General features: G+C 44.4%; 2 protein-coding genes across 4 annotated transcripts; one reads left to right on the top strand and one right to left on the bottom strand.

Annotated features, from left to right (window-relative positions):
• Positions 1–4,063: 4,063 nt before the first annotated feature.
• Positions 4,064–95,164, top strand: Epg5 (ectopic P-granules 5 autophagy tethering factor). Of its 3 annotated transcripts, none has more exons than XM_057788480.1 (44): positions 4,064–4,171; positions 10,961–11,890; positions 13,457–13,700; positions 17,264–17,400; positions 17,836–17,943; positions 18,993–19,066; positions 21,235–21,340; positions 23,468–23,582; positions 23,940–24,090; positions 25,502–25,657; positions 26,724–26,881; positions 29,282–29,436; positions 31,181–31,321; positions 33,832–33,996; positions 35,144–35,263; positions 35,971–36,230; positions 37,787–37,927; positions 39,185–39,329; positions 39,572–39,769; positions 40,613–40,723; positions 41,494–41,613; positions 42,495–42,661; positions 43,939–44,160; positions 45,901–46,024; positions 50,823–50,967; positions 54,440–54,611; positions 55,588–55,750; positions 63,915–64,057; positions 65,182–65,338; positions 68,511–68,705; positions 69,936–70,149; positions 71,728–71,876; positions 72,642–72,843; positions 73,364–73,436; positions 74,148–74,251; positions 75,186–75,361; positions 77,126–77,311; positions 77,751–77,960; positions 78,971–79,115; positions 84,616–84,858; positions 86,841–87,057; positions 88,271–88,486; positions 89,816–89,930; positions 92,106–95,164. In XM_057788480.1, exons 1-44 carry the CDS (start codon positions 4,112–4,114, stop codon positions 92,286–92,288), a joined length of 7,716 nt encoding a protein of 2,571 aa, XP_057644463.1. In that variant the 5' UTR covers positions 4,064–4,111; the 3' UTR covers positions 92,289–95,164. The 3 variants fall into 3 exon arrangements, with proteins under 3 accessions (XP_057644463.1, XP_057644462.1, XP_057644464.1); XM_057788479.1 differs by having other exon boundaries at positions 74,145–74,251; XM_057788481.1 differs by lacking the exon at positions 77,751–77,960 and having other exon boundaries at positions 74,145–74,251.
• Positions 95,165–100,029: 4,865 nt separating this feature from the next.
• On the bottom strand, positions 100,030–106,758 carry Siglec15 (sialic acid binding Ig like lectin 15). The gene is made up of 4 exons (XM_057788971.1): positions 105,331–106,758; positions 104,281–104,652; positions 103,129–103,159; positions 100,030–101,509 (listed from the first exon to the last, which is right to left on the bottom strand). Exons 1-4 carry the CDS (start codon positions 105,731–105,733, stop codon positions 101,383–101,385), a joined length of 933 nt encoding a protein of 310 aa, XP_057644954.1. The 5' UTR covers positions 105,734–106,758; the 3' UTR covers positions 100,030–101,382.
• Between the last annotated feature and the right edge of the window lie 292 nt (positions 106,759–107,050).

Here is a 107,050-nt window from a genome sequence, read left to right as displayed (position 1 = left end):
TATATGTCAGGCTAGCTGGCTTTTGAGCTTTTGGGGACTTTCATGTCCTCATTTCTCATGATGTAGAGGCCCTGATGTTACAGTTGTTCCTTGTAGAGCCTGCACTACGGGATGGTAAGTGAGCTGGGAACTAAGCTGGAGACTTAAAAACACACGCACACAGACAGACAGACAGAGACACGGGGACATGGGTCATCCTTGATACAAGAATGCCAAGTGTATTGTGCTCCATAGGGATCCTTAACTGACAACCACACCCCAGCTCTCGGGATCTTTCAGCTGCAGGCCTCATCAGAACCCACTCCCCTGCCATCAAGGTCTTGTGCTCAGAGCAGCTGCAGGCACAGGTAAACAAGGTGTTTTGCTCAGTTCACTCCAGCAGGCAAAGGGTCTGAGGCAGGCAACGAAAGTCAAGGGACCAGGGGTCTGCAGCCCCAACAGTTCCTCATCACATCTGACTTTTATGTGGGTTTTAGGGATCAGAACCCAGGTCCTCACACTTGACCACTATACTTTGCCCACTGAGCCACCTCTGTAGTCCCTGACCTCTCCCCTTTCCTCTCATAGATCTAAAGCACATCCATAGCATCTAACCAAAGACATAATATGCCTTTCGTGTTAAAATTTCATGAGAATGGCTATTAGGGAAGTGTCTAAGAAAGTTCTTAGGGGAATGATAATGGAAAAATAACTTGAGAAATGCTAGTCTAAGGTAACATTAAGTGGGATTTCATATGGCATATCAGGGATTCTATGGACTGCCCAGACACTATAGGCTAAAGGGCAAATCCATTCTTGGCATCTCTCCTGGCAGGGAGAAGCCATTAGCTCCTCCAGAGTGGGAGAGATTTGATGTTTTTAATTCACTGGTTGGTCTTTTGGCGGGATGGTGATAGATTTAGAGTTCAGTCTCAACACAGATTATCCGCATTGGTTGCTAGGTCACATGGGGTCAGTGGAGGGTCATTGTACAGTCTCATATCTCTAACCATGACCTTTCTATTCATGGGCCTACCAAGGACACACTGGGGTGGCCAAGGACAGAGTCCTCATCCAGGGCAGTCTGCCGGATGAACTGTCCTCACCACACGGTTCTGCATCCACCCTGCGGCAGTGGCGGCAGTTCCCTTATAGGCACTGTAAGAGACACATACAGTTGCACATTTTGTTGTTTATTCACATAATCCCGCCCACTCCCTCTTCTCCCCTTCAGTCTTCATACTGTTCTCCTTGTCCAGTCCACCGGTCCAGGCATCATTCACCTTGGGTTGCATTTCCCTTCCCAGTGTGTTGGTGAGCTGGCCCCATCGACACAGCATTGACTGGAAGTACATCTTGCCATCTTTGTTTCAGTCACTCTTGAGTTTTGCAGTGTGGCTGCAGGCCACGCCCACATAAACAATGAGTGTAGAGCCGAGCTGGTCTTAACCATGCCTGAGTTTTTCCCTCCTCTGTCAGGTGGGTTGAAGGAATTGTTTATGAGGCCTCAAGTGAGGTAGAGAGGCACAGATCCAAGACAGGACGGTAATTGATGTGTCTGCCTAACGAGTTAATGTACCTGAGTCTTCTAGATTTGCTTATGGCAGAATCAGAATGCACCATTTTTTTCTCCAGTCTTTGCCTAATCCCCGTTTTGAGAAACAGGTTCTTGCTGTGTATTTGAGACTGACCTTGAATACAATATCTTTCTGGCTCTGCCTCCTGAGTGCTGAGTTTAGAGATAAGTAACCTTGCACAGGCAGAATGTACCATTTCCCTTGCATTATGTATAGCTGATGGGCCTGCCTGGTGTGGGACTCATGGGATCTGAAGAAAGCTAAGCAGTGTAGAAGTGACATGATTTCTTTTCATATTCATATCTACTTTATGCTCTTACAAAATGCATTTCTTCACTGGTTTCTGTTCATCTCTTTCAAGGCTGCTGCAGCAGCTTTCTGGCTTCTCCATCATTCTCTGAATGGTCGGAGCTTGTGATTTCCATCAGTGTAGGGCCAGCAGCTAGTAACAGCCAGCTTACACTGCGGTCCTTAGAATTATGCTTGCCCCGTGTTTTTGAATGCTAATGAAGTTGCATAAGCTTTTACTTGAATTCTTCCCTGAAGGTAACCAGAGAGGCCTCAGTGATGGCGAGGCTGCAACTCAGATGAAGTCACCTTCCTCCTCCCTCTCCTCCCTTGAGAACCTTGTCTTCTGCCTGGGTGAGTGGGAGCAACACTAACATCCTGTCCCAACACTTTCAAGGACTGTTTCTGGTGTTGGCTGTCTTAGCTTGAAGTCCCCTAGAAGGAGATCCTGAGAGAAGGGTTTGAGATCACATAGTGTGTTTCAGAAGTGAGTAATGAAACAGCAGCCAAAGAGGAAGTGAGGCAGGGATGAGAAGGAAATGGAGAAAGAATGGGCTGCAAAGGGCTGGGGAGATGCTTTAGTACGTAAGGGTGCTTGCCAGGCGGTCTCGGGACTTGAGTTTGACCCTTGGAACCTATGATAGAAGGAAAGAATTGATTCCTGAAAACCGCTTTCTGAGCTCTGTGCATATAGATGTGCCCTGCACACACACACACACACACACACACACACACACACACACACATCCTTGGAAATGTGCTAGTAAGTAAATTGCCATTGTGGGAGACTGCTTTAATTTCCCCACAGAAATTGGAAAACAGTACCAAGTACGGACATGAGTTAGTCCGACCAAAGGATGCACTGCTGGGAGTTCGTATCAGAAAGCTGGACTGCCGAAGTGCTATAAATTGGGTGACTTAAAACAAGAGAGATCCCTGTCACCGGTCTAGGACTGAAGTCAGAAATCAAGGTGTTGACTGGTTTAGTCTGAGCACGTTTGATGCTTTGAGGAGGTAAAAATAACTAATTCAGTGACCTAACTTCCTCACTTTCTTTTAGTGGAGGAGATTGTGAAGGGAGATGAATAGAAGTATACTTTTGTGTATTTTTCTTCCTGTGGAAACACAAGCCTTTTAATGGAAGAGATCACATCTGTGCAGAGTCCAGTAAAATCAATATGTAAGCTGGACACTTTTCAGTTTACGTGCTGATTGATTCAAGACGCTGAAGTAATTTTAACTTAAATTAGTCGGAAGCCACATCAGTTTCACATCATGTATTTAGTAATCAGGAAGGATAAAATAAGGCCTCCTACAGGGTGCTGTGTAGGGAGTAATTGACAGCAACAATGAAAAACTCCAAAATCCTCCGTAGAAGCTGTCACTACTGGGGAATGACCACCGGAGGGCAACAGAGATCCCAGCACAGGATCTTGTAGAGCCGCTTTAGGAAGGTCCACCCAGGAGCGCCGTAGCTTTCCTTTGAACCTTTCATGACTCCAACAAAACAACTCATATCCTTCCATTCCATTCATCAGATACTATCTACTATGTGCTGGCTATTGTTTCGGAGGTCCTTGGGATACATCAGAGAAAGAATTAACCTGCTCTGAGGAGCTGACCCTCCAGGAGGGTTGACAGACCCTACCAATAAACACAAGAACAAAGTACTTGCGTATTTTAAATATAGTAACGATAATATAGAGATGCCTGCTGTTATCAAGTGCCTTCCACATAAACTCATGACACCCAAGATGGTAGTACCATCATCTCCTTCTATAAAGCAGCAGACTGGAGTACACTTTGAATGAACATCCGGTTTCTTTCCGGAAACGTAAAGTATATTTAGGCTGGAATTGGTTGTCTAGGGATCTAAGTCAGATTGCCAAGGCCTCTTCTGGCGCTGCAAGGTCCAGTCTGAAGACCTCTCTGCGGAGCTGGGGAGGCAGAGGGCTGCTCCGAGTGCCCCCCTGCGGCCTGTGTCGGACACACGGGCCGTGGCACAGAGGGCGGGACCGGAGGCGGGGCGAGGGCAGGGAAGGGGCGGGACCAGAGCGAGGGTGGGTGGGGCCTTCCCGCGCAAGAAGTCCCTGGGTAGTTTGTTCCAAGTCGCAGCCCGTACGGGTTCCTGGGGTTCCTGCGGTCGCCTCCCTTCCCTTAGTGGCGGAGGCGCCGTCACATGACAGGCAGGAGGCCGGAACTGGACGGCTTGCGTGAATTGCAGGAGTTTGACAGCAACAGACGGCGACGCCGCGGAGTCAGAGTGTATGGCCGAGGCCGTGAAGCCCCGCCGGGCCAAGGCCAAGGCCAGCCGGACCAAAAGCAAGGTGAGGATGCTGTCGCTCCCACACTAGCCCTCGGCTCCCCGCGCGGAGCCGTAGGGTCCCGTGCGGTCGTGCGGCTGTCAGGGCCACTTGGCCGCCTCCCAGTCCTGACCTCACTGGGCTTTTATCTTCTGTTCGTCTTCTTGGCTTCCCACACCAAAGCCTTTTCCTCCTTAGCCCCATCTCTGACTCCCTATCGTGTCCTTTGTTATATGGGAACATTTTCAGCCTCTGGAAATGTACGGAGAAGGTCCGTCCTTCCCTTGGGAGGTATATGGTTTATGGATTTCAGGGATGTGTCAGCCCTTCGTTTTCAAAATTCAGGGCGACAGTGTCATTTCCTATGAATCTGGTTGTTTACAATGTGACATGGATATCCAGAAATCAACAAAGGGCAGAGACCGCACAGTAGGGATGGATTTGAATTTTCTATGTTTTCTGGATTGTTGCATGCCGTAAGTGTGGTTTTAAGTTGACTTGTTTTAGGTATGTTTTGAATTTTTCGTTTTGCTCCTGTTTACTTGTTGCAGTGAACAAATTAAAATTTACCCCAACGTGGCGGTCAGACCTATCTATCATCCATCTATGTATCTATGTGTCTATCTATGTATCTATGTATCTATCTATGTATCTATCTATGTATGTATCTATGTATCTATCTATCTATCTATCTATCTATCTATCTATCTATCTATCTATCTATCTAATCTATCCATCCAGGGTTTTTAACCCACTTCTGCCTTTGGGTTGGTGGGAATAAAGACATGCCATCACACCTGACCATTGGATCTAAATAACATTGCCTTAATCCCAAACCCCAGAAGTAGTGGTGTTACTAAGTCCAAAGTATAATTTTGTGTGTGTGTCTGTGAACAAGTTTTAACAGCGATTTATGGGAACTTTAATAGAATGTAAAAGAAGTGCGTGGATCCCTTTTTGTAAGGTAGTATAGAATTAGACACATCAGAGTCAGAAATTTCTTTTTCTTTTTTTTTAGAGACAATTTTATACACACACACACACAAGCTGACCTCACTGTGTAGCCCAGGCTGTACTTGAACCTGAGCCTCCTACCTTCATTCTAGAAACATTACTTTCAACAGAGCTTCTATTTATTAATTAATTATTATTATTATTATTTTACTTTGGGTACTATGAGCACTTAAAAATAGAAACCTCTGTGTGTATGGTGAGGGGGCTTGAGTGCAGATTTGGTTGGACATTGTTCCGGTGAATGTTTGTGACCCAGAGGTTAGTCTTGGGTATTGTTCTTCAGGAGGAGTTGATTCCCTTACTTTTTGAGACAGATCCTCTGGCTGGGAATTGGGGATTGCTGTTTAGCTTAGGTTTGTCCAGGGCCATGACCTAGGATTTGTGTGTGTGCTCTGGGGCTGGAACCCAGTTCTCATGTTTCTATGGCTAACACTTTATGTAGTGTGACATCTTCCTACTGGCAGAAACATATATATTTGGTTTTTTGAGACAAGGTTTGTCTGTGTATCTTTGACTGTCCTAGAACTCACTCTGTAGACTAGGCTGGCCTCGAACTCATAGAGATCCGCCTGCCTCTGCTTCTCAAGTGCTGGTATTAAAGGCATGTACCACCATGCCTGGTTCAGAAACATTTTAAGAAAAGTAATTTTGCAGTATATTGGCTTGATCAAGAACTATCTCAGACAAACAGTTAACCAGCCATGCATAAACCCCTTGAGCTTGGAATTGGTAGTTTATAACATGAGTTATCTATAGAGAACAGAATATTAAATACTAATAATCTGTTTTTTTCCCTCAGATAAGTGGTAAAACTACAATCTAGACAGGTTAAATGATTATCCTAAATAATGCAGTTAGCATGGTTTAGCTCAAGGGAAAGCCAGAAACATGGCTTTCAATCCAGTAACTTAATCATTATTTTACATAAGTGTCTGTCTGTCCAAAGATAGCGTATTACGGACACCTTAAAAACAGTCAGCAAAGAGGATCCTCTCTTTATTTTGTTTCATATAATTTCTAAATTAAAAATGAAAATCTTAAGCTTTTAAGTCTTATGAAAAATGATTTGTCTCTTTTATCAACATATTTCAGGCAGTTTTCCTACATTACACATCCAATACTCTACTTCCTCAACTGATGAAGCTCATGTTAAAGCTTATTTCCAAGACATTTGCTTCAATTAGCAATCTCACGCACACTTTGCCCCGTCCTCCAAATCTTATCGGTCACTGAGAGTTGAATTTCTGTATGATGTGGTTCTTCATCATAACTGTTGCAACTCTTGCAAGGAGGGTTTTTGCTGAACTGCCCTCACTTTCACATTCTTTCTTACTGCAATTCTCTGAACTGAAGCTAGGTTGTTACATGCATATAAATACACACACATACATATGCATGTTACTGAATAGATAGGCTGGCTTCACAGAGATCAACTGCTTTTGTTTGAGTACTGATATCAAAGGTGTAAACCACCACGCCTGTTAGATTGCTGTTTTTTAAAAAGCCTTCCAAAAGCTGGGCTTGGTGGTGCACACCCATGGGCACGGGAAGCAGATGTAGACTGATCTCTGTGAGATCGAGGCCTGCCTGGTCTACATAGTTCCAGGACAGCCAGGGATACATAGTGAGACCCTGTCTCAAAACAGAGAACAAAGCCAAAACAAACAAACAACAACAACAACAACAAAAGGTCCAAAGCTCCACCCCCTAAAAAGTTCTATAGTTTTCTTATTTCACAGAGGATGGGACCAGAAGCATAATTTAAGGACCCCAGCCCAGCTTTCCTTTGAGCTTCTGTCACACCCGTCTTACTCTGTAGTTTCCTGTTTTAGAGCCTCGGCCTCACCCTTCCATGCTCCCTGCCCAGCTACTGCTTGTTGTTCCAGTTTGAGCCAAGCTCACTGGGAGCGTTCCCTTATCATCCTCGTGATACTCCCGTTTTCAGTAACTCTGTGAGCCATTTTATGTTCCTCTTCTCATCTGTAGCAACTTTGACAGCCACAGTCTACTCTGTCAGACAATGAACTCACTGAGCGAGGGATCACTCTTGTTCCCAGAGCCTTTCATAATTCCTCTAGTCACCTGATAAAGTTGACTGAGTTAAAAAAAAAAAAAGAACCAGCCATGAAGCACGTGTCCAAGCTTTATCCCTGAAGAACTAGCATAAGAAAACAAATAGAAAATGTCCATGACCCTCATGCTTGTCAGTCTAAGAAAATGGATTTGCTTTAGGGTAAGTAGCTGCAGTTGTTAACGCTGGCTATTGTTTGGACATAGTTATAAACTCCTGTATCATTGAAACTTCTCAGTGATGAGCAGATTCAAGGCTTAGCTCACGAAGGATAGTGTCATGTGCTGTTGTGTGTAGTAGAGAGCTGTGGCTTCTGGATTTGTCAGACACATTCCTCAGTGGTCAGTAATCTGGTAGGTGACTTCAGGATGACAGGCTGTGGTTAGGAATCTGGTGTTTACTACTGGATACTTTAGATGCAGCCCTAATGATGTTTTTATTCTGTCAGTGTGCATCTCTGTAAAAACATTCCCGCGACCCCGAGCATATGGACTTCATTTATCTTAGTAAATGTATGGTAAAAAGAACAGAATCTTAGATTTGAATTTACTCTGAAGACATAATAGATTTTATAGTAAGGCAGAGTGGTGATGCATGTCTGTAATCCCAGCACTCAGCAGACCAAAGGAAGAGGTTTGTGAGTTCCAGGCTATCTGGACTACATAACAAGTTCTAGGTTAGCTTGGCATTTTCTAACAAAACCCTGTCTCAACAACCAATAAGAGCATCTAGTAATTGATGGATGGATTGTTTTCTGCTTAACCCTTCCTGTGCATCCCTGTGGTCCTGCTTCCCCTGCTCTATTGCCTAGTTAATTAATTCCTTTGTTTCTTCTAGACATGAATTGTGATTAGAATAAAGTTGGGCAATGCTCTATACTATTATTTAGCCTCCCGAGATCCAGTCATTATTGAATACATGATGCCCACTTGTTTTCCTCAAAATGACTCCTAGGCATCTGGGATATAAGAAAATCTACAGGACTAGGTGGGAATTATAGTCTGGAGCAGAAACATCCCATGTGTGTTTTAGAACAAGCATAACTGCATGACTGTTTTCATATTGCTTAAAGAAGTGTGTCTGTGTTAGTGTGCACGTGCATACAGAAATGGACATCCCAGAGTTCCATCTCCAGGAGATAACTGTTGGTGACAGCTTGTTGTGTGTCTAGTTTAGCTTTTCCCTTCTCCCTATCACACACAACACTTCAGGGCATTTTATTGTGACAAGCCCAAGGTTCAGGAGTAAGTATTTCTAAGACCAGAAGTGATATAAAAGTTTTAAGGAAGAATATAACTTGTGAACAGAAACACAGGCAAATTCTCAGAAGCAGACAGTTGTTCTGCTCAGAGGACACAGGATGCTTTAATAGCATTGAAGAGAATCTACCTGGAGAGGTGTCTCTGTGGCGGAAGCCATGCTGTAGCCTCTGGGAACAGTGCACAAATGTCTTGAAAATGGAGCTCCTTATGGGAGGGCTCTTTGGAGAATCCCGCCCACCTGGCAAGGACTCATGGAGGTGATGCTGGAGACCCCTCTGCTGACCCTGGGGAGCTCTTGAGCTGCAGGCCTTTCTAACTCTGGCTCTGCTTATTCCTACGGCAATTCTCAGTGTTGCTCTGTCAGTTGTGACTGTGCAGAGTTGACTGGGCACAAAAACTGATAATTTTAATAAAGTTTCTTCAAGGAAATTAAGCATCTTTGCAGTCTATCACAGAAACCAGTTCCTTTGGCTGCCACTGGCTGTCTTTACATTCATCCCGAGTAAGCTGGAGGAACTCACTACGGTTAATGATTCCTGCTTACTTAACTGTTCTAAAAAAAGAGATAACTATATTCCAAGAACTTACATTTCTGCAGCATATTCACATTTTTTTGAATGATTTCATTTTAGTTTTTATCTTTTGGTTGTTCTGGGGTAGAACCCAAGGCTTTTTGACGGTGAGTGCTTTTCCACTGAACTGTATCCTGGCCCTGCATGATTTAAAAATGGGTTCCTTATGTGTATGCAACTTGTGCGAGGGTAAAAAGCAGAATAAATACAGATTTTTTATAATCTGCGTGTCTGTTTTTATATATAAGACATGTCTTTTGGACTGGAGAGCTGGCCCAGTGGGTAAGAGCTCTTGCTGCTCTTGCAGAGGACCTGGGTCTTGTTCACAGCACTCATGTTGAGGGGTTCACAGTTTCTTGTAACTAGTCCCAGGAATCTGGTATTCCCTTTTGGCCTTCATGGGCATTTCATGCATGTGGTACACACCCAGACAGGCACACATGCATATACATCAATTAAAAAGAAACAAGAGAAATTTTTTTTTTTTTTTTGAAACAAAGTTTCTCTATGTTGCTTTGGAGCCTGTCCTGGAACTCTCTCTGTAGACCAGGCTGGCCTTCCTTCGAGCTCATAGAGATCCCACAGCCTCTGCCTCCTGAGTATTAGGATTAAAGGTGTGCATCACTACTACTTGGCTAAGAAAATTTCTTAAAATTACCAGAGACATGAATTATTATGCTAGTGGCTTGAGAACACTGAGTTTTTTACATTTTATTTCACTATTGGTGAAGATAGTTATATTCACAATGTCTCCTAGTTCCCTTTTCCCTCCTGTCTAAAGTAAGTAGGCAAAATAATTGGAAGCTGACCATCTTTAATTTTTTTTTTTTTTTTTTTTTTTTTTTTTTGGTTTTTCGAGACAGGGTTTCTCTGTGGTTTTGGAGCCTGTCCTGGAACTAGCTCTTGTAGACCAGGCTGGTCTCGAACTCACAGAAATTCACCTGCCTCTGCCTCCTGAGTGCTGGGATTAAAGGCGTGTGCCACCACCGCCCATCTTGAAGCTGACCGTCTTTAATCAAAGTGGAGTGCAGGAGATTCCCAGCTTGGCATGAAAGTTCACTTCTGAATGTATTAGGAAGCTTACACAGTCATATGGAGAAGAGGAGGAGGTGCCTTTGGGAGGGTACATTCCTGCAAATGCAGTATGTTCAGTTAGGGTCATAGCTCAAGGGGAAAGTGTGGCAGAAAGGGACACCCCATCTATATTGGGTGATATTGTGAAGGTAGTGGGGAGGTGGATTCTCTGGGTGCTCGTGAGCCCACGTCACAAATGCTCAAAGGCACGGGACCTCGCTGGTTGATTTTGGTGTACATTCTCAACCGCTGACAGCTGTGGCCTGGGGTCAGCACTTCAGTCTTTAGAGAAGCTTCCTCGGGGTCCGCTCATGGCTCCCACATGTGACTGAGGAAACTGAGGTTTCCTTATTAATAGGAGAGGTTAGAACTGGACTCGAGGAAGCTCAAGGGTAGTTTTACTAGAGTTTCAGAGAAATTAAAGGACAGGTTAGGTGACAGTCCTGGGAACTTCCAGGAGAGACAGAGAAAAGGCAATGCTTTCAGCCTTGGCCATCTCAATCCAATTTTCACTCAGTTTAACTTCAAAAATCCCTGTAGTCTTTAACAGTCTCAGCATTGTTCAGTTGCCCCAAATCAAAGCATTGAAACCTATTAAATATAATAAAAGAATAGCAGTGGTTGGTCTGGAAGAAAACTGACATGGGCCTGATGTGGAATCAGAGAGCTTATTAAGAAAGGAAAAAGCACTCCTAAGAATGGCATTGGGTTAGCAAGCTGAGGGAAGAACCCCCAATGTCAAATGTAGATATTTATGTATAATTTAAAATTCTTCATCTGAAACAATCAGCTATTGTTATATTTCATATCTTGCTTTTAGGAAAAGAAGAAAGATGAAGCCCCTCAGACTTCCGTTGTAGTTTCTCTTCCAGAGACTTCTAGAGAGCAGGAAATTCCATCTCTAGCTTGTGAACTCAAGGGAGATGATCTGAAAGTGTCAGCTGATTCCCAGCACCACAAGGATGTCAGTGGATGGAACGAAAGTGAAATGTTTGATATACCACTCACCTCCTTGACTGTGGGTGATGAAGACTCCCTAATACTTGACTCAGAGGACCTGAAAGAAAGGGCAGAGATCAGAGCCCATGATGGAGATGGTGAAATCAAGTTGAAGGTTGACCCTGGAGACAATGTTATAACTAAAGTTGAACCTTCCAAGCACTTTACAGAGACCGAGGAAAGCACACTGATGCAACATGGACCTTCAGAAAGCACACCACAGTCTGGTTTCCCCTGTACTCAGCAGGAAACGGGAAGTTTACAAGTCAGAGAAACTCAGACCAGGAAAGAAGATGAAGAAGCCCTTAGTTCAAAGCTGCTTCAGATTGCTAGCTCACATACATCTTATGAAGCCAAAGAAGTTTCTCAGCCACCCAGAGTGAAGAAACTGTATCCTGAGTTGCCAGCTGAAATCGCGGAAGTACCAGCTTTGGTGGTTGTGAAGCCCTTGCTCTGCAGTGAGCGACTCTATCCAGAACTCCCATCTCCACCGGAACTAGTACCATTTACTAAAGAACAGCTAAAACTCTTGGAGCCTGGCTCATGGCTGGAAAATGTTGAGTCATATGTAGAAGAATTTGACAGCATTGCTCATCAGGACAGGCATGAGTTTTATGAGTTGCTTCTGAACTACTCACGATGCAGGAAGCAGTTGCTGTTGGCTGAGGCCGAGCTGCTCACTTTGATGTCTGATTGCCAAAACACCAAAAGTCGACTGTGGAGCTTTAAGGATGAACAAATGGCTGTACAGGTATTTTGGCTGTGTGTGTCAAGCTTCTCACCTTGGGGAATTGGTAGCTAAGCTGCCTTTCCTTCGGTGCTGTCTAGGATGTCTGTGTGTTAAACCTACCCAGCCCTGGCTCCATCAGTCCAGGAATCACAAGATCAAATGGCCACAGGGGCAGGCAGTAGTAATGTGTAGGCGAGGGCTGAGTAGGAGCATCTGCTGCGTCTAGAGGGAAAGCAGCTTTTGCCATCTAGCTGACTGATGTATGATTGACTTGCTACATCTTGGGATTTTTTTTTTTGTTTGTTTTTGTTTTTGTTTTTCGAGACAGGGTTTCTCTGTGGCTTTGGAGCCTGTCCTGGAACTAGCTCTGTAGACCAGGCTGGTCTCGAACTCACAGAGATCCGCCTGCCTCTGCCTCCCGAGTGCTGGGATTAAAGGTGTGCGCCACCATCGCCCGGCTACATCTTGGGATTTTTCAAGAGAGGCAGGAATGTGTTTTTTGCATGAAGGATTCTAACTGAGAGTGTTAGCAGCTAACTAAATACAAATATATGCAGATATATACACTTCTACACACAGCCTAAACCAGCAGCTGTGTCTCAAGGTAAAATTCAGCAGTGCAGTGTTAGTTTTAGAATTTGGTATAATGCCACAAGTGTGCAGTGAGTAGAGAGAGGATAAGAAAGTAGGAAAGCCCATTAAGTGTGACACCCTCTGGAGGTCAGAGCTGCCTTTTATTAAGGGACTGGGAGGGATGGTAATAAGAGAAGGCCATTTTTGACGTTTGACATTGAAGGAAAGCTGGAAGAGATACTGGTGACACATGATTTGCTGGCCCCTACCTTCCATTGTGCAGAACCTTGTATATCTCTTTGTAGATTCTGTGGAAAGAGACACATTTGGAAATACCGAGAAAGAAAGAAAGGGTAGAGAAAAAGCCCAGTGGAGAAATAAGAGCACTTGCTGCTCTTGCAGAGGACTGGTGTGATTCCCAGCATGCATGTAAGCAGCTTGTAACTAGTAACTCCAGTTCCAGGGGATCTGTTGCCCTCTTCTGACCTTCATGGGCAGCCAGATGTTCATTTGGTACACATACAGTCATGCAGATGAAACAGTCATGCAAATAGAATAAAATTAAAACAAAATGAAAACGAAAAGAAAGGAAATGAAAGGATAGACTCAAAGTATGGTGGGAGAAATTTATATAATGGAGAAGGGTTCCTTTCCAGAAAGAATGAGGTAGATCTAGAGGTGTTTCGGATACTGTGTAGTTGAGGGATAGCACATTGGCCTTGGTAATTTTAGCATAGAAAGTAAGATGCCAGTTGTGAGTTTTACGGACAAATGTTACTGCTTCCACGCTGACCTTGCCGGGGTACTCTCTACGGAACTTGTTGTGTATTTGTGGTTGGCAGTGTTCTCTGACTCATGGCCGTTATTTGCCCGTATTGTTTTGTATGTGTAGAGTTGGGCCCTCACTGTGATTATAAGCTTCTCAAAAACGGCGCTGAAGCCTGTGTCTTCCACTTGCTGCCTGGCTGCATCAGGTGCAGCTGGTTTCATATTTCCTCCTTCATCTGCCCATAGGGTATCTGCGCAGATCAAGTGAAAGTTTACGGTCATCACCACTACCAGAGAGTAGAGATGAATGAAAATGTCCTGGGAGAATTGAAGAAGCTGTTTGATGCCAAATCTGAGCACCTCCACCAGACACTGGCCCTTCACTCTTACACTTCTGTGCTCTCGAGGTTGCAAGTGGAGTCGTACATCTACACGCTGCTCAATAGCTCAGCTGTTCTGAGGTCTTTAGCAGTTTCCCAGCAAGATCAAGGTAGGTAAATAGTGAGTTTTCTCTTATACTTGCCTGTGGAAAAAAACTGAGGGTAACTGTGAGTCAACTGTAGTTATGGATGGTTGTAAGCTGCCATGTGGATGCAGGGCATCAAGACCTGGTGGGTCCTCAGCGGGAACAGCAGGTGCCCTACCCACTGACTGAGCTGTCCGGCCCCCAGGATACCTTTTCATCCTTTTGCTTTTCTCTTACATTTTATTTACTTGTTTTTTTTTTCCCCTCACATTCTTGTTTTTTGAATTTCTAACTGGCGCTCTGTAACGTTCTGAAGTAGAAATTCTAATTTCTTTCTTTTCTCATGTTGGTTCCCTGCTCTGCCCTGACGTGTCTTCCGCCCTCTCACACATGTGAAGTCAAGTACTCTGCCAACAGAGTCCGTCGTCAGACCAAGTGTCTAACATATTAGTAGAACTTTGTGGGGGATTGTTTTGGGAGAGGGGAAGAATTTATTTGGCTTACAGTTCAAATAGTTACATCTGTCCTCATGGCAGGGAAATCATGATAGCAGGATTTAAGCAGCTGTTCATTGGATCCTCATTCAGGATGCCAAACCTGAAGACCAGCCCCCAGTGACCCACTTCCTCTAATAAGGCTCCACTTCCTACGGGATCCACAACCTTCCAGAAATCACCATCAACTGGGCACCAAGTGTTGAAGTAAATTAGGGAAGATTTCACATTCAAAGCACAGTGTTTTGCTTTTAGCCCTGGTCAAGTCAATTCAATTTTCACTCAGTTTAAGTTCAAAAATCCTCATAGTCTTGAAAATTCTCAGCATTGTTCAGTTGCCCCAAATCAAAGTGTTGAAACTTATTAAATATAATAAAACAATAGCAGTGGTTGGTCTGGAAGAAAACTGACCTGTAACTCCTTTTGTAAGAGTGCAGTTCAAGCTGGGCATTGGTGGTATATGTCTTTAATCCCATATTGGGGAGGCAGAGGCAGGTGGATATCTGTGAGTTCAAGGTCAGCCTGGTCTACAGAGCGAGTTCCAGACCAGGCTCCAAAGGTACACAGAAAAACCCTGTCTGGAAAAACCAAAAAGAAAGAAAGAAAGAAAGAAAGAAAGAAAGAAAGAAAGAAAGAAAGAAAGAAAGAAAGAGAAAGAAAGGGGGGGGGGAGAGAGAGAGAGAGAGAGAGAGAGAGAGAGAATGTAATTCATAAGGAGAAAGGGCCTGGAGGCCCTTGTTGGCCTCGAGGTGGGAGGAAGAGTGTTAGGTATTACCTGGAGATCTAAACAAGATCAGGCCTTAATGGAAAGGAGAGTCATCCCTTGAAAGCCTAGATACAACCTTCATTAAGAGAGAATAAAACTAGGCCCAGCACCCAGGAGGCAGAGGTAGAGGCAGGTGGATCTCTGTGAGTTTTAGGCCAGTCTGGTCTACATAGTGAGTTCTAAGACAGCCTGGGCTATGTAGTGAGACCCTCTCTATAAAAATCCAAACCAGACCATGGCAAAAGAGAATAAGAGAGAGATGGGAGAAATAAGAGAGTGTGTGTGCACGTGTGAGTGGGTGAGTGAGAGAGAGAGCACAAGAGCATGAATGTGCCACAATGCCAGGGATGGGTGGCGGCAGGGGAGAATCTTCAGATCACATCTCTATGCAAAATCTCGAGAAGCCTTCAGAACAATCCTAAGAACAAAGAAAATTGTGATGTTTTGTAACACTTATACTGATGGGAAGTTTCACATCATGTGATTTAGTTTCAGTACAGTATGACAAAGTGTGGAGGAGCCAGGTATCATAAATTGAAAGCCGTCAAATCATAGCACAGATGACTTCTTAAGTCTCTGTCCCAGACAGAGCTGCAGGGAGGTGTGGTCTAGTTCAGGCTGTAGAATCTAGCCTGAGGGTGCAGGCCCTTGTTCTGACAGAGCCAGCAGGGTAAGCATCAAATCCTGTCGCCCATGTCTGGGCATTTGGGGCTTGAATCATCAGCACCCCAAAGTCCCTGGTAGCCCTCCTTGTCACTCTGCTACCCACAACACTATAGTCTCTGTATTGGACTGGCCACATCTGCTCCATGCCTGCTGCTCTCCTTGGTGGATGTCCCTTGGTTCTGGCATCTTCAGCATCCTGAGGTCTTCATGGCAACTTAGGCTTCATGTTCTCAGCCTTATTTGATGGCCCTGCAGTGCCTCTCTGCAGGGAATTTGACTTTGCCCATATTGTCCAGCCTTATCCTGCAGCTTTGAGGAACCTTGGAGTAAGACACCATGGCCCCCTTACTGTTCTACGTACTGTGGAAAGTGGCACTGAGTTCCCCCAGCCAGAAATAGAGCGTGACCCACTTCTCTCAGATATACTTGCTGATGCTTGTTTACCAGGAAGGAACACTTTCAGGGCATTCTCAGTTTAGGCTCGACCTTTTAAATACACACACACAAGTTGGAGTGTTGAATGCTTAGGGCCTTGCCCTCCGTGTGTCCTGCCCTCCCAGTGCGGAACCCGAGGCTTCTCTTCTTCAGCACTGCCCTGTCTGCAGCTTTGAACTCGCCCCTTTCCTGGCTAACCCACACGTTGTTCATGTCTTTCTGTTCCCCTTGTTGCTCTCTTTCCTCGTAGACCTGGGTAAGAAAAGTGAGCACTAGCCATGCTGTAACTTGAGATTTTCTCCTCCAAACAAATTAGTCTGTAATTTTGGGTAGGATGGTCAAGATTCTTCACCAGGATATCACAGGAATAACTTCTGTCCCAGTTCCCAATAGAATTCTTGCTTAGCTCTGTGGTGGTTTGAAAGACAATGGCCCCCCAAAACATTGGCACTATTTAAAGGTGAGGTTTTTTGGAGTAGGTGTGGTCTTTTTGGAGGAAGTGTCACTGTGGGAGTATACTTTGAGTCTCCTATACTCAAGCTATTCCCAGTGTCTCAGTTCACTTCCTGTTGCCTTCTGATCAAGATGTAGCCAGCACCATGTCTGCCTGAATGCTGCCATGCTCCCTGCCTTGATGATAATGAACTGAACCTCTGAACTGTAAGCTGCCACCTCAGTTAAATGTTTTCTTTTGTAAGAGTTGCTGTGGTCATGGCGTCTCTTCTCAGCAATGAAAACCCTAATTAAGACAAGCTCCAAAACACTTCATGAGCCAAGCCCTCATTGTCTGTATCTCTCTTAACACTCTGGTCTTCCAAACTCTCAGCAGAATGACCCATCAAGTTCTGCTCATATCAGTTCAGTGCTTGTTCAGCCCATAGTTCTAAACTCTTCTATGTTTATCTAGCAAGAGCAGTTCCAAAGCATACGGAGCACATGTCAATCTTGTTACAGCAGCCCCACTCCTTGGTGATGTCTCTTTGTGTTACTGCTCTTCTGACAAGAGACAGCTTAAGGCAGAAGTGTTTGCTTTGACTCAGTTCAATAGGACGTAGTCCCTCAAGGGTCATGGCAGCAGGAGCACCCTCAGTCAGGAAGTGAACAGCCTCTTTGGGTTTTTATCTGAACTAAATGTTTTACACTTTTTGGTTTCTTTGCTTTAAGTGGAGAAGCTAAAAGTCCTCAGTACCATTAGGAGCTCTCAGCTAAGCCCCTCGTCTTTGCAGGCTCTAAACTGACAGGCAGCATTCCCTCTGACGTGTGTCAGCTGAAGGAGTGCATCAGCGTCTTGTTCATGTTCACCAGGAGAGTGAGTGAGGATGCCCAGTTCCACGAGGACATCCTTCTCTGGCTGCAGAAGCTGGTAAGGGAACAGCTGCAGGCAAGGAGGTGTTTCATTGCTTGGGTAATCTAAGACTAGTTTCTTATTTTGTGTTTCATATTTCTTTATTCTATAGCTTTTCCAGTTAATTCATTTAATGAGTTAATCACTTTTCTTTGATGGTTACAAGTGATTTGTCTTGTTACTTTGTGTGTCTAATGAGCTCTGGCTTCCAGGTCAGGAGGAAATGCAGAGGGAGGTGAGGACTGACTGCTGACCCACCACGTGCCTAATCATGTTTGATGACAAACTTAGTGATGCTTAGTGATGAGAAGAAAGGTGTCAGGATTTGGAAAATTTAGGTGTTTTACAGAGAAGACCTATGTCTGGGCACTCTAGAAAGGTTGCATGCACCCCCAGCTCACTGCGTGCATGAGTTTATTAAACTAGTGAAAACACGAGTCTTTTCTTGTTCAGGTGTCAGTATTACAAAGAGTTGGCTGTCCTGGAGATCACTTCTTCCTCCTCAACCACATTCTCCGGTGCCCAGCTGGCGTCAGTAAATGGGCTGTTCCTTTCATTCAGGTATGATGATCTTTTGATTCTAGGGGTGTGGTGGGTATTTTTATTAGTTTTCCTTAAGAAATGTCTAAAACAACCCATTCCCCAAAGACCTAATTGAGTGCTATTTAAATAAAAAGTAAAAGACATATATTCCTATTACTTGTATTCTTAATGTATCTGCATGGACTTATGTGCACAGTATCCATGTAGGTATCTGCAGAGGCTAGAAGGCATTGATGTGTAACTGGACTTAAAAGTGGTTGTGAGCTTCCTGATCTGGGTGCAGGGAACCAAACCTTCCCCTCTCTCTCTTGAGGAGCAGTGAGTCTAACCACTGAGCCCTTTGCCTGGTTCCCTCAATAAAGCCTTTAAACCAGGAGTGAATGTGTATAGGGTTAGTGCCAGCACTTTCTGGGTCATCACAGGTGAAGAGATTAGCACAGAATTGCAAAAGTTCAGCTGCAAGCCAGCTTGGTAGGCTCACAAGTGTTTAGTTTATTTTGGTAAGGTTTGAGTAGGACAGCTTACCAGGACTGTTTGTCTTTTCTGTAATAATCACTACAACTCTAATCCATCTCACAGTACAATTGATACTAGCATAGCAGGGAGATCTAGGTCTGTTAGCAGCATGCATACACTTACCAGTTGACCATATGGTTTATAGTTTCTCTTATGCCAAGCCCCCTTTGGCCATTTTTATTATTCCTAGCCACCACTCAGATAGCAGGAACCAAAATGTATATCAAATTCAACCCAACTCCTTCATATTTTCTTTAATATTTCTGGTGGTGTGGAGCCTAAGTCACTCTGATAATGATGATGATGAGGTTTTGTTTTTCTTGGTTTAAAGCAGCTGTGCTGTGCTCCAACAGCTGCTGCAAGTGTTTGACATCAGCTGCTCATCCTCTGCTCTGAGATAGTGTGCAGGTAACGACTCCAGCCGTGCCTTGTGCTTTGGAGCAGGTGTCGGCTTAGCTTTGTCCTCTGACTAGCATCTTGCTTATTCGATACGTGTAAACCAGCATGAGCTGGTTTTCTACAGTATGCTTTTTTTCATTTTCTGATTTCAGATCAAAGTGTTGAACAACCCTTCAGGGGTCTTTCATTTTATGCAGTCCCTTGCCCTGCTGATGTCTCCTGTCAAGTAAGTGTGGAAGAGCCTTGAAAAATAGAAATTGAATACTCTATCAAAGTGTTGGTTTCCTTAACTGCCCACATCCAGAGAGAACTGCTAAGGGAAGTGTTGGCATTCTAGAATTTAACACTGCAGATTTTCTTTGGGTTTGATACTCCCATCCCAAAGTGGTATATCTAGCTGCTTATTAGCCTTTCTCGTGTCCTCCCCTTTTTAGCGGGTTTGTCTCTCATTGTGTGTCATTGTGAAAGGTGCCACAAACTAAGAGATGGTATGTTCCTTAGACTAGAGGGGATCTGGTGTACGAGTTGAACTGTGGAGCCGTGAGACTGCCGAGGAGTTACTGTAGCAGTAAAGAGTTGAGCAGTCGGAGACAGGTCCACAGTGGAAGAGTCGGCTTCCAAGAGCGGGTTGGATGTCATTAGCTGAGGGGCTGGGGAGAAGAGTTTGAGAAAAGGCCCTGATCGAGGGTTGCAGAGGGCTGGGGTGTAGATAGCTGAAGGTCATGGCTGGAGACTGGAGGGTAGAAGGCCTTGAAATCAAAGCTGGAGGACCTACACTTGATGTGGCTTGGCCTGTGAACAAGTGAGAGGTTTTTGAATAGGGAGCAAAACTTGTACTCAAGGAAGATTAGGCCAGGCGTGGTGGGACACACCTGTTATCGCTGCACCCCAGAGCTTGTGACTGTTTGGAGGATCATCAGTTCAAGGTCAACTTGGGTTACACCAAAAGCGGGGGGTGGGGGTTGCTTTGGACAGACAGTGAACTGGAGACAGAATAGTATGTACTTTTTCATTGCTTCATTGATGGCTGCAGGCATTTATGCCTCTCCTGCCTCAGGATCCCAACTGGCCACACAGCAAAAGGACAGGCATGTTTTTGGTCCTGGGCGGATGCAGAGCCTGCTTGTTGGCGACCCTGACACTGTTACTACCAGCTAACCTGCTTCTCCTATAGTAACCTAGGTCACTGTAGGAGATAGAATGTGGGAACTAGCCGCCTCTTCCTGGGAAGTGGGTTAGCTGATTATAGGATGCAGAGAGGGACTGTGTCCCTCCTGACTCTAGACCTGTGTGTGCCCAGAGACCAGGAGGGCGTCCATAGCAGAAGTACAAAGAAGGGATGTTCTTTTGTAATTTTTGTTTTTGTTTTAAGATTTATTTATTATGTATACAGTGTCCTGCCTGCATGTATGCCTACACACCAGAAGATGGCACAATATCTCATTACAGATGGTTGTGAGTCACCATGTGGTTGCTGGGAAATGAACTCATGCTTTTTGTTTGTTGGGAATCAAACTCATGACCTCAGAAAGAGCAGCCGGTACTCTTAACCTCTGAGCTAACTCTCCAGCCCCCAAGGAGGGCTGTTTTATACATAAGAAAAATGAAAGTTTCTGACAACATGCAAGTGACACATACCAATGGACACGTGGGGAAAGGGAAATATTTGAACGTCAGAGCTGGAGTCTGTAGGAGGTTTCTGTCTAAAGAGAGAAGTGGAGGGGTACTTATTCACAGAGGACTGCAGATGTGGTCCAAGAGGAAACTGTTCAGGTTACATTGCTCATCCGGTGGAACAGCCACTTGGAAAATCTTGTCGCTCTTTTTCTGGCCTCCATCCTTTACTGCCTGCACGCAGAGGCCGCTCCTGAGCAGGGAGGTAATGTCTGACTAGGCGTGTTTGCCTTATGTATGCCTTTTGGCCCCAAACAGCTTCTCTACCAACTGCGTAATACCTTTTTATTTTTGATAAGATACAATTTTAATCATGTGTCAGGATATACACATATACAGTATGTGTGAGTGTGGGTGCCCATGGAGGCCAAAAGAGGGCTCTGGATCCCATGGAGCTGGGGTTGCAGGAGCTGCCTGATGTGAATGCTAGCTTGTGCAAGAACAGCAAGTGCTCTTTACCTCGTAGACCAGATCTAGAACTTGTTATCATCAATCCCAGGCTGACCTTGAACTCAGAGAGATCTGCCTGCCTCTGCCTTCTCAGTACTGGGATTTAAAGCTAAGCACTGTTATTCCTGGCCTTAGTTCTTCTTTTTTGATCATTTAAACCATTTGGTGGCTGGGCTGATTACTGACTCTTCCTTAGCCTAGGTGATCCAAACATGCTCGTATCAGACTTTCTCTGTCCATATGGTCAGATTCTTGTCTGTTGTCTTTTAGAAACCGAGCAGAGTTTATGTGCCACATGAAGCCCAGTGAGTGGAAGCCATCATCTTCAGGGCCTGCATCTGGGAATTGGACACTCGTAGATGAAGGAGGAGAAGAGGTAACTTGTGTCTGCAGTGTTCCCTTTAATCAATTTTGAGCTCTGCTTACATGCAAAACATTGTTCTAAGCACTTTCTTGTAAATCTTGATTGTCCCAGTGACCCTATGAGGTGAGTAATGCTGAGACCCTCTTTTACAGATAGGGACAACAGATGTGTAAAGGAAGGTAACTTGTTTCGGGTCGTGTGGTCATTAAATGTAAAACCTCTAGAGTACGTTCCCAAGCCAGTAGCCCACCCTGATGTCCTTTGTAGGTGTGTTCAGATGGCAGAAGCGGGAACTGGAAAATGGAGTAGAGTGGTACTTTGTGAAATGTATATTAAGGTTTTATTTTGCACAGTAACAGGTTCCTGGGACTAGGATCTCACAGATGACCTTCTTTGAATAATTTTGATGAAAATCTAATGAATAAAAAAATCTAGCTTCTCAAGACAATTTTAAAAAAGTTTTAAGATAACTCTTGTTAATTTTTCTTTCCTCTACAAGTGATTAGTGGTGTATTTGGTTTTTTTTTTTGTTGTTTTGTTTTTTTTTGTTTTGAGACAGGGCTTCTCTGTAGCTTTGGAGCCTGTCCTGGAACTAGCTCTTGTAGACAAGGCTGGCCTCGAACTCACAGAAATCCACCTGCCTCTGTCTTCTGAGTGCTGGGATTAAAGATGTGTGCCACTTCTGCCCATCTTTAGTGGTGTGTATTTAAGGGATTTTTCTTCTGCTCATTCAAAGTTCCTGGGCCTGTTTCTGGCTGAGCCCCTGATTTGGCCAGCACAGAGCCTCAGCAGGTAAAGGCCCTTGCCATCAGATGTAATCTGTCTCAAACCCGAATTTTATGTTCTAAGATGCTCACTAAAATCCTTTGTCTGAGGAATAGAAACTGGACAGCAGTCCCCAAAGTGACTCCCATGCTGCTGTGGGGGTCGTGTTGATGAATCGCACCAGGGTCCATTCAGGGACGAGTGCTCCCATTCAGGGACGAGTGCTTGTCTTGTTCTTTATCCCTTCGATGGCTTGTAGCAGGTGGTGGGAACTGATGTAGGCATGCAAACACTTGTGGGAAAACTGAGTTTCTTAGGAGCTAATATAAATTCTCTTTGGAAGACTGTAACGAAATAATGTTTTTTGTTTGTTCATTCTTTGCTTTTCCCTAACGTGGTGTTTCTTTAAAATAGTCTTTTTTTTTTTTTAAATCTTTTTATTTTTGATGGATTCCCTGAAGTTAACCCCAGAGACAGATTCTACAGTGGTGCTTGCTTCTTGGTTAGCACTCACTAAAAAGGAGTGAATTCAAGAACTTAGGGAGTTAGGCATCATGGTATATGCCTTTAATTTCAGCACTGCATGGGGAGAGGAAGGAGGATCCTGATATGTAGGACAAACGAGGCTAGATTGCAAGACACTCACCCATCAAAAACAAAAACAAAAAAAGAGAAAAAAACCCAAAATCAAAAAACATAGGCCAAAGACCAACAACAGGAAAAAAATAAAAGCTGCTTCCCTAAGGAAACAAGTAAAACCCAACAACAATAGCAGCAAGCAAGGAAAAGCAAAAGCAGCCCAGAAGAAGTTAGTACTGTTAGTACTGGAGACTGCTAAGAGCTTGGTTGGATCCGAAAAGTCTGTGCGGGGCCTGTGGTTCATCCACATCATTGGGTTCTCAACACGAGCTCCACTAAGGCTCCCTTGGGTGACTTATGAAGCTTGTCAGGCCCACACGTAGGGCCAGTTTTCTGGAGCCTACCGGGTGATCTAATGTCCAGCTGGAGTCAAGAACTCTTGTTAGCCGTTATATACATGGTGGTATTCTATTTTGTTATGTACATGGTGGTATTCTATTTTGTTATGTACATGGTGGTATTCTATTTTGTTATGTACATGGTGGTATTCTATTTTGTTATGTACATGGTGGTATTCTATTTTGTTATGTACATGGTGGTATTCTATTTTGTTATGTACATGGTGGTATTCTATTTTGCATTACTTGATATACTTGAAGTAAGTTAGTTTTATAAACACAGAGGTTTTGTGAGGAGACTACTTGAGGAGGTGTCTATAGGACCACATTGTGACTTGGATTTAGTCTCTGTAACCCCAGCCTGGGTAGCTGATGTGACGTGGCATCTTCCCTTTAGGATGAAGACCCTGAGACCAGTTGGATTCTACTTAATGAAGATGACTTGGTCGTCCTTCTGTCTCAGTTTCCCTTTCATGAACTCTTTCAACATCTTCTTGGCTTTAAAGCAAAAGGTAGATAGTTTTTCTTGTCATGACTGAAAGGTGTCACTGGTACAAGCTCCGAGGAAGCATCAAGCCTTGCATTTGGGTGGGCTGCTCCTGGGGTGTTTTCCTGTGCCCACCTATGCAAAACCTCCTTTCTCTTATATTTGTACTTTTTTTTTAAACTTCATGCTTAAATGAAGAAGGCCTGCTAGTGTACATGTTGCCTAGGTTAAATACATTGTTCTTACTGTACATCCCACTTTGATATTGGAGCCAGAGAGATGAATTAATCCCAACCCTCCTGGCTTTCTCACTGGATTATATACTTGTGTTCTGTAATGTTACATCATAGTAATTATATTTTCCTATCTGTTTCACTTCTAGGTGATTATTTACCTGAAACAACAAGGCCCCAAGAGATGATGAAAATTTTTGCCTTTGCCAACTCATTAGTGGAACTCCTGGCTGTGGGGTTAGAAACCTTTAACAGAGCTCGCTATAGGCAGTTTGTAAAGCGCATTGGATACTTGATCAGGTAATGTTGCTGTTGACACATCATGCCACTGTCTCCTTGCTTAGACACAGACCTGCAGAGGGATGGATGGTCATACTTAGGTCTTCTCATAAAAGTGAGATATTTCTTCCATCACTTAGATGGGGATTTTATAAATGTTTCTAATGAAATTATTTGATTAATTATCTCAGATTCAATTGATTTTTTAACATATAATTATCATTGGAGTTCTGATTTTCAAAGCTGCTGCTGGAGAGAAGGGTCAGAAAAGATGCAGGGAGCCCTAGTGTTCTACTGCCAAGAGGGCCCTGTGCCACAGCAGCTTTTAGAAAGGACAGCATTTAATTGGGGGCTTACAGTTCATAGGTTCTTTTGTCTGTTAGCTTCATGGTGGGACATGGTGGCGTGCAGGCAGACAGTGCTGGAGAAGGAGCTGAAAGAATTGTACATCTTGCAGGCAGCCGGAAGTGAACTGAGAACTGGGTGTGACTTGAGCATATTTGAAGCCTCAAAGCCCACCCCCACAGTGACACACAGCAAGGCCACACCTCCTAATAGTGCCACTCCCTTTGGGGCCAATTTCCTTCCCGCCACCACACAGGCCTTCACTTCTTCTCCTTTCTTTTGCTCTGTCTTTCTGTCCACAGCCTGCTTTTCCTTGGGATTGCCACAGACTGAGCTATAATGAATTCACAGTAATTCCTCACTGCCATTATTCCCTGCATTGTTCTTTCATTTCTTACTGTAGTTTAAATATTTAGAAAACTTCCAAGGCTTAAAAAAGTCACGCTGTATTTGAACTGGGAGAACATGTACTTGGATGAAAGATGGGCTTATTGTTTTATTTGCAAGTGTTTGAAATGTTTTTGAGTTTATTTACTGCTTTCCTGTAAATCAGCTTCATTCTCTTTTCTACATCTTCAGGTTTTTTTTTTTTTTTTCTGGATTATTCCCTATAGCACATATATAGACTGTTCTTTCTTTCTAACTTCTTTCCTCAAAAAGAAGTTCATAAAAATGCAAAACCTCTCCCTTTCCCCACTTTTGTTCTCCAGACTAAATTGATTTACATTTATTTATTTTAGATTTCAGTCAGCTTTATGAAGATTATAGGATACCCTCAAAGGCTGGGGTCCCATAGAAGGACGAGGTTCTAGCTTGTGCATCTGTCTTGTGCCCTGAAGCCCACATGCAGCTGAGGATAGCTGTGTGTGTCAGTAGCAGCCACGTGAGGATTAGCGTGTTACTCGCCATTGTTGTTCTCATGCGTCCTGCTAAGTTCTAACGAGGGTTGGTTTTCACTGTCCCTATGCAGATTGCTTTCAGAACCGAGCAGATAGTAGGTGCTTAGTTAATATTAGTCCTTCACTGTAAAGTCAGGTGACACCGAGTGAGTGACTGAAAAGTGCTGTGCTGTTTTCCTCACGCTCAGGATGACCCTTGGCTACGTCAGTGACCACTGGGCACAGTATGTGAGTCATAGCACATGCATGGCATTAACGCTGCAGCCCTACTCCATGGAGAAACTGCAGATTGAATTTGATGAACTGTTTCTCAGAGCTGTCCTACATGTCCTGAAAGCCAAAAGGTAAGAGGAATGTAGAGTGTTTCTTAATTAGGGTTTCTATTGCTGTGAAGAGACAGCATGACCATGGCAACTCTTAGAAAACATTTAACTGGGGCTGGCTGACAGTTTTAGAGATATAGTCTGTTATCATCATGATGGGCAGCATGGTGGTGTGCAGACAGGCATGGTGCTGGAGAGGTAGCTGAGAGTTTTACATCTTGATCGACAGGCAGCAAAAGGAAACTGTGGTACACTGAGCATAGCTTGAGCCTATGAGACCTCAAAGCCTACCCCCACAGTGACACACTTCCTCTAACAAGGCCACACCTCTTAATAGTGCCATTTCCTATTGGCCAAGCATTCAAACACACGAGTCTGTGGGCCATACCTATTCAAACCAACACAAAGTATAAGTAAATAAACCCTTTTCTTACTTTCTTTGGTCATGGTGTTTTATCATAGCAATAGTAGCCCTAACTAAGACAGCCTCTCTCTCACCGGGCCTTAAAAGGATCTCTGATTCAAAACCTAGCACTTTTTCTTAATGTTCTGCACGTGTCTGAGAAGTCTCACGTGTAAGTTTGTGATAATAATATTGCCTTTGTTTTTGTAAGTATGGAACAAGTTGATGATGTATGCAGATTGAGTATCCCTAGCACAGAAAGATCAAGAAACTTCTAGAGCTGATATTATGTCATAAGTGTTTCCACATTTGACCTCATGCGTTGTGCCAAAGTAAATACATGCACAGTAAAAAATACTGTATAAAATTATCTTTAGAGCTGTGTGTACAGAGTGCACACAAACATCCAGATCCTTCATTGTACCTTGCTCACATTTGACCCTTTTACCTCTCTGCTGTCTTCCTCCCTCTGACTGGTCTGCTTGTTTTCTCCAATGAATAAAATAGCATCGCATATATGTACATATGTTCTTTATCCATTCATCTGTTAGTGGACATCTGGTTCCATATCTTGACTGTTGTGAATCATGTAGCAGGCTTTCCTGTTTAGATTTCAGTCTCCTCTTAGTGTGGTGAAATTTTCTAATATATAAAATTTTTCCTGTTGCCTTTTAAAATGTGCAGACTTGGCATTTGGCTGTTTATGTCTGAGATGCCCTTTGGCACGCTGTCAGTCCCGATGCTCTGGAAGCTCTTCTACCTCATGCACCAGGCTGAGAGTGGAAACCTGCAGCACCTCTGTGCCTCCCTGCAGCCGGCCGAGTGCAAGAGGCAACTCCAAGGTACTTGACAGGGCAGGCTTCTCTCCCTGTGCGTGTTTGCTCTCGTAGTGCCAACCCTTCTGCTTTCAGAAGCACTGTGGCATGATTCTGGAACTCAGGAGACTGCCTCATTGTCCCGATGTGTTCAGTAGAAGGTGGTGTATCTCAAATATAAGTCAGTTAGGTCTAGATTCTGTGCAGTAAGCACAAAGGCCTAATTTTGATGAATGATTCTTTCCATGTGTAAAATTCTAGTCTGGTCAACAAGTGATGTTAATTGGCTTGAAATCTGTTAAGGTCTGTGCCCAGTTGTTCCGCTAATTTTTTTGTCTTATTTTTCTTTTTTTGGATTTTTTGAGACAGGGTTTCTCCGTAGCTTTTGGTTCCTGTTCTGGAACTAGCTCTTGTAGACCAGGCTGGCCTGGAACTCACAGAGATCCGCCTGTCTCTGCCTCCCGAGTGCTGGGATTAAAGGCGTGCGCCCGGCTGTCTTAGTTTTCTTAAGTTGTCTTGATTTTATGAAGTAGGTGGAAGGTAGACAGTAATTCTTCAAAAACTTAACTTCGTAGCGCAGTGGTAGACTGTGTGTGTTCTTTGTATGTATAAGGTTCTAGGTTCAGTCCCTAGCAACAAAATAGATCCCTGATACCAAAATAATAAAATTTAATTTTAGTGAAGATTTGATTATGTTTGATACATACTAACATTGTACTGCTTGGTATTTGTGTTATAATGTTAAAAATGTTCTTGCAGAGTACCAGTTTGATTTCCAGAACCTATAGGGCTGGTTTCAGGGGTCTGACACCCTCTTCTGGTCTCTGGAACTGCACATATGTATTACATCAATATCCATGCAGGCAAAACTATCCATACATGTAAAATAAAAATAAATGAATCATTTTTTAAAAAAGAGTATGAGCCAGGTATGATAGTCCACACCTTTAATCACATCACTTGGGCAGCAGGGAGATGAACCTCTAGTTCAAGGCCAGTCTGGCCTGCATAGTCCAAGTTAACCAGGACTATGTAGAGAGACCCTGTTTTACAAGAATACAAACGAAAAAGAATAAAAAGCAGACAACTTAGTTAAATACTAAGATATTTATCATTACCTGTAATATTAAAGAAAACATAATAGAATACTAACAGAATTAAAGACTTATCAACATCTCTTTCTAAATTTCTTTTCTAACTTTCTAAACCTCTGCATTGCTTGAAAGAAAACACGCCTTTATTCCCAGCACTCGAGGCAGAGGCAGGCAGATCTCAATGCCAGCCTGATTGAGTGAGTTCCAGGACAGCCAGTGTTATGTAGATAGACCCTGTCTCAAAAAAAAGAAAAAGGAAGGAAGAGAGAAAGCCATACTTTATAAAACTAAAAAAAAAACATTTTCAATTTTTTACAGACATTCATCATTTTTTTCTTCAGTTTTCTCTGTTTTCATTCTCTTTCTGTGTGTGTTCCACACAAATCTATTTTTGTTTTTGTTTTATTTCTCTGCTTCATAAACTGCGTCTGCGCTGTCCTGGGGAAGTGCTTTCATTACTGTTTCCATAGTTGAGTGTGAGCGACCCGCTCTGCGTGTGTTTCACAGCCTGTTCTCCGACTGCCAGTTCTGTGGGTGAAGTAATAAGTCACAGATGAGACAGTCCTTTAAGGGGCCTGGGTGATTAGCAGGGTGTCAGATACAGGTTAGTCCTTGCTAAGTTTCCTTTGTAAGGCCATTTTCCATCACAAGGATTTTCTATCCCCAGGCTGCGATATATCTCATGAATATGGTCTTTTTGCCCATATCTTTTCATAAAATTTTTGCTTTCCACATCTGGTTCCTACATGTATTACAGGGTTATCAAACCTGTCTCTAGTGACATCCTGTAATATTGCTTACATAGTGTCCTCTGAGAACGGGGCAGGATGGATTATATACTGTCTGCTACAGCCAGTTTCTTGTCCTTAATCTTTGCTTGTGAGCCAATCTCTTTGGAGTGCCCTGCTCATGCTGAGCTGCTGCTGGCCACGACAGTGCATTTGCAGGTGCAGTGAAGCTGACAGTTGGGTGACAATGACACCTGGTGGCCGTAGTCGTGCTTTGCAGTGATAGGTGTTTGATCTTTTGGGTTAGCCTCCAGATTTGGTCCACGTTCTCTGCCTTCAGTCCTTTACAATCGTTTCTCGGAGTTGAGGCATAGTTTAATGTTAATTTTTTTTGCTGAGTCTACATTATACTTAATTTTTTTGAACTCTCAGAGTTCAACTGATTCAGCTTTCTTTCTGAACCTGTAGGATTCCGTCTTGGAAAGGGGAAGACCATTTTTATCTTTAAATATTTGTGAATATTAATTTTTATGTTGTCTTTCTTCCTGGTAGTGTAACTAAATATTTGAACCCATTTTGTCACTTTTTTTCCTATTAACTCGCAGACCCAGAACATTTTGTGAACTTGGAGAAGTGTCTTTCTTCCATGAATAGCTCGGAAGAGATTTGCCTTCTGACGACCTTTGCTCAAATGGCTCGGGCCAGAAGGACCAATGTAGATGAAGATTTCATCAAAATTATTGTTCTGGAGATATATGAGGTTAGAACGCTTTCTTCTGATTGCCAATTCATTCTTTGGGTATTGTTTTAAAAAATGTGATTTACAAGCTGTTGCTTGCACTTACGGACGGGATGGAAAATCAAAAGAACATCTTTGGCTTTAGGGAACTTTGAAACCTATAATTCATTATTCCGTTTCCCACTACTATCTCTCGGCATTTGATGAAGACTTTTGGGAAGGAAAAGTCAGTCTACCACAGCCTGTCGTTGCAGCTTTTGTTACTATAGCCACACACCAAACGTCACTCCTCTGCTCCTGTCAGTAACACGGAAACATGACTTCCAGGTCACTTGAAATGAGATCATAGGTCAAACATTGAACTTGGAAGAGAAGTTTGGTTTAGCTCTGCTGTTAGTTGTCCATCTTAAACGGAAAAGGTAACTTGCCTTAATCTGCCTTAATCTTCCTCATTACACAACGACAGGCTGAGGAAAGATCTTTGTATTTCTTAGTACCTATGGGCCCCTTCTCTTCTAGAGGAGAAGTGCAAGGATTGCAAAGACCTCCTTGAGATCCCAGGCTCTGGGGTCTTGGACAGTTAGGATAAAACTGCATAGAAATGGCGGGATTCTCAGGTGTGGGGGAGGGTCCAATAGATCTCTCCTCTCTCCTCCTTTGAGGGACTCACAGCTGTGTCAACAACCCAGCTGTGATGGTCATTTGTAGGCAGGCCCGGCGAATTCCTGAAGATGGCTGCTGTTTGTCTTGGAGGACAGTCCTGTACACACTGAGGGTTTAGAACTTTACACTTAGGGTTTTATTTTGTAGAAGGGATTATGTATTTCTATGAAATGTATTTTCAAAAAATTCATTTTAGGCTAAGCATGCTTTAATCCCAATATTTGGGAGGCAGAGGCAGGCAAATCTCTGTGAGTTCGAGGCTAGCCTGGTCTACAGAGCAAGTCAGGGCAGCCAGAGATACACAAAGAAACAAAAAAAAAAAAAAAGGAAAGAAAACAATCATTTTAGTGGTTTCCTCAAATTAATGTTTAGATACTCATTTGTTTCATTGTGAAGGAGAAACTTTCTTTTTGAGATGAGATCTTACTATGTTAACCAAAGGCCTCCATATTCTGGACTCAAATGATTCTCCTGGTCCATGGCTTCAGGCTCCTGCCCCCTGTGCATTGCTGGGATACACCCTTTGAGCCCAGCCCTTGAACTTGCCATTGCCATTTGCTGTTCTCTCTCCTACCACCTTCCTGTCTCATCGTGGGTAGTTTGCTATCTCAAGTTCTAACTTAGTTTTGACCATGGTGTCATGGTGTTGGAGGTCCTTCTGTCTATGTGTTGCTTTTATTGGTTAGTGAATAAAGCCGTTTCAGCTAGTGGCTTAGCAGAATAGGGCAAGGTGGGAATTCCAAGCGGATAGAGAAGGAGAGAGCAGGCGGAGTCAGTGAGAAGCCATGTAGCTGCCAGAGGAGAAAGACTGAGATGCTGGTTGGAGCCTGCCAGTAGGCCACGAGCCTCATGATAAAATAGAAAATAATAGAAATGGGTTAATTTAAGATGTAAGGGCTAGCTACACTTAAGCTGTTGGCCAAACAGTACTGCAAATAATATAGTTTCTGAGTGATTTTTTTCAAGTCTGGGCAGCTGGGAATGAACACTGTCAGCTGAGGCTCAATGTGAGATTATGTTTGTGGGGAAAATTTTTTTTGAAAATGTGTTTTGTTTGGTAATTAGCATTAAAAGTGCCATTCTTCCCCCATCTCTCATTTAGGTATCTTATGTCACCTTGTCCACCAGAGAGACTTTTTCAAAGGTTGGTCGTGAGCTTTTGGGGGCCATCACAGCTGTTCATCCTGAGACTATTTCTGTCCTTTTGGATAGAGTGCAAGAGACCATTGACCAAGTTGGAATGGTGAGAATGCCGAGTGTTCTTTTGAAAGGGTCCTGAAGTAGCTGGGATGGTGGCACATGCCTTTAATCCCAGCACGCAGAGGCAGATGTGGGTGAGGGCAGCCTGGCCTACGAAGCAAGTTCCATGACAGCCAGGGCTGCTGTACAGAGAAACCCTGTCCTGAAAAACATAAACAAACACAGATTCCTGAATTAATGAAGCAGCCCGGCTGTATCTGTTTGAGTTGAATCCAGATGTAGTCAAGTTGACAATCAAGATTAGCATCACACCAATAAAATCCATTCCTGTTAGTCTTTCTTAGATTTTGTTCTGGCCACAATTTGGAACAGCACAAGAGCCTGGAAATTCTAAACCTGTAATGTCTGATGATATGGATACAGATGACTATAATGTATTGATTTGGATGCAGTCCCTAATTAGAATGTACTTCATGTGTAAATTACTGAATTTTGAAGAAATGTTTAATATTTTATAACATTTCATATTATAATGGATATATGAAGCAATGTTGTTAAAATTAATTTTCCATTTTTGAAGTTTAAGTTGTAGCTATTAGTAAAATCAGAACTTCATATAGTACTTGCATTGCATTTTCATTGACCAGCCCTATTAAAACATTATAAAAGGAGTCAGATGAACGCAGTGTCTCCTGCCTGTAAGTCTAGGACTTTGTAGGCTGAGACAGGAGAATCACAGTGAGTTCTAAGCTAGCCTAGGCCAGGGTCAGCCTATTGTTACAGGTCAGCCCGGGATATTGAGTAAGACCTTGACTCAAAAAAATCCATAAAACAAAAGTGACACCATAAAGTTTATTACTCTGTTTCCCCTTAAAGGAAATTTCATTAAGTGAACCTGCATTTTCTTAATTTGTGCATACAGGTAATTTAAAAAGTAGTGTTGTAGACTTTTTTTTGTGCAAACATGTTTTATTTATTTAACTTAATTAATTAATTATGGTTTTTCGAGACTGGGTTTCTCTGTGTAACAGTCCTAACTGTCCTGGAACTAGCTCTTGTAGACTAGACTGCCTTCAGACTCACAGAGATCCACCTGCTTCTGCCACCCGAGTGCTGGGACTAAAGGTGTGCGCCACTACTGGCCAGCACAGGTTTGAAAACCCATTTTAATATAGAATATTTCAAATATGTGTAAAGTAGAGGGCTGTCAAGATAACTTATAAAGTGCTTGATCTGCAAGCTTGATGACCGATGTTATCTCTAGAACCCACATAAAGGTAAAAGAAGATTTGTCCCCGGGTCCCCGTCCACCTCACCCAAAGCCTGTTCTCATCTACACGTAGGACTAGGATACATAAACACACACACACACACACACACACACACACACACACACACAGAGAGAGAGAGAGAGAGACAGAGAGAGAGAGAGAGAGAGAGAAAGAGAAAGACAATGAGAGATAGATAGATAGATAGATAGATAGATAGATAGATAGACAGACAGACAGACAATGTTAAATAGAATTTCATAGTGAACCCAGCATCCAGTTTCAGAAGATACCAACTCTTGATCTGATTTCATCTGTCTTCACATTGACCTCCTTCTGTCTCAACAGATTGAGTTTCAGCAAATAGAAGTATCTTTAGATGCCATTGTAGAGGAGAAAAATGCTTTAAAAACTCAGTGACTTTTTCCTGATTTATCATCACTTTAAATTTGTGTTTTAGCCAGGCCGGGGTGGTGCATGCCTTTAATCCCAGCTCTAGGGAGGCAGAGGCAGGTGAATCTCTGTGAGTTCAAGGCCAGCCTGGTCTACAAGAGCTAGTTCCAGGACAGGCTCCAAAAGCTACAGAGAAACCCTAACTCGAAAAATGAAAGAAAGAAGAAAGGAAGGAAGGAAGGAAGGAAGGAAGGAAGGAAGGAAGGAAGGAAGAAATTTGTATTTTAGTATGGTGGTTTACCTGGATGAAAACATACCAATTACATACTAAGAAAACCTGACCTTTGCAAAGGATTGCCTGTGTTTTAGGTATATCATTAGTTTAGAAATGCATTTAGACTGCGTAGTGGTGGTGCAGGCCTTTAATCCCAGCATTCAGGAGGCAGAGGCAGGATGATCTCTATGAGTTCAAAGTCAGCCTGGTCTACAAGAGTGACTTCCGGGACAGGCCCCAAAGCTACAGAGAAACCCTGTCTGGAAAAACCAAAGAAAAAAAAAAACTCAAAATGCATTTAATTTTATTTGTTTGTCCATGATTTTAATTTTACTTGTCTCAAAATCAAATTCACCTCCACATCCTTTCCAAGGAAAATTTGCAAGCAATTTGATAATGCTTTGGGTAATATAATATTGTTTCTGAGTATTTTTTTTCCTGAGACAGGGTTTCTCTGTGTAGCCCTAACTGTCCTGGAACTTGCACTGAAGACCAGGCTGGCCTAGAACTCACAGAGATCCGCCTGACTCTGCCTCCTGAGTGCTGGGATTAAAGGTGTGCACCACCACCACCTGGCTATTCCTGAGTTTTACACTTAATTCTTTTCTTTTTTAAAAGGTTTCTTTATACTTGTTTAAAGAATTGCCGTTGTATCTCTGGAAACCTTCTGCCTCTGAGGTAGCTGTGATTCGGGATTGGCTACTGAATTACAGTCTGACAGGTGTCAAGAACAAGTTGGCCTGTGTGACCCTAGAAGGACTGAACTGGGGATTTGCTGAACAGGTACGCCCTTCCTGAGAAACAGGAGATTTTGCCTGCATCAGTTCAGGAAAGCATTTCTTAAAGCATTAGCTTAGCATCTCTTTGTGCCACTTGCTAGACCTGCACATCCTTTCAGCTGTGTAGAGTTTAAGCTCTCCTCATCTTCCCTTTCATCCTCTGGGAACTGAACCTAGGACTTTGAACATGCCTGAAGGCCCTCCACCACAGAGCTACACCCCCCAAATTACCCTTTCTTCAGCTCTGCTTTGTGTCGTGAACATCTTCTGATGAAGGTATTCTGCATTAAAAATTATCCCATTGGAGGGGAGTTGACTCAGTTGGTAAAGTGCTTGCACAGGCATGAGGACCCAAGTTCTGTCTCCAGCAACCACGTAAAAGCTGGGTAGGGTAGTGGATGCCTGTGCCCTGAGCACTGGACAGGTGAACACTGGTGGATCCATGGAGCACATGGGAACATTTATAGGCCTTCCATTTCCCACATGTTTTCATCCAGATCCCTCTGAGTGTCTCCTCCCTCCTTTGTTAGAGCCATGGGTCAGCTGCTGTGAAAGCTAGGGAGTGGAGCTTTTGAAACTTGCCACAGACTATTTGGGAATATTATAGGTAACTCCAGGCTTGTAAGGCAGTATTTTTTTTTTTTTTTTTTTGAGACAGGGTTTCTCTGTAGCTTTGGAGCCTGTCCTGGAACTAGCTCTTGTAGATCAGCCTGGCCTTGAACTCACAGAGATCCACCTGCCTCTGCCTCCTGAGTACTGGGATTAAAGGCATGCGCCACCACTGCCCGGCCTATAAGGCAGTATTTACCTGTACTTCTGAGTGTGGTATTTTCACTGATGCTGAACAACAAACAGGAATGTACTTAATGTGTTCAATATTTTCTTGTGTGGTTGATAATAAGCATTTCTTATTGATAGGTGGTAAGGTTCTTAACCTACAATCTAGGATGGGGTGGAGGTCCTGGGGTTGACTCAGGCAGGCCTTGGTGCAGTGTACATGTTCTTTAGAGTTGAGGGTTCTTCCCCTGGTGTCATGTTACAGTTTCATCTTCCGGATCCAATGTCCTGTTTTGTTGTTCTGCCTTTGCTGTTGTTTTCTAAAGGGCTGTTTATTAAATACAGAATGGTATATTTGTAACTTTGCTTCAAAGGGCACACTTCATCTGGATCAAGCTCTGCACACTGAAGTAGCCTTGCTGGTCCTGGAGGCTTATCAGAAGCACCTGTCACAGAAGCCTTACACTGGGCTTATTTCCGAGAGTATGAAACAGGTACTGCCAACATAAGTCTTCCTTAAAAACTGCCTGGGAAGATGAAATTATAGTTCTGATTTTTATGTTTTCTAAGAACTCTTTATGCTAATTCAAGATACTAAATTTAATTTTTATAGTTTTTAAAGATTTTTTTTTCTTAAAAAGTTGTCCTTTATTTTTGAGATAGGGTTTCACTATGTAGCCCCTGCTGTCCTGAAACTCACTATATAGACCAGACTGGTTTCGAACTCAGAAAGATCTGTCTGGCTCTGCCTCCCAAATTCTGATATTAAAGACCTGTCCCACCACACATGACAAAATTAATCTTTTTGTGACCATTTGTCTTTGAGAATTTGGATTGAGCTATTGGGTTGTGCTGGAGCTCCCACGTACAACTCAGGAGAAGTGAGTGACATTTTTTAAGCCTTTGCAAGTTGATAGAATTGCTGGTGGCTTGATATTACTTTTTATACTACTAAGGTGGTAAATGCTATCCGCGAGGCCCCTAACTCTGACTTGTTGGATGTGTTTACCAGCACTGTGGTGTTGAGCCGAGATCAGGTTCATAAAGCTTGTCGTTGGAGTGGGAAGTTGTGATCCACTGAAGGGAAGAAAACAGTGCCTTGTCTTCTCAGGGCCCTGTTGATCACAGCAGAGGTGGGAAATTTAAGTTGCTGTTTAATTTGTATATGACTAACATTGTTTAAAATGAATGATTGTCATAGGTTTCCTATCTGGCCAGTATTGTTCGATATGGAGAGACTCCTGAGACCTCATTTAACCAGTGGGCCTGGAATTTGATCTTGAGGTTAAAATTACACAAAAATGATTTTAGAACACAGCAGAATTGTCCAGTTGTTCCCTTCTCCAGCGCGGTACCTGACATGACAGAGTCATCTGTGTTTCATCCTCTTTTGAAGGCTGTGAAATCAGGCATGCCCATTGGCTGCTATCTTGCTTTAGCTGTGACAGCTGTTGGCCACAGGTACTGTATGTTGAACCTCCAGGGTACTCTGATGGTAGGAGTTCTGGAAACTCATGTTTTTACATCCCAATCATGAGACCTTCATTAAACCCATAGGGTGTTAATTAGGGTCAAGTAATGATCCTTGTTATAAAAGGAGAAATAATGCCTAAATTAATTCCTGATTATTTGCCAAAACAAATATATAGTTTTAACGCATCTAAAGCTTCCCTGTAGAAGATAGGGACTTTTCTTATTCCCTTGTGTGTCTACAGAACTTGTACACAAGTATATAGTTAAAAATGCTGGTAGAATGGATGAGTATAGATAGGTACAGCTACCTGATAGGGAGGAGGTGAGAGGAGGAAAATCAGGAGATACCCTTAACCGAGGCCAGGGGCGGCCGTGTAGTAGGACAAATGTGAAAGTGGGTGAGAGCGCGCTTGATCTAGAATTGCTCTAGAGAAGGGGGCGCTTATTTAGGAGTGCACTCATTGCTTTGTTCCCAGAGCTCTAGTGCCACGGTAGTTTCTTAGACCCCAGGTTCCTCACCCCTGAGATGGAAATGATTGTACTGACTGGTTTTATGGAACGTGAGTTCGTCACAGTGCTCATTGCATTCTCAGAACAGTGTCTGGTCTGTTGATTCTCTGACTATGGTTTTTTAATTTGTTTCATGATTTCCCCGGATGCTGTATCCATTCTGATACTGTAGTTGTTAGTCATTGCTGGCTTCTTTTTGTACATACTGACCACTGATGGGAGTGAAGGAGAATACGTGTTTTCCTTTGGAAGTGTTTCATAGCTACAGTCTGTGAGTAGAAGAGAAGTAACTTAGAGCAGTTGGGCTGGCTCTCGGGTGTAGAATAGACAGACTTAGATGGACACAAATATAACACTATAGGGAATACAGGCAATAATAGTGGGAAAGTCACCCAGGGTCATGGTCATGCTAAAACACTGCTTTTAAGAGATATTTCTTAAGATTTATATAATTAAAAAAATATATATGTAAGTGTATGCCATAATGTGTGTGGCTACCTGTGTAGGCCAGAGTCTATGGATCCCTGGAGCTGGACACAGGCCTAAAGTGGCCAGCCCTTTATTCTGTTCAATACTTTGATATATATATATATATATCCTCTGAAAAGAAAGAAAAATAATCTATCTATATATATTATTCCTTTGAAATTATTTCAAAGGAAAAGAAAATGTATCTGACACACTGCAGTTTAAGCTGACAGACTGAATTTGCTTTACAATCTCCCCTTGGCTGCAGTAGCTTCTGGGACACTTGAGTTAGGCCAACTGTGGGTTCTCATCTTGTTCCTGGGATATCATGTAAATTTGAGCACAATGCTTTCAAATTACTCATCTAATGAGATGAAAATATAAATGAGACTTTTAAGAACTCTTTGTATTCCTAAGTTATGATTGTAGTAATTCTGTGTGTAGGTTAGTCATAAAAATGTTAGAGAACTGAGCGACTCTGGGTCCTATAGGCTTGCATTTCACTGGAGGGATACGGTCTTATGAACGAGCTATTGAGTACTTGCTTTCCCTTTCTTCCTCTGTAGCATCGAGAAGTTATGTGCAGAAGGAATCTCTCTGTTGGGAATGCTGGTCCAATCAAGGCACTTGAGAGCAGTGGTCCATGTTCTGGATAAGATTCTACCCATGTTCTACCCTTGCCAGTATTACCTTCTAAAGAATGAGCAGTGAGTATATTCTGCTGACAGAAATATCCCAGCAAGTAGAAATGACGTTTTTTGGTTTCTAGAGTAAATTAACAGTCTGTCTTTTTTTTAAGATTTATTTTTATTGTTAATTTTATGTACTTTGTGAGTCTGTGTGTCAGTATGGGCACATGCATACAGAGGAACAGAGGCCAGAAGAGGGTGTCAGAGATTCCTTGGAGCTGGCTGTTAGACATCCGATGTGGATGCTGGGAACAATACTTGTCTCCTTTGTAAGAGTAGTACATGCCCTCAACTGCTGAGCCATCCCTCTGTCTCCTAATAGTGTTTTTTTTGTTGTTGTTTGATTGTTTGATTGTTTTATTTATTTATTCATTCATTCATTCATTCATTCATTCATTCATTTGTTTTTCAAAACAGGGTCTCTGTAGCTTTGGAGCCTATCCTGAAACTTGCTCTGTAGACCAGGCTGGGCTTGAACTCACAGAGATCCACCCCCCTCCGCCTCCTGAGTGCTGGGGTTAAAGCTGTATACTACTACCACCTGGCTATTTTTATTTTTTTAAAAAGACAGAAAACTTCTGTACTCCTGTTTACAATATGGTTAATGAACATTGTTTAGATTAATGATTCTAGTTTTATTGTTATGAGAGGTTTATCAGAGTCCCTAAAAACATGGAAAATGGAACCAATTTAACATTTTTCTGTTTCTTCATAAGTAATTATCTGCTGTTAATGAAAAGAGCTCTGGGGTGTGTGTGTGTGTGTATGTACTGGAGAGATGGCTTGGAGGTTAAGATCACTGACTGCTCTTCCAGAGGTCCTGAGTTCAATTCCTATCAACCACATGGTGGCTCACAACCATCTGTAATGAGATCTGGTACCCTCTTCTGGCTCGCAGGCATACATGCAGGCAGAACACTGTACACATAAAGAATGGCTCAGCTTTTTAAAAAGAGAAAGAAAAGAGCTCTGGCCATATAACTCAATGGTAGAGCACTTGTCTAGCATGCTTACAGCTCTTGCTCCCTCCCTAAACACCACCTACCCATTGCCCCAAATCTGCTACAGTGGTACCTGTCTATAATTCCAGCACTTCGGGAGGTCTGGTGTTCAAGGGCGGTTTCAGCAACATAACAAGTTAGAGGCTGGCTGGGCTCCATGAGACCCTGTCTCAGACAGCAGAGAATAGCAAAGCTAACCAACAAAACCCCACACAGGACCACTCGCAATTCTGCCTGATTGGAAGGTAAGGGTGTGATCCTTTGTTCTCTTCAGGTTTATGTCGAGCCTTCTCCTCTTCCTGCACTTGGACAGTGGTGTTCCTCAGGGGGTCACGCAGCAGGTCACCCACAAAGTGGCACAGCATCTGACAGGAACCAGCCACGGGGACAACGTGAAACTTCTTAACAGCATGATCCAGGTCAGGGCCCTAACAAATCCCTCAATATGTTCCTCCTCTTCCCACAGAACTTGTGGTGTTAGCTCTTATGACATGGGCGTGCCAATCTCTTGGTACAGGAAGGCTGTTAGAGTTGGCCTTTTGTGGAAGAAGATAGTATTTGCATGTGTTCTAACAATGGGAGGGAGGGAGGGAGGGAGAGAGAGAGAGGGAGGAAGGGAGGGAGGTTGTTAATCTTCCACATCTCCTGAACTTCTTCACAGGCACACATATGTGTGAGCATGCAGCCTAATGAAGTAGGTCCTGTGGCTGTGTTAGAGTTCTGGGTCCAGGCTCTCATAAGCCAGCATCTGTGGTACCGAGAACAGCCCATTCTCTTCCTCATGGACCATTTGTGTAAAACAGCTTTTCACCTGATGCAGGAAGATTGTGTGCAGAAATTGCTTTACCAACAGCACAAGGTAACTGCAAGAAAATATGTTTCAGCCATTGGCTAGATATTAGCTGCTAAAAGGGTCTCCTAATATACAATTCCTGGTAATAATCTATGGCAACTCATTTTTTTTATTATAAATTACACTTTAAAGTTGTTTTTATCTCGGTAGCCATAGTCCACTGGCTATATCCCAGGGACTGCATAGAGGAGTGAGTACACTAGGGTTCTGTAATGCTCATTGTGTTTCCTTGGTCTGCTCCAGGACTACTGCAGCAGACGTCATTACAGTTTCCCGTGGTGCACCCTGGGACTACTGCAGGACGTCATTATGGTTTCCCGTGGTGCACCATGGGACTACTGCAGGACGTCATTATGGTTTCCCATGGTGCTCTCTGGGACTACTGCAGGGACGTCATTATGGTTTTCCATGGTGCACCCTGGGATTACTGCAGCAGACAGACCCATTCTTAAAATTCTTTTTCAGTTAGTGTATACATTGTTATGACATCCAGGATAGTATTTTCATACATGTACATCATGCACTTGCTCATGACTGGGTCATTGATCTACTCTCCAGACCTTTAAAGAACTAATTGCAATGCCCTCCAGACTATTTCAAAAAATGAAAAGGAGTGTTACTCTGATACCGAAAACAGTTAAGGAGATGATAAAAAAAGAAAATCATAGGCAAATTTCCCAGATGAACATAGAGACAAAATTCTGAATGAAACACTTGAAACTGAGTTCAGCAACACCACAAAACCTGTGTCCTGTTGGAATCTTCCAATGTAGAGGTAACTGCTAATACCCTTGGAAGAGTCAGTGATAGGGTCTTCAAAGACTCTGTTGCTTCTCTTCCCCTATGTAGAACGCTTTGGGTTACCACTGTGACCGGAGTCTGCTCTCTTCGCTGGTGAGCTGGATTGTGGCAGGCAACATCACACCTTCTTTCGTGGAGGGCTTGTCCATGTCCACGCAGGTATGCTGTCTACTGAGGGCCATTTGTTACCATCTTTACTGAGGCTGGCCGGGGGCTGAGTGGAGAGAGATCAAGTGTTGGCGGTATGTGGCCCAGGTTTCAGAGTGATTCTGCTTTTCTAGCTCCGTGCCTTGGGTGGCTTGCTTATACCTCTGCCTTCAGTGTCCTCGTGCTCAGACGGGACTGTAGTTGAACGTGTATGTGCAGCACTCAGAACAGACCTTAGTCAGCACTCAGTGTGTGGCCTCGGCCACACTGCCCATCTCAGGGTGCGTAAGGTCATAGCTGTTCTCTCCCTTACGCCCCAGTAGGATCCTGAGTCTATTAGCCTGCTCTCCTGGGGACTGAGTCGACACCAGTTCCTCACTCTATGTAGACTTATGCTTTCCTTTCTACTTCTGCTTTCCTGCCTCACTGAGACTGATGGGCCATCTTTCCTGCCCAGCTCTAGAATACTCCACCCCCAAATGCAGTCCTCATCATTTTACCCCTAGAAAAATTTAGCATTTTTCAGTAATTGTATACATGTGACAAGAACATACTCACTTATTAAGTACATAGGAACTTTAGAAGCTCAGTATTAGTTGCCTGATGTCTGTATGTGTGTGTTTTTCAATGCTATAGATCAAATTGAGGGACCTGCACACACCAGGCAAATGCTGTACACTGAACCATACCTTCAATCCTAAAAAGATTTAAACTTGTAAGCAGGATATGTACATCAATTGGAATTAGTGGATTCTTTCCTTCCCTTTTGCTTGGTGTTGTAGGTTTGGTTTGCATGGACTGTGCTGAACATGGAATCCATCTTTGAAGAGGACTCTCAGCTCCGAAGAGTTGTCGAAGGGGAATTGGTTATAAATGCTTTTACCCCTGACCAAGCTCTAAAGGTACAGTAGTGTCCTGCATCCGAGTTACTGGAGGTGGCTTACACTCTCAACTGAGCCATTCATGCAGCCACTTAACCCTCCATTCAGCATCTGAAATCCTGTGGAACCAAAGGCTCTGTTGGCTTCTCCAAGTCCCCACCCTGTCACACAGGACTGCCATCTTAGTCTGAATGTAGGGGGTTGCTATTGCCGTGAAGTGGTTGTTCTTGTGCCCAAGTATACCCCAAACTCCTCGTTATACCTTGTGAAAAGTCAGTTTCTGGTGCCTGCTTCAGAGATTTTGAGTCTCTGAGTTTCTTTGGAAAATTTGCGGTGACCAGCATGTGAAATAGCCTGGGCTAATGGTTCAGACCAGAAATCTACTGTATGACTGTAGTGGAGGCTTTGCTTTCAGGTTTCAGAGTCTGTCAAGGAATTCTTCAGTCCCTAAAAGCCCTGTTAAACTCTAGATTTTCAATGGGTGGTGGTGGCCCACTCCTTTAACCCTAGCACTCAAGAGGCAGAGGCAGGAGGATCTCTGTGAGTTCCAGTCCAGCCTGGCCTACAGAGCAAGTTCTAGGACAGCCAGGGTTGTTACATAGAGAAACCATGTCTTGAAAAACAAAAACAAAACAAAACAAAACAGAATATAGACTTTCAAGATTGATAAAATTTGACAGATTCATTTTTGGTTCTCTGTCATTTGACTGAATTGCTTTATGAAGTTAAGATTTTATTAAAGTTGCTAGCATATTGCCAAAGAGGTTAAAATGTCAGCTAGTGAGCTTGGAAAATGTTTTAATAGCTGTTTCTTATGGAAGTGAAAACAGAATGTTTACCTCTAGAGCATAGTGTTTTGATTGTGTTCGTTTGGGGATTGATAAAGCTCAGTTCTTTTGTAGAAAGCCCAGGTCCAGCTGAAGCTGCCCATCGTCCCATCCCTGCAGAGGATGATGATTTATCGCTGGGCCCACCAGGCTCTGGCCACACCTTCCGATCATCCTCTTCTTCCACTCATTTGGCAGAAGTTCTTCCTCCTATATCTTCATCGCCCTGGACCACAATATGGGTATGGTACCCAGTGCTGTAGGAAGTTCCTATCAGCTCACTTCTGAGATGGTCTGCTGTGGAGGATGTGTTAGCGTCATAGCTAGGATTCTTTCTGTGCCCAATACTTAAGAGACTTGGTCTTAATGGAGTTTGGGGTGCCTTGTGGCAACTTCTCTTTACCCTCATCTCTTCCTAACATGGCAAAGACAGTACCTGGGGACTGGGCAAGGTTCAGCAGAGAACCTCTGGAGGTGTATAGGGAGAGAAGATGCTTCAAGCTGAGCCTACATATGTGACCTCCCTGAGGCCCGCAAGGGGACCTTATGAAGAGGAGTGATATATGAGTGTAACCCTTGGCTGTGCATGGGGATGCTGCATAGTACTGCTGACCTGCCCAGACTGTCTACTGCATCAAGCTCTGCTCTCCAGCCCTGGTTATTTCCCTTCCAGCCCCTTCCTTCATTCCTTTGAAACATAAAGAAGCAGACGGACTTTTGGTTCCCTCTCTTTTCTGTTAGATTTCGAGTTCTTCACGAACAGAGACCGATGCCCTGATTTGTAGTGTTTCATTCTTTTCAAGGGCACTTTCCTGTATTTCCCCCTTATCTCTAGGGTCACATTCCACGATGCCCTGTAGAGTTTTGAAGCCTCAGTTGGTACCAAACTCTACATCCTCTGCATACATACCTATGATAAAGTTCAGTTTATAAATTGGACATAGCAAGAGATAAACAGAGTTTATTAATGTGATAAACAATTACAACAGCATACTAGTTTAGTATATATGCTGCTAAAGAAAGCTCAGTATAACAGTATTCTGTAATAAAAGTTGCTAGGACTGGCAAGATAGCTCAGTGGGTAGCAGTGCCTGCCATGCAAACCTGACAACCTGAATTGGATCCCAGAAACTCACAGTAAAAGGAGAAAGGCCAACTCCTAAAAGCTCTCCTGGCTTTTACACTAATGATATGGAATGTGTCCACCTGCACTCTCTCACACACATGCACACGTGTGCGTGCATACACACACACACACATGCACACACACACTAAAAGGAATAAAAAGTAAAACTAAACATATATTACTTATTTCTGGAATTTTCTGTTTGTACCATGGTTGACTATGGATAATTAGAACCATGGAAATGGACTCAGCTCAGGGGAACTCTGTATACCCTTTCCTTATTTCCTCAAAATAGCTTTTGAGGTATAGCAAGATAACTCACTGATTGACTGCTATGTTCAGCCACTTAGGCATTTTCTGCTCAAAGGCTCTAAGTTCTCCTTATTCTTTAAGGTTGCCCATAGATGGTTGTATTGGAAGAAGGTTTTTTCAAAGTCCCTCGCATATCAGTTTGTTGAAAGACATGAAAAGACGCCTGACTGAGGTGGCTGACTTCCACTATGCTGCAAGCAAGGCCCTCCGTGTTCCAGCAGAGGGCAGTGAAGGGACAGCAGAGCCGCAGGCTGGGACCCCTGCTTACCTGACATCTCCAGAACTGCACAGGGAGCTAGTAAGGTAAGGTAGCTTAGCTGTCTGCTGGTATTTGTGGCTCAGACAATGTTGGAGAGGTTAGCTTTGATACAGAGCTCAGATGTTACTCTTAAATTGTTATGTTGTATTTGGGAGGTAGCTTTGACACTGATTCATACCTAGAGATGTTTCCATGAGAAGTTTGGATGTAGCTTTGTTGAGTGTTTGAGCCTGAGTAATAACCCAGAGGGCTGGTACTCTTCTCTTTCTTATGTGAAAATAGTGACAAGCCCAAACAAATTGATCATAGTAGGCATATAACTACCAGAACCTTTTAAATAGCTGTTAAAAGAAAGAAATGACTAATACAGGGTTTCTTAGCTCTGAGATCCTTGGTAGGATCCAGGGGCTTATCATTCTGGGCACAGATTGGTCTGTCCCTAAGTGTTTGGAACTTCAGAGTGAGCTAGGGTTTGTTAGTGTAGTTTCTGCCTGTAAATGTAATTTAGTCCAAATGGTTGTCTTCGAGCAAGACCGCATAAATATGGCTTTTCGGCATTGTCTTCAATTACAGAACACCTTGGTGAACGAGGAAACCCAGGTCTCAGGCTTGCTTTGACCCCAGGGCCCTCAAGACTTGCTCTTAGCCCTTACTGTGAGTGGTTAAAGGACCCTCCCCTTTTATTTTTAACCAATTTTACTAGGAGATTTTCTCATGGAACATTTTGGTCATTGATACTCCCTCTCTTCAGTTCCCTCTGTGGGTTTTTAGAAAGCATCCATTTTTCTGAGTCAGGAGCTAGAAGAAAAAAATCTATGCATGCACCATCCTTGTCTGTAGCTCTCGCCCTTGGTACCCTACCCTGCTTATAAAGGAGGTAGTTTTCCGCTCTGTTGGCCAGAGCTACCCCAGGCTGCCTTTTGGTCATCTGTGTCTGCAAACTACTTTTCCATGCTGGTTTTCAAACAATGCCTTGGATTCCATTGGTTTTAGCTGATAGATGATTCTGTTCTTTGAAAAAGCAAAACATAAACAAACTGTTAAAATATATTTAAAAATAAAGACATAACTTTTGTAAGCCTAGTTTTTTTTTTTTTTTTTTTTTAAATTCCTTTTTAATGAGAGCAAGGTACACAGATCCACAGGTTTATTTATGGTTTCCTTGAGACAGGAGTGGCCATTGCTCTTAAGCTGGCAAGTGCTTGCAGTTGGATAGAAACTAGCTTTTGGTATTTTCCAAGCACTAAGACTGGCTCTGTCTGACTCAACCAGGACAGAGTTCAGATCCTAGGATGTGGTATGAGCACTCTTGCAGGCATATCCTCCACTTACTCCTTCATCCATAGCAAGGCTCTCGAGCCCCTTTCAGACCTGTTACATAAGTTGGATATTGTTTTGTTTTGTTTTTGTTTTTTTTTAAAAAAATTTATTTTTTATGTATACGGTGTTCTGCCTCCATGTATGCCTGCAGGCTGGAAGAGGGCATCAGATCTCATTATAGATGGTTGTGAGCCACCATGTGGTTGCTGGGAATTGAACTCAGGACCTCTGGAAGGGCAATCAGTGCTCTTAACCTCTGAGCCATCTTTCCGGCCCATTGGATCTTGTTTTAATGGTGTGTGAGGGTCCCACTGTGAACTTCTTAGGAGAATCAGTGGCTGCTAGACTCATGGAAGCCTTTCTTTACTCTCAGATGGTGGTACCAGAGTTCTTAGTAAATATAAGAAACTCCATTTGACTGCACATCTTTTTACATTTTATGTAATTGTGTTTTTATCTTTTAGGCTCTTCAATGTATATATATTATGGCTAGAAGATGAAAATTTCCAAAAAGGAGATACTTATATTCCTTCTTTACCAAAGCATTATGATATTCACAGGCTGGCAAAAGTGATGCAGAATCAGCAGGTAAAACCATGACAATACCTTTTTTTTTTTTTGCATTTCTAAATGTAAATTGAACTAAATGTAAATATTCACCCAGTAGTAGATCTGTTTACTGTTACAGAATGGTGATCACACAGTCATTCTGGTGGGTTTAGTCAGTGTATATATGAACCCTTTGACAGCTCTGTCCTGGCCTCATCTGAAGGCCTGAAGCTTGTTGTAGGTTTTTTTGTAACCTGAAGGACAAAGCCTTTGTCTGACTGTGTTCTTGCTTATTTGAATTGTGACCTGTTGAATACGTCCCACCATCTCTACCCTTGGAAGCACAGGAATGCATTTTAGGTGATCTATAACCTAGGTCATAGGTCAGCACAGGGAGGTGACGGAGAGGTTTCCTTGTCAGTGTCTAGTTCTGATTTGTCCTTCTGGAGCCACTCGACTTTACTTCCTCTGTGTCCTAATAGGTTTCTTTCTGTCACACACCACCGTCTGTGATTCTTTGTCAGCCCTAACTTGTAGGTTTCTGAAAGGAGGCAGAGAAGTAGAAAAGAAGGCCTCTCTTGGGAATATTTTTATCTAGGGGCTGAATTCTGGCAGCTGCTGACCCTGCACTGGATATGGTTTAGTAGCTTCTAAGATGTGGGGGACTTTCAGTTGGTTCCTTAAGCCTGTCTGTTTCCACACTGCATATAGAATTTCATCTACTGTAGATATATTTGTCTTTCTTCCCTCCCTTTATTCTTCTCTTCCTTACCCCAGTATTTATTGAATGCCAGGTTATTAATGCCAAAGATACTAAGAGAAATCTGAAGGAGTCCTGCTTGCAGGGAGAGCTAATGTGCAGAGGTCACATCTGTGATCAAGACTGGGAGAGAAATGCCAGCGTGGCCCTGTGAGCCCACTGAGGCCCAGCCTGAAGTAGTGACTTGTGAGCTGAGCTCCGGAGGACTCGTGGGAGCTTGGTGATGCTTGAAGGGAAGACATGGTTGTTAAGTGATGACAGTGGTGTGGCGAGGATGGAGCAGCCGAGCAGCATAAGCAGAGCACAGACGCCGGCCAGGACGGAGCCAGCGAGGGCCACGCACACCTTCCCAAAGACCGGGTTTTGTTCTGGAGTCTTTAGATGACTATGGCAATGGTTGAGTAAATGGAGTAGGATTTTAAACAGTTATTTATTATTTCCGAGTGAGTTTAAGAGTGCTGTGTGTGCAGGTGCCCTCCGAGGTCACGGTATCAGATCCCCTGGAACTGGAGTTATAGGCAGTTGTGACCTACCTGATGTAGGTAGGTGTTGGAAACCATAAAGGCAGTTAGTGTTCTTACCCACTGAGCAATCTCACTGGAGCCCTGGAGGAAGGATTTTGAATGATTACATCTATAAGAATGGCTAGTCCTCCCAACCCCCACTTGGGCTATCTGGAGGAGCTATTTACCAAGAGAGGAATGAGAGAAGAGGAAATGCCTTCAGAAGAGAGCTCTGTTAGGGTGGCTGCCTGGAGGGAGATAAGAGATGGAGAATTCAGGAATGGGCCTGGTAGAGAAAGTGGGCTTAATGATAGTGGACTGGCTAGATTAGGAAACAGAGTAAAGGTGTCACAACCCTGAGAAAGAATATGTAAGGCTCAAAATACAGTGACAATAAAAGGCTTTAGGAGCAGGAAAAGTTCTTGAATGCTGTCCCTCACTCATTTCTTTCTTGTGCTCTGCATTCTTAATCTTTACCCAAGTCTTTACAGATAGTGGAGACATGGGTGCTTTAAAATTAGTAATCATGTGGGCTAGAGAAATAACTCAGGGGCTAGGAACCCAAACTGCTCTTGCAGAGAACCCAAATTCAGTTCCATCCCCATGTCAGGTGACTCTAGCTCTGGGAGCTCCTGAACTCATGGACACATACCCACCCCAGACAAATACACAGACTTTCCCAGTGAGCTGTCCCTCCCAGCAGTCTCGCCTCTCTTCCCCAATCAGCCTTTGCTTACCATCTAACACACGACTGTATAAGTAGATTTGTGTAAGTTCAGGATCTGGGTTGTTCTGTGTCTTGCTTACCTGCCTCTGTCTCATCCTGTCTGTACCCATGCCGAGAATGCCTGACAGAGACATGGTGCAGATGGTGACAGAGCCACTCTGTTTACAGGAGGGGTCTACACAGTAACAGGGTCTGCCGCAGCTGGCTGCAATAGGGCAGGGCTGTGAGCAGGACCTCGATGGGACTAATTCCCTGACTTTCAGTCGGCTTAGAATTAGTGATTTGAGACTTGGTCGCAATGCCTGACTGAGAAGCTTAAAGACCCTTGAGTCCTTAGGACATTTGAAGTTCAGAAAGAGAAAGTAAGTCAGGAGCCACAGAACCACATTGTTAGTGTATTTTGCTCCTGACCTCTTGTTTGATAGAGTGCCGTTCTAATGTGAGCGCCCCATGGAGATCCGTGGAGTGCAGAACTCAGAAGAACAGCCCACTCACTATTCCTTCTTTTTATATTTATGTATTTTTAAAATTTTTTGACAAAAGATCTCCTTTGTGTGCCCAGGCTAGCCTCAAACTTGGGCAATTCTCTTATCTCTTATCCAGGTTGGTGAGATTACAGGTGTGTGCCACCATGCCCAGCTATTTTCCCTTTTTAATGATTATATTTCATTGTGTGGAAAAAAAATTCTTTGATGAATGTACCATTCCATCTCCTCATATTCCTATACACACATATGTGTGCATGCACATACACACATACAATTAAGTATAAAATTAAATTAAAAATAATAAAATTAAATCTTAAAAATAAAGATAGATGTAAATGTTGAGTTATGGTGTTCCTTATCTTTAAAAATCTTTATATATCAAACGTTCTCCAGATTTAGTATACAGTTAACTCCTGGTAGAGAAGCAGATGAGCTATAGAGGAAACCAGGCCTAGAGCCTGTTCAATTCCAGTTGTCTCATAAATGCTATCAAGGTTTTTATTTATTTATTTTATTTTATTTATTTTTATTTTCTGGGTATGAGTATTCTGTCTGCATGTTAGTCTGTGTACCCATGGAGCCAGAAGAGGGCGTTGGCTCCCTTGGAACTGGAGTGCAGAAGTTGTGATCCACTGTCCGTGGGTGCTGGGAACCAGACCTAAGCCCTTTGCCAAAGCAAGTCCCCCACAAGTGTGCTTAGTGGCTAAGCCATCTCTCTGAAGGTTTGGTTTTTATTTATTTTGGCACTTGGAATCAGGACCCACATTTTGAGAGTGGTTGATGGACCTATTTAATCTATAGGTTTTCTGTTTCTTTGTTTCCTTTTACAGTTTATCTGTTGAAGAAACCAGCCAGTTCTGTCCATTGTTGTTCCCATTTAATTTTTGTTGATTTTACCTTTGTGGTGTAGCTTAACATACTTTTCTGTGTCCTGTATTTCTTGTACATTTTTTAAAAATTTAATTTAAATTGCTTAATCCAGGTTAATTTATCATGCATTGTCTTGCTCTGTAGCTCAGGTGGGCTGTCACTCACTATGTAGACCAGAGGTCTTGAATTTGCAGCAAGCCTCTTGCCTTAGCCTGAGAGCTGAGATTATAGGCATGGCTGTCATGCCTAGCTTCAGTGTCTTTATTTAAAAACAAAAACAAAAACATTTTAAAAATTTAATTTTATTTTAAATTTAAATTCATCTGTGATTGCATGTCTGTGTGTGTCTGTGGGAGGGTGTGTTATATTCATGCAGCTGCCTACTGAGGCCGGAGCTTTTGGTTTCCACAGAGCTGTATTTACAGGCCGTTGTGAGTGTCTAACATGGGTGCTGGGAACTGAGCTCAGGTCCTCTACTGAGCAGTGAAGGCGCAAGTCATAAACAATCCCACACCAGTTTGGAATTGTGATTAATAGGGTGGTATTTATTTAAAGGGGAATAAACTTACAGATCACCGTCCCAGACAACAGCCCTCTGCGCACACAATTAGGAAGAAGTCTAGTCGCTGGAACCGGAGCAGGAAGTAAAGAGAGAGAGGAGGGAAGTGGCCGCTTTTTTTAAAGGGAAAGATACCACGCCCCAATGGGCTGGTATCTTGGCGGCTATTGGCTGGAGGAGCGGAAGGACCTCCCGCAACACCTCCCCCTTTTATTTAAGTAAGAGAGTTCTAAACCTACTATGAAATTATATACAATAAGTACAAATATCCTATTCTAACTAGCTTAGGTCTTATATAATAAATAGCTTGGCTAAGTCATGAGTCAAAAGTAACTACATTTATATAGTCTTCAACCCCATCGAAGATCTGAGAAGGGAAATAATGTTACCTAAGTAATTAGGAAGTGCAATCAAACAACTTCTAAAACATGCAGGAAGTAAAGAGAGAGAGGAGGGAAGTGGCTGCTTTTTTTAAAGGGAAAGATACCACGCCCCAATGGGCTGGTATCTTGGCGGCTATTGGCTGGAGGAGCGGAAGGACCTCCCGCAACAGAGCAGTATATGTTCTTAACTGCTGCAAGCTAGCTCCTGTATTTACCTTAGAGTCTTACTTTAAAAATGTTCTGTTTTCATTATATGTTTTATAATGCACATAATTTAGTAGCCTAGTAGTGTGTCTATGTTTACAATTAATATGCATGTAGTGGGGCTGTTTAGCAGGGTGTTTTTTCTAATCATGGTATATTAGCAAAAAGTTTTGTGACTGCTGTTAAGATTGTTAGTGGTCATTTGCAACGCAGCTCATGCTAATGTTGGAAGCCTAGTGGGTCACCTCATTGAAACTGAGATATACACTGATGTAAATTCATAGTTGTATGTGTGGACATATGATTCATCTCCCAAGGTTCAAGTGCTTTGGTTCTCCTCTAGGACCTGTGGATGGAGTACTTGAATATGGAGCGTATCCAGCATGAGTTTCAGGAGACAGTTGGTCAGTGGACGCAGGCCAAGCTTGAGTCACACTCTCTGGCCTGCAGCTCCTCGGCACAGGTGGACTTTACTGATCCTCTGCTGGGTGAGTCCTGCAGCGGCGTCAACCCCTTGGAAAGACAGAAAGTCTGAGTCAGAACCTTGGAGGGTTAAGGTTTCCACACTTATCTCTCCAATGAGAATGTTCATTAAGGGTCCTGGTTTGAGAACAGTCAGTAAAAATAAAGAACAAACAAATACATTTTAAGTTTCTGGGAAGAAACTGCCCATGTTTGCTTGTCTGCCAGTGAGGGACAGAACCCGTGCTCTAACTGGCATACCCAAGAGTAGTGATTGGTTATCCCTCATGAAGGAAGCATGGAGGCAGGAGGCTCAGAGCAGTAGGACAGCCTAAGGAGTCAGCATTTCCAGCACAGCCGTTCCCTTCCCTGCTGCCTCACTGTTCTTCCGCAGCATTTGCCTCCAAATCAAGGTGGCCACCCACGTTGTCCTTGCTTATGCATTACATAAGGGCAAGTCTTCTTAAAAGAGTTGTTTCGTGGAGGTGCCCACAGACTCTGCTTACTCCTCATTGTCCCAGACTGAGCCACACATCTGTCTTCAGCTAAAAACCAGGGCTCATGGTTGGTTCACTTCTTCTGCAACACTCTAAAAATGTACTTTAACTACAGAACTATCTTTAAAGTATAGTTTCAAATGTTGTTACTTTAGATGTACAATTTTAACATTCAGAAGTTGGTTCTTTTCTTTTGTAACTCTTTGTATCTGAAACCCCTTACTATGGAATTGAAATACATTTGATTCTTTTTTTTTCTTCTTCTTCTTTTTTTTTGACCTGCTCTCACTGTGTAGCTCACAAGAAACCCAGAGAGATCCCCTGCCTCTGCTCCCCTGAGTGCTAGGACTATAGGCGTGTTTCTTTAACGATTGCTTGTTTCTCATAGTTCATTTTTCTAGAAAGACAGTGCATTAAATGATCAGTTAGCACTCGGGGCCAGGTCACAAAGGCCATTTAACCCACAGAATTGCTGGAATATGTCCGATTTTAAAACATGGAAAATTGATTCTGAGCTTACCTTTAACATTAATTATGGAATATATTTTTAGAATGTAAGACATAATAAAGTTATAAATTGTTGCTAACATTACAATTACAACATATTAAATGGAGAGACAGGAATCCTCTTTTATTTCAACTTTGCCCCAATCAATTTGTTGATTGAGTAAAGAGAAAAGAGACCCTCTGGGCTTCTGCTGAACCATTTCATTTAAGGCACCACCATATTCTAAAATTCTACCTTTTCTTTCCTTGTTTTTCCACCAGAAACATTTTTGTAGTTGTAAAACATGCATGTGCACGTACAGAAAGCACTACGGAGAGGTGCAGAGGAAGAGCAGACTGCCCTCAGTTTGTCCATACAGATGTTTATGTCCTGGAGTTGGACGTTTGCTAAGCAAGGAACGCCAGGCTAGCTCTGGAAATGCCAGTGCTGCTGTTGCTGCCCATCCGTAGTGTCTCACGCAGCCTGCAAAGCTTCATCTCTATACACCCAGTCCTCACTGCAGCCCAGCATGGAGGGAAGCTGGGGCGGAAGGTCACAGAGCTGAGAAGTGGCAGTGTCTGGCTGTAGAGGTCATGCTCACACTCAGCACCTACCTAGTTCTTGGTCCTCAGCAGTCTTTAGCATTTGACAACCCCCCAATGCTTGGATTTCTAGATAAACTGAAGGTTTTTCTCAATTAAGATTATGATTATATAATCAAATATGATTTATCAAATGATTAAATGTGCACTTGAAATTGTAGGAAAGATTGACGCCAGGTTATTTTTCTCAATTTCTCAAATTTGTTTTGAGAAAAATAACTTCTACCAGTTTTAATCAGAGTGGTGATTATAGATAAATATACCCTGAATTTAATTTTTTCTCTTTTGTTTAAAAAATTCTATTGACTAGGTATGGAAGTTTAGTCAGCATTTGGGAGACAGAGACAGATGGATCTCTGTGAGTTTGAGACTAGCCTGGTCTACATAGTGAGTAGCAGGCCAGCCAGGACTGCATAGTGAGATCCTGTCTCTAAAACAATAATAATAATTAATAATAACAATAATAATATGAGTATATGCTATCCTTTATTTTTTGATAGTAAGTTATAGTGGAAGAGCCCCCAGTTTTGCTCTTAATGTCATAACCTATAATGTCATAAATCTAATCAAATGGTAGCTCTCCAATTTTACAAACTCTGTGCAAGTAATGGTAGTTTTAGTGGAAAAATACAAGCCCAGTGCTGCACTTGACCTTTCTGGAATGCTAATTCCATCTGTTTGGGGGTAGACACAATACAAATGTCTTTATGTAATTCATGGCTATCAACTTTATTTTTCACCAAGAATGGAAAATGTACTCTTATAGCTGGAACAACATTGGGATTCACAGCAGTCTCTTAAGTTTTGTTGACACCTTACTGACTTGACGTTCCCTTGACCTTTCCTTATTTTTCTGTCGCAGTGAAAGGACTTGGGAGGTGATGGCCCTGGTCTTCACGTTCTTCATTTCCTATTTAACTGCTGGTGGTTTGTGTGTAGTGTGGTCAAGAGAGGGAAGTGGGAATTGGTGTGAGCTTTCTATTGGGAATAGAAACATTTTGATTTGATGAGTCAGGCTGAGACTGTGTGATCCCTGCCAAGCTGTGAGTCCCAGCACCATCATTTCTCTTCCATAGCCCTGGACTGCTGCTTATGTGGATGCTGTGAGTCCTTGTATGAGCAACGCACACTCACTATCCGACTGTGTCGGTGTAGGGTAGACAGGGCTGTGTGAGTAACACACACTCACTATCCGACTGTGTCAGTGTAGGGTAGACAGGGCTGTATGAACCATTTTCATTCCTTAACACTTTCAGCTTTCCTGTTCAAAACTTGACGGGATTTCACATTTCTATTCTGTAATGCCCATTCCCTTCTTACCTATTTCTCAGGATAGTGGTATTAAACTACATACCTCTGAACAATCCCATCCATTACCCAGATGCTAGCTGCTTTAATTTGCATGTGTGTGTTAGTGCTTGTGCACATGTGTAGAAACAGAGGTCAGTCTTGAGTGTAAGTCTTTATGCTCCTTGCTTTTTGAGACAAGTCTCCTGTTGGCCTGCAGCTCACTGAATAGGCTCCTGGCTGACCAGCAAATCCCAGGGATCCAACTGTTTCTGCTTTGTCCTCCCTGGGATTGCAGATGTGAGCCACTGGGCCTAGTCCTTTCTTTTCTATGTAGGTTCTTTGTGTTGGACTCAGGTCCTAACATTTATATAACCAGCAGTTGATAGGCTGACCCATCTCTCCAGCCATGCTCCTGATCACCTAGTTCCTTGTAGCCTATTATTAGGCTCATAGGGACTTGGTTAAAGGTGTAGTTCTTTCCACCTTTAACTGTCAATCTAGGCTCCCTTTGCCTAGGAACTATTCTGAAAACATCATCACAGTAACAGACCAGGGCTTTGTATCTGTTGTGCATCACCACCGCTTGGTACCCATTGCTGAGTAACTGCGGCTTCTCTTTCAGCTAAAGAAAGGGTTCTAAGTAACTTACGGAAGCACGAGGCTCCCCATCCTCCTCTTGTTTTGCACCCAGTGAGGCCTCCTGTGCCTCCCATTTCCTCAGCTGTGCTGCTGAGTCAGAAGGATACCACCCAGCTGATGTGCACAGACCTGAACCTGTTGCAGCAGCACGCCAGGTAAGACCAGGAGGCCTTGAGGATTATTCTTGCTGCTTTGTCAGGTGATGATTTAGTATTTGGGTTGCCTCCCTTGTCAGCCTCCTCACACTGCACTAGTCCCCTCGTGCTTCAGTGTGTGGGAATGAGCATGTAAGCACACGCACGCACAAAGGCCAGAGGTGTTGGGTCCCCTGCAGCTGCAGTTAGAGGCACTTGTGAGCCACCTGGAATGGGTGCTGGGAACTGAACTTGGGTGCTATGAAAATATAATACATGCTCTTACTGAGCCAGCGCCCCAGTCCCTGTGACAGTTTTTAATTCCGTATTATGTGGTACTCTTACACTGTTAGTCACGTGTTTCCTGTGGGGTTGTTTCTGAGTTCTGGATTTCAGAAAACTGTCTGATACTGGAAAGATGGTGTTAGAAGGGACATGAAGTTTATGTTCTTGTGTCATTGCTTTGCTCTCCACCCTCTGTTTTTAGAAAATTGACATACGTCAATGGTCAAGGGGTAGAGAAGTCATTTGTTTGGAGTTTACACGGTGCATTCAGAATCATCACCTGTTTAAGGTTTGGTTCTCACTTGCGCTCTTGAGGAATATATATGGGCAAGACTCTTTAATTAACAACAAACAAGCTTAGTTTTACAAATCCCCTGTGAATCATTTCTTTTATTGACAGTTTTTCTTTGGATACATTTGATTCAGGCATCTGATGCTTGTATGTTATATGCATCCAAGAGTATTTGTCTGCTGACATATTATTGACATGCTATGTACTCCCCCTCCTGGTAATGGGGTATGAACCAGAAGTTGTTGAAGGTTGTGAGCCGCTATGTGGATGCTGGGTATTGGTGCTGAGTGTTACACCCAGGTCCTCTGGAAGACCAGCCAGTACTCTGGAGTGCTGAGCCATCTCTCCACTCCCAACCCCTTGATCACTGTTTATAGAACCTTTCTTGACTTTGCTTTCCCACACTGGGTTGCTTTTCAGAACGGCAGCTCTCAGGGAGTCTCAGCAGGTTGCCCTGGATGGTGAGCTGTTGGAGACGATGCCCAAACAGTATGTTAACCGAGAAGAGCAGACCACCCTGCATTTGGAGTGCAGAGGCAGTGGTGGTAAGAAGTGCCAAGGAGCCGCAGTTGTGACAGTTCAGGTGAGATTGTTAATTTCCTCATAATTTTGAGAATTTTAATTGAGTCCCTTACATTGGCATTTTGATGAGAAAGATCCAAAGAAGGAGAACATGTGTCCCATGTCCCAAAACAGTTTTAGAGTTTGAGGGAAAATGAACATACACAGAGAGCAAAATAAGTTGTCCTCAATTTCCCACAGCTAACAGAAAACTTCTGTTTGTGCAAATGTAGCTCCAGAGCACGTTCTGTGACAGCTGTGGCTTGCAAGAAGAGAAGTCATTTGGAAGGTTCCCAGATGCTTCAGCTTGTTCCTCCTAAGATTTTGATGCTCGTATTTTGGGTACCGCTAGAAGAAATAATGGAGTGGATTTCTGTGTTGCTATTTAGGCCCAGCGCTAGATCAGTCAGTTTCAGGTGTTCTGGAACAGTCACGGTTCACATGGGGAAGTTTGTGCAAGTGACCACAGGGCTGATGCCGGTGGTGTGGGCAGCAGGTAGCTACTGAGGACAAGTATGGGAAGTGGGACTTCCAATAGGTAAATGAGATATGTTGTAATCTGTCTAAAATTTCAACTGCCTGTCATCTTGTTACACCAATTATAGACAGAAGTTTGTTCTGAGATATCGTTAGTTCAGAATGGAAACTGGGCCTAAGCTAGTCTGTGCAGCGCTTACTTCACACCAGACTCTGCCTAAACATTTTCTGTAGCTTACTTTATTATGTTCATTTTCCATGTAGTGGGGTGTACCTTTCCCCTCTGCAGATGCACTCAGCAGTAGCAGCTGAGCTGGAGAAGGGACATTTAGAGACGGCATGTCTGCAGCCTAATCACATTTGCATAACGATGCTTTTGTTGGCTTTGAAAATCGAGTCATTTATTTGCTCATTCTTGATTGCCCTTCCCCACACCTTCCTTTTCAAATCCACATTTCACTGGACCAGTTTCTTCTCTATTGCTTTCATGTTAAATATCTTTTCTAAAATAACCTGTTAGACTTCTGTATTTTCCAATCCTTTGAAGTTTATTTCAGATTTTTTTGTTCTTATTGGATGCACTAATGTTAATGGATTGACCTGTAATTCAAGATAACTTCAGCTTATGTTCTCATGTTGTATTGAAGCATGCCAGATGCCAAAAAGTCTAACAAAAGTTAGTTTTCTTTCAGTGAATTTTCCCTTAGTTTCCAGTGCTGTAGAACAGGGTAGAGGTATTTACCTTTTGGTAAATTGGCTGAAGTTGTGAAGCTGGAGAAAAGTCATTAGCCTAGGGTGGAGTTAGACAGGATAGGAAGAAGATGGGCTGTAGCTGGTCATAATAAAGGGAGATATTTTATTATTAAGTTCAGGGTTTTGTTTGTTTTTATTTTTTGAGACAGGGTATATAACTAGGTAACTCTGGCTGTGCTGGAACTCGCTCTATAGACCAGGCTGGCCTCAGACTCACAGAGATCCGCCTGCTTCTCCTCCTGAGTGCTGGGGTGAAAGGAACAGGTTTCTTGCTCTGGCCTGTGAACTCCCAGGGTCTGGCAGTGGATAATAGCACCAGGAAGAGCAGGATTAGCCTGAGCCAACAGTGACTTGCCTCTTTCTTTCCAGAAAATGAGATCATAGTTTTTTATATCTGAACCCCTGAATTGAAATTTCTTTTGTAACTTTGTGTTTAGTTAATTTTGAGATGAAAAGGAATCCCTTCTAAAAATACCTTCAAAGTAACTTTCCACTGCAGGGAAGTCAGCAAGATGATAGATGACATTCATAGATTGGCCAATGTCCTTGTGCCTTCTTTCTCAAAAGAATGGGTGTTGCTGATATTTTAATAAAAGAGGGCCAGAGAGTTCACTAGAATAAAGGAAGATGGGGGACGAAGGCAGCGGCATTCAGAGGAGGCCAGGAGCAGTGGCACATGTCTATAATCCCAGCGTTGGAGAAGCTGAAGCAGGAGCATGGAGGGTTTGAGGCCAACCTGAGCTGTGTAACAAGAGCTTGTTTCAAGAGAGAATTGAAGACAGGAGGTTGTGGGGAAAACACATACAAGAAAGGAAAAGGGGCAAAGGTGTTTTAAGAATTTGGGAAAGTTGTATCTGGTGGCCGTACGTACCTTCATTAGAAATCCTCCCGTTCTCTTAAGGCATGTTCTGGTTTCCTGCTGCTCACACACCCGTGCCCTGCCTGTAGTTCACTCTGGGAAAGCCCACAGTGGAGAATTTCCCTTCGGATCTCCCGTGCCACTCTTGTCTCCAGTCTCTAATTTGCTTGAGAATGCGGATGTGCCAGGGGAAGTAAGGCATGCCCAAGGCAAACACCTCTAATCTGAAAGTTGAAAATAATTCATTTTGATAGTTATACAACCATTCCTGATTGTCTCTGTATAGTACTTGCTGGCTGATATTTTTAGGAATTGAAGATAAAATTATTTTTCTTGTGTTCATTGGCAGCTAAGAGCAAGGCAGAATAAAATGGAAGCCCACAGCCGTGAAGTTTGGGTGTATTGACGAGGCTAGCCAAGGAAGTCTACCTGCCCACCTCTAGATAGCTTTGCAGGTCCCACACTGACCTCGTTTCACCACCCAAACCTGCTCTTCCTACAGTCCTGCCCACTTGTTCTCCAAGATGAAAGTCTGGTCTGGTTGTCATTTTCCCTGTACCACACACCATGCTTCCTATCTTGTTCCTTTCCAGACATATTGGTTTGGCCTGTGGAATCAATTTACAGTGACTTCTTTCTCTTTGTTTTTCTTGCTGCTGCCTCCCAGTAGCCCACCACATGTCTCTCCGAGCTACCGCGAGCCTCCTGCCTAGAGCCCTCTCTCTGTTGTTCATTCTTTCACCGTTCAGCCCTCTAATCTCAGTTCCGGCCTCATCTCCAGGCTTGAAGCCTGCAGTGACTCTCCAGTGTCTACCAGCCTTCCATAGCCTGCTTCTGAAGTTTTTACAGGGAGGGATCCTGTCTGAAAATTCTTGACCACTTCTCAAGCAATCTGTTTTTTAGCTACTTAGACTTTATCCACTCTCTATATATGTGGTCACACTGTTCCCCATGGTACTGCTGCTTCTGTCCTCCACGTTCCTTTTTAGCCTCCACACTCACTGTTGCAAGTTATATTTTCCCGTCAGACTGACATCCCTTTCTTTGATGGCAGCTTGTCCTTAATGCCTTATAGACACTTGTCCTTTTCCCCCCGCCAGACAGAATTCTACAGGAACAGTATTCTTCCCTTATGTATATGTCATCTGTCCAGATCGTCTGGGGCACCTTCCAGTGCATAGTAGATACCTGGAATACATCAGCGAAAGCCACTGGCTTCCTCTTGTCAGGGTTGTGCTGCTGATGCTGGGTGTTGTCATTCATTTCATGGCTCACACGAGATCAGGGCAGTCTTATTTGTGTTTGTATCATCAGTGCTTCATAGTCATGGGTGTGTCTGTAGGAAGCTGTGGGTTTATCGCCTTCACGGTATATTCATTCTTTAGATGTTTGCAGGGACTTTGTGGATAATATTTGGCTGTGAATAATATGGACATCAAAACCTTTTCCTAGTAAGGTGTAGTCATTCTTTCATCTTATTGCTGAGGGCACAAACCTCAGCTGGCCCTTGCACTTGAATACAGGTTTCTCCCTGGTGTTCATTCCCTGACAAGCAGAGGGAATGTTGTATTGTGACACCACTGCCTTTTCCAACCTGTTAAGAGTCCTTCCTATTCCTTGTATACACTGGAATTCTCTGAGGTGCTTTGCTTACAGTATCTCACTTAACTTTTACAGAATAGAATCACATGTGCTAATAGACTTTCCAGATATCATGGCCACATCGTCCAGTTAGCAATCAGCACCCATCCATCCATCCATCCATCCATCCATCCATCCATCCATCCGAAGTCAGTTTTCAGTGTTGTTTTATTTTATCTTAATGTTGTTGAGGATTGGACCCAGAGCCTTCTACATGGGCAGAGCTTTATCACTGAGCTATGTCCCAGTCCTCATACCCCTCATTCAGGACCTGTGCTTTCACATTCAGTGTTGCCAGGCCACCCAGTTTGTCTTAACCACTTCAGCTCCGTCTTGAAGATGAGCAGTGAGTTCCGGGGGAGCGGATACTGCAGTAAGATCTCACTTTAAACAAACACAGACGTTGTTTTCTCTCTGAGTCTGAGTCATTATGGAGCCCATGATCTTAGTTGAACATTTCGTTCTGGATCAGCTTCTAAACATTAGTTTCACGGAAAATCATTTTATAGTCAGTTTTACAAATATAATTTTTAATGGTTCATCTACAAAGATTTCATATTACCCCATTTTCTTAATAAAAATTTTCTGGATATTTCCAGCTATCTGCAAGTCTTTGAAGTTGTATAATTTATTTGGAGTATTCAAAAGCTGCATGTGTTTTATGAGAAGTGAGACGTGTCTCTCCTGTGGTCTCCAGTCCCAGCAGTGGCCTTTCATGGCTCAGTGCTGTTCCCTGAGGAAATGGAGTGATTTATGAATAGGCTCTTTTTGTTGTAGTTGGTATTGTGGGCATATGTGCTAAACCCAGGACTGATTTATTCTCAAGTGAACAATTTTTCCATTCCTAGAAATAAAAGGTGGAAAAGACCCACCGAGGGCCTCCCATTTTGTGGGCCTTGTGAGAGGACATGCTTTGTCCAGCCTTTCCTTTGTCTCTTGAAATGACTCAAATGGAGGGGCTGCACACGCTGCTTTGATCTGCTTTCTCCAGCTGCTTGGTCAGCAGCTGGAGTCTTCCAGTCCTTCTCTCTATTCTTAGTAAGAAAAGCAGTCTTTCAGTGGAGTGGGAAAGTGTGAAGACGTGCCACATTGGTGAGTCCGATAGAACCAAGTTACTGTGAAGTAAAACACCATGTGTTCTCAGAGATGCCTGTGTGAGACAGGCAGAACCTTTGCCCCTCAAGACTTTAAGCGTAGCATGTATGAGGGCCTCATCTAAGAAGTTGATCAATTCTATTTTCATTATTTACATGGGTTACAGTCATTGCTGTGGTAGCTGAAGACAGCTTCTGGGTAGGGCATATAAAGAGAAGGTTTAGATGAGCAGGGAAGCAGAATGAAGGATTTAAAACTCTGCCTTCCAAATATTCTGTTCCTTTCAGCATTCTCTGCTGCACTTACAGGACAAGGTCACCCTTCACAGTGGCCTGTCCATTAGGGCCCCTCCAGATCATCGCCCCCTGTTCCCTGTTCTGGCTGGACTGTGCTCTTCTGTCGCAACTCCCGAGAGTTGTCTGGGACTTTTCCCTTCCGGTCACCTGTCCCTCCTTCAGTCCACAGCTGCCCATAATGTACGTGTGTGTGTGTGTGTGTGTGTGTGTGTGTGAGACTTTCTTTTTTTTAACCACCCCCATCTTATTTAGTTCAAATTTAATAGAAAAAATTGGCTGCCCACTGTAGCATGGTACTCAAGTGGCCGAGAGCTGAATATCTGTTATTCTTTTGGATGTCAGGTGGCTGGATGCACAGCTTTCAGCCAGCGAAGTGCATGTCCCCTGTTTGTCAATGACACGGTTGGGCTGAACCAATGACAGATTCCCTTGCAGAAACTCCATTCACACTGACCTTTGTCATTTCTGATAAAGAGACTTGAAAGAGATGAGCCTTTAAAACTCTGTGCTCAAGGGCACCAAGGAGGTATTCGCAGGGCTCAGTTTTCCTTGTGTCTAGGGGTTTTCATTTGTGCCACGTGACAGATATGAACATCTGCAGAGGCACCATTCACATCACAGTTGGGGCGCTTAAAATTCTCTTCTCCACCACTGAGATAATGATCTGTGTGGGGCACAGAAATGTGAAATCAAGAATAAAAAAATACAGCGGGGGCAGGAAGACGGCTCAGTAGGTAAAGCATTTGCTGTGCACTCAAGGAGGACCAGAGTTCAGATCCACAGCACTGTGCTAATGCAAGGCGAATGTGGCAGCCAGTCCCTATTCTCAGCGCTTGGGAGGCAGCCCCAGGCCAAGCTAGATAGCAAGATTATCCAATCGGAAAGTTTTGGGTTCAAGTGAGAGACCTTGTCTCAATGTATGGAGTGTGATACAGGATGACACCTGACATCAAACACTGGTCTCCACATGCATGTGCACTGCATCTGTGTGACTCATGCACCGTGTGAACATACATGCATGCCTACATGCCATATACTTACACACATGCCAAGCAGTAATCATTAAAAAAGGACACAGCATATTGTTTGTGGTTAGATAGGCTGTGCCTCCGCAGTGACCATCTGGTCTAACAGTTGTGACCTTGAAGTTGGTCTGGGGTGCCCAATTTAGAGCATTTCCTGGAGGCATTTTGCTTTCAGCACTTGTGACACAGAATCCTTCTGGTTAGAAACCACTGACCTCAACCAGAAGTGACCTCATATCTATGTGGTGCATCCTAGGCCTAGGATAGCCTGAGCATCTGTCCACATCCTAAAGAGAATACCAAAAGTGCACAGACAGACCACTGTCAGTTAGAGAAAGGCAGTGTTAGCAACTGCCTCAGGCTTGGAAGACTTCTGATAGATATTCCAAAAAGCTCCACTAATTATTATTTCTCACATCCTTACTACGAATCAGACCAACTTACCAGAAACTAATCAGCTGGCCAGTTGTTTTTGTTTGACATGGGTTCACCCCCCAACACCATATTGTTTTGGGGAAGTTACAAAAATATATTAAAGAGATATCATCTTCTCTCCAAAGTAGCCTCCTTTCCCAGTGCCCCTTGCTCACTACCCACCAAGAGATTAAAAGAAAAAGATGCCGGGACAGAGAAATGGAAAACTTCCTGACTGTAGCCCAGGGTTCTAGAGTTCTCCAGCCTGGGAGTGGACTAGGGTGTGCACTGGGGTCCTCATCTCCCCAGATCTCCAGTGTGTCTACTCCTTTAGAGAGGCTAACACTCCTGGCACATGCTATTAGCTAATTGTAGTAGGATGCCTTGGTTAAATGGATCCAGAACTGTATGAGACTCTGAGCCTATCTCATCCCTCTGCCCCATCTTCCTCCAAAAAATGATGAAGAGAAAGGAAGAACCTCAGCAGTGGGAGATGCTCATTCTGTTTTTGATGGGGATTTGAAATAGAAAAGAAAAGAGAATATGTTGTCAAATATTTTAACCATTGATAAGTTAGTTCATCATCTTATCAGTTTTGTATGTTTATATATAGCTACAACTTTTGGTATTTTTATAAGAAAATGCCTTTAAACCAGGCGTGGTGACACGTATCTGAAGTCCAAGAACTTCAGAGGTGGAGGTGCGAGAATCAGGAACCTAAGTCTTCCACAGCTAACTAGAAGAGAATCAGGAACCTAAGTCCTCCACAGCTAACTAGAAGAGAATCAGGAACCTAAGTCCTCCACAGCTAACTAGAAGAGAATCAGGAATCCAACTCCTCCATGGCTAACCAGAAGAGAATCAGGAATCCAACTCCTCCATGGCTAACCAGAAGAGAATCAGGAATCTAAGTGTTCCACAGCTAACTAGTGACTGCCGTGGCTAACTAGTGAGTTTTAGGCCTGCCTGAGTTGTATGAGACCTTATCACGAAAAAACAAACATGTGCACAAAAAGAAGAAAAATTCTATTTAAATTAAATGTGATGCTTCATTAAAACAAACAAACAAACGACCCCTGAGTTCTTAATAGTTCCGCCTACTCTCAGATGGGGACTGGATTTAGAGCCTGTGTATACTAGGCAAGTGTCTCCTCACTGTCAACTACATTGCCCCCCCACCCTCTTTTTTTTTTTTTTTTAGAGCCAGGATCTTGTGTAGTACAGGCTGACTCTGAACTCATTATCCTCTGCTTCTGTCTTGAGTGCTAGAATAATCCTTGAGTAGGTTTTAAAAACATATTTTTCCATTCATTTTACATTTAATCAAGTTTTGAGTTAAATTGTGTTATTGACTATCATAAAAATCTCTTCATCATATGCCACTGTGCTTATAATAAAATACCTATTCTAGAAATATTAGGAGACAAGAAGACTGTTGAGGGCTAGATACAGTGGATCTAACCCTAGCATTTGGGAGGCTGAGGCAGGAGATTTGCCATGAGTTTAAGGACAGCCTGGGCCAAAGAGTAAGACCATCTCAAAAACAAAACAAAGCAACAAGAAAACCAACCAAACAAACAAATAATAATAACTTGAAAGTCTTCTGACTCGTTGAACTTTTCTTAGTTTGAAGGCATGTACAAGAACGAAGCAGTAAGCCAGCAGATTCATGTTCTGCAAAAAGAAATAAGGCAGTTCCAGGCAGAAGCTGCTCAGCCTCCGACACTTAACATTGTGGAAGCTGCTGTGCATGCGGAAAACCTGATCACGTAAGTTCTGTTACGTCCCCTTCCAGCCAGCTTCATTGTTGATAGTAATCGTCCATAGTACCCCCTCCCAAAGTCATTTAGTATGCAAATCAAAAAACTACAGACTTGGGGTTCAATCCGAGTAGCTATATTTTTATGAGTGGTTTTATTGGAACTTAGCCATCTTTGTTACTCGTAATGACTGTGACTCACACACAACAGACTTGCCTGCTGGTGGTGCTGCTTTACAATCCACAGAGGGTCTCCTGTCTGGCAGACCTGGACTGTAGGATGATACCGGGCCTGGACTCGGTGGGGATTGGCTGCTTCAGTTTTACACTCACCTGGGAACTCAGGTTGTAGAATGAAGTTCATCACAATTCCTTACAGGGGTGAGGACTTTCCAGGGTACTCAGTGGCTTGCATATGACCATGTGGTTTTCTCTGAGAGCTCCTGGCATACACTCACCTTTCCTAAAGCCAGCTGAACAAGTTAACTCAACTCTACATCACGGCAAGCTGCTGAGCCCTTCAGCGAATTGGGGTGGCATGTGGAGGGCATTGAGTCCCCCGTGGGCGGGCTCGGGAAGGATTAGATCAGGTTAGCTACAGGCTGGTGTTTTTGTCACTGGGAAAATACTAGAAAAAGTGAGCATTAGAAGAAAATCTTAGGGAGAAAATTGTAGGTTTATTTGTTTTATGTGTGTTAGAGTTTTGCCTGCATATATGTACTTGTGCCACTTGTGTGCCTGGTGCCCATCTCACCCTCAGGCATATTTTGAATTTTAAAATGTACAGAGATCACGTTCTTGTGTTTAAAAATGTAAGGACCTCAAAAGTCAGGTAAGTATGCATTATATACAATATATGAAAAACTTTAATAAGTGCCAGGATGTTAATTGGTTCTTATAATAGCAGTTGACTTTTATTTTCCAGAGGGACATATAAAATTATTACTATATATCAAAAGTAAATTTTTGGGTAATTGATAGATACATATTTACCACATGTAGTATTTTTAAACTGTTACTGCACAGGCCTCTGAAGTCGCTTGTAAGTATTGCCTGAGGAGTGAGAAAAACAGAGACATTTGAGAACACGGGTTATTTACCATGGACAAATATTGTGCTCGTATTTCCCCACAGGGCCTTAGTGAATGCTTATAAGTTGCAGCCTACACCTGGGGTTCAGAAAATTGGCATCAGCCTCTTCTTTACTGTTGTGGACTATGTCAGCGATGAGACCCAGCGCCATCCTCCTACGAGGCAGTTCTTCACTTCGTGCATCGAGATCTTGGGGCAGGTAAAACCATTCCCGCTGTCAGCCGTGCACAGACACTGTGAGTTCCCGGGTCTTGACTAAATACAGTCAGAAGCCTTTGGAGAATTGCTGGCTTCCTATGATGTTGGTAGAATTTTTTTTGTCTAGAATGTTGCTTCTTCTACAAAAGAGATTTGATGGCGCACATCTGGAAGGCTAGGTAGACATCAGATTTTGGCATAGATCGTTGGTATCACTAACAATAACATGGCTGAAGTTCCTTTATCATTTGCAAGATAGCTTCTAATTAATTTTTAAAGTTTGTCTTCACACCGACTCTGTATAGTTGATGTCATTCCTGTCTTGAAAATGATCAGCAGAATGGATTCTAGTGGCATAGCCTGTAATCTCAGCTGCTTAGGATCCCAAGTTCAAGACCTGCCTAGACTACAGAATGAGGTGAAGGTCAACCTAGGCAGCTTAGCAGGACCTTGTCTCAAAAAGTTAAACAAAAAATTCAAAAAAGTAGGGGCCGTAGCATGCATGAGACCTTAAGTTCAATCCCTAGTATTGCTATAAAAAGTTTTTAAAAAGAAGCAAGTGATCTTTGAAAGATGAAGCAACTTCTCTAAAGCATGCACCTGTGAATGTTGGTGCTAAGAAATGAGCCCAGGGCTTCCAGCTGGGTTCAGTGCTGCTCTCCTGACTGTCACTGCCTCCCAGGTGCTGTTTCTGCCACCATTTATTTACCTGTTTTGTTTTAACAGTGCAAAGGCAAGGTATTCATGCAGATCTATGGATGTGTGATAAAGGAAATCCACTTGTTTGAAAAATGTCAACCCTGGCCACACATTTGCATCAAACTTAATTGATCACTTGGATACCCATAAATGGGAATGCCAGTCAGATTCAACCACTTGTTGTTTTTCTGGGGTTTTATCTCAGGGCCTTGCCTATGCTAGGCAGGCGCTCCACCACTGAGCTGTGTCACCAGATGATAGTCTATTTTCTTCTAAGAACTTTGCTTCTTATCTAAGTTAATATGCTACTAATACTGTATGAGCCATACAGTATAGAACCCAGAATCTAAGAAAATGTTCTCAAGATTCTAAATACCGGGGCATAGTAGTAAAATGACTATAATTTGAGTTATAAACATGCTCTGTCATTTTTATCCCTACATAGGTACTTACATAGACACTTCAGACAGATATGTGCTGAGTTATTTTCTGTACACTTAAGTGTATCTTTTAATTTCTCTTGCTAGTAAGTACAGATCTTCCTGCTCATGTCAAATGTCTGTTCATGATAAAGACATGCTGTAAGGTATTGTGCTCACATTTTTTGGGTGACTATTTTGCTAAAGTCCCTCTCTTTTTTCTACAATAAGGCTGAGATAATTGTTCTTACAATATTTTCTTTAGTATTTACTGTTTTCTGAAAATGTGACTGCTGTATCAAAGGAATTTGGTGTAACTGTATATTTATATTTTATAGCATTATGTGCCTTTGCTCACTGCCCTGCTGGGAGATTTGCACATGGTTACACTATCATAACTAACATTAGGAATTACCATTCTTATTAAAGCTTTGTCCCCGTACGGACCAGTGTTTGTAGAACTGGAGATTGAGCCGTAAAATTTGGCTAATCTGATAAGGGAAGTAGAATGCCAGCCCTTTCAAAGATTGTATTGCTGTCATGCTGTGTGTGTGTAAGAATAGTTATGAATGGAGACCAGAGCTTTATCACTTTCTACCTTTCTTGAGACAAACTCTCACTCAATTTGAGCTAGGCTGGTTGCCTTATTAATAAAAATCCAGAGACAGATATTGGGGTTCAACCCAAAGATCAGAAAAGCAAAGCAGCCAAGCTACTAGAGAGCTCTACCTCTAAGAAATCCTCAGACGGAAAAAGAACAAGTTCTTGTCTCATCCTGCCTTATATTCCTCTCTAGCACTGGGATTAAAGACTGTGACTCCCCAGTGCTGGGATTAAAGGCGTGTGACTCCCCAGTGCTGGGATTAAAGGAGTGTGACTCCCTAGTGCTGGGATTAAAGGCGTGTGACTCCCCAGTGCTGGGATTAAAGGCGTGTGACTCCCCAGTGCTGGGATTAAATGTGTGAGCCATCATTACTTGAATCTGTTTCTGGATTGATCTTGTATAGCCCAGGGTGGCCTTGAACTCACAGAGATCCATCTGCCTCTTCTCTCAAATCCTGGGTTGAAAGGTGTGTGCCACCACTGCCTGACCTCTAGTGGCTTAGTTTTACCCTCTGATTTTCAGGCAAGCTTTATTTATAAAACATAACTAAAATTACAGCTTGTGATCTTGATGTCTCTACCCTCATTGCCCATCAGTTCCAGGCACACAGCACTGCTCCTGGCTCTTCATGCTGGTGCTTGGGATTAAACCCGGGTCTTCTAGCTTGTGCAGCATACACTCTTCTGAACTCCTTCCTGAGCCTCTGTGTTTAAAGTTCTCTCAAATTATATGTCTTTTGGTATATTTATTGGCAGAGTGTGTGAATACGCACACATGCACGCTTGTGTGTGTGAGAGAGAATGTGCCTGTGTGAGTGTGCATATGTGTGAGAGTGTGTATGTGTGTGAGTGTGTGTATGTGTGTGTTATTGATTATTTTTCTTTGTACCTTTTTTGCATTTTGATGTGATTGGAAGAGTCCTTCCAATACTAAGTTACTGACTTAGTATTTGGAGAGCAATGTAAGTATATTTTTCTAACTCTTTTTTTTAACACTTTATGATTTTTTTTGCATGTCAGTGAAAATTAAAATTTTAGTAAGTCATACCCGTGAGTCCTGCCTATTATTTTTATTGTGATCATCCTTAGAAAAGCCTTCTTGACCCTGAGACTGCTTAGAGAATCACTGAGATTCTAGTGCATCTTAGCCTTTGAGCCACATTAATTAAGTTATTGTTATTATCATTATTATTATTATTTGAGACAGGGTCTCACTTCGTAGCTCTGGCTATCCTGGAACTCACTGTGTTGAGTAGGCTGGCTCCAAACTCACAGAGTTCTTCCTGCCTCTGTCTCCCTAGTGCTAGGATTAAAAGTGCTTGATTTTAGATATCTTCTGATTTTATATTTTCATTCACAAGAACTTATCTACCTTACTTAGTACCGCTAAGACTGACCGCCTCAGAGAGGCGGCAGGGAAATTGAGAGGCAGCTCCCTTTTATTTTGTGCAGGTGTTTATCAGCGGCACCAGGTCAGAGTGCAGGAAAGTGCTGCAGACCGTCCTGAAGAACAGACGCCTCTGCTCTCTGCTCTCCCCGTTCTTCACCCCCAATGCTGCGCCGGCCGAGTTTATCCACCTGTATGAGAAAGTGGTGCAGTTCTTAAGCGAGGACAACAGTGACATGATTTTCATGCTGCTCACTAAGGTACTAATGATTCCGCCTAGGAAAATGGGAAGCAACTGTTGATTCCCATGCCGAGAGGCCCTTTCCACACTGCGTGATCTCAGATTAGCCTGACTTTACAGCCTCCCCATTGGCAGGGCCCCGGCTGTGCTGCGCAGACAGTCGTACCCCAGAGTGTGCCCCTCAGAACACAACATCCCAAGCTTATTTTGTTTCGTTCTTTGGAGACAGGATTTTTCTGTGTACGCTTGGCTGTGCTGGAACTCACTGTGTAGACCAGGCTGGCCTCGAACTCACAGAGATCCGCTTGCCTCTGCCTCCCAAGTGCCTGGCCCAGGCTTTCTTTAAAAACTTAGTACAGTCATGAAATATTCCTCATGAAATACTCCTTGTGAAAGAGGAGTTTAATAACCTTTTTATCTTGAGTTTGCTCCTATGGTGTTTGATCTGTGAGTCATCACATGCCGGATTCATATTTGAATACACCTGGTCTAAATAAGCTTCCCTTGTCCTCATCTGAATAGAAGACTATCCGAGCAAGGCAATGACTTAACCCCTTGAGAATGTCTGCACCTTCAAATATGCTTCTGTGACATTTATGAAGCAATGGGTTCCTGGTGATTTTTAGGGTGAAGAGACTGAGCCCAGTCTATAACAGAGGTTATTTTATGGTGTGGAATGTTGGAGGATTCCAGCAGTCTGAATTTTATAAGCTGAAGTAGGTAACAAATGCCACTTAAATAAGCGCCGTGAAGTGCTGCTTGGTTCTGACACTAGCACATGAAGGACAGCTCTGAAACTCCGATGAGGCCTCAGAGGGAGCTTACAGTAAGGCAGAAATGTATGGCATTTTCAGAAATAGAATGGAAGTGTAAACCTATAGTGAATGGTTAGTCGGTGAGTGGGTTTTGTTTTGGGTTTGTATTTTTGCGATGCGAGGTGTCAAACCTAGGGCTGTGAACATTCAAAGTGAGTGTTCTGCTTCTGATCACATCCTTAACCAATCCCAAGTAAGATTTCATACTTCAGAAGAAGGTTGTTGAGCTGAGGACATGCCATCAGCTCAGAGACTCGATGGAGGTGGTGGCATCATGGTGTACATCAGTTACATTCACTCGTGCACTTGTGTCTGCATTTTAGTTTCTGTGTTTGTAGACAGCTAACTGCAAGATTGCCTTTGATTTTTAAGTTTGCACAGACCTCTCTGCTTCATCTAATTTTCTAATGTAAATGTTTCTGTTTCTTTTTTAGTTCGATGTTAAGCAATGGTTAAACGCCACTAAACCTCCTCTGTCTGATCGTACCAGGCTTCTGGAGTCCATTCACTTGGCACTTACTGCCTGGGGCCTTGAACCAGATGAAGATATTTTGATGCCATTTAATCTTTTCTGTAAGCACTGGACTCACCTTCTACTCTACCAGTTCCCTGACCAGTACAGTGACGTTCTCAGGCTGCTGGTGCAAAGTAAGTGTCTCCATCTGGGTGTGATCGGTAAGCGCTCAGTGAGTGTCTGCTAGCCCATCTCCACTCTGTAGATGCCATCTGAAAGGGTTAAGAGGAGGCTAGAGATGGCTCAGCAGGTGACTTTCTTGCCACCCTCGCCTGATGACCACAGTTAGGTTCCTAGAAGCCATGGTGAAAGGAGGGAACCAACACCCCAAGATGGTCCTCTAATTTCCATATAGAGTTCTATGTCATGTTAAATCTGCTCTCTCATCACACACACACTCTTACATATCACATACACACACTCACACTTATCACACACACTCACATCACACACACACTAACTCATCACACACTTATCACACACACTCACATCACACGCACACTCATCACACACTTATTACACACACTCACATCACATGCACACTCACTCATCACACACACTCTCACACATCAAACACATAATCACACATCACACACACTCATTACACACACACTCATACACACTCCTCACACACACTCACACATCACACATACACACTGTCACACATTATACACACACACTCATCACACACACACTCCCACACATCACACAGCCACACTCTCACACACACACTCTCAAACATCACACACACTCTCAAACATCACACACACTCTCACACACACACACTCACACACACACATTCTCTCTCACACACACACACATCACACTCACTCTCACACATCACACACACTCACACACACACACTCTCACACACACTCACTCTCACACACACACTCTCACACACACACTCTCACACACACACATTCTCACACATCACACACACTCTCACACACACACATTCTCACACATCACACACACTCTCACACATCACACAACTCTCAAACATTATACACACACTCTCACACACACACTCTCACACATACTCTCAAACATCACACACACTCTCTCACACTCTCAAACATTATACACACACTCTTACACATCACACACATACTCTCCTACATCACACACACTCTCACACACACTCTCAAGCATTATACACACACTCTCACACATCACACACACACTCTCAAACATTATACACACTCTTACATACACACTCACACATCACACACACTCTCAAACATTATACACACACTCTTACACACACACACACTCTCACACATCACATACACTCTCAAACATTATACACACACTCTTACACACACACTCTCAAACATTATATACACACACTCTTACACACACACACACTCTCATACATTATACACATACTCTTACACACACACACACTCTCAGACATTATACACACACTCTTACACACACACACTCCCACACATCACACACACACTCTCACACTAATATAATTTCTCGTCACAGTTGGAGGGTGGGTCCAGTGGCTTCTGTGGAGCTTACTCCCAGTTAAGTCGCTTTTTTGTCTTTTCTTTTGTCTTTTTCTACCATGTATTCCTACAGATTTGATTGAATTATTATCATCTTCATCATCATTTATTTGTAAAGTACACATGTTGTTTGTTTCGGGTTGAAAGTGGTTTGGGAAAAACACAGACCTGTTGTCTCTGTCCCTTTTCTAGGCTCTGCAGAGCAGCTGCTGAGTCCTGAGTGCTGGAAGGCCACTTTGAGAGCCCTGAGATGCGATGCCCCACGCAGCCAGCAGGGGGCAGCTTCTGCGGACAGCTCTGTGCTTCATAGTGCCTCAGAGGTTCTCTTGTCAGACAAGCAGGTGTGAGCTTTTGGTCTGGGGCAGCTTTGTGTATTCTTTCCCATTTTCCTTGCTGTGCATTTTAAAACAATTGGAGCACATTTAAAAGCTGCATTTTTTTTGTTTGTTTTTGTTTTGGGGTGTGTGTGTGTGTGTGTTTGTGTGTGTAAGAGCTCTATGTTGTCTTTGACCTTTGCCTGGACTACTTTTCTCTTATGCTCCTGAATGGAGTTCCATTCCTGTCTGAACAGAAGGAAAGCCAGCATTCCCCTGTACAAACCTTCCTCCCACCCAAGCACATCTGATTTATTCCTCTGTGGTGTGGCCCACCGAGCCCTCAGTTTTCTCTGTGGTGGCTTCGCCTAAGAACCTGAAGCTGGGTGTGGTCCACACCTGCACTGGCAGCACTCAGGATCAAGTAAAGCACTCGGAGTTTGAGACCAACTTGACCTATCACCAAAAACAAGCAAAAAGAATAAAAAAAACCTCAAAAATAAAGAAAAAGGGAGAATGTATTTGAAGTAAAAGTTTCATTACTTTACAATTTTAAACCTATTTTTTTCTGTCTTTTTGTAGTTCTGTCAAAAAAACCCTCTATTCTCATCACAGTCTGTTGTAGTGCTATACTATAAAGGGCTTGAAGGCATGGCTCAGTGGTGGGCTTTCCTAGTTATCATGAGGTCCTAGGTTTCATCTACAGCCACAGAAAAGAAGAAAGGGGCCGGGGAAGATTCTGCACCAAAGTGGACGTTTAGTGAGCAGTGTTCGACTGGTTGTCTCTTCTAGGTAATGGAGACCATCCAGTGGCTTTCTGACTTCTTTTATAAGCTTCGGCTATCCAAGCTGGACTTCAAAAGCTTTGGATTGTTCTCGAAATGGAGCCCTTATATGGCTGATGTGGAGACATTCTTGGGATACCTTGTGAAAAGGCTGCTTGACTTGGAAATCACCTCCTTGGCCCAAAACCCGACGGCCAGCAGCAAAGAAGGTATTTTGCTTCCAGTTGGTGGGAGCTAAGTGCTGTGCCTTCCATTAGGAGGAATTCGGATAGACACATTAAGAGATCGTCTCAGATGTCAAGGAGAGGGAATAGGAAAAGGGTACAGGTGTGAACCCGTATATTCGTCATATCTATATGATTTTACAGCGAGTATAGGATGCTTGCTGTAGCTTGTCTATGCTCCTCCTTGGTGGGGGTGTGGTTCAAAGAGGTGTATTTCTCTCTCTAACTCCTTCTTCCTGTCATTTACCTAGGCTAGGATAATGTTCAGGACGAAACATGTATCTTGGAAAAATGTACATTATAAAATTACTTATGACATTGTGCTATAATAAACAGTAAGCTCACTTCACATAGCAATTGAAAGGGGAAGCCTGCGTTGTTGCACTAACCATACTGTTTCTGTGTCAGCAAAGGCTCTACAGGGAGGAACGGTAGACTTTGTGTGCACTTAGTATGAACTGGAGCCAGAGTGAGGTCCTTGTTTCTAACAACTGTGCTGTTTCAGTGCTGAGGTCCCTGTACTCACAGATCGTCCAGCTCTTTAAGCCCTGGATCTTGGTTTTAGAGGACAGTGAAAAGTAAGTAGTTTTTCATGTACTCCTATTTCTTTGGAATTTATTTACTTAAGTTCTAATGACAGTTATTACAGGTCATGGTGATTTCACAGATTCAGTTTTTAATTTAAGTTGCATTTAAGTTGATAAAATACAAAAGTCAAGCCATTTTTGTTTATATAATTATTCACCTGACCAATTAATTAGTGATGTTATCTTGATATTAATTTTGGAACAAAATGAACCACTAATTTCCAATTTTCTACAGTAAGGAAGTTGAATTTGTTTGCATACTTAAGAACTGTTTTTTCATAAAGTAGGTCTATAAATATGGATCTCAGCATTTTCTATTAACTCAGCTATTTTTAGAATTAAGTTGTATATCAAATTATTGGGTCAGGGATGCCCCCTTAATCATGTAACTCTGACGTTAAATGAAAACATTGTTTCATGAGCATCAGGATACAGGGTGACATAGTCATATAAATGCTATGAATTGTTCTGTGGGTGGCTCTTCTGTAAAGCTGTGCAAATGAACTAGATGCGCCCAGTACTGGCCTTAGGAGGGAGGGGAGTCAGCGTTAAGGGTTGATGTCACAGGCGTCCTCACTTTCAGGAGCTCCCAGCTCTGCTTCAGGCTGCAGAGGCAGAGTTCTCTGACTTGCCAGCCCTAGACTCTTAACTCCATCACGTGCGCTCTCATTCCTAAGCATGTGTTTCCTTCCTGTGAAGCAGCCAACAGCGACATTACCCCTGGCTAGAGAGTGATGCTGTGGTGGCCTCCAGCATTGTGCAGCTGTTCACTGACTGCGTTGACTCACTGCACGGCAGTCTTAAAGGTAGGGAGGTGTCATGTGATGCCCTGTTGAGCCTTCCCTTCAGCCTCTCCATCACCCTTTCTTCCTGCTTTCCTAAGAAGCCGACAGGAGAATGGCCGCTGCCACAGTTACAGAATGTCTGTGTGGATGCTCTGAGTTGTGTAGTTACAGCCCATTTAGTATTGCCTACTCTGGCTTCTGAGAGTATTGCCTACTCTGGCTTCTGAGATTATTGTCTACTCTGGCTTCTGAGAGTATTGTCTACTCTGGCTTCTGAGAGTATTGTCTACTCTGGCTTCTGAGAGTATTGTCTACTCTGGCTTCTGAGGAGCTTTCCTGCTGTTTTCCATTTCTGCAAACACCTATCCACATAAAATAAGAATAGATTAAAAAGACAGTGTGAGTTATACTTCATCATGATTTTATTTTTTTCTCTACATTTAGTGTGTGTGTGTGTGTGTGTGTGTGTGTGTGTGTGTGTTTGATTTCTGCAGAGGGTGGAGGAAAACTTGCGGAAATTGGTTCTCTCCTTCCTTCATATGGGTTCCGGGAGTCAAGCTCTGGTTGTTAGCCTCGGCAGCACGCACTTTTAGCTGTTTAGCAATCTTCCTGCCCTCAAGGAATTTATTTTGCATTTCTGTGATATTTAGTAATGCTGAGCATTTTTCTATTCTTGTTGATCATTTTTTTTTAGAAATATTGAAATATTTCTTTTGAGGAATTCTCTCAAAATGCTAAATGAAGAAAGACGTGCTAATGGAGTGGGATTGGATACATGAGAGGGCAGCAGCTGTAGATGTGCATTTGGGTTAAAAAGCCATTTAGAAGTTTTGGAGAAGAAAGCTAATCACCTTGAGAAGACAAGTCTGTGTTTTGTGTTAGCATTTCTTTTTCTTTCCTATCCCTTTTTAAAGACACCAAATAACCTGAACTGTATTTCCTTTTACAATTCTAGACAAGCTATTGCCAGGTGACGAAGGAGCTCTGCGGCTGCATCTGCTGCATTACTGTGAAGCATGCACAGCACCCAAGATGCCGGAGTTCATTCTCTACACTTTTCATAGTGCTTACCAGAAACTCGCGTGGAAGGACCTGCACCCTGACCAGAGGCTCATGGAGGCCTTCTTCAAGGTCCGGCCTTTGTTGGTGTCCCCTCCCCAGTGTGTCCCTTCTGTGTCACCCTCTGGTACATACTGTGGAAACAGCAGCCTGTGGGAGCCATACGTTAGTGAGTGACTTGAACACATCTTTCAGACCAGTTTTAAAGCCCGGAGAAAGGCTGTCTCTAACGTGTTGGCCATTCTCTAGTTTAAGGGATAAGGCTACATGATTCCCTAGCTTACTGAGTTCTGGCTAGTGTTTATCTCTGTAATCATTGTTATAATATTGGATAATATTGTTAGGCCTACTTGTGAATGTTGTTTGAAGGCAAAATGTGAATTAGTACTCAACTCCAAGTTGATTTCAGCGGTTATGCCGGTGAATAATTAGATTGTGGGAGATAAAGCCATCGTAACAAGCAGGGACACAGCATAAACATGGAAGGACCCGGAGTAATCTTAAGGAAGGCCAAGAAATGTGCGTGTGAACCTTTGCAACAGAAGCAATAGTTCCAGGAGCCCCGAGGCAGCTTCAGCAGCAGCTCATTAGTCACAGTCCATTTGTGCTTCCTCCTCACCTAATGTCTGCATGTTTATTGCTACTGGGTCATTTCAGGGCTTTAATTGATAGACTTCTATATTTGTGATGATCACATCACTAAGACACAAATATTATTTATAACGATTAGTAAGATGTACTGGGGCTCTGGTGTTTTTTTGTGAAGCCCTACCCAGTACTGCTCTGGAGCCGCTCTTCTGTAGTTGAGCTCCAAGGAAGCTGATCCTGTTCAGCCGTTGAGGTGCAGGGCCTGAGTAGATACTTAATCATCATTACGAACACATGAGAGAATGCTGGCTCTCTATAATGACCTTTAAGATACATTTTCAGTGAGAGGGATGCTGTAGAAGACTAATTAAACTGTGGAATAGTCTGCCAAGGAGCGATAGATTCTGTCTCTAGGAGTTTTAAGGATTAGGTAGCCTTGACCTACCCAGAAGCTGAGAATCTCTTCAATTGCAAGCCTGATGGAAAGGCTGGAGAACCGACTGTAAAAGGATGAAGAGTTGTCTTCCAGGAGGGAGCAGACACAAGTCACCATAAGTAGGGTAGGGCTTTTAATATTACTCTTTAAAAGAACAATTTATGGTGCCTAAATTTGTTAAGATAAACAAATTAGAAACAGTGAAACGGGCTACAAAATACAGCTTTCAGGTTGATTATGTACTTATAGTGCACCCAAGTACACCTCTGAATAGAATTTAAATATTAGATTGTGAAGACCAGTCATGTGGAGACATTTAGAATACCGCATTACATTGGAAGTTCATATTAATATTGTATGTCCCAGTGTGGTGGTTCTCCAAGTGTGGTCTCAGGAGCATCCTTATGAACATCAGAACTTGCTCATCTCTGCTCCAGCACATCCCGGCAAAGTCAGCACCTCTTGGGTGTGCCAGCAGTTGTTCTGATACACACTGAGGTTTAAAAACTCCTCACCAATAGAGCTTTCCTTGAGCTCCAGCTCACCTGAGGTCCCTCCACTCCTGCAGCTCCAGGGGCTCAGTGACAGGGAGTTTCCATCTGCTTGGGGCCAGGGAAGGGCACTCTTCTCTTTAGAATTGTTAGAGTAGACAGGGAAGTACAAATATGCAAGCTCAAGAATGCACATATCTACTGGACCTGGGAGGAAGTTATATAAGGCATGATTATCAGTGAATATTTACAGCCTGGGGAAGAGTGACCTCTTAAAAACATGTATAATATATATAATATACTATACTGTTTTTTGTTCAGGTGGAGCGTGGAAGCCCCAAGAGCTGTTTCTTGTTTCTGGGGTCTGTTCTCTGCAGAGTCAACTGGGTCAGTGTGCTCTCCGATGCCTGGAATCCCAGTCCCCTTCCTGAAACCCAGAGCATGGTTGTCTGTCTACTTTTCATGATGATTTTGCTGGCAAAGGAAGCTCAGCTGGTTGATCAAACGGTAAGTTTGGGGAGCTGTGATCAGCTGTGGCTTCTTAGTGCATTGTTTTCTCCTGATGATGTTTTCCTTATAGACATCAGTATGAGTAGATGCTCAGCATCTGAGCTGTACCTTCAGCTACCTGCTTACTTTACTGGACAGCCCTTAGTCTAGCTCTAAATAATCCAGAGAACCCTACTGAACCAGGATAATTTATCTTGTTAATTCTTAGTTCAGTGTGCTTCTTGAAGTCCATGTTGCTGTGTACACCCGAGTCCATCTGAATTCTTGCAGATCTTACTGCACTTTTGCCATGACTCCACTTGATGCTAACTTGAGTGTGTACCTCCTTGGTTTCCTAACTTTTCTGTTCTTACCATAAGCTGTCTTCCCACAGATAACTAGAGACATATTTATTTCTGGGGAAATGAATGTAAAGCAGCCTGCCTTCCGTTTTTAGGATTCACCTTTACTAAGCCTTCTTGGACAGACAAGCTCACTCTCGTGGCATCTTGTGGACCTTGTGTCATACCAGAGCGTGCTGGCTTATTTCAGCAGTCATTACCCACCATCCGTCATCCTGGCCCAAGACTGTTCTGCTGAACGCGTTGTGAAGCTCTTAAAAGTGTCTGCAGGACTCTCTGTTTCTGCTGAGGGCCAGAAGCATCTTGTAAGTTGAGTGAGTGGCTTAAAAATTGGCATGTTCTTTGGACCAGAAGTCGAACATGTGCTAATAAGGCTAGCCATGAATCTTTGGCTTGCTCTGCAGAGAAAGCTGGGTGTGACCATCGTGTACTCACAGCCTCCTGGGTCCTTTGGTTTGACTTTCCCCATTTACTTGCAATGCCTTAGGTAGACTGGAGATCAGTGGGCAGGCTTTAAAATCCAATGTCTTAGTCCACAGAGAGACAGAGAGAGTGATGAGTGTAAGCTGGAGGTTTGAGTTAGACTAATGTGAACATTTTGGGGGACATTTTTGACAAGTAAATCACTGTTTAGTTAAAGGCATTGTTAATGCAGTTTTGTGGCACAGGGCATTCTTGTCTCTATGCCATCACTGTTTTGCGTAGCTGCAGACATATGTCCTGGGCCAGCTAGATGAGGTCTTTTGTGGCTTCCCAATCTGTCCTCTTCTGTTGGCAGAAGTTTCCTGTCTCGGAGTCACTTGGTTCAAAATACCTGGCAGTCACTTTCCAGATTACCACACAGAGGCTTAATATTACTTATAAATGTTCAACCAATAGCTCACGCTTATTATTAACTGGCTCTTACATTTAAAGTTAACCCATATTCCTTACTTAACACTTTGCCACATGGCAGTACCTTTTATTAGTACAGCATGCCCATCTTGCTCTCTCTGCTTCTGGCCAGCATCTCCTGACTCCATCCTTCTCCTTCCCATCATGCTTGCTTAGTTTGTTTGCCAGCCTATACTTCTTGCCTGGCTACTGGCCAATCAGTGTTTTATTAAAACCAAATTTGAGTGACAAATCTTTATAGTGTCCAAGAGCATTGTCCCACAGCATTCATCACTCTGCTCAAATGGTCAGTGCTATGCTGTGCTCCCCAGGAGAATTGAGCCAAGTGGTCAGTGCCATGCTGTGCTCCCCAGGAGTACTGAGCTAACATTTCTCGCTCAGTTCGTTTGATGGACAGGATTCTTTCTCTCTCTCTCATCAGGACATAGTTCCAAAGTGCCAAGCCTTCACTCGTCAGATGGTTCAGTTTCTCAGTACCCTGGAACAAAGTGGAAAAGTCACCTTCCCAGTCCTGGAGCAGGAAATAGCCAAGCTCTTAGATGACGTCATTGTCTTTAACCCACCTGGTAAGTGACCAGTGGAAGCCACATACTCGTGTGGGCAGTGAGTTCTTGTGTGTGTTGGGCTTTGTGAGCTGAGGAGGATGGTCAAGACCACGACTCCTGATCCAGACAGTCAGGGCCCCTGGGACAAGCAGTGTTACAGTTTGAGGAGAGGTTGACCCTGGCAGATGAGGATGTGAAGTGACCTGTACTGAGGTTCAAGCTGGATAAGACATTAAGTGATGATCTGGAGGAAGCAACTTTATAGGAGGTCAGCTCTTAAGTAGAAGTTCAGAGTCTCCTGATGGCTTGTCAAGACATTTCTGTGGAGGGATTTGTTGCTAGCAGGGCAGTGAACAGACATCCTGCCAATAACTTCTACTGAAAACAACCAAGAATGCTCAATAGAATGCAAAAACCAAAAATTATAATTATTGGTAGAATGGTAAAAAGATAAGGAATTTTGAGGTTAGAAGCAGAGTATAGTGACTGGAGAGATGGCTCAGGGATTAAGAGCACTGGCTGCTCTTCCAGAGGGCCTGAGTTCATTCCCAGCAACCACATGGTGGCTCACAACCATCCCTAATGAGACCTGGTGCTCTCTTCTGGCCTACAGTGCAGGCATACATGCAGGTAGAAACAAGAAATAGAGTGTAAGAGAAAACTTATGAAGGTAGACAGAGTACTCAAACTGATTTTTCCCTGAACCTTCATAGGTCTAGAGGGAGCTGATAATGTCCAGGGCCTCTCTGAGATGGGGGCCTGAAGGAGAGCCTGTGTGTGTTAGGCACAGGTGAGCTCCTATGTGAGGAGAGAAAAACAGCTGCCTGTTGTGGCTTGGTGTTTGGTCAAATATCTGTGGGAAGGAAAGTGGTCCACTAAAAATGGTTGAGTACAAGCAGATTCTCTTGTTGAAGAAGTCATGTGAGATAATACAAAGTAAGAAAACCGAAAGGAATAACAGAATCATAAGCAGAGTAGGAGCTAGGGTTGGTCATGGCTGACTGTGAAGCCAAGGAATATTAGCACCCTAGGAAGAGTGTGTAGCAAGAACTGGAAGAGTCACTAGAGCCGAGCCTGGTTTGTAGGAATCAGTCATGGCCTTGCTACTGAGAAGAAAGGCGAAGACAGGCTGATTCCATAAGGAGGTTCATCGTAAATCAAAATTGCTGCTGCTGTTCATTTGATACTGAAATGAGGCCTTTTCATCAAGAATATTTATACTCAGAAGTGCATGAAAATATATGCATGCAGTGATTAGCACTTTCAAGTGTTTAAGTTCTTACTTGACAATAGTTTTTGCATTAGATTAGGGTCTGTTTCACACTGCGTAGTGAATTTACTTCAGTAGGTGTGATGGGTAGGAGTCCAGTGCTCTTTCCTTTCTTGTGGACATAGAGAAGTGAGCAGGCCTCAGTTCTAGTCTATTACAAAAAAGTACTTTATTCAAAATAGCTAAGCTGAGTAAGACATGCTTTCTGTTTTGAAAGGGATATGCTCCATCTCCATGATGTTCTCGGTCTCTGACAGTTTCTTCTGAAATGAATTTGTTCATTTTGCTTTTCTATTCTCTTTCCATCTCTCTTCTTTCTAAAGGGCCCATTGATATTACCAGTCTGTCTGATTATTTGGAAAGTAAAGAGTTGAAACAGCTGTTATTAGGAAACTGGGAAAAGGGTTTTCCTTACCTTTGGCCATAATTTAAGTGTCCTTTATTTGGTATAAACTGCTGTAGAATATCTGATGACGGAAGTGGGGCTACTGTTGTTCACCAAAACTGAGGTCTAAGGATCGCATGCTTGGTTTTTCTATGAGCAAAGGTTGGAAATTACAAACCAGTTATTCATGTTCTGATAGATAAGATATTTTTTACACCATCTCAACATATATCTTGCTATTTTAATTTTTACATAAATATTTTTTATACAATATGTTTTGATTATGTTATGTCCCCCTTCCCAACTCCTCTTGTATCCTCCCCACCTTGCTGTTCATCCAAACTTCATGTTCTTTTTCTTAAAATGAAAAATGAACAAAAAAACCCAAAGTCAAAAATAAAAAAAAAAACCAACAACCCACAAATGAACCAGTAAAATAGAAAATGCCTAAACAAACAAAGCAAAATGAACCAAAGAGTCCACCAACAACCCCATAAGGTTCATTTTGTGTTGACCTCCTAGACATGAGGCCTGCCCTGGAGTGTGGTTGATATACTTGGGGTACTGTAGAAGGCCGCTTGTTCATTTCCTGGCTGCCCAGAATCCTGAAATAACCACACAGAAACCAGGGTTTTCTGTCCCACCAGGTCCCACATCCGTTTAGTCCCAAATAAACACACAGAGGCCTACATTAATTATAAACTGATTGGCCTATTAGCTCAGGCTTCTTATTAACTCTTATAACTTAAATTAGCCCATAATTCTTGTCTGTGTTAGCCACGTGGCTTGGTACCGTTTTAGGCTAGGCAGACACATCTTGCATCCTCTGCAGCTGGATGATGGCTGCAGACTGAGCTTTCCTCTTCCCAGAATTCTCCTGTTCTCATCGCCCTGCCTCTACGTCCTGCCTGGCTACTGGCCAATCAGCATTTTATTAAAAATGATGCAAGTGACAGGATAAAAGACCATTGTCCCACAGCACTGGGGAAACTCCACTGGAGGATATTGATTTTCTCTGTGCTATCAGGTATCATTTGTCCACTTCTCCCTCTCAGTGCTTGGACCTCATCTGGCTTGAACTTGTTCAGGTCCTATGTGTGCTGTCATTGTCTCTTTGAGGTCACATGTATGTATCAGTCCTGTTGTATCTGCATGACACAGTTTGCTTGGGGTCATCCACTGTCTTTGTCTCTTACAGTCTTTCCACCTCCTCTTCTGCATAGATCCCCAAGCCTTGAGGGGGATTTTGATGAAGATACTCCACGTAAGACTCTCACTCTTTGCACATTGTCCAGTTCCGGGTCTCTTTGTTAATTACCACCAACTGCAAGAAGAAGCCTCTTTTATGAGGGTTGGGTGAGACATTAGTCTATCTGTGTATCATTAGTAGTCATTTTATTGCTGTTTTCCATTATCAGAATGAATGGTGACAGGCCTAGGATCTATCTAGTTTCAGGTACTTGGCAACTTTAGCAATGTCAGGTATGGGTTCCATGTGTGAGCCTGAAATTCAAAAAGGAAAAAACTGTGTTTGGTTCCTCCTGTAACATTCATGTCACTATTGCGCCACCGTGTCTTGCAGGGAAGTCACTGTTGTAGGTCACAGGGTTTGTAGCTATGTTGGTGTTGTGTTTCTCCTCTGGTAGCTCGCAGAGTACTTTCCAGCACCATGAACACTAGTCAGTAGGGGTGAAGTTCCTAGTTAGGCACCAGCTTCACTTGTCTGTTTAATGGTAGAAGTTAGGTGCTGTCCTCAGCAGCAGGGCTTTACCATCAAGTAGAGAGCAAGCTGTCGCCTTGGCAATGCCTGTGTTGTTTGGGGTTTACCAGTGGGACTCCTTTGGCCAACAACTGAAGATGTAACTCATTCCTGACACTGAACGCTTTACTTGGTAGCATATCTAGTTGGAGCATTGTCTTTCCTGTGATTTGGTGACTCCATTTAGATTACCTTCATATATGTATGTATCTTAGGAAGCTTCTACAGTAGCAGATTTCCATATGGTTTTTCATAAGGCCTTTAGTGTTAGTTGTCTCTCTCCATATTTCCTCCTTTATTCTGCTCTCACATCCCTCTCCTTATGAAGTAGTCCTGGTCCAGTTCCCCTTTGTCTCTCCATGACATTATATTCCATTTCCCTTCCCTGGGAGAGCCCATCCCCGTAGTCCTGGTCTAGTTCCCCTTTGTCTCTCCATAACGTTATATTCTATTTCCCTTCCCTGGGAGAGCCCATCCCCTCTTGGTTTCTTACTGAGTGCCTGACCTCTGTGGTTACTCAGATTATAGAACACTTACTGGAAGTTTAAAAGCTAAGATCCACATATTAGAAAAAACAGGCAACATTGTCTTTGGAGTCTGGGTTACTTCAAGATGATATGCTTTCTTTATTCTGTACATTTAGTGTTCTGGTTATGATGTGTCATAGGAATTTCTTTTCTGGTTCTGCTTGGTGTTCTATATGCTTCTTGTACCTTGATAGGTAATTTCTTTTAGATTGGGGAAATTTGGTTCTACAGTTTTTATTTATTTATTTATTAAAGATTTCTGCCTTCTCCCCGCCACCGCCTCCCATTTCCCTCCCCCTCCCCCATCAAGTCCCCCTCCTTCGTCATCCCTAAGAGTAATCCGGGTTCCCTGCCCTGTCAGTTTTGATAACTATGTTTTCTCTGCCTTTGATCTGAGTTTCTTTTTCCTCTATAGCTATTATTTGTAGGTTTGATATTTTCATAGTGTCTTGATTTTTTTAGATTTAACATTTTCTTTGATTGAACTATCCATTTCTTCGACCTTGTTGTCTTCAAGCCCTGAAATTCCCTCTCCTATGTCTTTTAACTTGGTGAGGCTTACCTCTGAGCTTTTTGTTTGATATCCCTCCCGAGTTTTCATTTCCAGTTTTATTGTAGTTTGGATTTTCTTTAGTTATTCAATTTCTGCTTTCATGTCTTGAATTGTTTTCATTATTTCATTCAACTGTTTGTGTTTTCAGTCTTTATTAAGGCATTTATTCATATCCTCTGTATGGTCCTTGAACATAGAGAATGGCTATTTTGAAGTTCTCGTCTTTGGCTTCCACTAAATTGCTTGTTTCAGGATCAATTGTGATAGGGTTTGGCTTCTAGAGGATGGGTATTGTCTGTTCATGTTTGTGTTTCTGGGATCTAGGCATCTGAAATTAAGATGCTAGGCGTGCTTGTTGGTGTGGCTGTCTGGTCTGCTTCTTGGGTACCCCGTTGTTCGTTTACTTCTGCTCACTCTGGATTCTAGACACCTGAGTGATGTGGGGTCCCCGTAGAGAGTGTTTCTGTGGGTTGGTGGACATCACGGATGTATGGAGATGGGCTGGAAGAGAAGGCTGAAAGGGGAAGCAGGAAAGAGCTGGAGGGACCAGGGTCTGCACCAGGTGGTAGAATCCTCAGGAAATGGAGGTGAGGTGGGAGGAGGGGCTCCTAGTTACAGACTCAGCAGGACTAAGAGTGAGTCTGGAGAGACAGCAGGGGAGTACGGGAAGGATAATAAACATAGCTTACTCGAGTCCCAGCCCAGTGCAACCACTGGGTGTCCCTTGTAGTGAGAGTGATTCTGCAGGTTGGCAGGTGTTGTGCAGGAATGGAGACGGGCTGGAAGGAAAGGCTGAGAGGGGCTGTGGGAGGTAAAGTGTTACTCTCTCACACACTTTATTCAGGGAACTTGCGGAAGTTCCTATTTCCTGTTCATAAAATCCAGTTGTCTCAGATCCTTTCTGCCTAGTTAGATACCAGGAGTGTGAAGACCATGGAGAACAGATAAGAACTGTTCTTCTTATGACCTCTTTCCTGTCCCTGTCCCTGTTCTAGTGGTCTGAGTGCATATCTGTCTTTGCCTTTAGACATGGACAGCCAGGCCCGCCACATGGCCCTCAGCAGCCTCTTTACAGAAGTCCTAATGATGATGAACAATGCAACTATTCCAACAGCAGAGTTCCTCGGTGGCAGCATTCGGACCTGGATTGGCCAAAAGGTTCATGGGTTGGTAGTGCTGCCCCTTTTAACAGCAGCTTGCCAAAGCCTGGCATCGGTCCGCCACATGGCAGAAATTACAGAAGCCTGCATTGCTGCCTACTTCAAGGAGGGTAAGAGGACACCATCTTCTTTTCTCATTGGGGTGACCTTTTCCAGGAAGACGAAAGCCTGTCATCAGGGAGTGTTCCACTCTTTCCAAAGTGCCATTATTCTAATTTTCTTTGTCAGAAATTCTCATATCACACACATGCACACACATACACACATGCACACACACATACACACATGCACACACACTACATATATATATATATATATGATAGAAATAAATTTTTTTCCATAAAGAGCTAGTCAACATCAGAATATGTGGCCCATGTCTTCTGTGTTCAATCTTATGTTTCAAGAGAGAAAAAAATGCTCATTTGTTTTTTATATTGCTTTAGAATGTCAAACCAACCATGTTATGATAGCAAAGTCAGTTTTCAAAACAAATGCTGTGAACCAGAACTTATATAATAATGTGATAATTTATTTTTTTTACCATGTTTGGTGAGAGGATTTTTCATAGAGATCTTTTATTTCTCTTGCCTTGCTTCTTATGATTTATTTATTTTTATTTTCTGTGTATGGGTGTTTAGCCTGCATGTCTTTATGTGTAGCACATCTGTGCCAAATGCCACGTAGGCCAGAAGAGGGTGTGGATCAATTGGAGCTGGAATTACTGAAAGTTGTGAACAACCATGTGTGTGCTAGGTATTGTATTCCCGGTCAGTGCTCTTAACTGCTGAGCCACCTCCCCAGCCTTCTTGTCCTACTTTTAAAACTATTCTCTAAGGATCACTTTCTCCTGTTCCTCACCCTCTTATTGTCCTTACTTTCCCACCAAACTCTGGAGATGGTGAATCAGAACTGCTCAGAATGGCTCTTCTCAACTGTGATATTCAGATATGAAATATTACTATAAATAACAAGAAAGGAAGAAGATCAGAGTGGGGTTCCAGGGTATGCCCATACCTGCCACCTGCCCTGGCTGCTGTGGAGGTACTTTGTATCTCACCGTGCACCTGCCTTCACTCCTCCCAAAGGGTTGAGAGCCTTCAGGACAACACTCAGGATTCAAATTTGTTTGTGTTACTGACATCAAAATGGTTAATGAGCTGTACTTTAGTGAGTAAAAGTGCTTATGAGAGATTTATTTTCTTAGAAAAGCCTGTGTTGACTAAAGTTAAAACTTTTTGGTACCTGAAGATGCTAATCATCATCACATAATGAGAAAGGAAGTTTTGAGACACACAGTCCTGAGTTCTAATTTCTGTGAACCTCTCCTAGTTAAGTAGCAGCCGGTGGAGGCTTTCCAGTCTGAGCATCGGGGCATCTCTCACTTTTCTGGATTCCAGGCCACTCTGAGAAATGATGTGTTCCATGAGGCTAAAGTGAAAACAGTCGTTAGAATCCTTTCCTTTTTTCATAATATTTTTATTATTTGGGAATTTCACATCATGAACCCAGAGCACACTCACTTCCCAGTCCTCCCAGGTCTGCCCCCGCCCCCAACCTTGAGACCTCCCCACCAAAAGAAGGAGAAAAAGAGCCAGTCTAATTTGTGTTGCCCATATACGCACTGGAACGTGGTCAAACTCCCAGTTGCCAGCCCCTTAAGGAGACCTGCGTCCTTTCCCACCCGCACCCCAGCCAGAAGCCATCAGGTCAGCATCCTCATCACAACTGCTGAGAGTTCTCTTCAATGGCTTTCTGTTTAGACTGTTTTGTTTTGGGGGTGGGTGAACTGTGGGGAGGGGTTATCATAGATGCCTTCTGTGTCCCTCTTTCTCAGCTGTGAGTCTGCAGTTGTTGATGCCACTTCAAAAGAAGCTTCCTTGTCCTTTACATTAGCAGGAGCATGGATTGTATGGATCATGGACTTCTACATGGTTTCTGCTGACAGCACGGACCATAGACATCCACATGGTCTCTGGCATCAGCACATGCCTCAGATCTCAGTGTGGTCCCCGGTGGCTGCACAGGCATCAACACAGCCCATTCTTATGTACATGAGCATATACTGATATTTCCTCTTGGTGTCTTTTCCTAGGCTCCCTCAATCAAAATTTAGGATGGGGCCCCATTCTGGTGTCCCTTCAAGTCCCCGAACTCACCATAGAAGAGTTTCTGCAGGAGTGTTTAGCCCTCGGCAGTTGCTTGACTCTCTACGTCTACCTGCTTCAGTGTTTAAACAGTGAGCAGACTCTGAGGAACGAGATGAAGGTGCTCCTCATCCTAAACAAGTGGCTGGAACAGGTGTACCCAAGGTATGCTTGCCCGCTGCCTGACTTGGGATTCCCAGTTTACATCAGCGTTAATTCAAGAACCAGAACCCAGGGATGCATAAAAGTGAAGCAAGCTTTCAGGGGAGTACACACGCTTGGGGGACTGCAGCCCACTGTGCCCCATCTACAATACAGTTCGCGAACTTTGGGCAAGGGGTTGGAGGTTGAAACACACAAACACACACAGAGACAGACAGACACACGGATGTCTAATCACTGGTAAAAAGCCCTTTCTTTAATAGCGTCATGGAGGTTTAAATACCCAGCAGTCAAGTGGGCCAACAGGTGAAAACCCCATCCTCTGATCTTCAAGGCACAGCTTTTAGTAACTCCAGTCAGAAGGCTCGAGCAGGGAAGAGCAGCTGAAGGCCAGGACTCCAGTTGGTCCCAACATGGGACTCTTAGTCTCTTAGTTGCTAAGCTAATTTTCTGAGCAGATTTATTTTTTTCCTTTAAATCACCTCACACAATATTTGAGGCACCAACTTTCCTATAAATGAGGATCAAATGACAGAGGATGTAGCCCAGTGCCTGACATGCAAATGTTCAGTCAGTGGTAGCTGTGCCAGCTCCATTGCTAGCAACCAGGCGTCTGTACTGGCCTGACCTTGAGGTTCACACTTCAGCGTAGCCACTAAGAGTGCCCTGTGCACATTCACTGCGTTCCCTTTTAAAAGGGCCCTGCCCACCTCCCAGCCCTCTCTTTCTTTTTGTCTCCATCTGTCTCTCCCTCTCCTCTTCCCTCCTCTCCTCTCTTCCTCCTCCTGTCCCCAAAGGCCTGTCTCCCCTCTTCCCTCTTTTCCCACTTCCCCCAATAAAACCCCTCCACCTGAGCTCTGTTGCATGTTGTGTTTCTCTCACATGCTGCCTTTTCTATAAATTACAACACCCGTTACTTTATTAACATTTTGCTAACACTTTAACCTTGGTTTTATTTTCTTTAATTTTAATTTCTTCAGTTTTGTTTTCATTTACTTAACTTGTGTGTGTGTGTGTGTGTGTGTGTACTTGTGGGTTCCTGGGGATTAAACTCAGGGTATAGGCAAGTACCTCTGCCCACTGAGCCATCTTGCTGGCCCTGGCATATGACTTTAGAGTAATGTATTTCTCCCTCCTGTAAAACTCAAATGTGAGTTTCTGTTAGACATGAGTGGGCAAAGTCCTTACATTTCTTTTGCTCTGGCTTCTCCCCCAGCTCCGCACAGGAAGAAGCAAAGCTGTTCCTGTGGTGGCATCAGGTCCTGCAGCTGTCGCTGGCTCAGGTGGAGCAGAACGAGTCAGTCCTGACAGAGTCCGTCATCCGGATCCTGCTCATGCTGCAGGGCAGGCAGAGCCTCCTGGCCGAGGAGAGGCTCAGCTCTGGGATTCTGGGGGCTATCGGCTTGGGCCGGAAGTCACCCCTGTCCAACAGGTGAGGAAGCCTACACTGCCCGCCTTGGTGAGCCTCAGCTGCCCCCTGCAGAGGTGTGACGCTGGAATAGGCTTTTGACTTGGGCACATAGGTTTCTGAGAGATGAAGGCAAAAGGCCAGAGACTGTTTACGTCTTTATATTCTAAAAAGCATGTTGATTTGTTCTTGATTTACAACTTTGTTTTAAAGGTCAAATCCTACCTTTTGTTCATGCTGATTTCATTTTGGTTTTGAGCCAGTGACGATGAATTAAAATATCTCAGTCCTTTGTTTCATTCTGGTTACTTGATCCCCCTCCTGTGATTTTGGGGGGAATCAAGGCCTGTTAAGGACTCAGTGTAGAACTGTCATGACATCATGGTGGGCTTGGTTCAGTTAGTAAGAGGTGATGAAAGACAAGTCTGGGTTTTGTGGCTTAGAGTCTCAAGGCAGGGAAGAGTTTGCTGGTGGACCTCCATTCTGAGCCAAGGTGCTGTCTTCCTTATGGTTTCTTCCCCTCTGCCCTTCCCTATGTATAATTAAAAGACACAATGTGATACCCATCACTAGTTCTAGAATATCCCTCAAGTAAGCTCTGTAGTCACCAGTCACCCCCGTTTCCTTCTTCCCCTCATCACTGACAACTGTGGATTGACTTCTTAGGACATTTCTAAACATGGACTTGTACAGTATGTGGCCTTCAGTATCTGGAAATGCTTTCCCGAGGTCACCCGTGTTGTAGCGTGTGTCAGCAGTTCTTTTTTTTATTAATGTTCTTGTGGTACTGAGGACTGAACTATGTATTCTTGGCAAGTGTCCCACAACTGAGCCACATCCCTTTATTCCTTTGTGTGGCTGAGTGGCACACCCATGGGTGCGGATCTGCCACATTGTCCATTTAGAAGCTGCTGGACATTTGGGTTGCTTCAGTCTTTGCTGCTGTTGTAACTAATGCCGCTGTGAACGTTCATGCATACATTTTTGGCTATGTCTGTCTTTGGTTCTCTTGTGTGCATACCTAGGAGTGGGATTGCTGGGTGACGTGACAACTCTGTTTTACTTACTAAGATGGTACACATGGCTCTCTGTAGCATCCCCATGGTGTACCATGTCTGACTGTCCCAGCTATTCCGTCTTTACCAACACTTTCATTCTTGAATCTGAATGGGCACACACTACTTGGGTAACCAAGGAAGGAAACATTAAGTAGGGTTTCCCTGAAGAGCTTAACTACAGAAGGGATCTGGAAATGGAGCTATCTTGTTTCCTTTTAAAATGGGAAATTCGGTTTGTATGTGAAACTGTTCACTTTAATGGTCACTCATTTCTGACCTGTTGTTAACACTCAAGGTTCCGTGTGGTTGCCCGAAGCATGGCCGCCTTCCTGTCAGTTCAGGTGCCTGCGGAAGATCAGATTCGTCTGAAGCCTAGCTCTGAATTACACCTGACTCCAAAAGCTCAGCAGGTCAGTGACAGCAACCTCAAGGCTGGAGTTTAAGAAGGGTGGTGGCAGTTCTGACGTGTGCCCCCCAGGTCTGAAGCTCCACAGTAGCCCAGAGCCAGCTCCCTGGGTGGGCTTGTCTCAGATCCTGAACTGATTTTTCTAGGTACCAGACTAGAAGAAACAAGGCCAGGTCAAGCTGGTCTAGGGTTGAATTTGGTTCTGGAGAGCATGGTAAATGTGCTTCCTGCTACCAGGGCTGGCACTGCACAGAAAATGGCTCACTTGACTTGAGTGACAGTTGGCTGAGCTTTCCCTGGAACCAAAGCAGTGGTTCCTGTTCCATGAGGCCTAAGAGTGACCAGGTAGCAGGTAGGTGCTTGAATAAGCAGCAGAAGGGTAGCTATTAGAAGTTAAGTGTGCACCGAACACGTGGATGGCTATATGTCCTGGGTCTGGTTCCTGGGACTTGTTTTCACCTTATCATCTGGCAATTGGGTATGGAGCCAGCTTGAAATAGTGAAATAGCGGTTGCTGTCCTTGAGTGCTTGCTTCTGTAGCAGAGAGTGGTGGCTATTCTGATCTCGTAGATGAGGAGACATGAGAGAGAGAAGCTAGGAAATTTGTTCCCTGTGCACACAGTTAGTAGTAGGTGTTGGGGCTGGGGTTCACGCGGCCAGTCTATCTCCAGGCAGTTCCTCAATTTCCACTCTGCAGGGCGTCTGTGTGTGACAAGTGCTCAGGGTGTGTGAGGATCAGAAGCCAGCTGTGGTGGTGCACACCCTTAATTCCAACACTGGGAGGCAGAGGCAGGAAGGTCTCTGCAAATTCAAGGCCAGCCTGATCTCCACAGTGAGTTCCAGGACAGCCAGGGCCGACCCTGTTTCAAACAAGGAACAAACAAACAGAGCAAGGATCAGTTAGTGCGATTGGTAGATTTTTTCATAGGCATCGGGTATTAGTCACTCACTGCTGGAGTCCCGAGTGTCCTCATAAAGCCTCACAGATGGGCAGACGAGCCTGTGTAGGCAGATTGGGAGTCGGGTGAGATTGAGTTTTTGGTGTATTTGAGATTGTACATCAGGATTCTGCTGTCGTTGTGACCACAGGTCATGCGGGCCCGTCTGTTAGACTTGATGTGCTGCTCCTGACATGGCCTTGCATACTTGATAGCAGGGCTTTCAGATTTCAGACAACTCATCTGGGCCAGCTCTTCCAGTCGGTCATTCAGGGACCAAATTATAAGAATCAGTAATGTGGGGGCTGTCCCACTGAAAAAAATTGAGCCCTAAGTTCTGCTTAAGACTGGCTTAGTAATTTATTTCTAAGCTTCTTGCTTGTTTATTTACCATACTAAAGAATACCTCCCTCTTTATATTCTGAACCAAACAAATCCATCTTTTAATATATTTTTTTAATACCAGGTTCCAAAAACTGGAGGGGAGAGGAGGTAGCACACTCCATGTGTGGTGGGTGTTCCAGGGTTGGGGTGCATATCTTCAGAATCCCAGAGGTGACTGAGTTTGGGCACTTGGAAAACACAGCTCCCCACCTCCCAAGATTGTGGTTTGGATTTTTTGTTCTCTCCATGTACCATCTCTCTTTCTTCTCCAGTGAAGGAAAAAAAACAATGAAATTACAGATGTGGAGACTGTTTTAGCTTTTTTGTTGGAGAGGGTTGTGGGGATGTGTGTTTCTCCCAGGCATGCTGTCTGTCTGTCTTATGGAGGAACTTGACCTGTCACTTCGTCGGCCGAGGTGGCCCCCTTATCATGTGCTCCCCGCAGCACTGAGCAGCTCACTCTGTTCCCTGTGATGGTCTGTAACCTCAGAACAAACCCCACCGCGGGCTACACTTTCACCTGGGGGGATGCAGCTGGTGCCTGTGAAGAGAGGGGGTTCACGTCTGGTTGGGGAGAATTGGCTGTGGGACCAGGGAGAACAGGGACAAGGTAGGCAGGGACATGGCCATGGCAGTTGAGACAGAGTCATAGTTCTAGCCTGGCTGCGGCAGCCTCCTCAAGGAGACAACAGCACTTGAGAAGAGAAGCAGATGCAGCCTCCTCTAAGCTCCTCCATGTGTCCCCGGAGCCTGCCTTCTGGACTGCTGCCTTCCCAGACTCCAGGGGAACTAGATCATGATGGCCGTCAGTGGTATGCAGTCACAGACTAGGTCCATTTGTCTCTCATGTCTTCTAGGTACTGACTGCTCTTGAATCCATGACACTCAGTAAGCAGTATGTGGAATACCAGGATCAGATACTGCAAGCTCTCCGCTTCATAAAGCATCCCGGCCATTGCCTTCAGAATGGGAAAGGCTTGCTGGCTCTTCTTGTCAACTGTCTCTATCCAGAAGTGCATTATCTGGACAACATACGATAGTGATGCTGACACCCCGAAGCCCTGCTGCTCTGTGTTTACACGGACTTGGCTGTTGCGCATGAACCTTTGTTCTGCTTCACTGCAGAGCTCAGTTCTGCCAGGAACTCGGCTAAGGTGCAAGTTGGGAGGCATTGGATAGCTCTGGCTGTATGATTATCTCTTCCTGTCTAGAGAGTCGTTAGGTTTGTGTCCTTCCACGAGTGGAGCTAAGCTCCGCTAATGCAGAGCCACTCGCATTGGGGAATGTGCCACAAACTCCCTAAGATCTACAGATAGTTCTTGATGTCTGCACTTCTGTCTCTTGCTTTGTTAAATGTCAAGGTTCCCGTGCCATGCTCGACCACTGTGGGAGTCATGAAGAGCCCTTTTGGACTCCATTTGTATTCTTCCAAAGTTAAAAATACAACTTGGAAAATTTCTGCATTTCTTAAATGTGGGGAATACACCAGCTTAAAGGAATTGTATGTCTCCTAGAGTGGAGGTGGCGCACACCTGTAACCTGAGCACCCTGGGGCTCCCGCAGGAGGCTGGGGTGTGTGTCAAGAGTCTCAGCAGGTGACACAAAACAAAAAAGCTGAACTAAAATGAGTCACACTGAAGACACACCACTTAACCCTCACCACAGTGGACATCTGTTTGTGACTGCATGTCCTCTGGAAGTGTGCCTTTCTGAGTGACGTGCCACCCCGTGTGCTGATGGCTGCTGTGCACAGGTGTGTGGTGGCCCGTGTGGTGGGAACACAGACGGCACTGATGCTGCAGCCAGAGCTCCGAGCTCCCGTGGGCTTCTCCTTCACATCGGGTTATGGGTCTGTCTGTGTGGAGGCTCCCAATTCTCTGCAGGCCCTGCTGTCAAGGGACACTGGGGTCTTTGTTCTTCTTCCTTTGGTTAAGTTCAGGGGAAACTCATGGACATGCTGGGCACAAGCCCAGAGAGAAGGGGGCGGGGGCCAGGTCGGGAATTTCAGAAATCTGGTTTTTCGTGAATAGCCCTGTGCCTTCTGTCACTGCGGACAGTCGCATTGCCGTGTTTTCATGCCACTTCCTGCAGGAGTTAGAAATTTGACTTCTATCAATAGATTTATAATTCTTAAAAATGGCCCTGAACCAATTTTGTTTGTTCAGCTCAAAGTATATCTCTGTTCTTATGGGTTATGGCTCAGAAGTATCTGTGTAAAATCTCTGGATGGCCACCCAGCACCTTGGGTAAAGATGGGGTATCCCATTAGTGGGCCGCATCCCCTTCATTGGAAGCTTGCAGGAACTCTTCGCCGGGAGAACAGTTCTACTTAGTAGACATGTCTTGGAACACTGATAAAAAACCTCCCTGCTCTGTGGCACAAAGTGTCATTGCATGGGGATGTCTCAGCCTTGTTTTTGCTTTTCTCTATTTCCCAAGCCAGTCATCTTCACTTCAAATAGAAGAAAACTTCAGAAGCTGTGCAGATTAAACAAGCAGCAGTGACTCTGGCCAGGATTCTGTGTGTGTGTGGTTTCTCTGAGGAGAAGGAAGTTACCAGTACCCTAGAATGTGAAATGTTTGAGTGTACATTTTAGAGAATCAATTCATTTTGGAAGTTTATAATATTTGTAAATTTTGTCTGTAAAATGTATAAACAATAAAATCAACTTTTGATTATAAGCTATGAATCTGAATTGAAGACTAATGTAGATTTTTTATGCCCAATATTAAATTTATTTGGCTTTGTAACTGGTTGGTAAAAATGCTGCTTTTCATCTTTGCTTGATATCTGAGAGTTATTTGCCTCAGATTCTATGAGAAGCACTAGGCTAAGTTTAAAAATATGAACTAATGTGGAACAAAGAGAGCTTCCTGCAGAGAGCCTGGCTTGCTGCTTGAAGGATGAACCAGGCTTTGCTTGGATAATAGTTAGCTCTCAGAGTGCATAGCCATGGTATCAGAGACAGTGATGGGCACTTGATGTCCTTTTCAACACACAAAGCCAAGGCCTGAGCAATGCAGAAGGTGGACCTCCCACACCACGGCAGCAAGTGCCAGCCAGGAACAGAAGGGGAGTTTCCGTCTCAGTGGAAGTGCCTCTGCCTCTCCAGTTATCGCTCACCACCTCAGAGTGCACACATGGGGCAGAGACATCACCCTTCCATCTCCCTGCTCTTCAACCTTACCAGAACAAGTGAAGGCACAAGGCTGCTTCGGCGGAGAGGTCCTGTGGCTGTCAGTACGGCGCGGTAGTGGCTGGGACACATTTCTAAAGCTCTTACATTACTTGGCCTTGCCTCTAAACATGACTGGCGTCCTGCTGGTTAAGCGTCCGTCTCTCCTGTATTGTGTCGAAGGCTTTTGGTTCTTTGCTGTCAGGAGATGTGAAGTGCAGACGCTCCCCTTAACTAGCCAGCAGTCCTGCTCTAGTTGCCTAAGCTCTTTGTCTGAATCAAGGTACTGATGATTGGTTTTCAAAGGTGTTTACTTGAAAAATTACTTCTGAAGTGGACGGCAATGTCTAGAATCATGGACAAGGTTAGAGCACAGAAAATACCTCGATCTCCTTAATGGGGACCCTCAACTTCTGTACCTGGCCAGTGTCTTGGAGTTCACTGCTGGCCCAGCCTCAGCTCTGCCAGGGCTCTCTGGTTCTGCTTATCTTGAGCCAGAACAGTTCCTCGTGTCCTTGCCTATTGTTGTGTGTAGTAGGGGCTGTGGGCCTCTTCCCACAGCCCGGCTCATGGCTGCCTGGCTAGCTTATGCCCCAAAATAACGACACACAAACTCTATTCTTTTAAACACTGCTTGGCCCATTTCTGTTCATGTATGTAGCACCCCAAGGTGTGCTTACCGGGAAGATTCTAGCCTACGTCCATCCTGGGTCAGAGCTTCATCGTGTCTGCCGGGGAGAGGGGAGCATGGCGTCTGCTCCAGAGAGCAGAGCTGTCGAGTCTGAGCTCACTTCCTCTTCCTCCCAGCATTCTATTCTGTTTACTCCACCTATCTAAATTCTGCCCTATCAGATGGGCCAAGGCAGTTTCTTTATTAGCCAATGACCTTCCTCCATCAGTTGTGAATCTGCCTGGAACAGCAGGCAGGGCCTGTTCTCTTTCTCAGTCACGTCTCTGACCTCTTCTGCCCCTACCCCTTAGTCCTCTCCAGGTTACATGCTCAGAATTCTTAGTACTCTTTGAACATGACATCCAATAAGAGTTCTTTGGGGAGGGGGGAAAAGTGCCCAAATCAGTGCACACTGCTTGCCGTGCCAAGGATTTGCAGCACCTGAACTGCGATTAGACAAACGGAGCACAAGGGGGCACATATCAGTCGGCACTCACGGGTGCCGAGAGAACACATCTTTGCCTTCCCTGTCCTTGGTGCTTTTGCTGCCTTGTCCTAGCCCCTGGCCCAGAGTTACCACACTCCTGTGCCCAGGCAGTAAGGATCCCTCTAGGACACATTTGAGCAGCACCAGCCCCCATTGTGGTCTGCAGTTGGCACCTTAGCCCAGCACTGAGTTAACTGCAGACCCCTTAACAACAGTCACCGCCCAGGACCAGTCCCATGGAGTGTCTGCTTGGTGGGCCCAGTGCCCAGGCTCTTTGAGCTGCATCCTGTTCCGCATCCTGGACTCCATCCCTGCTCTTTAGTTTGAACTTCACAGCTTCCTCTAAGGTGATCATGGCAGGTGAGGCTCTTGGCTTACAGCCCGGCCCTCAATAGATTCTTCTGCTCCACCAGGACACTCCTGTTTTAGAGCATGCAAAGGGTCATGTGGCCAGGAGCAGGTCACCTTCTTATTCTGTTTCCTTTGTTCTGTCCAGGTTTCTCATGCCCCTTGAGAATAATCTGAAAAAAATTCATGGTACTCCTATTTTAGTAACGAAAGTGCTAAGGTACGTTGGTTATAACTTATTTTCAATGTGTTGTGTAATACCACTGAGCACCAAGACATCTCTTCTTTCAGTGGTTCAGGATGATCTGTATTGGAGATCAGTACTGATGGTCCTTGTGGCCTGTCTAGTATGACCTTTAAAACTACAGTTTTATTTTGGTTATTAACTTGGCAATTTTTACTTCTTATTCATTGTGTAATATCTTACATGCTTGTATAAAGGACACATTTTTGTCTAATGGTGAAAAACTGGAAGATGTGAGAATTAGCTAAGTAAAATTCTGCAAATAAAGGACATTGTGATTTACCCATGTTGAGCCTGACCCATGGTTTTCAATAAATTTGTTGGCAGGCCTTTTCAGACATAAATCACATTAAGAGAATTTTTAAGTTAGTTTATTTGTGATAACTAAGATTTTTTAAAAAAATTTTCTCACAATGGTAAGACCTCTAGTTTTAAAGAGAAATTTTCTAATCGCATGCGCACGCGCGTGTGTGTGCTTGGGGATGATGAGAATTGATAAGTATGGGAGGCCATCAGAAGAGCCCTTGATAGCTGACACAGGTGTAAGGTGGCCTTGACCTCTGCAGGAAGACCCTGACCCCTGCAGGAGGTTGGCCTTGAAAGCTGGCCAAGGGTCCACAAGGTGTGTGATGCACAGAAATATTTGGGTGCTTAGAGGCAAGACTGTCTGGCAAAGCCTGAGTTTGTTCAAGGTCTGTCATGGAAATCTGCCTTTGGTGATGGTGTGCCACCTTTCCTGCTTAGCACCTAAGATTGTGAACACCAAGGACATATCTGGAATGTGCCAAACTGTGGATGGATGTGGAATATTGGTTTAAGATGTGTTGCATTCATTTATGTTGCATTTGTTTAACTCTGTGAAGCTGTGTTACTGTGCCTGCCTAAAACACCTGATAGGTCTAATAAAGAGCTGAATGGCAAAAAGCTAGGCAGGAGAGGGATAAGTGGGGTTGCTAGGCAGAGAGAATAAAAGGAGAAACCTGGGGAAGGGAGCAAGGAGGAGAGGAGGAGGCCAGGAGCCAGTCACCCAGCCACACAGCCAGCCACAGAGTAAGAAGGAAAGAAAGACATATAGGATAGATGAAGGTTAAAAATCCCAGGGGCAAAACATAGTTAAAGAGAAACAGGATAATTTAAGTTAGAAAAGATAGCTAGAAACAAGCCAAGCTAAGGCTGGGCATTCGTAAGTAAGAATAAGTTTCCATGTGTTTATTTGGGAGCTGGGTGGATTAAAGCAAAGCAAAGCAAAACAAAAAACCAGCTCCAGATGGAAGATCTGTAGATCCCACGTTGGAGTAACAGTAATTCTCAAGGACGGCCTTTTGGGTGCGGGGCATGTCTCCCTATGTTTGTGTGGGTTCAGATTCATTTTCTAGAGAGAACCACAGGGTTTAGGGTTTGAAGAACCAGAATGTTCTAGCTTTATAGTCTGTATCACATTGGGAAGTGCAGTCTTGAAGCGCTGTGTCTTTAGGATCCTCTCCCTGACCCCTGGACTGCCAGAAGGGAGTCCCAAATGCGATCACTTTTGACTATTGCTTGTGTCTCTGATCCTTGCTTGCCAGTGACTACCCGAGCCCGCTCAGAGGTTAGATACGGGAGAACAGGCATCTCGTCCCATCTAGACCTTGGGTACAGACAGAATGGTCCCAGGCTGTTCTATCACTGTACTCCCCACTGCCCTTTGGCCACTCTTACTGGAAGCCAATCAGGAGGCTGCCCGGAGCAGCATGGCAGACTGTTAAAGGAGATGGCAGTGCCCCTTGGGCTCTCTGTTGCCCATCACAGAAACCAGCATCGAGGACTGTTCCCCTTAGGATACTGCAGCTTTCCGTCGCAAGACCACTGCACATAGTGTGGGAACCATGGCAAGGACCACCAGGCCGGTAGCCAGCACATCCCAGAGAGTAAACCTCGACTTCAGCTGCCCCAGAATCAATGGCTTTCTGGTTACAAACAAGCGGAGACATTTGGAGGAAGATTGGAGAAATGTGAATATGGGTGTAAATGTAACAAATGTCACTAAATGTAACAAAATGTCACTAAATGTACTGTTCCTCAAGGTGTTTAGATTCGTGGATAACTGGGAAATCTGCTGCTTATTCTCAAACGGTTCAGCCAGATCATCAGTAAGGAAACAGCAACCTGTGAGTGATGTTGATGGAGGAGGTGGGCGCATGGGTGTTTTTCCGGCTGTGTGTGTAGGTTGAAAAAGATTAAACAACACCAAAACTTTGGGGGTAAAGTCTCCTGAAGATGCTGTTTAAAGTTCTAGTCCCTTCCATTCCCTGTGGGTCAGGAGGGCCAGGTAATGCCAGCATGGATATTTATTTAAACAGCTCCCAGGTATTCCCAACACGGAAGCCTCAGATTTCATGGGAAATGATGAATGACAGCAGGAAACCCTGTATAGCAGAACCAGGAGCCTAGCACCTAAGTCAGTCCCTTGAGTGCCAACACCTGTTACCCTCACCCCAGCTAGACCTTTGTAAGACCCCAGACTTTAGCACAACTGACTCCATGATCAAAGTACCATTCAGACCATGAAAGTCAGCACAGCACCACCTGCTAAAAAGAAAACAAAGAGCGAATCCATCAAAGTCTGTAGTTCTGGGAAAGTCGGAATGTGCTAACATTGCCTTCGGCTTCTGTAGCTCTGCTTCTGGCTAATTGTTCTTGTTAACTGAGGTATCTCAGCCCAGGATATGGGTTTTGTGCTTAAAAGCCAACCCCGAGAAAGTCTTCATGCTACACTGGGGTTCCGAACACCCAGTGTAGTCGCTGGCTGGCTAATAAAGACTTTCTATTGGCTTAAACCCATGTCTGAGCAGTCTTCTCTGGTGTGTACCCCACAACAGGGCAGCACCCTCCATTCAGCGGGGTGAATGTCCACACCTTGTCCCTCCCTTCATGCTCCAGGAACAAATAACTGTGTCCATACCACGACATCTTTGCTTGGATTGTTCCTATGCTTCAACTGCCCTCCCTTTCTTCCTTCCAATCTCCATCCCCGCATCAGCACAGCCAATGCATATCATCTTCACATATGCTCTTCCAGGAAGCCTTCCCAAGACAGGGTCAGTGAGCCCGTTCATATACATGGTTTGGGACTCACTATGTGGCTTTCGAGCGTTTCCGGAAGGGATTACTGTGCTACCAACCGAGGCGATTCTCAGTGTTCTCACAGATTTACCTAGTGTTCCTCATCTACCATTTACAGTTGTACTGTCTTGTAGAGGATTCTTTTTGCCTCCAGTCTAGCAATTCACAACATCAGAGACGGATCCCTGCAATCTGGTTTCCTAATCAACAACAACGAACCTCCCCGCCAATCTGCAATGGGAATGGTATAAGCGTGGTGGCTGTTCTTGGTTGTCCACTTGACCGTATGTGGAATTAACTGAAACCCAAGTGGCTGGGCACACCTGTGAGGGTGTTTCTTAATTAAATCATTCAAAGTGTGAAGACTCACTTTCAATCCTGATCTTTTGAGATGGGAAGATCCACCTTTAATCTGGGCTACACCTTTTGCTAGCAGCCTCTATAAAGGACACAGAAGAAAGAAGCTTGCCCTCGTTGCCTGCTTGTGCTTTCTTCTGCTGACACATCCATTCCTGCACTGACATTAGAGCCTACTTCTTTGGGGGTCTGAAATATACTACAGACCAACTGAGACATCCAGCCTAGTGGATTGAACAACTCCTAGATTCCTGGACTTTCTTTTGGTAGACAACCATTATTGGACTAACTGAACCAAGCCTGTCACCCACCCATCCTAATAAATCCCTCCTCCTTTCCCCCTCCACATATTCATTCCATAAATTCTGTTCCTCTAGAGAACCCTAATACAGTGCAAAACAAATACCATTTTCAGCCACCGTGATTTAGAGCTTGTTACAGCAGTACGGCCTAACTCCCCCTGACTGATGATGTCATCTCCAGTTTCATAATCTCAAATACGAATTCATAACACAACAAAGTATGTAATCAGCAATTCATAGAATTCTCTTGGCCAATGATGTGCTAATCCACACCGTAACCATGCCCCTATCTTTACCCTTGGGGATGCAAGTCTCTTTCTGGAGATTCTCTAAAGCTCCCCTCTGCAAGCAAATGTCAACTCTTGTGATCTCTTAACAGCTCTTGCTGGTGTCAAGGAAAGCCTGGAAGCCCACTTTCCTCAACCTGTAGAGATGATCCCTGGAAAAACATGGTCTCTTTAGCCTCCTGTCTTGGGGCTGACTTGGTCCCAAGTACACCTCTTCTTCATCAGGATCAACAAACGCATACTGAAGTATAAATAAGGAAAGCACTGCTCTTGAAGTTCACCTGAATGGGATGGAAGACAGGTGGAGAGAGGGTGCCGGTGCTCTTGGACTTTGCACATCCTTGGAGGGTGGACGCTGAAAGAGAGGTCAGAGTCACAGCTGCCTTATTCACTAGAACCCAGTGCCCCTTCAGGCCTTCCAGTTCTTGGCATATGTCTCAAAGCCTTCAGATGCTTGAGACAATGGATTTCCAGTTTCCTTCACCTGGTGGGTCCCAGCTGAAAGCAGTGTGGATCCGTTGACATGATCACATCTGGGCAGAAGGCTGGGACGGTCCCTGTGGAGACCTTAGGAGGCTCCAGGCCTCTTCTTGCTACCAAGTTTCCAGGGTTTGCTGTTCCTCTGAGCAGTTTGCACAGCTCCAGCCCCAGAGTTGTTCTCTGGAGTGCTTTGTTCTCCCAAGGCTGTGCTGTGTTGCATTTACCTCATTTCTGCATGTCCAGAGGCCACCATTGTGATAGGTTTGCAGTTCACACAGCTCCTTCGGACCTACTGTTTCCTCAGTTCAGACAAACTGGCCAGTCATGGAGAAGCTGAGACCTAGAGATGTGAAGAATGTGTCCTGGTCTACACTGCAAGTTGGTGCCAGAGTAGGCTGGAGCCTGGACCTCCAGACCTTATGGCTAGTTTCCCATCTGCTTTACTATATAGTTCTAAGTAAGAAAAAACAAGGGCAGTTTCATGCTAAGGCTCAGGTGGACATATATATACACACACACACATATACATATACACATCCAGACTGTTGGCGCCACTCAACAGGAGGGCTCTGAACCTCTGTGAGCAGGGTCCTGCATCCCCTTGGAAGTTGCCTGGCCCATAGCTGCCGAGAAGCCTGGGGAATTAGGAGGAGCTCTACAGGTCTAGCCTGGTACTGTCCTTCACTTCTCTCGGTGCACGACTGGATGATGATGGCCAAGTAGTTCCCCACAGTAAACGCGTGGCAGCTGGTGGCCTGGGGGACTCATCTGGTTCAGGTTCTCATAATTGGACTCCTGAGCCTGAGACCTGAAGACAGGAAGACACTGACTTACCACCCAGTGTTTACTGAGGTCCTTGACTTCCCAAGATGTGTTCCACTAACAGGTCAAGGAAGACACCATGTGGGAGGCAATGGAGCTAGATCCAGCAAGGCTGATTAACGCAGGACAGGGAGATGCTGCAGGTGACAGTGCCCCCAACCATGCACATCATCTCCTACAAAGTGACTCTGTTAGGGGCTTCAAAAAAAAAAAACCAAAACCAAACAAACGAAAAAAACCAACCCAGCTCCATGCCCCCAGTGTCCCCAGGTCTGACTGCTTTCCAGACGCCCACATCTCCAAGTGCCCATCATCTGCTCTAAGCACACACCTTTCCCTCACTCTCTCGTCCCTCCTCATCTCTGTTACCAGGGCTTGACTCCAACCTTAAGTGTTCTCTTTCCCTCCCTTACCCTCAGAGAGTCCCTTCCCTTGGTTGCTGTCAGAACAGAAGAAAACAAAGCCTCCTGGGTCTCCCTCCAGAACCCGTCTGTTCAAATGCGACCTCTTACACAGCACCCAAAAGCGTTCTGACTTCCACATCACTCAGACTCACCCCCAGCCTTGCCTGCCCACCCCACAGTTCCATGGCCCCCTCATGACTCCCTCCCACAGCCCACCTGACCTTTGTACTTGCAATTTCCATCCCTGGGATGGAAATATTATATATATTCTCCCTACCACCTTGGCTTCCCTAGGCTCCAGCCTCCAGCATGCTCTCTTCATGGCTGCGTCTTCAGAGAAAATATCCTGATCTCAAGGAGTCATAGCCAGCTGGCCACACACTGGGGCTCTGTGTTATCGCCAGGTCCAATTCCTGTTACAACTCAACAATCTCAGACGGTCTTACTACATGCTGAGGTGTACGTGAAAAACTGTACACCTTGGAGTGCAAGTTTGGATTTTTTTCTGTCTCTTTAGCATCCAAATGATTTCCTGCCATATTCAGTATTCAGTAATTCTTTGTTAGGTGTGTGAACGACATGGTGTGGTTTTGGTCTTAGTCTGCATCAACAAAGGAAACACATGGATGACAGATTGTCAAGACCTGAGCAGCCAGTTGGGAAGAGTTGGGTCCCTCAGCCAGCATCAGGCAGAGTGTTCTAGCATCGAGTTCTTTCTCCTTCAACATGGGCCTTTACTAGGGTAGACACCAGAGAGGAAATAATGGACACCCAGTTAATGTCTTTCTAGACCACTCATCTAAGTCAGGCTCTTGGTGAGTTTGTTTGGGAAGCAGAGCTAAACCTGGGAGAATGAGCCTTCCTACCACAGTATCCTTACAGGGCTAGCTTTTCTAGAATGCTGGGAGAAACAGGAGGGAACAGCTTGGTTGGTGGTCTTAACTTTTAGGGTCATGGATACCATGCTCCTTGTGTGCTGAGTTGGGTAACAAGCCAGCCTGGCCTACTCTGTTCTGAGAATGGTGTGAGGGATGGAGGTGTAGGGTACTTTGGGTATGACATAGGTTCTGATACAGCCTACTGCCCTAACCTTGTCCCAGGTTTATTCTTTTTCCCCCTACTACCAGTTCTGAGAAACTAGCATCCCTGGGCCAATGAGACCGGGCAGGGGTAGGGTAGGAAGGGCAGCAATAGCACTTACCGTGGAGGGGTGTCCTGAGTGACCAGGTGGTCTGTGTGAGGGATACAGAAAAAGAGCAGGTGTGATTTTACACTGTAGACTCCAACCTACATACATGTCAGCCGCACGCTCTAGTGCGTGACGTGGTCCCCACCCCACTGCGAGCAGGGGTCCCCAGGAGATGTGCAACAGGCTGCAGATGGACAGCTAGCCAAAGCGGCTGTGAAGCCTGAATCCCATAGACAAATAGGAGTTAACTGGTGGGCTAAGGGAGATGTGGGCCACAGAGCAAAGCAGCCTTTCTGAGGGAGGACCCTGAAACACAGCATGTTCGTTAAGTCCGAGAGACCAGCAAGAATGGCAGGGTCACAGTAAGGTGAGCAGCGGGGGCAGTTTCATCCCTGGAGAGTTTGAGGCTGATGTTCCTGGTCTGGAGGAACCGAGGAGCCCTGAGAAAGTCCCTCCCTCTCGGGGATGCTCATCAAGCAGACACCCCATCAAGGGCTGGGATGCCGTGTGGAGAGGCTTTCTCAAAGTGCCGAGTTCCCCAGCCAGGTGTGCCATTCATGTTTTCCAAGCTCACGTTCCTCACATTTTTCAGATTAGTTTCCCCCCCCCCTCTCTCTCTCTCTTTTTAAGGCCTCAGAATAGCAAGATGTCCACTGCCTTCTTCAGTTTCTGGGGTCTGCGGGAACTCTTCTTAGGGGGCTATCACAAAGCTCTGCAGACTCAGCCTCTTATGGGTTGGCAGGGAATCACATCCTGGCATCTTCGTGTGGCCAGTATCAGGGAGGCAAGATGCTTGTTAGAATTTAAGGGGAAGCCTGACCTTTACGGGACACTGAGTTGTAGTGTGGTGGTTAAAAACAAAAATCAAAAATTAGCAGCTGGAACAGCAACAGCAACAACAAAAAACTGCTTTACACCTGACAGAACTGGGTGGGTCACCATCTGTGTGACTCTGCAAAAAGCAAGCTACTTTGCAGAGCCTCGCCTTCCACACTGCAAAGAGCCTCAAGCATGTCCCGCCTCCCGGGCTCCAGGCAGAGAAGGAACTGAGCTGATCCAGGTGGAGAAAGGATGCTCTGATGGGCCACGCAGGATGGTCCGCCAGAAAGGGAAGGGAGGCCCTGTCCTCCCCTTCGTCCCCACCCAGATCTGGGGTGCACCCACCTAGTCGTCGGCGGGTGGCTCGCGCACCCAGAACACCAAGCAGCAGCAGCGCCTTGAGACCCAGCGCGCCGAGTAGGAGCGCCAGAGTGGAGGCTCCGGGGGCGCCACGGAAGCGGAACAGGTAGACACTGGCCTCTGCGCGGCCCAGGCTATTGGCTGCCGTGCACGTGTAGCGCCCATCTCGAGTCAGCGCCGGCAGCTCGGCGGTCACCTGGTAGCCATGACCCTGGCTCTGCTCGGCCGCCGAGCTGTTGCCCAGGGCGGGGCCGGACCAGGAGAGGGCAGGCGGGGGCTCCCCCTCGGCCGTGCAGAGTGCGCGGAAGGCGTGCGCGGGGCCTGGCAGCACCGAGATGTTGACAATCCGCGGTGCAGCTGCGGGGGAAGAAGGCGGGCGCGGGTCACCCGGCAGAGGACAGCGCCCCAGGAGCGTGAGAGAGGCTACGATTTGAGAAGGCAAGGGGTGCGACTTCCAAGATGGAAGCACCGGTGAGGTAGTGGGGGAGCCCAGAGAGAAGAGAGGAACACCTGGGCGCCAGGCTTTCTGGGTCCTATTGCAGTAGTGGCCTTAGCAAGCTATTTTTCTTCTTTGCCTCAGTTTCTCCATATGTAAATTGGTGATCACAATTGCCTTTGTTTTACGGGGTCACTGAGAATTGGCAAACTAATACTTGTATATTACTTGGACTGCTAGGCTTTCAGCTGGTGGTTACCAAAGGGTCACAACCGCAGGGAGGGGCCAATTGTACGTAGTGCTCTAGGGGCAAGGGATGTGCAGGGGGTGGGGTGAGAAATCTTTCAGTGCAGGGGGCGTACCTCCTTCTGCACCCCTTGCCAGGTTAGGATTATTGGTTGTTTTTCTCTCCTTCCTTGCCAGTTACTGGTGTTTACGAGCATCGAAACACCACCTACCCGCCCCAGTCCAGTCTTTCCTGGGATCTGAATTCTGCATTTCTACCAAGTTCTCAGAGGCCTCCCTGGCACCCAGTAGGCTCTTGGGACAGGGATGCGGGGAAGTTGGGTACCACCTCCTCCGCCGCCAGCCCGCCTCACCGGTCACGCGCAGCCGGACCCCGTGGCGGCTCTCATAGCGGTCGTGGGCGTCGCCGGCGAACTCCACGCGGCAGAAGTAGCGGCCACTGTCCTCCAGGGCGAGGCGCTCGACGCGCAGTGACAGGTCGTTGTGGCGCGGGTTGCCCAGCAGGCGGAAGCGGCCCTGCAGGCTCAGAGCCGTCTGGCACAGCTCGCTGCCTCGCGCCGCGGTGCATCGGAACACCTGCGGGCCCGCATACGGCTCGCCCGCGCGCCAGATGGCAGTCAGCGGCCCGTCGTAGTGGCGGTGCGGGTGCGTGAAGGTACAGGGCAGCATCGCCGCGTCGCCTGCCTCCGCGCTCACCTCGGAGGGCACCTGCATGGACCAGCGCTGCTCCGGCACGCCTGCCGGCCAGGGACACATCAGACCTAGCCCGGGGAGACCGGGTTCCTGGCCTCTGGCGGCATCTTCCTCGCCCCCACCCCACACCCTCTCTCGAAAGGGGCTGCAAACACTAGGACTCAGGCAGCAATCGGTTCCTTTGGGCTGGAACCCCACTTCCTGGCTTTAGAGCCCTCTCCCTATTCTACCATGACTAAGGGAAGAGGGATGGGATGGATGTTTCTCCAGACCCTTCCTTGGGTTTGCCTCTTTCTTGGCTTGTGACCTAGTGACAGACACAACTCTTTCGCATTTCTCTATCAGAAACCTGTGCATTTCCCGAAACACTACGGTATTCCGTGGTTACAGGATCCTTAAGATGATAAAATCACTTACTGTGTGCCTCTGTGTTGAGCAAATCCGCCGGAGCATCTCCAGTTTTCACAAGTGATCCTGGAGATGAGCATAGATGTTACATGTTAATAAACCCAGGCACGAAGAAGTTAAATAACTGGCCAAGTCGAGGCCAAATCAGTGTTCAAGTCAGACCCACCTGCACCCACAGCCTGCGTTACAGTGCCCTAAAGGCGTGAAGCTGTGGATGCATCTGAAGGCATTAACGGTCTCATTTGCAGGGGAGAAACCGAGGCCCTGGAGGGGCAGTGTTTTGAAGCACACTGTTGAGTTGGTAGGAACTCAACCTTTGGTGTCAGGGTCAGCCCAAGAGGACTGTGTCCTGGGTTGGCTTCCTACATGCTAGTGTCCAGGCATGGAAAGACAAGGTCAGAGTGGTAGGGGCTGTATTGCCTCCTTGCTCTGCCCGGGGTCACCTCTAGGCTCACTTGCCCTGTCTTCTACCCAGTGACTATTCTTCACAATGTGGAGCTAAGGGCTGGAAGCTGAGCCCTGCCTCCAATTCACCCAGCGCTGGCAAACCACCGGCCCCGTGTTGCTGTGGCTTTGAGGATGCAGGTGCTCAGCTTTAGAGGCTTATCCCAGGGGTGGTACCTCCTCAAGAGGAGGCAGGCGGCCGAACCTGCCTAGCCAGTGCCCTGGGGCACAGTGCACAAAAGGGACCTTTACAAGGAATAATTAGAATTGTATTATACACGGTTGCTTTATATACACCATGCCATCTGCCCTGAAAACATCCAAGAGACAGAGAAATATTGTTAGAGGTGAAGAAATGAAGGCCTACGTCAGACAAGTAAGAAAAAGCCAGTCCATCATTCACTGTTGTCGTGCCCCGTGTCCCACCATGCTAAGCCCACTGCTCTTTGTGGTCAGCCTCATTGACCTCTTGGGTAGGAATACCCTCAGGCCACCCCTGGTGGCCCATCTCCCATGGAGCCCGTGCAC

Source organism: Chionomys nivalis, chromosome 14 (genome assembly GCF_950005125.1).
Source record: "Chionomys nivalis chromosome 14, mChiNiv1.1, whole genome shotgun sequence".
NCBI classification, from domain to species: Eukaryota; Metazoa; Chordata; class Mammalia; order Rodentia; family Cricetidae; genus Chionomys; species Chionomys nivalis.
Note: the sequence above shows the minus strand (reverse complement) of the source record. Positions and strands in the feature narration are given on the sequence as shown.

What these genes read in the sequence shown, in the direction of transcription:
- Epg5 (XM_057788479.1), top strand. Translation starts at nt 4,112, where the DNA reads ATGGCCGAGGCCGTGAAGCCCCGCCGGGCCAAGGCCAAGGCCAGCCGG. An exon ending in CCAGCCGGACCAAAAGCAAG is followed by an intron (nt 4,172 to 10,960) that starts GTGAGGATGCTG and finishes TCTTGCTTTTAG; the next exon opens with GAAAAGAAGAAAGATGAAGC. An exon ending in TGACTCCAAAAGCTCAGCAG is followed by an intron (nt 89,931 to 92,105) that starts GTCAGTGACAGC and finishes CATGTCTTCTAG; the next exon opens with GTACTGACTGCTCTTGAATC.
- Siglec15 (XM_057788971.1), bottom strand. Translation starts at nt 105,733, where the DNA reads ATGTGTCCCTGGCCGGCAGGCGTGCCGGAGCAGCGCTGGTCCATGCAG. An exon ending in GGTCCGGCTGCGCGTGACCG is followed by an intron (nt 104,653 to 105,330) that starts GTGAGGCGGGCT and finishes CTTCCCCCGCAG; the next exon opens with CTGCACCGCGGATTGTCAAC. An exon ending in ACTCAGGACACCCCTCCACG is followed by an intron (nt 101,510 to 103,128) that starts GTAAGTGCTATT and finishes TCCTGTCTTCAG; the next exon opens with GTCTCAGGCTCAGGAGTCCA.